The 121,896-nt window shown below is 32.5% G+C and overlaps 13 protein-coding genes and 7 non-coding genes across 23 annotated transcripts; 15 read left to right on the forward strand and 5 right to left on the reverse strand.

Moving 5' to 3' along the window:
* The first annotated feature begins 460 nt into the window (after nucleotides 1–460).
* LOC25501872 (pentatricopeptide repeat-containing protein At4g02750) lies at nucleotides 461–4,012 on the forward strand. Its single transcript, XM_013591310.3, has 2 exons — nucleotides 461–1,370; nucleotides 2,165–4,012. The coding sequence occupies exons 1-2, from the start codon at nucleotides 551–553 to the stop codon at nucleotides 3,109–3,111; spliced, it is 1,767 nt and encodes a 588-aa protein (XP_013446764.2). The 5' UTR covers nucleotides 461–550; the 3' UTR covers nucleotides 3,112–4,012.
* A 5,639-nt stretch (nucleotides 4,013–9,651) lies between these two features.
* On the forward strand, nucleotides 9,652–12,844 carry LOC25501875 (serine/threonine-protein kinase SAPK2). The gene is made up of 9 exons (XM_013591313.3): nucleotides 9,652–10,059; nucleotides 10,150–10,224; nucleotides 10,562–10,663; nucleotides 10,870–10,923; nucleotides 11,006–11,098; nucleotides 11,617–11,709; nucleotides 11,837–11,941; nucleotides 12,065–12,163; nucleotides 12,285–12,844. The coding sequence occupies exons 1-9, from the start codon at nucleotides 9,940–9,942 to the stop codon at nucleotides 12,561–12,563; spliced, it is 1,020 nt and encodes a 339-aa protein (XP_013446767.1). The 5' UTR covers nucleotides 9,652–9,939; the 3' UTR covers nucleotides 12,564–12,844.
* Nucleotides 12,845–20,499: 7,655 nt separating this feature from the next.
* On the forward strand, nucleotides 20,500–28,378 carry LOC25501876 (RNA cytosine-C(5)-methyltransferase NSUN2). Of its 2 annotated transcripts, none has more exons than XM_024772530.2 (14): nucleotides 20,500–20,860; nucleotides 20,965–21,031; nucleotides 21,125–21,240; nucleotides 22,200–22,266; nucleotides 23,120–23,168; nucleotides 23,282–23,367; nucleotides 23,523–23,773; nucleotides 23,851–23,906; nucleotides 24,701–24,786; nucleotides 25,045–25,137; nucleotides 25,779–26,118; nucleotides 26,312–26,808; nucleotides 27,491–27,725; nucleotides 27,812–28,378. In XM_024772530.2, exons 1-14 carry the CDS (start codon nucleotides 20,526–20,528, stop codon nucleotides 28,072–28,074), a joined length of 2,541 nt encoding a protein of 846 aa, XP_024628298.1. In that variant the 5' UTR covers nucleotides 20,500–20,525; the 3' UTR covers nucleotides 28,075–28,378. The 2 variants fall into 2 exon arrangements, with proteins under 2 accessions (XP_024628298.1, XP_013446769.2); XM_013591315.3 differs by having other exon boundaries at nucleotides 20,503–20,860; nucleotides 25,779–26,106.
* Nucleotides 28,379–28,785: 407 nt separating this feature from the next.
* On the reverse strand, nucleotides 28,786–31,499 carry LOC25501877 (ras-related protein Rab11A). The gene is made up of 2 exons (XM_013591316.3): nucleotides 31,092–31,499; nucleotides 28,786–29,427 (listed from the first exon to the last, which is right to left on the reverse strand). Exons 1-2 carry the CDS (start codon nucleotides 31,322–31,324, stop codon nucleotides 28,983–28,985), a joined length of 678 nt encoding a protein of 225 aa, XP_013446770.1. The 5' UTR covers nucleotides 31,325–31,499; the 3' UTR covers nucleotides 28,786–28,982.
* Nucleotides 31,500–34,625: 3,126 nt separating this feature from the next.
* On the forward strand, nucleotides 34,626–40,335 carry LOC25501878 (polyadenylate-binding protein 2). 2 transcript variants are annotated; one of them, XM_024772531.2, is made up of 6 exons: nucleotides 34,631–34,900; nucleotides 35,282–35,352; nucleotides 37,831–38,289; nucleotides 39,336–39,527; nucleotides 39,633–39,760; nucleotides 39,893–40,335. In XM_024772531.2, exons 3-6 carry the CDS (start codon nucleotides 38,224–38,226, stop codon nucleotides 39,939–39,941), a joined length of 435 nt encoding a protein of 144 aa, XP_024628299.1. In that variant the 5' UTR covers nucleotides 34,631–34,900; nucleotides 35,282–35,352; nucleotides 37,831–38,223; the 3' UTR covers nucleotides 39,942–40,335. The 2 variants fall into 2 exon arrangements, with proteins under 2 accessions (XP_013446771.1, XP_024628299.1); XM_013591317.3 differs by lacking the exon at nucleotides 37,831–38,289 and having other exon boundaries at nucleotides 34,626–34,900.
* A 4,311-nt stretch (nucleotides 40,336–44,646) lies between these two features.
* LOC25501879 (uncharacterized) lies at nucleotides 44,647–48,354 on the forward strand. The gene is made up of 3 exons (XM_013591318.3): nucleotides 44,647–45,402; nucleotides 47,180–47,290; nucleotides 47,693–48,354. Exons 1-3 carry the CDS (start codon nucleotides 44,800–44,802, stop codon nucleotides 47,849–47,851), a joined length of 873 nt encoding a protein of 290 aa, XP_013446772.1. The 5' UTR covers nucleotides 44,647–44,799; the 3' UTR covers nucleotides 47,852–48,354.
* A 605-nt stretch (nucleotides 48,355–48,959) lies between these two features.
* LOC25501880 (DNA replication licensing factor MCM6) lies at nucleotides 48,960–54,456 on the reverse strand. The gene is made up of 18 exons (XM_013591320.3): nucleotides 54,267–54,456; nucleotides 54,002–54,151; nucleotides 53,770–53,895; nucleotides 53,460–53,622; nucleotides 53,147–53,340; nucleotides 52,841–53,036; nucleotides 52,678–52,752; nucleotides 52,125–52,354; nucleotides 51,928–52,042; nucleotides 51,228–51,302; nucleotides 51,011–51,151; nucleotides 50,719–50,922; nucleotides 50,471–50,632; nucleotides 50,327–50,382; nucleotides 50,095–50,237; nucleotides 49,887–50,012; nucleotides 49,508–49,638; nucleotides 48,960–49,423 (listed from the first exon to the last, which is right to left on the reverse strand). The coding sequence occupies exons 1-18, from the start codon at nucleotides 54,341–54,343 to the stop codon at nucleotides 49,280–49,282; spliced, it is 2,508 nt and encodes an 835-aa protein (XP_013446774.1). The 5' UTR covers nucleotides 54,344–54,456; the 3' UTR covers nucleotides 48,960–49,279.
* A 15,187-nt stretch (nucleotides 54,457–69,643) lies between these two features.
* On the forward strand, nucleotides 69,644–70,814 carry LOC25501882 (EPIDERMAL PATTERNING FACTOR-like protein 1). Its single transcript, XM_013591322.3, has 2 exons — nucleotides 69,644–70,057; nucleotides 70,263–70,814. The coding sequence occupies exons 1-2, from the start codon at nucleotides 69,935–69,937 to the stop codon at nucleotides 70,509–70,511; spliced, it is 372 nt and encodes a 123-aa protein (XP_013446776.1). The 5' UTR covers nucleotides 69,644–69,934; the 3' UTR covers nucleotides 70,512–70,814.
* A 5,505-nt stretch (nucleotides 70,815–76,319) lies between these two features.
* LOC25501883 (uncharacterized) lies at nucleotides 76,320–77,542 on the forward strand. The gene has a single exon (XM_024771936.2). The coding sequence runs from the start codon at nucleotides 76,335–76,337 to the stop codon at nucleotides 77,190–77,192; it is 858 nt and encodes a 285-aa protein (XP_024627704.1). The 5' UTR covers nucleotides 76,320–76,334; the 3' UTR covers nucleotides 77,193–77,542.
* A 2,874-nt stretch (nucleotides 77,543–80,416) lies between these two features.
* On the forward strand, nucleotides 80,417–84,738 carry LOC25501884 (haloacid dehalogenase-like hydrolase domain-containing protein At4g39970). Its single transcript, XM_013591324.3, has 11 exons — nucleotides 80,417–80,907; nucleotides 81,015–81,108; nucleotides 82,434–82,478; nucleotides 82,587–82,637; nucleotides 82,781–82,855; nucleotides 82,946–82,979; nucleotides 83,100–83,155; nucleotides 83,259–83,318; nucleotides 84,134–84,193; nucleotides 84,305–84,351; nucleotides 84,441–84,738. Exons 1-11 carry the CDS (start codon nucleotides 80,522–80,524, stop codon nucleotides 84,502–84,504), a joined length of 972 nt encoding a protein of 323 aa, XP_013446778.1. The 5' UTR covers nucleotides 80,417–80,521; the 3' UTR covers nucleotides 84,505–84,738.
* LOC112417637 (U2 spliceosomal RNA) lies at nucleotides 83,764–83,958 on the forward strand. Its single transcript, XR_003008237.1, has one exon. It is a non-coding gene; the product is annotated as a U2 spliceosomal RNA (small nuclear RNA).
* A 1,327-nt stretch (nucleotides 84,739–86,065) lies between the features above and the next one.
* Nucleotides 86,066–86,261, forward strand: LOC112417638 (U2 spliceosomal RNA). The gene has a single exon (XR_003008238.1). It is a non-coding gene; the product is annotated as a U2 spliceosomal RNA (small nuclear RNA).
* An 859-nt stretch (nucleotides 86,262–87,120) lies between these two features.
* TRNAM-CAU (transfer RNA methionine (anticodon CAU)) lies at nucleotides 87,121–87,205 on the forward strand. Its single transcript is given in 2 exon segments — nucleotides 87,121–87,158; nucleotides 87,170–87,205. It is a non-coding gene; the product is annotated as a tRNA-Met (tRNA).
* Nucleotides 87,206–91,747: 4,542 nt separating this feature from the next.
* Nucleotides 91,748–98,897, reverse strand: LOC25501886 (uncharacterized). Of its 2 annotated transcripts, none has more exons than XM_024773446.2 (14): nucleotides 98,712–98,897; nucleotides 98,574–98,625; nucleotides 98,139–98,356; nucleotides 97,579–97,714; nucleotides 97,374–97,476; nucleotides 96,798–96,921; nucleotides 96,423–96,488; nucleotides 95,347–95,385; nucleotides 94,722–94,802; nucleotides 94,544–94,591; nucleotides 93,179–93,229; nucleotides 93,022–93,090; nucleotides 92,379–92,627; nucleotides 91,748–92,233 (listed from the first exon to the last, which is right to left on the reverse strand). In XM_024773446.2, the coding sequence occupies exons 3-14, from the start codon at nucleotides 98,286–98,288 to the stop codon at nucleotides 91,985–91,987; spliced, it is 1,365 nt and encodes a 454-aa protein (XP_024629214.1). In that variant the 5' UTR covers nucleotides 98,289–98,356; nucleotides 98,574–98,625; nucleotides 98,712–98,897; the 3' UTR covers nucleotides 91,748–91,984. The 2 variants fall into 2 exon arrangements, with proteins under 2 accessions (XP_024629214.1, XP_013446780.1); XM_013591326.3 differs by having other exon boundaries at nucleotides 98,139–98,411; nucleotides 98,712–98,896.
* Nucleotides 98,898–99,002: 105 nt separating this feature from the next.
* On the forward strand, nucleotides 99,003–99,087 carry TRNAM-CAU (transfer RNA methionine (anticodon CAU)). Its single transcript is given in 2 exon segments — nucleotides 99,003–99,040; nucleotides 99,052–99,087. It is a non-coding gene; the product is annotated as a tRNA-Met (tRNA).
* A 169-nt stretch (nucleotides 99,088–99,256) lies between these two features.
* TRNAY-GUA (transfer RNA tyrosine (anticodon GUA)) lies at nucleotides 99,257–99,342 on the forward strand. Its single transcript is given in 2 exon segments — nucleotides 99,257–99,293; nucleotides 99,307–99,342. It is a non-coding gene; the product is annotated as a tRNA-Tyr (tRNA).
* Nucleotides 99,343–99,395: 53 nt separating this feature from the next.
* TRNAH-GUG (transfer RNA histidin (anticodon GUG)) lies at nucleotides 99,396–99,467 on the reverse strand. The gene has a single exon. It is a non-coding gene; the product is annotated as a tRNA-His (tRNA).
* A 792-nt stretch (nucleotides 99,468–100,259) lies between these two features.
* LOC25501890 (wall-associated receptor kinase-like 20) lies at nucleotides 100,260–102,003 on the forward strand. Its single transcript, XM_013591327.3, has 2 exons — nucleotides 100,260–101,157; nucleotides 101,590–102,003. Exons 1-2 carry the CDS (start codon nucleotides 100,308–100,310, stop codon nucleotides 101,640–101,642), a joined length of 903 nt encoding a protein of 300 aa, XP_013446781.1. The 5' UTR covers nucleotides 100,260–100,307; the 3' UTR covers nucleotides 101,643–102,003.
* A 1,098-nt stretch (nucleotides 102,004–103,101) lies between these two features.
* On the reverse strand, nucleotides 103,102–106,692 carry LOC25501891 (monoacylglycerol lipase ABHD6-like). The gene is given in 5 exon segments (XM_024772468.2): nucleotides 103,102–103,308; nucleotides 103,798–103,871; nucleotides 103,982–104,074; nucleotides 106,049–106,259; nucleotides 106,261–106,692. Coding segments are annotated over 5 exon segments (930 nt in total). The 5' UTR covers nucleotides 106,650–106,692; the 3' UTR covers nucleotides 103,102–103,145.
* Nucleotides 103,526–103,610, forward strand: TRNAM-CAU (transfer RNA methionine (anticodon CAU)). The gene is given in 2 exon segments: nucleotides 103,526–103,563; nucleotides 103,575–103,610. It is a non-coding gene; the product is annotated as a tRNA-Met (tRNA).
* Nucleotides 106,693–121,896: the final 15,204 nt, after the last annotated feature.

Here is a 121,896-nt window from a genome sequence, read left to right on the forward strand (position 1 = left end):
AAAATTCAGCTACAAATACTAGCTTCTCAAATTCACATAGAAAAGCCTTTCAGATGTGCGGCAACGACGAACAAACAAGGTACGCATCTGAGTGATTTTTGAATCATATTCATAAAATATGGTGAAACAATTTAGACTAGAACAATGTTATTTAGACTTCAAAGACTGTTATCACACATCTGGAAATGATCTTCAATACCCTCAACTACAATTAACTACAATTTGCTGTTTAATTTTTCTATTTAGAGCGAACGATAGTTAACCATCGTTGAAGATATTTTGGTCATTTTTAGATGTGTGATAGCAAATCTTTTAGTGTAAAGAGCAGTTTCCTTGAGACTAAGGCCACCGCAAAAAAACTCATGGGCTATCATGTCATTTTAATGGTCTTTTTTTTTTTTTTTTTTTACAAAATTTTAATGGTTTTAACTTTAAGTTACGAAATTATTTCTAAAAAATAGAATTTAAAAGAAAAAAATGTAAAACTCTAAAACAAAAAATCCAAAATACCAGTATATAATATCACATCATTCAAACAATTAAACCTCTTATGTTTACGAGGTTTTATGCGTTGCCACACCTGTACAACTCCTCCTCCATGCACATCAGTTTGGTTTCGATTTCACAGAAACAACCTTCATTCCTTCTATTCGCAACAAGACTCTTCTCAACTCAACAAGATGTGTATTTCGCCAACCTCAACATCACAGCACTCTCACGCGCCGGTAACATCACCGCCGCACGCCAACTGTTCGACAAAACGTCCCAAAAAGATATTGTCACATATAACTCCATGCTCACCGCATACTGGCAAAACGGCTTTCTACAACACTCCAAATCACTCTTCAATTCAATCCCAATCAAAAACATTGTCTCATGGAACTCCATTATAACCGCTTGCATTCAAAACGATAACATCAACGATGCGTTTAGTTACTTTACAGCAATGCCGGAGAAAAATGTTGCTTCGTACAATGCTATGATGTCGGGTTTTGTTAAAATGGGACGTGTGGAGGAAGCAAAGAAGGTGTTTGAAGAAATCCCGCGTCCAAATGTGGTTTCGTACACTGTGATGATTGATGGGTATATGAAGATGGAAGGTGGGAGTGGGATTAAGCGGGCAAGGGCACTTTTTGATGCAATGCCGAGTAGGAATGAGGTTTCGTGGACGGTGATGATTAGTGGTTTAGTTGAGAATGGTTTGCATGAGGAAGCGTGGGAAGTATTTGTGAGAATGCCGCAGAAGAATGTTGTCGCTTTTACTGCTATGATTACTGGGTTTTGTAAACAAGGGAAGATTGATGAAGCTTGGAACTTGTTTCAACAAATTAGGTGCAAAGACCGCGCTTGTTGGAATATAATGATAACTGGTACCTGATGTTTAAATTTAAAAGCAAAAACATTATCTTTCATTCATTCAATGTTTCAAAGTTCAACCTCTAGTTTGTTTCAATAAAAAAAAAAAGTTCAACCTCTAGTTAAATGTTGATATGTGTGCCTACTAGTAAATTGATGACAAGAAAAGCTAAACTACAATAAGTTGTATTTGTTGATTCTTAAACTTTAGCTGATGCTGATCACAAGTTATTTAAATCAGAGAGGGTATACCTTTGGAGATGGAATGCAACCAACCATTGTTTGGATTGTTTCAAAATTCATAGAAGGTGGAATTGAATGAAACACCAGAATATGTGTATCAGTGTATGGATATCCCTCTTGCCAAATCTTAGCGATTGAATTAGACTAACCGTTGGGCGTTGAGGCTTGAGACCGGTAATCTTTGATTCTTTAGATTAATCCAACGATTGAGATTTGGCTGATGTGGATGGGGGGCTTGACAGGAAACAAGCACATTCTATTTCATCTAATATCCCACTTTTTCTTCTTTTTATTTATTTTTGGGGTATGAGATTAAATTAGGGTTTTTCTACATTCTATATATTAAAGATATTCAAACAATGGATCCATAATTTCATTTCTATTCCATTTCATCTGTTGGATATCACGAGCCTTATCCATTTATAACATATCTTGATTGAACTAATGAGCAGGAAGAAAAATAAGAACTTCTTGCAATCCTAGTATTTTGGAGTTGTTCTTTTTTCCTACTCTCTCTTTTAATAATATTCAATATTTTCATAATTGATTCACGTTTGGTTTGTAGGTTTTGCCCAGAATGGAAGAGGGGAAGAGGCACTAAATTTATTTTCACAAATGGTCAGGACTGGCATGCAGCCTGATGACTTGACTTTTGTGTCACTTTTTACTGCCTGTGCTAGTCTTGCGTTACTTGACGAAGGACGACAAACAAATGCTCTTGCTATTAAGCATGGCTTGAATTCAGATTTGTCTGTGAGTAATGCCTTGGTTACTATGTACAGCAAATGTGGTGAAATTGTCATCTCTGAGTTAGCCTTCGATCAAATCTCTCATCCGGACATTGTTTCATGGAATACAATCATTGCTGCATTTGCACAGCATGGTCTATATGACAGAGCCCGCTACTACTTTGACCATATGGTAACAGCCGGTGTTACACCTGATGGCATTACTTTCCTGAATTTGCTATCTGCCTGTTGTCGTGCTGGGAAGGTTGATGAGACAGTGAATCTTTTTGACCTGATGGTCCATAAATATGGTATTCTGCCAAGGTCTGAACACTATTCTTGTGTTGTTGATGTTATGAGTCGAGCAGGTCAATTGCTGAGAGCTTGCAAAGTAATCCAAGAGATGCCATTTGAGGCAGATGCCAGCATCTGGGGTGCTTTTCTTGTTGGCTGTAATATTCATTCAAACGTGAAATTGGGGGAACTGGCTGCTAGGAGCATTTTGAATCTGGATCCTTATAATTCTGGTGCTTATGTGATGATGTCTAACATATACGCTGCTGCTGGCAAGTGGAAGGATGTCAATAGGATGAGAGTTCTGATGAAAGAGCAAGGAATTAAGAAACAAACAGCTTATAGTTGGATGCAGATTGGAAACAAACTCCAATGTTTTGTTGGAGGAGATCCATCACATCCAAATATTGATGATATTCATGATGCTTCAATGATGATTACATTACATATGAAGGCGAAGGGTAACTCTGAAGAAGAGGCTATAAGTTAGTTTAAGCAAACTGTTTTGACTAGTGTCAATACAAATTTTATTGATAGTCAGGGTGAAGCAATTGTGTTAAACTTTTTGGCGCGACACTTCATGCCAAATTAGCTCTAACCCTGAAGATTAAAAGCGGGGAATATAAAAATTCAAGCCAATTGTTCTATTCAATAATAAGAGGCAAGGAAAATGTTAAGTGTTGATGCTTTATATGAGGGATGTATGCATGTTAGGAGCTGGAGGGCCAGGGCCCCTAACTTTCTGTAGTCGTGATTTGTTGGACTTAATGCAGTTGCAAAGTTGACACTGATATACAAGGGATGAAAATTTGAGAGATGCATCTGAAGGGTTTAAATTTTTCCTGAATAGCGCAGCTTCACTGTGATCAAATATTTTGAAGCACATTCGAGACATATTGGTTTGTTGGATGATACTCTTATTCTTATCATTCGTATGCTAGTGACTTTAAAGGATTAGTTATCTTCTTACTTATGGGATAACTTAGTCGTTGGTTTGACGTTAAAATGTTGGCCGAGGATATTCCAATCTAGACATGGAGGTAAAAATTGAATTTGTAGCATCCACAAATGCAGTAAATGAAGAGTAAACAATGCTTTATTAGTGGAAAAGCTTGGCTCTGTTTGTCCCTGCGTGTGGGGCAAGGTAAGGGTGATGAAGGAGTGTGTTGTGTGGGGCTTGGCATGGAGGAGGTTCCCTTAGTCCATTGAAGTATATAAAAAAGGATACGGTGCATTCACAAGTTGAAGGATTTTGGCACATTTGCTTTCTAAACTAGATTAACGATCATTTTTATTTGGTCATTTTCCTATATATCAATCCTTAAAGCATAACTATATATGCATTTTGGAATCAGCAAAAATATCGTTTAATACGAATGAAACCATTGCTATGTGCTAAAATTTTCTTTTCTACATATCAGAAAGTGTTAAATAGTTGTTTAATAATATATGAAAATGATGAAAAACTATAGATATGCAAAATAGAAATATTCTCATGTAAAAATCTCCGAAAACAAAGAATGGAAAATAGTATAAATAAAGGATTCAGGTACGATGGATCAGGGTTATGAAATTGATGCATATCGATTCTGAATAAGCATACAAAGAAATTAGTGGTCGTTAAGCAAATTTATTGTCTCGTTATAATGAGGTTCGACACACCTGTTTAAGCTTGCCTGTCACGTACGTGTGCTTATTGCTTAGCATTTTTCAAGTTCATTCCGTCCCCATCCATACGTGTTAGCTATCAAAGAAATTTGGCATTCGCTTTTCGCTATATATGACAAAATGAGGTTTTATCAATTCTAAATTGAGTACGGGTTTAACTCTTCTTTTAAAGTGTGAATATAACATTGTATAAAAGAGATGATAAAAATTAATGATGAAAAAAGTGTTTTTTTCATTTAAAAAGTTGTTGGTTTAAATGTGATTGGTCAGGTTAGTCTCACGTCGATTATGAAATGGTTAAATATTTAAAGTGATTGAATGAAGATGTAGTTTTCTGATCTTTTATATCATGTTTGTTTGTGTGGTGGTAATAGCGTAGACGCGCGTTGAATGAGAAGCCGCGCTTTATAACTCTATTTTTTAGAGAGCGAAAATACAAACTTGACCGCATTTTCAAACAAGTCATTAGTCGTCATGGTCATGGAGTGAGATTTTGGTATCAAATGTCTTTCTTTAGTGTATCCAAACAATCCCTCCTCTCCCTTACATTAAAATCTCACTTGGAGATCCAGATCTCCTTGGAGATCCATAGGTGACACTCCCTAACTTTTCTATAAATATCATATTATGCGTGTTATTTCACATAATTTTTGGTTGGCGCAGTGGATAGTCATTCTTCTAAAATTATACGTATCAATGTTCCTATCATGACTTGAACCGTCATCCCCCATGTTAATTCAAGCAAATGAACCACTAGATCGGTTTGAAACTATTTAACATATATTCCATAATTATTTGGCACCTTCAACAACAAAACAAAAAAAAAACTCAAGATCCGCTACTGCTCATTTATAATTTTATGGCCACGTGAGATGATAATTGGCTGCATTGGTGTGAATGGTGTGCATGTAAGGTCACAAGATGACTTTGGCATTTCCCAAACCGAATACTATGAATGAAGGAAAGTATCCACTTGAAATTCCTACTTTCCGAAACAAGCCACCACCGTTCATTGATGCTGCAAATCTCATGTTTTTGAAATGCCTGCACTGCAATGCTTCTCTTCCACTTTCTTTCTTCTCAACATGCACCAATAAAAAGTAGGCCCCACTCAAAGACAATGGTAGTCCCACAAACCCATCACATCTTTCTTTCCACCGTCCACCTCATACAATTCGATTCCTTTGCTTTTCACAGAAATTAGCAATACTGCAATAGCAACATAAATAAGAGAAATTATATTTCTAACATCTATTTTGTGATAATTATTGTGACAACTTTCTCTTTCATACTCACATTATTTTTTACTTTATTTCTCTATTGCTTTGATTTTCGTGTAAATCCCTACCTTTTCTTTGTAAATTATGGTTGTCTTATAAGTTGTCAACTATATGATTGTTCAAATAACACTCCTTTATAAATAAAACGTATTTCTGTGGTAGATAAAAAAAAATTGTATTTCTATGTAATAATGTTTGGAATTGAACTTAATTTATGCCTTTTTCTTTAGAGAACTTAATTTATGCCCACTGTCGTGTAAATTTTTTGCAAATTCAATGTAATCATTTTTTTTAACTCAACATGTAATCTAAATCATATTCGATTCAAGAATATTATTATTGTAATTTTATTTCCAACAAAGATATTTGGTTAATGTTTACTATTCCTGAAAAGGATAAGGAAAAAAAAAATTATAGGGTTAATAGTGTTTTTCACCCTGTAATATATGTCATTTTCAATTTTCGTCCCTATAAAATTTTCGGTTTGATTTGCACCCTCGTAAAAAATTTATTTTTCGAAAAACACCTTTAATAGGCAATTCAAAAATCAAAATTTCTTGAAATAAAATCTGAAAATGGCCTATTAGGGGTGTTTTCCGGATTTTTCTTTTACGAGGGTGCAAATCAAACCGAAAATTTTATAGGGGCGAAAACCGGAAATGACATACTCCCTCCGTCCTAAAATATAAGCAAAACATTCTCATATTCTTTGTCTCAAAATATAAGCAAAAAAGACCAACTTTTATGTTGTTATTATGTTTTTTCAAACAAATCATTTTTTCCAATGTAAAATTAAATGCAAATTGCATTCAATGTGTTCTCCTTTTTATTTTCTCCATAATTTTTAACCAATGAGAATTATTTTACATCTTTCCATGAAACTTATTTCAAGGAGAACACAAAAAATTATACCTCAAATCAGTAAGTGTTAGTTTTCTTAATAACCGTGAATTAGTGTTTTTTGCTTATAAATTAGGACGGAGGGAGTATATTACAGGAGTGAAAAACACTATTAACCCAAAATTATATTATGTTTTTTTAATAAGGTGAAAATGGATACTTAAGTCAAAATAGCTAAAAAAAATAACTTACTATTTTTTAATAGACAAAATGACAATAGTCATTAAAAACTCACACACGTCAGTAAAGAAGCAAAAGCTCTGATCACTGCGTTTGACTTATCAATTTCGATATTTTTACTAGTTGAGTTAGGACTTGTGGATGTTAAAAGCTAACTTCTATTCCCATAAAATTATAAGATTTCCACCATTTGATATGAAAATAAAAGTGGAAAGTACATATGTTTTTAATACCACAAGAATAAAAAAATACATACAAATATTTTTCTATAACTTTTACCAAATTTAGGAATGTTAATTCAAATTCTAAAAAATAAAATTATATAACTTTGTTTCAAACAGAGTCAGACTAAGTCTGAATTAGACTTATTCATCAGTTTCTTAAGAGGTCATTTGGTTGTAAATAAACCCTTAAACATTGTTATACTAAGTTTGAGGCTTGGCATCTAGAAAGAGAATTGGACTCATTTGAGGAGCCAAACACTCGGATTACGTTCATCGGCTTGCTCAACATACCACTAAGTTAACAAACACTATGATCATCATCACATGATGATCCACAAAACACAAGTCATGTCAAAGATCACGCGGAGAAGCACGTTCAGATTTGTGTCGTAATTCTCTCAATGTTTCAACAAGATCACACCAATTATCCCTAATCTTTGCTTATAAAAGGATTCACATGTACACATTTTTTTATTAAACCTCTCACTCTACTCAATCATTTGAATGATTGTTGACATATCACATCTTTTGTATAGTTTTATTGTCGCCCTCCAAACAAAACAAGGCTTGTGAAATAAAGTGAGACATTGTGCATTGAAAATAGTTAATGTAGTGTCAGATAAGATTGTCCTTAAATATTGTCCAATAATAGCTTATGGTCAGCCAGAAATGGTAACTCACAACCCTTGCTCACTCATTTTTGGCAAATCATTACTTTTAGTATAAAAACACTTGTAGAGAGAGTGTTTCAGTTTGAGTACTAGAGCTTGTGATAACTAAAATGGTCAACACAAGTTGATTGATATGTGCACGTTGGATCACGAAACAAAGGGTGGGAATGAGTCGCCATCTTTACCCAACGGTTGGTCATTCAAAAATTAATCAATTGCATCGTCATTCGTCAGATCAAATTGGTACTTTGTCTGCTTGTGCAACTACTTCTCACCAATGGGTTCATGCCACGCAAAACATTTGTTTTATTATGTTATGGAGCAAAATAATGAAATAAATAAGTATATCTCCTTTTCTTGGCAAATGAAAAAATATTCGTTAGTCTTGAAAAATCCAAGCTAATTAAAACGCATAAAAAATTAATATAGTTGAACTAATATTATTGACCCATCAAAAAAAATTATCATGGACTCTATTATAATTTTTTGGATAATTTATTATATCCAAGAGTATTGTTGAAAATTAATATCTTGTAGCTAAAATTAATTCAAAATATAAATTTATTTTAAAAAAATATGCAACAAAAATTAGAGTGGTAGAGTGGACACTTATGGTAAAAATTGCACAACTGCGACAACAAGATTTAAAAAAAAAAATATCATACAGGAGGCCAAAGTGCGAACTAAATGGAAATTTATATTTCAAGAACCAAAAGGTTTATTCAGACATAACTGCAAAATTTGTTGCAAAAAAACAACATAATTAAGGAACACAACCACAATGGAGAAGAGGCACAATTATTTTTTCTAATGGCAATCGAAGGATATCACTAGCAAAACGCTACGACACATAAACTCCACTGAAACACTCATACAAACCCTTAGTACGCCTAAATTGTTCAAAACAAGTATATGAACTACATATCACAACATTATAGAAGAGCATTTGTACCAAAAAAAAAAACAAAAAAAAAAGAAGAGCATAATAGAAAGAGAAGAAAGTCAAAGTCAAATATAAAATTAATGTATTATCAATTGTTGCATCTTGTAACTAGGGGTGAGAATAAATTTGATGGGTCTACGGTCTAGTCTACGAACTTAATTTAGATTAGACTTTTTTTTCAAAAACATATAAAACCAAGGCTTTTTTATAAGTGTATTCAACTAAAAGATATGCTTACATGCGAAAACGGAGTGAGTAATGGACAATGTAGTTTTTACAAGATGTTTCAATCAACCTCTCACCCTGATTGTTACATCCTTTGCTTCCATTTCTACATTGACAATCATAGTTAAAAAAAATTATCATATTCTATCATAAAACATACTTCACTTAAAGTTAACTCACTCAAAGAATTTATGCTAATCAAAAACCATGTTAAAAACTTAAGCTGCAACTTCAATGTTAACTTTTCAAAAAAAAAAAAAAAATAAGAGAGCACTTCTCCGATCACTATTATAAACAAAAAAGATTTTTTAAGTTCATTGAATAAATGATATATCTGGTTAATAATAAATGACTTTATTTTTGTCCCTAAATGTAAACTCTCTTTCAAATTATTAGATGCATTTATTATTTTTTTTCTAAACATACCCCTAATTAAATATTACTAACTTGTCTTGAAATATGAAAAGTCAAATTTAATACACATACAAACAAAAGATAATTTGGCAGTATTAACACATAAATCAGACACATTAATTATACTTACAACATTTCTTAAAAAATGTGAAAAAGGTGATGGGTCCCTACATTAAATGATAGATGGAGTAGACCAGATGCATTAATTATTTAATGAACATTAAAAATGAAAATTTTTGTTTATAATAATGGCCGGATAGAGTACAATATTTAGAGAAAATAGTAATTTAACTACATACAATGACTTTTCCCGAAGTAAAATAAAAAAATAAAAAATCTACTACATCCTCACTCATTATTATAAGAAAAATTCAATTTTAGATCCATTAAACAAGTGATATATCTCTAATATATGTCATATACATCAGTTTGTTCGATAAACATGAAAATTGAATTTTTATTTATGATAACGATATGAAGGTGTAGTATAAAAATTGACATAATAAGTGTGCATAGAAAGTCTCAAATCCCAAGTGGAGTGTGAGAGGCATATTATTGGAAGTCCAATTGTAGTAATTGTAGTAACTTGCAATAAAGGGCATCTAAAACCCAATCATATTTTTCAGCAAACCTTTGCGCGTTGGAATTTGGAAACCATAAAATAGATAGATGCACGCAAACAGCTAGTACAAGTACAACAAGAAACAAAGAAAAATAAGCTCATTCAATCAATTACCTACAACTTTCACATACAAGAAGGAACCCGTTCTAACTAAGTTGCTAGCTATATCAATATAGAGTTCAAGCTTAACCATGGAAAGATATGAAATAATTAAAGATATTGGATCAGGTAACTTTGGTGTTGCAAAGCTTATAAGGGAAAAATGGAGTGGCGAGTTATATGCTGTCAAGTTCATTGAAAGAGGCTTTAAGGTCTTTTTTTTTTAACTCCATATAAATGAATTTTGCATTGTGCTCCTTTTATGATGTTTAAATTTAATTTAATTCCATTTGGTTTTGTAGATTGATGAGCACGTGCAAAGGGAGATTATAAATCATAGGTCATTGAAGCATCCCAATATTGTTAGATTTAAAGAGGTACTTAGAGGTTTTAATAGTGTCATTATTATGCATCCTATTTCTTATAAGAATTTACCTGGTGTTATTTTCTTTGAGCTCATGCTTGCTTTTTTTTTTTGTTATTGAACTAGTGCTTTCTTTTGCTACTTCATACCAACTTTATAAAAGTATAAATGTAATGAGTGCTGTATATACAGCGTCTTTTGCTGCTTCATCATGAACATGATTCTGTTTTTTACTATTGCATATCATTTTATTTTTACTTTCTCCTTGAAAGGAATTCCAAAAATCTTTGGAAAACTTTTAAATTTATGCCAATTCATAGTTGTACATATGATATGTTCATTCATTGCAGGTGTTGTTGACTCCAACTCATTTAGCAATAGTGATGGAATATGCTGCTGGGGGAGAACTATTTGAAAGAATTTGTACTGCTGGTAGATTCAGTGAGGACGAGGTAGTTTATTATAATAAGCCATTATCTTAATTAACTGTTCTAGATTCTAGAAAACAGTAATTAGGATTTCATGCAAGTAATATATTAACAAGTGGGGGTACTTTTTTTCATCTTGGTTTTTTTAATGTTACACATGCACAGTATTAGCATTTCACATTCTACATAATTTCATCTTAAATTCTGAATTTTTTTCTTCTTTCATATAGGCAAGATATTTCTTCCAGCAATTGATTTCTGGAGTCAGCTATTGCCATTCAATGGTATCATTGTTGTCCAATCTGATTCATATTGTTTCAGTCTCACTGCTTTAGCTAAACTTAAAAGCTATCATTTTTCTTGCAGGAAATTTGCCATAGAGATCTTAAGCTAGAAAACACACTTCTAGATGGAAGTCCAGCACCACGACTCAAAATATGTGACTTTGGTTACTCAAAGGCAAGAACTAATTGTATCTAAAATTTCATGTAACATATGTTTCGTAAGAAAATATACGAATAATTTAATGTATATGTGCATTTGAAGAACGGTGAATGACGAATCGAGTTGTAATTGTTTTATTTGTCAAGTTGTTTTAGGGATAGGATAAACTTCCTCACTAAACCGCAACACAACTTTTTATCTCACATATAAGTTGTCTAATTAAGATATCAAAATAATATGTTGCCGCCAAAAATTGATAACATCAAAAATTATTCAGAACCATAATAAAAGTTTGTTATTGTGATGTTGTCATGTCTGTCTCAACCAATTTTAAGGCCTAAAACAAATTCTAAGAGTGATGTCTTTTTAAAATTAGTATTTTTCAAAACTTATTTTATGTAAATTTTATTTTTCTATCTTTTTTATATGCAAAATTGCTTATTAAATTATCGTAATTAATTTTATTTAATAAGTTTTTTTTCAATGGATAATAAAGTCAACTCATATTTAACAATTATTTTTATTTTTTGCAGTCTTCTGTTCTACACTCCCAGCCAAAATCAACCGTAGGAACCCCTGCTTATATTGCACCAGAGGTATTGTCAAGAAGAGAATATGATGGAAAGGTAACTAATTAAATTTAATCAATCCAATCAATCTACACGAGAAAAAAAATGTAAGCGTGTAGTCTTACTCATTTCGAGATAAAATTTGATCAACAATGTGTTCTTATCCTTGAGAATGATTGATTAGATTGCAGATGTTTGGTCTTGTGGGGTAACATTGTATGTTATGCTTGTTGGTGCTTATCCTTTTGAAGATCCAGAAGACCCGAAAAACTTCAAAAAAACACTTCAGGTTAGTTGAAGAATTAAATAATTATTACTAGTTAATGATTTAATTAATTTGCTATGGTACCCCTAGTGTAACATACATAACCAATACGTAATTTATTAGTTTCTTTTTGGACAATTTTGACAGCGAATTCTTAGTGTCCACTATTCAATTCCAGACTATGTTCGCATTACTCAAGAGTGCAGACATCTTTTATCTCGAATATTTGTTGCCAACCCTGATAAGGTACAAACAATTTTTTTAGTTTCTTGCGTAACTCAACATTTCAAACTATTACAATGTATTCAAAATTTTCTTCTTCTTTTATTGATTTTTGTGATGTTAAATTTTATTATTAATGATGCAGAGAATTACCATACCAGAGATTAAAAAACACCCTTGGTTCTTAAAGAATTTGCCACTAGAATTTATGGAGGATGGTGAAAATTGGTCACAAAATGATGAAAGTAATTCATCTCAAAACATAGAAGAAATATTGACAATAATTCAAGAGGCTATGAAAGCAGGGGATGGTCCAAAAGTGGGTGACCAGTTTCTTGGTGGAAGTATGGATTTTGATGATTTAGATACAGATGCTGACATCGATGATATTGAAACCAGCGGTGATTTTGTTTGTGCCTTGTGAATGATGATGCACTTTGTAGACAATTCTTCCTTAAAAGTGGTTTTAAGATAAGATGTGTTCTTTTTTCCATCATCCTTAACCATGTAAGGAACAAAGAGGTTTAGTTGAGTGGGTTTTGATTGATTTTCCTTTCATTGGAAGTTACTTGTCTTCATCTATGTTTGAGTGGGGAATAATGGGGTGTTGCTGATTTCTTGCTTTTATAATGCTTATGCACTTTGCTAAAAAAAATCAAGTTTGTAAGATATGTTCTTATATATATAAGGTTTCTTTAATTAGAACTATGTTCTTAACATTTTATTCTTTTTTAGTTTGGTATGTTTTGTTTTCTTCTACGAAACTATAATGTGATGACAAATAAACGATCTATCATTGTCATCCTATCAGCATCTCGGATGGAAGCACTAGTCGATACTTGATAGTTTAATAGGAATGATGCTGATGCATGCACCATACTACACGGTCGTGAAGTTACCCTTTGAAATTAAAATATTAAAACCTTTCTTTATAACTAAGACTATGACAACCTTTCTTCTCACTTCTCTCATTCCCAAACCCTAGCCGTTGTAACACTCATATTTCTATTAAAGCAATTAAACATGCGAATAATATATTTATTCAAAAAATAGAGGTCACGTCATCATTCAAAATTCAAAACCAAATATTCAAACACGCATGCATATATAATCTCAACAGTCACAACGGAATATAAACCAGAGTAATCCAAATATACATGGCATGAATCAATAATTACATCAACATAGATGCATATCAAAATCCCAACATACGGGTAATCTCCAAAATAACAAAAGTCCAAAATAAAAGGTAATCTAGACCGATACCACGAAGCCTAGATCAGAGCCGACTAAACTCTAAGCACCGATATCGGAGAAAGCTTCTGATATCCATCAAGCACAAAAGACTCACCAAGCAACTATCCCTGCACAACGTCTACCCATCCATATAGACAGGTAGGCGGTCAAAACCACTGGGGTAATTATTACATCATCATAATCTAAATAACAGTTAACATGAATATTTCAATTCAAACATCATGCACTTGATCAATAATAATATTCTCATATATATACTTACATCAAACCCCAATATTTCACATCAATAATCACCAATCACATGTGTCATGAACAAATATCAATACACAATTATTCATACACAATCACCAATCATCAATCACATTTCCAAATAAGACTCATGTCATGATATGCACTTATTGACACATAAATGCATGTGGTACCGGATCACCTCAAGGTCTGTCACCTTCGATGCAACAAAAATATCATATGTAAGATTTCACACCCGTCTTACATAATCTCCGAAATAAAAGAGTTCAACCCTTTTACAACTACAATCTCAACACGACTATGATGCATGGACATGTAACAAGACTCGATAATGCGACAACAATCACAATTTTCACCACAATATATAGGACAACACCCAATTATATTGTTCATCTCCACATCATTTGCATTATCAAGAAAATATGTCCATACACAATTAAATCATAGCATTCATCATCACCACATCAACATGATCATCAATAATCAACAATGTTATTCAACATCAACTATCACATATAGATTCACCGATTCAAGCATTTCTTACATCCTAAGTAAGATAGCATACATATCTCATGATAAACATCATATCTAACACAATTATTCATTCATACAACTTCACTTAGTCATATACGAATAGTCACCACAATTATAAGACAATTGGCTCAAGAAACATTTCCGACCAAAAACCGTGTCAAGTGGCAAACGGCCAACATTGACAATTCCCAAGACCGGACAACATAGACAAGTTGAAAGTTCTTCAAACAACCTTAATCAATCATGTACTCTTGAATTTAAGTTGCCTCTGAACCATTAAACATTAATCCAAGAACAACTTAAGTTCGTATGAAAACCCCATTTCACAACCTTCCACATTCCCACCCGAAATATCACTTTTGACATGATTAAGATGTTTGACACTCTTATAAGTTTTACCTAAGTCTATATGAATTGTAAGTTCAACTTATAAGTTCCAATGTTTACAGAGGTTTGTTTTCGACAAAAGTCTAAAGTTCCAAAACTTCCCAAGTTAAGACTCAATTGAAGAATTTCAAGTTTAGGCAAGCTAATCATTGTTCTAGTAGGTTTTAGGGGATTAACAGTAGTTAAACATGTTTAAAGAATCATTTAACAAAGCTTGGATTGACCCCCAAAGACCCGGAACAAAAGATTAATGCGGCTGAAACTGGACATGTTTGCTTAAGCGACCACCTGGTTCGCTTAAGCGAACGAGTTACAAAATCAAACCACCTTGCACGCTTTCTGGTCGCTCACCAGTTCGCTTAAGCGACCACATGTTTGCTTAAGCGAACGAGTTCCAGTAGCAACCAGAAATCTTCTCTTAGCAGCACGCTAACTGGTCGCTTAAGCGACCCTACCCAGAAAATCAGTATGAATGTTCGCTTACCAGGTCGCTTAAGCGAACCTCTAAGTGAACGTTCACAGTTTTGCAGAAAATGTTATGGGTTTGGACCCCTTTTCACCCAAAATCCTCAATTTTGATCCCTTATCGCCCAAATGTGTTTTCAGAAGGGTTAATGGTGCTTTACCCCCCTGTAATATTGTAATATAGGTCATTTTTGGTTTTTCCCCCTGTAAAATATTTTTTTTGATTTACCCCCTTATAAATTTTTTTTTTTTGGAATACCCCCCTAATAGGTCATAGAAAAACGAAAAAATTCTGCAAAAAAAAAATAAAGTCGTTTTTTTATGACCTATTAGGGGGGTATTCCAAAAAAAATATATTTTACAGGGGGGAAAACAAAAAATGACCTATATTACAGGGGGGTAAAGCACCATTAACCCTTTCCAGAACATGCTTATAGGTCAATATGACTAGAAAGACTCACAAAGACTCAATCAAACTTGAAAACACTTGACAATTGGACCAATTCACCATTTTCATCAAAACACCAACAACATTTCATTTCTCCATAACAAAATCATGAATTATGCAACCCAAGCCATGAATTATCATCAACCACATGACTTAACAACAACAACAACAATTGATCATGAAACTTTTCACAATTCATCAACAACAAAGCATAATTCACCAATTGAGCATATTTTCAACACATACCCATTTTCATACACTTTGAACATGTAATTCAACTAACACAATTCAATTATTCATAACTTCATACATCTAAACATGTCATCATAATTAGAGCACGAATTTCATCACTTATGAACAATTAATCAATTCATCTAATTAAGCACTTTTCATACAAATAATTGAAAATTATAATAAGTGATTATGATGAATTCTAACCCCCTTACCTTAGTAGGTTAATCTCTCTATCTTAGGCTTCAATTTTGCTCCTAGCTCTTCTCCCAACCCTTGATTCTTCAAGTCATCTTCTCTCTAACCCTTTTCTACTCTTGCTCCCACTTTCTCTCTCTATTCTCTAAAAAAAAATCTTATGAAGGAAAGTGTGAGAAAATTCTCGTAAGAGTAGGTTTATATAGTGTGTCTCACAATTGAGCCTAACCCTCAACTTAATGGATTTAACCAATTTCTATTCACATCTCAAATGTTTCTACACTCTAACCGGTAATTCACTAATAACGGTCAATAACGATAAAATATCACCAACGGTTACTAAACGGTAAAATCTTCATTTTACTCTAGTAACTTAGTAAAACAACTATTCTCACTAACCACTAAAAGTAACTTTCACCAAAACTTAAAATTTACCTGTTCTCACAAAATGACCAAAATACCCCTAAGTCCAAAATGAATAAAATACCCTTCTAACACGGAAACCCATGAAAATGCACCCAATGATGAATAATCACACACAAGCACATAAAACACATAATAAAAATAATTAAAATAAATCTAACTAAAAATCGGGCTGTTACTGCCGTCACCTTTTTTTCTTCTTCTTTTTAGAGGGGTGATTTAGGGTCAATTTTGACCCAAAAATCACCCCTCCGAATTTTTTTTCCTTCTATCCTAGTTGAATAAGTGATTTCACATATTTTTTATTTTCTTTCGTTTGTTTTTGTGATTTCGTCGTCTCTGAACGACTCTATTTGTTTTGTTTTTCCGTCTTTATGTGGTGTGTTTTTGATTTCCCGTCTTAGTGCGGTGTTTATTTGATTCAAGTTGAAAGATTAGCTTTGAGCAATTGCAGATCCGATCAATGACAATGACTTTGGCGTCTTCAACGTTGCAGATCCGGATACATGAATATAGTCATATTAGTCATATTTGTAGGCATAGGTACTTTGCCATTTTATGCTATTAACATGGATGATGTGAGTTTGTTCACAGATTCATCCTTTTTGTTTTTAACGAATTTGAATTTGTATTGTATCGATATACTCTATCAATTTGAATGAATGAATATCGTTTATTTTTGTAAGAAAAAAAACTAAGACTATGACTGCTTCAAATAAAATATAAAAACTGGGATACACACTCTTAAAATTAGTGTTCACCTTATTCAACAATACAAAATCGAATTAAAGGTGAGAAATAATTTATTTTAAAGCCTTATTTAATGTGATACTCTTATCAAATCATCAAATCCAATAGTGAGTGATTCAATTGATTTTAGATAACTTTGAAATCATTTTTTTTGTTAAGTAGTCTAATGGTTAAAACTCACAGAATTTAATTGTAAAGAAGTGGGTATCGGGGTTCGATGTAACGCCCTCTTTGAATTATTTGTTTTATTTATTTATTTGAGTTTTGAATCTGTTCTTCTAGAATTTAATTAACTTATTTGATAAGTGATATTTTGTTATGTGTTGATATATATTAGTAGCCTATATTTGTTTATTTAATTATTTTAATGAGATAGAGTCGAATTATATGATTTATTTGATTATGTGGTATGTTGATATTTTATTAAGTGGTTTTATTTTATTATTTATTAGAATATGATTAAATAATAGAATAAGTAGACTTGGGGGGCTGAATTAGAAATTAAAGAAGTTTGGTGGGCTTAAGTAGAATTAAGAGAAGTGGTTAGTAATATAAAAGAGAAGAAATTAGGTTAGAATAGTTTTTACGTGAATACAAGGATTTGGGAGAAAACAAAGAGAAGAGAAGAGTCAGAGAATGAGAAGTTTGTAGAACCTTGTTGTCAATCAATCTAAGGTAAGGGTGAGACTAACATTCAATAATCTTGAGTCTATGATTCTAAAAATTGTATTTAACATGTTGTAGGTTTAGTTTTTGAGAATTTGAGAATTAGGGTTAAGGGTGATGATTGTGATGATTTTGAATAAGAGTGAAGTTGAATAATATAGGTTGCTTTTTCTTATTTTTCTTTTCATCTCTGCCCGAATTTGAAATGAAATCTGGTATTTATTGGTACAGAATTGGTCTTAGGTGTAAACACAAAAGTTGTAGGTATGGATGTTAGCTTTCTAATGTCATTGGTCTGACGTCAAAAAGATTTATAGAACTTGAGTTATGGTCAAATTACTGCACGTAGGTCACAGTGAATTTTTATGAATTTCAGCACAACTTTGTCCGAATTTGAAATGAAAATTGGTATTGATTGATACAGAATTGGTATTAGGTGTAAGAATGAAAGTTGTAGGTATGAATGTTAGCTTTCTAATGCCGTTGGTTTGACTTCAAAAGGATTTATAGAACTTGAGTTATGGTCAAATTACTGCACGTAGGTCACAGTGAATAATTGAATATGATTGATGAATTAGTATATGTATGTATATGTTTGTGAATACTATATTGTTCATGATTGATGAAGTATATGTTTATGAGTATGATGTTGTTTATGATTGATGAATTAGTATATGTATGTATATGTTGCGAATACGATATTGTCCATGATTGATGAAGTGTTATATGTATATATGATGTTTAAGTTGATGTTGATTATCATTTGATATTGTTATATCTTGAGATGTTTACGTGCTGCCTATGTTGCTGTTGTTGGTTATGTGAAATATTTATATGCGTTATGTGAAAAATGTATGATGTTTAAGTTGTTGATGCTTTTCATTAATATTGTTATGTTGTGAATTGATTGTACTGTTTCTGTTGTTGTTGCATATTGATCAAGTTGCAGGTGTTGGTCTAAGTTGTAAAGTTGTAAGTTGTTTTTCCAAAGTATTGGAGTCTTAAGTTGTTAATGTTGTCTAAGTTGTTGAAGTCGTAGTTGAAGCTGTTATTGGTGACTGTTTATGTTCAGGTGTTTTGTAAGAGGTGGTGTACTCTTACGTTGTTATTTTTTAAGAGGTGGTGTACTGTTACTTGTCGTTTATAAGAGGTAGTGTACTCTTACGTTGTTATTCTTTAAGAGGTGATGTACTCTTACTTGTTGTTTATAAGAGGTGGTGTACTCTTACTTGTCGTTTATAAGAGGTGGTGTATTCTTAAGTTGTTATTCTTTAAGAGGTGGTGTACTCTTACTTGTCGTTTATAAGAGGTGGTGTACCCTTACGTTGTTATTCTTAAGAGGTGGTGTATTCTTACGTTGTCGTATTATAAGAGGTGGTGTACTTTCACGTAGTTGGTTGAGTTATTAAGAATCATTACATAAAGGATTATTATTACTAATAGATGAAGTTATTTATGTTGTTAAATATAATTAATGAATTATATGTTTGATATTATTGTTTTGTGAAATCTCACCCCTTCTGCTTGGAAATGCTGCTCTTCGTATGAGTAACTTGCAGATGATCGAGTTTAAGTTGCTGTTAGATTGCTGTCGTGAGTGGATTATCTCTCATGTGTGTCTTTAGGTGTTCTGATACGTAACGGAATGAGAACTTTGTTGCATGCTTTTCTATTCCTTACGTATTACTTATGAATTTACATGATTAAGTTGTTAATTGAATTTTTATGAGATACTTTGATGAGGCCTTCGTGCCAAAATTATTTTAGATGTTCGAATAAATTCCAGTGCGAAGTATTAAATATTATGTTATTGAATTTTGAAGGATAATTAATTAATTATTCCGTTTATGATTTTTAGAAAAGAAGTGTGACATTCCATTTATGTGAATTACTCTGATTAAATAAATGAAATTTTTACGTTGGGAAAACGGGGTGTTACATTCGAACTCCAGCTCCTACATATAATATGCAATATCCCTGAGCTAAGCTCAGGAGGATAACTTTGACATCATCTTATAATTTAAATTAATCTAACTAAACTCCATACAAAATTCTCTTTTAAGGGAATAGATATATCATAGCTATAAACTGATTTTCAGGTCATTTCTCATTCAACCTTAAGACTTTTACGATGCCAGCTCATTCAACCTTAAGACTTTTACGATGCCAGCACACACAAAATTGTTATTGAAAAAAAGGATCTACACAAAATGACCGATGTTACACCTACAAAGAACGCTATTGACATCTCTTCAGTTGAGTAGTACCTACACTTTTTAGATCTTAATTTGTGATTGAAACAAATTTTTTTACAATAATTCAAGACATGAAATAAAATCACGTTTTATCCGTATTTTATTGATAAGGTAACTATTTTAGAAGCCCAAACTTGATAACAAATAGTTACCTTATCAATTAGCCCTAGTGCTTGTCACTTGTAGGGGGAAAAAAAGTTTGGGGAAGGAAGAAAATTGCACTTCTCTCTCATTCAAAAGTGTTCATTCGCTTATTTTAGCGAAAATTAACTCACGTTCGACATTTTTCAGCGTGGGTTAACTCACGCTGACACTTTTAAGATTGGTTGATCCAACTTAAAAGATGATTGAACCAATATTAAAAATGTCGTGTTAATTAACTTACGCTGAAAAATGTTGAGCGTGAGTTAACTCCCGCTGAGATTTTAAAAGGGAGAAGAGTAATTTTGATGTAGTAGTGGGCAATAACAGTTGGGTTAGGGCGTAAGAGAGAGGGGAAAAGGCCCAATAACTTTGAAACCGCATGATTTGGGAAACTAAAACCCTAACCAAAAACCAAAACGCGCCACAACTCCATCATCAAACCAGAGCAACCATGGGTAGAGGAAGGTCACGAACTCAAAGAAAGGACTTTCGTCAAAACAGAGAAAACGTTTGGAAGCGTTCGAAACCAGATCCAGACCCTTCCCTATCCTCCGAAAATTCTCAAACTACTACTCATTGGACTCCTTTCTTGACTCAAAACCCTTCCTTTGATTCTTATTACAAGGAACAGTTAATTGTTGATCCGCAAGAATGGGATCGATTCATCGCAGTTCTCCGAACACCATTGCCTGCATCATTTAGAATCAATTCTAGGTAATTAATTAAATTGCACTATCAATATTCACATTCATTTCTAGCTTCTGTTATTTTTTATTTTTTTTATTTAAATGAATTTTGTGTTTGTTTGGTTATTGCAGTAGTCAATTTGCTGATGATATTCGTTCCCAATTGGAAAATGATTTTGCGCATTCGCTTCGCGCTGAGGTATTATAAAATGCTGCAACTGTTTTTTTTTTTTAGTGTGTTCGATTATAGTTTATACTTTATATTTAAATGTTGTGAATTGATTATTTGTAGGTTGCTGAAGGGGGTGAGACAGAGGCTATTCGGCCTTTGCCTTGGTATCCCGGGAACTTTGCTTGGCATTCAAATTTTTCACGGATGCAGCTCAGGAAGAATCAACCATTAGAGAGGTGAATACTTTATGTTGATGCATGAGTTGTATTTGATTGTTTGACATTTATAAAACCAAAGAGTGCATTAGGAATGTTGATGTTGTTGCAATTTAGTTTGGAATGCGTATATTTTGTATCTATGTATTGATGTGTTGTTTAATGACATATAAGAATAGATGATTAGTTAAAAAATTGCCAGTTTGTCACTACTCCCTGCATATTTTTCCCTCCCTTAATATTGAAAATTGCACCTTAATGTAAGCCCTCTTGCTAAAACAATATTTTTTTGGATGATTTTTGGAATACGATTGCATTAGTACTAGCTACTCAAGAGGTTTCTGACTAAGATAAGTAATACTTTCTGGGCCTTTTTGACAATGACAATCTTGGTGTTTTGCAATCCATTGGATTGAAATGGAAACAATGTTCACAAGTTGGTTTAAAAGATATAAATACTTGGTAGAATATCGTATTTATGAAATTAGAATAATAGCAGACTATTTGTTTATGCATTAAATTGTACGACGATGCAAAACTAGAAACACCATCCTCATGCACGTGCATTGTTTAATTTTCTTTTGTGATCCTATGTACATATGCTGCGATTGATCTGTCCTTATTTCTACATGGTATACTTAGCTCTGGCTTGTTTTCCCCTTTAGAGAATGATTTAGGGATAAGCCATTAATCATTTCTAAAATTGAAGAATATTGAACTAATTTAGTTCTCAGTTGTTGTCGATCTTTAATTTACATATAGCCCTTGGAGTTGGAGTAGTCATTGGGCACAATTGCTCATGCATTTATCTTTATTTCACACCCAGCGGAAGAGCTATACAAACACACATCAACATGAATGAACATGATAGTGTCAAACCATTAACTGAAATTAATATTATCGAACAATGAATAAATCGTATTACTTTATTATTATGATTGACATTTCAATTGCTGCCTCTGATTCTGCTAAATTCTCAGGTTCCACGAATTCTTAAAGCTAGAAAATGAAATTGGAAATATCACAAGACAGGAAGCTGTTAGTATGGTGAGTCCACTTTATATTCTCTTTCAGGGTGCGTTTGATTTGCTAGAAAATGAAGGACATGACAGAACAACTCCAGTTGTCCGGTGTTTGATTTGTAAAACTGTTTCAGGTACAGGACAAATTGGAGGCAAAGGACAGGACAAAAACTGATATTTTTGTCCCTCACCAAACCACAACACAACTTTTTGTCTCACGTACAAGTTGTTTTAAATACCAAAATAGCATTTCGTCCCCCAAAAATTGTATAAAACAAAAAATTATTCAATGCCATAAACATTTGTCATGTGCTGTTCTGCCTTGTGTTGTGCTGTTATGTTTTGTACTGTTATGTCCAGTACTTACCGTTTTGCAAACCAAACGCACCCTCAATCTTCATGATCATACAAAATGATTTTTTTTGTTCTAGAATTCTGAATGGTTTAGTACCCGTATGTAGGTTACTACTACTTTTGACGTTTTAAGAATGGGGTAGTGCTTGGGTGACATAGAATTGGTGACATTGGCCAATCACAATGTCACAATCCTTGTAAGAGAGAGAGAAAAGCCACTTGTAACATTGTGTTTCACCAATGTCACCAATTCTATGTCACCCAAGTGCTACCCGAAAGAATGAGTGTCGCTATATATTACGAAAAGTTTACACAGGAATGGAAAGAAAAGTGAAGAGGCGGTTTTTAAGAAGAAAAAAAATACACACACAGACAATCATACTTTGACAGAAATCAATGGCTGTTGCTTAGTGATAATCTAGGAATCTTAACATGTTCGTGCATTTCGTTGTTACGTGTTTCGTAAGAATAAGCTTTATCCTTTAAGAATTTATTTATGTCTCTAATGTTTGTTTTTGACATAGGTTCCTCCCCTATTCTTGGATGTGCATTCAGACCATTTTGTACTAGATAGTAAGCTACTTCTGGTGCTCAAAGTATCCTCTGTTTTTTACCAGTCCTGATTCGATTTGCTTAATTTGAAATGCAAGTTGTTTTTTCTGACTTTTCATTTTTCTTTGTTTTAGTGTGTGCTGCACCAGGTTCAAAAACATTCCAATTGCTCGAGATTATACACCAATCCACAAAAGCAGGATCACTACCTGATGGAATGGTTTGTGTCATTTTACTTTTGTGCCATTTTTTATTGCTTTGATTGTCAATTGGTTTTGGACTCAATAGTTTGCTAAAGTTATTGGGTAAAAAAGCATCCTGCATTTGCAAAATTTGCTAACTAGTGTTTATTTTTTTATTTTTTTTTGTAATTAGGTTGTAGCAAATGATCTTGATGTCAAAAGATGTAATCTTCTCATCCACCAAACAAAAAGAATGTGCACAGCCAACCTAATTGTTACTAATCACGAAGCACAACATTTCCCGGGATGCCGATTAAAAGGGAATTATGACAGAATGGAGTTAGATCACAATATTCACCAACTGTTATTTGATCGTGTTCTGTGCGATGTCCCGTGTAGTGGAGATGGTACACTTCGTAAGGCACCTGATATGTGGCGGAAATGGTAGTTTCAATTTCTTCTCCAACTTTACTTTCTCTACAATCTATAATATTTTTTAAGACTTATTTTACTTTCTGCAGGAATTCAGGGTTAGGACAAGGGCTTCACAGCCTACAAGTTTTAATTGCTATGCGAGGTACTTTCTGAATATTTTACATATATTTTAGGGATTGTCATTGTTAGGCTTTTGTTTTCATTTCCTTATCTAGTGTTGTCACGGTGCTCAAAATTGTTGGCCTTTTCCAATTAGAAAATTGGTAATTGGCAATGAAGGTTGGCTCACCAATTTGACCTTTTGCTCAAGACATTTCGATGGCTTTGATTTTAATCCTGGCGTCTCCTGCTCGCAGGGGATACAAAATTTTATTGTAAATCCTTCTCGAGGTTGGGGGATACTGAGTTCTCTTTCCCCTGGAATGATAGCCTCCTCTCATCCTAAAAACTTTGTAATCATTTGAAAGAAAAGGATTGATAATAAGATGACGTAAGTCTAACCTGATAATAGGTTAAATTTTGTGCTTTTGTGCATGCTCATAAGTTGAACTAAACTAGATTTGTCATAGTTATCTAGCATGGGGAATTGGACATTTAGATATAGTCACAAAAAGTTCATGGAGACTTTAACTGAGTTATCCTTCTGTTTGAAATTTGTCACCTACCATTGAGTGAAAACCTTTTGTTCTTCCAGATTAATACTGCTCCTTATATGTTTTAAAGAGCGCGCACTTGTATAATGTTGAGCCTTTCAAGGAGTAGAGTGGCAGCTTCTCTATGTCATGTTTCTTATGTCTTCTGAAGCTGAAAAACATTATTTTGCAGCAAGGATTAACTTTGTTTTATGTTGCTTAAATATCTAGGTCTTTTATTGTCTTAAATGAATTTGTGAGAGTTATATTGCAGCAACCTCAACAACTATATTGATTATCTCAGGTTTATCTTTACTCAAAATTGGGGGAAGAATGGTTTATTCAACATGCTCAATGAATCCTATTGAAAATGAAGCTGTGGTTGCAGAGGTAATCTACTTTGAGTGCTCTATACTTTTGTGAGGTCCTGCTAGTTGCAGGCTTGACTCAGAAAAGTGCTTTGGTATACTAATTTTTTAGGCTTAATTGTACCATGTTCATAAAATTTATGGGTGAGCCTTACGTACACACTTAGAAAAAATTCAACACAGGGAGAAATAGGTAGATCTCCGGCCCAGTACATGAAAATCTAATAAGGAGCTTTGCTCAATTCCATTATTCTTTATCCCCTTTTTTACTGTTTTGCAGGTTTTGCGGAGATGCGGTGAGTCTGTCAAACTTGTTGACGTGTCTAGTGAGCTGCCACAACTTATTCGTCGGCCAGGTCTCAAGAGATGGAAGGTTTGTGTTTTCTGTGTTCGATTGAACATACTCTTTCATTTCACTCACCAATCCGAGTTTTGAATTTAATACATTCAATATTAAAAAAAACAAATATGCTATTTACCTATACATTCTAAAGTTTTAGTGCATTCATGGGTTTTCTGGAGATCATGTCCTTTAATATCATGCAATGATACAATCTGAAGGATTTCGAAGGAAAATAATGGGTGGTTGCTTTCTTAGTTTCCAATGTTTTTTTTAATGTAATTGGTGTTTCATATAGTGCAGTAGTTGTGGGTAAAATACCCTGGAGCCTGGTAGTTATGCCTCTTCTGATTTGACCTTTTGACTATTTTGCTGATTTGCATTTGTTTGGAATGTGTCTTGTTGTAAATAATTATAATCAAATTCTGACATTCAATCAGTTGGATGCCCATCAATATGCCTACATTAACACATTGATGGTTTAATAAGAAAATAGTTTAAATTATGAGCATAAAATACTTGTATTGATCCAACTTTACCTTGTAACCTCGCACCTGTTGGTTTTGCACTTGATTCAGCTTATGGCTTCAAACATAGAAGGGTCAAGCTTTTCTCATAGCAGTATGCTTTTGATTTTTTATTTTTCTTAAAGTTGTTTGATTTTGGAGGTGCAGGTATATGACAAGAGCAGTTGGTTTGTCTCTTCCAAAGATGTTCCCAAGTTTCGTAGAAGTGTGATTCTTTCCAGTATGTTTCCTTCTGGAAAAGGCTACCAGGATCTTGGTGATAGTAATTGTAATGTTGACATGGAAGACGACATTACTAGTGTGGAAAATGAAAAGGCTGAAGATGTTATCGAAGCACTAGAGAATCCTGTGATGGCGGAGTCTGCTGAGGAAGTTTCAGATTTTCCTCTGGAGCATTGCATGAGGATAATGCCTCATGATCAGAACACTGGAGCCTTCTTCATTGCTGTGCTGCAAAAAGTTTCTCCTCTGCCAGGTAGTCTCATATGTAATAACATCCTCTCTCTCTCTCTCTCTCTCTCTCTCTCTCTCTCTCTCTCTCTGTCTCTCTCCCCCCTCTCTCTTTCTGTTACTAAATAGTCAGGAAATTTTGGTTAACAAGGGAAATAATTCCAAGTTCGTATATATTCATTTTACCTGGACTTTTGCTCATAATAGGTTTTTTGTTTCCGTTCTTGCAGCTGTTCTGGAAAAACCTAGCAAACAAAGTCTTGAGGATGCACAAGCACTGCACATCAATTCATCTGAAACTACACTTGAAGAAGTCTTCAAAGCAGTTCCAGAGGAAACTGTGAATGATAATGTATGCAATACGGATGATTTGGAAGATAGTCCTCTAACACGTGAAGAACGGAATTCTGAGGAAACTGAAGAGCCGCATAATGCACAAAACACAGCAGAGAAGGTTCCAGGTAAAAGAAAGCTACAATATCAGGGCAAATGGAGAGGTGTTGACCCTGTTGTCTTTTTTAAAGATGAAGCAATTGTTAATAGTATAAAGAATTTTTATGGAATCGACGAGGGTTTTCCATTCAATGGTCACCTTGTTACACGAAACCTTGATAACAGTAATGCAAAAAGAATTTACTATGTCTCCAAGTCAGTCAAGGATATTGTTGCGTTGAACTTCTCAGTTGGTCAGCAACTGAAAATGACCTCGGTTGGCATGAAGATGTTTGTAAGTATACTTTATTCTCATTTTAGGGATATTGTTGTTCTTGTTAAGACTTTTTTTAATACATGATGGATTTATTTGTCACCCATTTTCCTGATTTGAATAAATAATAATTTATGTAGACGATAATAATTTCATGAGACATTCAGTCAGACTTTGAAGAATTTAATTAAATAGCAAAAGTGAAATGTATAAACTTTTTCACTGTTTAATATTAAAGAAGTCAAAATGATAATTATATCTTGTGGCCTCTATTAGAGTTAGATACCAGTACTCCATAGATCATTTAATGAATTTCAGTACTTGTTTTGTTGGCTCAAATTTTAACTGCATGTTGAATTTTATTGGAAATAAATTATAGTCAAGCATTCATATCTTATTTTTGACATATAATTTGTAAGGATTATGTGTAATAATATAATAACAAATTAATTTATTTAGAACTGCTTCACAAACCTAATTATTCTATGTGTCATTCTAGCACAACAACACAAATAGCATGCATGTTACAAGGTATTGACACAATGTACACTACTAAATTAGTTTCGTCGAGGAGTTTGTTAGATAAATCTATTATTATTTGAATGGCATGCCAGTCCATGACTGAGTGAGATATAAGTTTCGTTTGTTTTTTATTACTGCTTGTGAATAACTGAGTGAAATGTACTTTGCCCTTATCTTACAGGAAAGACAAACAGCACGAGAAGGTGGCTCTTCACCATGTGCTTTCCGGATATCATCCGAAGGATTGCCCCTTATTCTTCCATACATAACCAAGCAAATTATACAGGCATCTCCCGAGGACTTCAGGCGTCTTCTGCAGGACAAAGATGTAAAATATTCAGATTTTGCTGATGCCGAGTTTGGTGAAAAGGCTGCAAACTTATTGCCTGGTTGTTGCGTGGTTATTATGGGTAAAGGTATGTATCGGTGATGAAGAAGAAAAGGTTAATCTATACCCATCGACATTGACATATCTGTTAAGCGGCATTTTCCTTTTCTGCAGGGAATACAGTGGCAACAGAGTCCCTCAAAGTTGATGAGTCTACAATAGCCATCGGATGCTGGAGGGGTAGGGCAAGGTTGTCCGTGATGGTCTCTGCAATGGACTGCCAAGAATTGCTTGCAAGGCTTTTAATACGTCTCGGCACAGAAAATGGCTCTTCTGGGCAGGTGGACATATCCTCTAATGATGTTGGAGGTGAAGCACAGGCTGTACAGGAGTTGAACGATAAAAGTGATAATGATTTGAAAGCTGCTGTGAGTTAGAGAGGGACTGCTGATATTTAATACTCTGTTGTTACAGATATTTATGTTATTGCATTTTATGGAAATGGTGATTTTTTCCTTCACCCGTGAAAATTGAATGCGAAATTTATGTGAACCTTGCATTAGTTACTAAGACAGTCCCTGACTCCCTGGTTCTAAAGCTTCAATAGTACTCATTTGTATTAGTACTCATACTCTAAAGCTTCAATAGTCTGCATAAGTTGTTTTCTGAGAAATTTAACACTCTGTTGTAACATACTTATGCTATTGCATTTACATAAATGTTGATTTTTTCTTTTACCCATGAATGTTAAATGATAAAACTGTGAACCTCGGTCATTAGTTTCGAAGGCATACTTTTGAAAGTTTACATACTTTTTTTATGAGAGCCCCTTTTTGAGTTGAGAGGTTCTGTGCAAGAGATTAATCCCAGCTTATTAATGACATAAAACTGGTAGATTGTTGTCAAATTCGTAGATACTTTTGGGCACAGAGGAGGATGCATATATATGATTTGCTGATTAGTGTATTGTTGAGCTAATTTTGTGTAGCGTTATCAATTTCAGATAAAGACGTTTGTGGATTTTATAAAGCTAGTCATCTAATTCCATATCTCAGGGATTGCTATATGGCCTTATCTAACATATAGCCACATTTGGCTACGGGCACACCAGACATTTTCACACAACATTCTCAGTAACATCAATTCACTTGAGAAATTTATGAATCATGAATATTATATCGGCAATCTATATTATAACCTTCATTTGTTGTCCTTCACTCAGGAACTCAAACAAATTAAATTTTAAATGTACAAAAGGAAATTCGCCAAACCTTTCAAAATTTGGTAACAGGAACGTTGAACCGTAAGATATACTAAATTGAAACAATTTTTGAAAAAAAAAAAATTAGGACTGGCAACACATATTGCTCTTAGCAGGGATTTCCTGTGCAGGACCTGGGATAATAATTTTCTGGCCCAATAAAGATGCTGAGTTCCCATTTCCCTGACTTTCATCAGCAGCTAGGTTCTTCTTGTTGACAATGTTGTAGATTTCTGTCAAAACTGTCATAAAGGATGCTTCAACATTAGTTGCTTGCAATGCTGAGGTCTCTAAGAAAAATAAGCCTTCTTTCTCAGCAAACTCTTTTGCATCCTCTGTGGGCACATCGCGCTGGTTCTCAAGATCACTCTTGTTCCCTACAAGAATGATGACTATATTCTTGTCAGCATGGTTACGAAGTTCTTCTAGCCAGCGAGGTATATGATCAAAGGTCTGACGCTTTGTGATATCATAAACCAACATTGCACCTACAGCACCCCTGTAGTATGCACTTGTAACTGCTCTGTATCTGTACCATAAACCATTGAAATATTAGGGAAAATTGCAATTTGGCTTTTTAAATGTACATAGATCTACCATATTCTAACTAGTTATGTTATGACCTGATACAAGTTAACCAGAAGAAGAAAAAAAAGATTGTACAAAAAAAATACAAAATGGCTTGGTATTAGACTAGATGATGCCTCAAGCAGAAAGCTACTTGATCTAAAATGTGAAGTTCTGAACTGATAGAGCAAAACGGCTAATATTTTGAAGCCCCCTTCAAGTGTGAACCATTTGCCTAGAAATTGATCATGGAGCCACAGTCTTTGATGCTGTCATAAATATTTCCGTTATGTGTGTTGAATATGAAAAATGAGGTTTCTATTGTAGTTCGAATTGGAAATAGAATGTAATTTTATGTCCTCTCAAGTCCTACAAGTTTCAACATATATTCATTTCTCTATGATGTTGTAAACCGTGAATATCAAACATGCGTGTTGTTCAGAAATCTTTCATGTACTAATTATTATTCATGCCATGTAGCTTGAGAATGTAGAGTAAAGTTCGGACAGAAAAACAATATGCAGGGGAACATCAGCTTAATTGAAAGTCAACAACAGTTCCATATGAATAATTTATCAAATGGCATTAATTACAATTCCAGCAAAGTTGATCTATTCACAATATTTTATCACGATGACATAGACAATAGCTTCTGTGCAAATTTAAATCTAATGGGACTATATTTTTTTAATTCCTTTGAGTTTTACAATGCTGCATCATCTATTAAAAAACAAATAAATAAAGCATTAAAGCAAAGGATGACCAGTTATTGCCTCAATTTTATTCCATTGCAGTTTTAGTTTAAAAAAAAAAAAAAAAAACACAACCTGCACTGCAGTAGCTGCAACGCTGGCAATCACAACTTTAAAAATTAAAATCAATCAACTCTAGGCACAAATAACGATACATTCCCGAGAATTTAAGCATAAAAATTTGTATTGTTAGTAGTATAAGGTAGTACACTGCTCGCTCAACGCACTATATAAGAGAAAGTTAGACCAATAAAAGTTTTATTTTTTAAGATAAACCAATAAAAGTTTTTTCTTTTTTTATATAAAACCAATAATAGTTTATGTATCTAGTTCATCAACTTTTATTGATCTAATTTTCTCTTATAGTATACAGAACCGGAGGCAATACTAATTAAAATAAAAAAGCACGCTAAGGTTGCTTCTGTTTCTACGATATATTTTCACTTTATGAATTTGACTTTTTCTAATGTGTCCAAGTATGAGAAGTGTGTTTCTCATGATTAGATCAATAAGTTCCAATATATCTCATTTGATTAAATTGTGAATTTTATTGATCCAAGACGAAAACAAACTATGCAAGAACTAGCATATGAATTCCTTTAAAAAAGAAAGAACTAGCATATGAATATTATTGAAGAGAATTTTGTTCAATTCATTTTCCTTTTAGCCAAGCTCCAATTAAAATATTATTGAATCACATAATCAACTATGATTCAATATAACCAAAGTCCAATAATTGATCCTTATCTACGGTCAGATCGCGCAGATCAAGTATGCTATAAACAGATGTAATAACAGATTCAAGCAAAAGAGTATGCAAGTACACAGAACGTGTTAGTTAATAAGTTAGTTATAGAGAGAGAAGAGATAGTACCGTTCTTGACCAGCAGTATCCCAGATCTGAGCCTTAACAGTCTTATGATCGATGACCAAAGTCCTTGTCTGAAATTCAACTCCGATGGTGGACTTTGAGTCTAAACTGAACTCATTCCTAGAAAATCTAGCTAGTATCTGTGATTTTCCCACCGCTGAATCACCAATCAGAACCACCTTGAACACATAGTCTATCCTCTGGTTTGCATCTCCATAACCTCCTCCACTTGCCATGATCACTTCTCACAACGATGATAATAACTTTTCTCTTAGTTTTTTAGTGTTTCACTTTCTGGTTTCGTGTTTCTTTTGCTTCAAGGTTAAAACTAGTAAAGGAGGTAGAGGTAGATATTTATTTAAGAATAATAAATAATAGTTGGATTGATCTTATGATAGGTGAGAGAGACACTTTTCTGTAATTGGCTTTCTGATTAAATGACCATTATTTTATTTTCTGTTGTTATACCTTTTTGATTAAATGTTTTTTCTACGTATTTATTATAGTATATTGTTTCGGTGGATGAACATGCACGGAGGGTGGGTATGGAATCAACAGACAGGTGTTTTTACGCGCCAATAAGAAATGCCAAGCTGGCATCTGGCTTCTTGTTTAGTTTTTAGGGTGAAAAATAAATAAATATGGAAAGTGGCGCAAGAGTGTTGGGTGTTTCTAACCGAAGAAAAATGATTGTGGTGGGAGAGACATCATGTTCTCATCTTAATGATAAATTAACTAATATGATACAAAATTAATGAAGGTTTGTTTTGTTGATAAATGATTTACTAATCTACGAGGTTTTGAATTCAACTATATGAATATTCCATCCGTTCTAAAATGTAAGTAAAAATAAGTTAATATAAGTTGATGTATTTGATACAAATTTTGAATCAAAATATTAACTTTTGTTAATAAATTTTTGTTTATATTTTGGAACGGAATAAATATTTATTAAGCCTTGAGGCCTATCCTAGCCTCTCGAGTCCGTAAAAAATATGATTGTGATCGTCAACTCAAAAGTGTCTCTATGTTTTAGAAAAAGAAAAATGTCAATTTTGAAGTTGTGGTTAGAGGTGGAAATACATTAGATTGATCGATGATGTCTACAAACAAGCCTACTTTAGATCTAGGTTATGCCAAAATTCTTATTTTATTTTTGAATAAATCAGACTAAGGCTTTTAGAGGAAATATTACTTTAAAAATTGTGTGTTTTACTTTTTGAAAATTAAAATGGAGTTCTTTTCGATATAAAATTCGTCAAACCAAAATTGGTCTTTATTTCAGATAGACAAGTCGGATTTCCGGCCATAAAAAAAAAGGTCATTTATACCTTACATGTCTTACATGTCGCTTACTTAAGTAAACAAAAATAATTTTTTATAAAGTTATTCTTGTTATATTATATTTTACACTTTATGTTAAACATTTATATCTTCTTTTTTTTTACGATGAATACTTTCATTGGCTCAAGCGTATTAATTAACATTAATTTTTTACATTTAAATATCATGCTATAAAATACAATATAATTAGGAAAAATTACAATCACCTTCCCTAAAATTTAGTTAAATGTCACACACCTCCCCTCTAATTTCAAATATACAATAACATCCCCTCTGATTAACTCTGTTATATAATCCCTATTTTCGTTCTTGACATTGGGGTACTTCTTTTTGTTCAATATCCTTATTTTTAACATTTTATCAAATTACAAGTTAATAGTTGAAAACATGTTTTTTGTCCTGATTAATTATTGGGTGAGTATGTTTTAATTGAGGGATCACATATGAAAGTGACAGTGTGTAGAACAAGAAGAATAGATCACTCAGTTGATGAATTAATGTAATTGATCAGTATTGAAATTTAGAAGCACTAATTTGCCTATGGTGAATTACTACTAGGTGTTGTCGATATTTGTGTCGTTTAGAGACTTCAAGGAAGGTAAGTGCAATTTCTATGTAGAAATATGTTATTATTATATAAAGTTAAACTCTCGGAATATCATGTTCAAATCTTAAAATATAACGTTAATTAATTGACATATTAGTTTATTAGTCTATTTAAAAGCGTTGAATTACTTATTTAAAGATTTTAATATGAATTACGCATGTAAGTAGGTTTTCATACCATAGTTGACTTTCAAAAAGGTCAAGCTCAAACGGTAAAATAAGACTATGACAGGTAACCACGCATATTTAAAATTTGAACTTTTTGGTTACGTCAAATTCATACCTTGCAAAGTCTAGTTCGACTCAGCCTATTTCCAATCCTAGTCGTGACATGTTTATCTCGGGTGAATATGATTTTTTTTTATTGGCGATACTAGTACCGTTGACGATGTGCTTTTTCTCAAATTCAATTAAATTAAAACTAATCATAAAAAGTTAATTAAAATTGTAACATCGTGTAAGTCTATCCAAATTTCGGGCAAGACAAGAAAGGAACTCGCCCTTTGACACCACACCAAGGGATAAGAGCTGATTGCTGGCGATGACTTGGTGAAAGAAATCTATGAGAGAAGGTTCTCAAACCGGGTTCTGACCGAATAGAGCGCGGAGCAAACAAGTCTTTGAGTAAGTGGGTGTTAGGCGTAACGATTCTAAGGGCGAGATAAAGCTCGAAAGGAATGGATGGGCGTAGGATTAATAGTGAACGCAGACCCCCTTGCTTATAGATACGAGATCAATGACTTTAAAGACAGATGCCGAGATAAACCGTTAGACTTCTATATTATGTTGCAAAGAGAGATCGAAGACGAAGATTCTCTAACGCAGTACGGGCAATAAAAAGTTCATTAAGATTGTAACATCGTGTAAGTCTAACCAAATAAGAATGAGGAAAACAATTATATTTTCAACATTTACAAGGAAATGTTAACATTTACTCATTCTTTCAAAAAAAAAAAAAACATTTAGAGCCTGTTTGAAATAGTTTTTGTTTTCAGTTTTTTAAATATATAAGCCCTCTTCTCGCAATAGTTAGCCTTTTACATGTTTTAGTTTTAGTCCTCAAAACTAAAAAATTCAAAACAGTTTCCAAAACTGTAAATTTTTAAAATAGTTTAACAAAAAAGTTTTTAATTTTCAAGTTTTTGAAAACTAAAAAAGAGTCTTTGGAAAGTGTTTCAAACAGCTTGCATATATGGTGTATGCACAAAATAAAAATGGATAAAAGTTGTATGTTTGCGTTGGAGATCTATATGTTGCATTCACCACATCTCATAATTTACTATGTTTCTCAATGATTCCAACCATGTTCGCTTGAAACATGGTTCTAGTTGATATATCTTAAGCATGACTATGTTGATAAGAATATTGCATATTATCGAAGTTTGAACCCTGAACACCCCGTTTCTCCACAATTTATATTCAAATTCAAACCCGATAACAGAATAATTTCTTTTATTTTTGGGTGAAGAGATAAATAAATTTACTTCCCTCAAAAAAAAAAAATTACTGTTTCTTGAAAGATAAATACATTTACTGTTAAAATAATAAAAAAACGGAGAGGCTGGTGTTAAAAAGAGTAGAAAAGAAGGTTCATTACATTAACCTAATTCACATCACAATAGAATTTGGTTGCGTGGAATCGAAAGGAAAGATGGATGAGGAAGAGCATGAGGTTTACGGAGGTGAAATCCCAGACGTGGCTGAGATGGAAGGAGACGTCGACATGTCCGCCGCCGACGATGAAGCCGGTGGTATGAAGGAGCTCGACGAGATGAGGCGCCGCTTGAAGGAAATGGAAGAAGAAGCCGCTGCTCTTCGTGAAATGCATGCCAAGGTCGAGAAGGAAATTGGCTCCGTTCAAGGTTTTCATTATAATTCTCTCTAATTCTAATTCTTCATTTTATTGATCTAATCACCTTTCGTTAATCACACATTAAAACCTTAATTAAATCAACTCGAATTGCATGCAATCATCTTCCTCACTATATAATCTACTGTTTCAGCATTTAACTTTTACCATGATTATCGCGGTGATTAACACATCACAATTCGAAACATTCAATTTGCACTTAAGCTTATATTTTGTGATTGTCGATGAAATTGTAATTAGAGATAGCTTGATTAACGATTGAAAACCTAGCTTCAAAATTATATTTCTGGTGAATACATCATACAAAGTAAATTAAAGTTTAATGATACTTTTGTTGTCTCTTTGTAACATTTTGATTGGGATTCTTGTGTAGATCCTGCTTCTGTAGCTGCTTCTCAGGAAAACAAGGAGGAGGCAGATGCTAGGTCTGTTTTTGTCGGCAATGTATGTATCTCTCTATCTCTTATTTTTTATTGTTTTTCAATTGGAACCATGGTTCCTCCTTTACGTGCATGTTTGCATCCTATTGTTTAGTTGGATATGAAAATCTAATTTTATTTACCTAATCAACGTAAAGGACAAGGCCTGATTTAGTTATTACGAACTAATTTAGTAGTCTTGGATACAGCAAAAGTAAATACATAATGCTCATCATAAAAAAATTAAAATCAAAAGGGCGGCAGTTGGACAAGTTAAATGATTAAAATCCTAATCACTCTACACGTATGTACTTTTGTCGGGATTAAATTTATACGAAGAATATATAAATCGATGAAATAGACAGAGTAGGCAATGGATTTTGAGCCTCGCTTCCAACTTGTTCTTTTTTGTGCTCCACCAGTTGCATTTACTGTAAAGTTTGTCGCAGCGTTACCTTGGTTCTTTATGTTCAAGTAAATGTTCGTGTTAGACCAAATGAATGCCACATAAGCCCATCTCTTAACTCCATTATGTGGACTCGGTTTCCGATGATGACATCTGACAGCTTAGCTTCTAAAGCCATTATTTAGCCATTTCCCCCTCTTAGACCGGGCCTTGGTTTCAGCCCATTTATTCGATGTTCTGTCTGTCAAACCAGGAGTCACTGAAACTGCTTTCTTTTAATAACGGTACATAGTACAGTTATCGATCCCAACTGACATCAAAGCTGCTATAGAGAGATCAATGTTGTCAATCATGGATCGCAAAAAACAGTGGTTTGTTCAAATCCGTCTATGCTATAGCTGCTATTTGATACCATTTTGTAATAAATAGCGTATCGTGGAACAGTAACGATTTGTTCCAATTCCACTACGCTGTAGTGCTGGTGGAGATGCTCGTTGACAACACCGAGCGAGATGACTGCTAAATATTTTATACTGCAGTATACGGAGGTGTAAATGCTCAGCAATTAGAAAATGACCTCACTTTAAAGGTACTCATAATCATTAATCGAAAGATAGTATTAGAAGAAACGCACAATTTAATAACAATAAAAGTCACAGATCATAAAGGGGGAAAATTCAGAATTGGCGCCACTTTATAATTAAAAATTGAAAGGCGTCTTTGAAAAGTAGGCGAACATGTTGAGACCTATCTGAAAACAAAAAACAACCCAACCATGTGTCTATAGGTGAACATGTTGGACCCATTTATTCAATGTTCTTTCTGTCAAACCAGGGGTCGCGGAAACTGCATTTTTTCTTCTTCTAATAATTGTACACAGTACAGTTATCAAACCCAGCTGATCTCAAAGCTGCTATTGCTGGATGACTGCTAAATATTTATCCTGTGGAGTGCAGAGGTATAAATGCTCAGAAATTAAAGATTACCTTAATTTAAACTTTAAAGACAATTATAATTATTAATTGTAAGTTTGGATTAATCTAAACAAATAAGCGAATAACAAGAAAGTCAAGGACCATAAAGGGGAAATAATCAGAATAGCCGCTTCAAAATTGAAAATTGAAAGACTTCTTTGAAAAATAGACGAACATGTTGAGACCTCTCTGAAAACAAAAATCAACGCAACCATTTATCTATAAGCATGACACAACTAAACAAAAATGAGAAATAGAACAGATTACAGCTAGAAAAAAATGACAGAGACCAAATGACAGTTGTGTTCTGATGCGTGAAATAAGGATTGGCTGGAAACAATGTCAGAATGTTGCGAGTTTTCTGGAAATGCTGTAAGAGAGTTGGTTTGGAGTCTACAAAGAAACGTCCTGTTGATCAATATACTCAACCAATATTGTACCCATGTGATTTTGCAATTCTTGAAAAATATAACCCTTTTCCTTGTTCCACGTAATTATTCTATTCTGGTTAATCAAGAACTTGATACTCTCAAGTGTGTCCAAGAGTCTGTATAACTTCAGTGACACATTTAAAGTTTTATATATTCTTTATTAACTGCTCTGTGTAAAATGGGAAATGCCATATCCTACGAAAGTGAATTCACGGGAAATACGAATTACACTATGATGGTGTGTTTTCCTCCAAAATGCTACCTTTTTGTTTTATTTTTATATTAAAATAATGTTTGAGATAATCACCTTAAGGGCATATCTTGGTTTTCGTTTTTTGTTGTTTCGTGGTGAATAGCACCGCTGGTGTAAAATACTTTAATACAGATTAGTTACTAGTTCAAATTAGTTCACACACCCTATTGGGATAAATGCTTTTCAAGAAGCATTTGTAACTATTCGTTTAGGGAACATTAGGAATTTGAGGCCTTTATTGGCTGTGAGTGGAGAGAATGACACCTTTTTTCTCAAATCAGACTTGTTTCATTGGATTTCAGGCTGAGCTGCATAGGTTCATTTTGTATTGCTTTCTTTTATTATAATTTATATTCAAAACTGTACACTTTTTTTGTTTGGAGTGATTACTGACAATCTTCAGAGACAGGGTTTGACATATGTCTCACTATGATCGCAGGGTCGTTGTTATTACACATGTCCTATAATTAGCGCTGGATGTTAACATTGTATTTTGTGGGTGGGCCGTTGGTGTTTTTAGGCTCATAGTAGAGGGGAAAGGAATGTATGCTGTTCTTATGAAATTTAGTAAGTTATCACACGGAGGAATAGAAAATAGAAAAGATTGAGAAGAAAAACTTTTAAGTATATGAAAAGAAATGTGAAAAAAAAAATACAAAAAAGAAAAATAGAATGAAGTTGAAAAAAGAAAAGAAAAAAAAAAGAGAGAGAAGAAAAGAAAAGAAAAGAAAGAAATGAGAAAAGAAAAAGGAAAAATAAAGAACATTTTGAGGAAACTGTGAATGGCATCTCTCATGAGCATGGCAGAAACTAGTACAGCTGAAGGTAGTATATGTTAAAGATGATTCAACTTCACAACTGGAGGAGACAGCTTGTGGTTCTTTTGGAAGAATTTTCTGTAAGTTTTGCGCATGTATCTTAGTCATAGAGAGTCCTTTTGTTGACTGCAACTAGGTCAGTGGTGCCTCTACTGTGTCATTTGCCCAACGTGCCAAAGGGTGTGCAGCTGTTGTTTCCCTTTGGTCTTTATCTCATAATTGTCTTATGAATTAGGCTTCCTGATATTTTTTTGTTGAGGCTTTTTCCCTTTTCTAAAATATCTTAAAAAATTGTTTTTACAACATCAGTTTTAATTCTAACCAACTGATTTCATTATCTATTCATTACACGCTGCCTTCATAAAGTTGGTACAATTTAGGTCGTGCAATCTTCCTCATTCTTTAGGTGACTTGTAGACCTGATAAGGTTGGTGCTGTTGTGAATTACTACTATGAGGAGGACAATAAATAGTAGTATGTGTGAGAAGGCCTGTGGAGTTTGAGAAAAGCCTGTAAAATGTACAATGAAGGCTGTTATAGGAAAACTTCTTTTTATGGAGTTGGCTTGATTTGGTTTTATTGTTGGTGGCTTGTGGAGTCAGAATTGATACAATAAATAATTGTTCTAATGTTTGAAGAGTTGGGAAATAAAGATTCTTGTTGTCATTGTAGTTAAAAGTAATAGCTTTGCATGAATTTTACAGTTCAAAAAGGGTGACTTCACAATGACTTTGCAGGGTAGACAATGTTAGTTCTGATATATTCAGTGATCTGTCTACCATTTTTTTTTCAATATATTCCGTATTAAAAAGATCATAAATGTGCAAATAGTTTTCAATTTTACACTTTTATATTGCATTTCTCAAAAGGTTGCAAATGAAGATATAGATGATAAGGTTCAATTCAGTAAGATTGTTTTTTTTTTTTTTTGTTAAAAAAATAAGATATAGTTGATAAAATAGTTTTACCGAGACACGAGTCTTGCATATATATATGTGATCTTTAATAGTGTGATTATGGAGTGTAGTTTTTGTATGATAAATGAATCGGGTTTTAGCTCATCTGGATTAACATTTTATACAACTAACTTTTGCATCAAAATCCCTTGAAATTCATGGGTCTTCAGGTTGATTATGCATGCACACCAGAGGAAGTGCAGCAACACTTTCAGTCATGTGGTACAGTGAACAGGGTCACTATCCTGACAGACAAGTTTGGTCAGCCTAAAGGTTTTGCTTATGTGGAATTTGTTGAAACTGAAGCTGTTCAGGAGGCTCTCCTGTTATCTGAATCTGAATTGCATGGCCGTCAATTGAAAGTAAGTTTTTTTTTTTTAAAATTTATGTCAACCTTGAGTTTGAATTAGCCATGAGCTCGTCCAGTGAATTTGTAGTTTTTGATGATATGAATGTTATGTTTCCAGGTTCTGCCTAAGAGGACCAATGTTCCTGGAATGAAACAATATCGTCCTAGGCGATTCAATCCTTACATGGCATATGGCTTCAGGAGGCCTTATGCTCCTCCTTACATGTACTCCCCTTATGGATACGGGTACGCAGCATGCCTCATTTAATTTTCTGTATGCTATGCACAATTGTTATTTTTTACTGTTTTTGACCAAAGCTCAATTGTTATTTATAATTGACTTATTGTGGTATCTTCTGTTTTTTTGTCAAACTGCAGGAAGGCTCCAAGGTACAGAAGGCCAAATCGTTACATGCCATACTATTAGATTTTCATATGGAATGGTGTTCAAGATTTGATGATAGTGTGACCTGGAATAGTAATATTTAAATCTGGGAAGCATTTAGCTATACTAGTCTTCATCAGCATAATATACAATGTGATCAAGAACGGTTGTTGTCCATCTGTCCTGGGATGTTATTGGTCTCGTACTTTTCTTGCTCAGTTTCTGGAAGATAGTTTATTATTGCCTTTGAATTTTATGTTAGTGACCATATACTACAGCAAGGTCAGTTTTTACTGTATACTGACCAAAGATATATGCTGCAGTAAATTCATCCGGCCTCTTTAACTGTTCGGTGATCCCAAAACTTGATTATATGGTTGATGAAATTTATATCATTGGATCAGATTTAAAATGGAGTGTTTTGACTTGTGATGCATGGCATATTAGTCTTTGCTCTTTAGATAATTTTATTCTTTATTTACACCTGCCCATATTCCCTTCATTCAAGCAGGAGAGATGAGATATGGTTGTTAATTAGAACTGGCCAGTTGATTTGATGGAGCCCCCTCCCCTGGTGTGGAAATCTCCACTCCCGGGTTATCTTCATTGAAGACACTTCAGTCGAAGGCTTTTAGTCACGGTGCAATCTCTAGGGCTGTCTTGTTATAAAGGGGAAGACCTATCGAGTTCTAGGGTTGCGGTCTAGCTAGCCAATTTTTTGTTGGATGACTAATATTAGATGTTATTTTTGTTAGTCATAGGAGTTGATCCCACACATTTCACTCAAATCTTGCCTAATACCACCTTGTCATCTTAACATTTTTTTTAACATAGCCAATTTGATCATCAGTCTAATTTTGGGGAGTGTTGTTGGAGGGCTGAGCATCATGTATTGTTACAGATGCTCGCTCAATAATTGTGTAATCCTTGTTTGGTGCCAACTATGGCACAAGTGACCTTTGACCTACTCATGTGTTTTGCCTTTGTTTGCATCCTTTATCTGGGTTGATCCATTATCCTTCCTGTTTCAAAATAACTGAATTTTTTTAGAGCACCTTTTCTTTGTGTTGCATTATTACTTAAGATATATCTCCTTAATTTAGTCTTCTTGCCTAAAACTAGTGTTGGTGATACTAAAAAATGACTAGTGGTTGATAAGTCGAGGTTTGATACATTGTTAATAGTCGATGCCTATCGCTTATCTTTGGGTATTGTTTTGTTTAAAGGAAGGCTTCAGTGGGTATTTTAACTCGAAATCTTTATTCGTGGGTGCCGATGTATCCTACTAGACCTACTTCCTAGTAGTGGATGAATGAAAATAGTCAAACGTCCTTTGATCATTGTGGGGTTTTGTTAGGAACTCAATAGATTGAATGAAAACAATGATTTTTTTAGGAGATAATAGGAGTGGAATCTCTCGTCCAATGATTTTCCCTTCATTATGATACTCAACGAATCAAACTACTTTTGTATCTCCTATTTATACACAAACTCTCTAACTAATCAATCATCTACACAACTAACTCCACGAAAGTTACAAGCACAAAGTTAAATACACAAACATAAGAACACTGCTGAACATTACTAGTTTAAAAGACAAACATAAGAACACTGCTTGAACATTACTTATAGCTACGGTAAAGTGGATGATTCCTTCCAATTTTAGGCAGTAATGTCTGGACTACTCAACTCTTGATGTACTCTACCACTACTACTTATTTGCCTACTCTCTTCCACCATCCCCATACATTCACTGTTCATAAAAAAATCTCCATAGATTCACTACAATTTGTTTTACTGATTTGTGTGCTCAAAACATTGGTGGTATTCTCCGAACTTCTTCCTTGCTGTTAGGTGCTTGGTCTCAGGTTATTAAGCGCAAAATTAAAATCGAGTTTAGATGGGAGAGATTGCTTGTTAAGGCTCTCTCGAAACTTCCATTGTTGAAATGCTTCTGAGCTGAATAATAGGTTATTCCTATCCATTCTTGATCATTTTATGCAAACCTTTCTTTTTCTTGACCTTTACATCAAACCAAGACACGGTTTGGTTGGACTGCAATGGTTTTTATCTCCATAATGAACTTTTTAAGGAGGCGATCATCATCTCCCCCTAACTCAAGTTTGGTAATTGTTGAGTTATTTCTACATTTCCATTTTCAACTTCCACCTTTATCACATCTAGTCATCTACCCTTTGATTATCTACTTTTTCTATCTCTTTTTAACATTCTTTTTTTGTCTCTTGAATTTCCAGCAATGTTTTGAATATGTTTCGTCCATTCTGATGTTAAATATTCCCTCCGGTCACTGTTATAAGTTTTGCTTATAATAGTGACCAGAGGGAGTATGTTTCTTTTCTTTCCTCAATCTTTCCTTGATCTTCAAAATATCATTTTCACCTGTCTTCTTGCTCACAATGAAAATAAATTTTTATTTCCTCTAAACAATCATACAAATATTTTTTTTTGAAGAAATCGTACAAATATTTTGAATAATAGTCTCACTAAATTATTTTTTTGAAGAAAAAAACTTTTGTAATCATTAATTACATAAGTACTAATATACTCTATTCATTTCATATTATAATATATAAGTCGTTTTAGTAAACAATATTGTTTTATTTTATATGTTAATATCAAGAAGACAGAAACTAGTGTAAGACAAACAGTAATGTGTGGTACTGTGTACGTCTTTCTGTTTTTTCATTAGATGGTATATCTATTTTATCACAATTGATTGTAATTTATTTCAAATATTATACCACAATCAAATAATTTTGGTAAATATTCTACCGAAAAATAAGCAAATAAGCTCAAAATTGGTTTTTTTTTTTTTTTTTTTGTAGTGCCTGATATTCTTCCTATTAGTTGAATTGTTCGTGTTTTAGTAAGATTTAATTGATTTTTTAATTAAAATTTTAAATAATATTTATAAAAATAATAAATTTGTAAATGCAATAGTTTAAATAAACTTTTGAGTCCTTAGACCCCTTATGCTAGTGGTAGGAAAAAATAGGGGTAAAATATGTTTTCGATCCTTATAAATATGTCAACTTTTCGTTTTAATCATTTTAAAAAAAATTCCAACTTTTAATCTCCCAAAAGTTTTCCATATATATAATGATGTGTTATCACATCAATTAGTAAATATGATAACTTATGTGTTTTTTATATTTATTAATTGATATGACAACACATTAATTATACATTGACAGAATATACTAATTAAATTATTTTGTCTAGATACAATTTTGTAGTTTTTCTTCCTAATTTTTGTGTCGTTTTAGCGCTTGTGGCTTTTGACAGTTTGTAATTATTTTGTTCTTCTCAAAGCATTTTTGGCACTTTTTATGCTGAAGTGTCTTGTTTTGGTTTTATTATATATCTTTTTTGGCCTTGGTCTTTTCAAAGGAAAAAAAAAAAATGTCTCCTGAATACATAAGTTAGCATTTACAGTAGAAAAAAAAAATAGATTGTTATATTTATGGTGAAAACTATAAATTACCTATGTAAAATTAAAATACTTCAAGTAAGTTCCAAACTTATCTCTCTATTTCTTTTTTTCCTCATTACATTGTAACACTAAAAAAAAAAAAAACTTCAATTAAATAAAGGCTTAATTGCACTTTTGGACCCCTATCTTTTCAAAAGTTGAGGTTTTGGACCCTTAACTAATTTAAATACAAAACAGCCCCCTATGTTTTGATTCTTTGGCAGTTTTGGACCCCCAAGGCAAAAAAAAATAAAAAAATTGACACGCCGTGTCAATTTTTGATGGTACCAAGTGCAATTAAGCCTTAAATAAACTCTTAAACATGGTACCGTTTAATTTGGGAAAGGAGAGTTCTTTCCCACCATGGGAAAGTTGATCATATTCATTAGATTAAATGAGGAACATATTCCTATGATACTCTCTCAACCACTAGATTATTTTTTTATACTATCTTTCACACTCTCTCTTTCATGTCCCCACACACCCATACCACCACCACTAAATCGCAAATTCAACAACCACTTTGACCACCACTGCACCACCACACACCACCATGGTTGCTGTCGGAAAACTTGTTAGCGTACGATTTTTAAAATAGGAAGACCAAAACATCATTTTTCTTTTTAAATAGAAAGACCAAAAATGCATTTAAACCTTACTTTTTTAACATTTTTTCTTTTCTTTTCTTTTTTATGCTTCCAGAAACCCATTTGTTTTTTTATTTAAAAAAAAAAACAGAAGAAAAATAATATAATTCAAAATTATATAATACAATCATTTTTTACCAGGAGAGAAACGGATTAATTGGATAAAAAAAAAAAAAACACGATCACAAACAGGTATAGTTTATGCGATGGTGGTTGGAATTCGAACAACAAGATAATTATGCATCCCTCTAAAAAAATATAATATTGCATCGTTAGGTTAATTTAGATTCTTTATAGGAAAATTTGCAGGTACCCTTGAGTTTTGATTAAAATGATGGTGCCATTTAATTTGAGAAATGAGAGTTCTTTCCGGCAGCAACCATGGTGGTGTGCGGTGGTGCAGTGGTGGTCAAGGTGGTTGTTGAATTTGTGATTTAGTGGTGGTGGTATGGGTGTGTGGGGACATGAAAGAGAGAGTGTGAAAGATAGTATAAAAAAATAATCCATTTAATCTAATAAACATGATCAACTTCCCATAGTGTAAAAAAACTCTCCTTTCCCAAATTAATTGGGATCGCAGTTAAAGTTTTGATGGTACCAACTATCATATTATGAGTGATATGAATTCACCCAAACAGAAGCCTGAATGAAACCATGGTCAAACAAAGCTGAAAATCGTATCTTAATGATATCGAAACTCCAGTAATGTTCTTTCTTCTACTTCTACCAAAATAATCACACTTTCAAATTCAAACCAACAATGTTACTCACTTGTAATCATCACCATCACTATCACCCTTTCCCACATTCTTCTTCTTTTTCTTCAGCTACCCCTTCACTCTTCACGATCATCCCCTCACGCCCCCTTCATCTCAACACTCCAATCCTCAACCTCAAACCACTTTCCACACCCCACCGTTTCACTTCCTACACCGTCCACACCAACTCCTTCCCCCGCCGATCTCAACTTTCCGTCGTCGATTCAAATTTCGATTCCTTCCTTTCCTTCCTCGAACTCTCCGCCCTTCTCTCTTCCCTCGTCGTATCCGCCGCCGTTGCCGTGACTGCAATTTGGAAGAAGGGGTTATATCTTGCAATCGGTAACAGAGTTGCTCCGTGGAGTTTGTTGTTGTTGGTGGTTGGTGTTTTAACTGGTGCGCTGATTAGGAGAAGGAAATGGAGAGAGACGGTGTTGAACGGTGTTGTTTCTGTTTCGGAGGTGGATTTTTTGCAGAGGATTGAGAAATTGGAGGAGGATTTGAAGAGTAATGCGACGGTTGTTAGGGTTTTGTCTAGGCAGCTTGAGAAATTGGGGATTAGGTTTCGTGTTACCAGGAAAGGTTTGAAGGAACCTATAACTGAGGTAATCACTACACTACTCCTTTTGTGATTTATGATTTCTTAATGTGCGTAAGATGAATTGTTGAGTAAAAAGAGATAAAAGTGATTCTAGAATCATAAAGTTTATCATGAGATGTAAAGTATTCTCAAGTAGAATTTATTTTTCCTCTTGAATAGATTCCAACTTGAATCTTGAATTTGAAGTTTTTGTCTTTATAACAGATTTTTAGCTTTCAATTTATTGTTCAACTCACTTTTAGGTAAATTTATCCAAACATAAGTCACTTTACTTTCGATTCACTTTTAATGGAAGTATCCATTTTCGTCACTGAAGAATCAAACACACATTTAGTATAGCTTTAACCAATGGAAAAGACCTAGTGAATTTTAGATAGAATAGGTTCAAGAGCAGAATAGGTTCAAGAGCAATGTAAGGACTAAGGATCATAGATGTAATGCACGATTCCGTAATGACAAGTTCAAGTAATCAAAATGTTCACAACTGTGTTTTTGAAAGTATTGTGAATATGTGCTGAGCGTTTGTTGGATTATTTGTTAGTATTTGTCAAAAGTGGTAATTTAGCACTTATAGTAATAGTCCAAACTGCTTGTTGATAAGATGTAAGTAATAATAACACAATAACTCAAATATTCTAGCAATGTCAGGTTGCTAACAAAATTAAGGTTCATAACCAATCTTGGCAATTCTACAGAATAAAATGAATAAAAAAATTACCTAAATAACCTAGATTTGAATCCAGAAGTAGTTAGGTGAATTAGAAAAGATAAATAATTCCAAGTGTGTATTCATGGGTTCATCATCAAATTCAATTCCATGGTTGTAGACTACAACTTGTAGTCAAGTACCAACTTTCCTAAAAACATAAGCTTATAGATAGAGAAGCTCACGAAAGAAGGATTTTATGCCTCTAAACTAATCTCTGATATGAGTAGATTGGAGCTTGAAACGCTAATGCACGGTTTTCAATCTTGGATAGCTGGCACAGAAAGACTAACCTCAAACTACTATAGAGAATAGAGTCTGGCACTTTATTGACGATCATAGATACACGTGAAAAGTTCTATGCAAGACATACATAAATGCTAAAAATGAAAGACAGTGTGAGAAACTCGTAGCCTTAAGCTACAAACACTAGTAAAAAATGACAGAAATCATGAAATAATAAACAGAAGACTCAGAACACAGCGGAGAAAAAAACCTGAACGTGGAATCTGAGCGAAAGATATGTGTCGTGTAAGAATGCTGAAAAGAAAACACGTGTAGATAGTGAACAGAACAAAGCACGTGAATAGAACAGAGCGACGAGCTTGCGAGAAAATGCAGGTTTTGGATGGAAATAACATTGGAAAACAGTGTATCTTTGGATAAAGATATGTGGTTTCAAGAAGAAAGGTCAGAAAACAATGAAACTGGGGACAAAGTGTTTTGCCCCCGTTTCATGAAAGCAGCCACTACAACTGTGAATCTCCCTAAAAATGGAAACAATCTGGTTGCAGGAGCATGAAGCAAAAACTCTCCAAGATGTAGAACTTTACTGTGGCGTCCTCTGAGGAATTCATATTACTGGAATTAATATTTGTTCATAAAAAAAGTAAGATTTACAGAACACCAAGTAATTATTACTTAGTTCTTCCACAAAAAAAAGTAATTATTACTTGGTGCTTGCTTATTAACATTTTGAGTGACAGGTTGAAGGTTTATATATTGTATAAATTTAATGAATAGAAAAAATATTACAAAAATGATATCTAATTATTTTTTCATTTCTTGAATGAAGACTGCATCTCTGGCACAGAAGAATTCTGAGGCCGCAAGAGCATTAGCCCTGCAATCAGACATTTTGGAGAAGGAGCTGGGTGAAGTTCAAAAGGTTTTGCTAGCAATGCAGGTAATTAGCCCTTCAATGTTACTTAAACGCTGCTCTTTAACATGCACTCTTTAGAAATCAAATGACAATAGTTTGTAGTGAACTTTAAAGGTTAAAATTATTGTGTGGCTGTAGTATTCTATTTAAACACTTTAGCTCTCATGTGCTGTAGAGATTTTATTTTGATCCGTTGACAGTATTACTCACCCACCTATGCACACCCACACACAATACAATGATGTGACATAATATTATATTCTGAAATAAAATGTTTATCATACTATGAATCTAGTATTATAGTTTAAACCCATACGTCAGACTACAGATTTTATATTCTCTTGAACATTTTATTTTCTAAAATATTGTCATGGCTTTTGCTCATCGAGTTTGAGTTGTCTTGCTGGTGTTTGATCATTCATGTAGGAACAACAGCAAAAACAACTTGATCTCATTCTTGCAATTGCAAAGGCAGGTAATCTATGGGAAAGCAAGCGTGAAACTAGTGAAGAACACGGTACAATAGAAATGTCTAACACAGCTGCGAATCTCAATGTGGTAAATCAGGAGGTCCGCCAAATTTGAAGCTTGGGTTAAACTAAGGAAAACCATCAAATTACAGAGGGATGAATCTCAGTGTTACATTCTTTGTTTTTTGATGTGTACACTGAAACTGAACCATCCATCTGCACACAAAGTCAAAGTAGCCAGAATTTTCTTGGCACATAAATAATGATTACACATTTACTAAGGGCGGCTCTAGTTTCCCGTGGATACAGATGGGAAAAATTTACTCAACGAGTCAATTCAAAGAGGGGATAATTGTTCGAACTCTCTCTGGTTCTGTGGTAAATTTTGGGAATGTATTGTTGGTTCTTTGTGTTTGTCCGTGTACTTTCATTTCAGGTTTACAAGGTAACTCATCATCAATTTGTCACAGTTCACGTCTTTCCGTTAGTTTTGCTGTAACAAAAACAGATGAATATACATTGGTGTGGAACATATTTTGGTCAGTAACTGAGCTATTTGGGTCAAGTTCGTTTTGTATCAGATAGGATTGAATTCACGGTGGTGGTTTGTTTTCACAATTACCCTTGACTGAAAGTGTATTTCGGTCGTTGGTTAGATAATATTAAATGGGATCGAACCATTTTTTCAAAAATACCGTGGACCAAAAGAGTACTTCCGGCTGTTGTTTATACACAATATTAGACTCTAAACTATTTCAGATGCACTAATCTGGACTTGGAAATACATCAGAGGTTTACATCTGGATGCTGTGTATTTCTTTTATTTTTGGGTACTTTCAAATTTACAGATTAAATAAAATTGAGGATTGTTACATCATTATAACTTTATCATTTTTGTTGCCTGGCAGCCCAGTTTAAACATTATCAAAAAACATTAAGATGTAAATCAACGACATACACCCACTTAATTTTAACAACAAAAAAAAAAATCGTTACTATCCAAATCAATTTAAAATATAAGGGTAGTTTTGTAAGTTGATTTATTTTGATTTTCACTTATTTCTTTGTGATCAAGATTGCAATGAGTTCAGGGAAAAATATAAGTGAAGATTGTTGTGAGTTGATATAAATATAAATAAATAGATGCGTTTATATCTTGAACAAAAATGCTTTTAGAATACAAGATTGATTAGTAAAATTGGCTAATCTATTCTATACTAAAATTGTTTAAAAGTGAAAATGATTCAACTGCAGGTAAAATGCATACATCGTTCAACTCTTTCTTTTTTTGACCAACATCGTTCAGCTCTTAAATTAGTACTTCCAGTAAATGAAGACAATAATATTACAAATATAATTTACTGTCTCTACTAAAATACCAACATCGTCAAACTTTTCAGTAGCAAACTGAAATGGCGATACACCAGTTTTCCAGCATTACCAAGCAAGCTTGCAGCTCAAGACAAAGAAAACCACCAAGTCGCTGGAATATTGGGACGGCGAAACAAAGTGATTTCCAAACTCTTTCATCATTACTAGGCTATCAATCAACGACATAATTAGGAGCCACAGCCAAAGTTCTATCATTTCTAGCTGCAGACTCAGATTGTTCTGCACCAGCAGCTTCTGATGCTGCTTGCCTGCCATCATCTATCACGATCAAATGCCCCTCTCTTCGAATTAAAATCTACAGTAAAATGTTTCATATAGTTAACATGCCTGCCAGTAAATATACTAATTTCTTTGAAGGGTGTATAAAACAAGTGCATACCTCTATAATTGCTTTAATTTGGGAAATTTCAACTTTCGCCTCCTCCACGGAACTGTAATTATTTTTCTCATTTTGCTGGTCTACATACCATTTAATCAAATCCCGTTGCTTCATCCCAGCTAAGCCACTTCCTGCAATAGATAAACCCACAGAAAATTCAACTTTCAATATGATCACATGGAGTTTGGACACTTTGTAATATCACCGACATTGTTTTATATAAATAAATCTCAAAGGTGCGCCAGACAAAGGGTATCCAGATGTTCAGAACCTGAATAAATTTTAGAATTTAAATTTTTCACAACAATGTATAGTGATCAAAACTTTGATGTATAACAATGTTGAGATATTCTATAACAACAAAGTTTCAAGTAAAAACCTTCTTGCATTACGGTCTCCTCGTGCTGTCTAAGACGCATGACAAGGGCCTTGGTAATCCTTTGAAAGTATTCATCAGTTACAGTAGATTTTTTTCTTTGGGAGTTAGATCCATCGGCTGGTTTTTCTGCAAGTCAATTAAACCAATGAAATAATTAAATTTTATCGCATAGATGATTGCAAGGTAAAATGGGTAGGAGACAACTCACCATTGGTTCCAGCAGCTTCCTGAGTGGTAGAGTTTCCCACTTGACCATCAGCATCATTATTATCATTCCCATCGCCACTACCTGCTTCTTCGTCCATATCTTGATCTTGAAACTCAGATAAATCAATCTCACTTGACTCCACTCTGCAAGGAAAAAAAAGTAAAAGAGCAATTATGGCCAAAAGCTAGCTCCCAAAATAGAAATTTAAAACAAATCAAGAAATATATCCTACCTTATTATAGACGTTTGCAGCAGTTTCACTGCTAAACGAACATGACGAGGTTGTACCTGTTATAAAATCAGAAAATCATCTTTAGACCAGGTAAGGAAAACATATATAAATGCATATTCACCAGCCTCTAAAATCATTGAACACCTGATTATCCAAATGACACCGTGCAATGGCCTCTGACAGCCTGATTAAAGCTTCCAACTGCCTAACTGTCATCCGATATGCAACCCTACTGCCAGGATTTGTATCAGCTCTACGGAGAGAAACATAAGAGTCTACCAGTAGTTTTCTTGCATCTGACGTTAGCTGCATTAATCAGGCTAAGTAAGAAAGAAGCAAAAAGGACAAGTTCTAACACAGTTTGAACCAAAATAAAAAACAAGTGTTCAAACCTTTGGTTTAAGAGTTTTTGCATAGGCTATATAACGCTTCAGTTCTGCTGTAGTGAACGTTGGAGCAAGAGCTTCTTCGCGCTTTTGATGAACTCGCACAATATGAGAAGCTATGTGGTAATCTGTAACATCGTCTGGGTCATCAATCATAATGTATACAAGATCAAACCTTGAAAGTATAGCCGGTGGAAGAGCCACATTGTACTGAAACAAAGAAAGGGCAAAAACTAAATTAGGCCAAGTTAAACTCAATAAGGCAATTAATAACCAGGTTAGCAGAACATGTTATTACCTTCAGTGGTTTAGACTTATCGTACCGTCCTCCAGCAGGGTTGGCAGCGGCAAGAATGGAAGTACGAGCATTCAGTGTTGCTTGTATTCCTGCTTTTGTGATACTAATAGTTTGTTGTTCCATAGCCTCATGAATTGCAACCTTCAATCCAATCAAATATGAGATACTTTCCAGTCCATGACCCTCAAATGCCAGTAAAAAAATGCATGCCTCTTACCTGATCTCTTATGTCCATCTTGTCAAATTCATCGATGCAGCAAATGCCATTGTCAGCAAGCATCAAAGCGCCGGCCTGAAAACAAGCTCTTACATAAGAAAACAAGACACTAGAGAGCATTTATGCAGCCAAAGTGCTTGAATATATTAAAACCCACTTGTTTTGAATTCATCAATACCTCTCAAATCATCTCTCAAAAAAAAAAAAAACCTCTCAAATCATGTTTGATAAATAGTTTTTATGCTATACTTTATATGGGTTTCTGAATGGAACATCATAATTACAACTCGCAAACATTTTGGAATGCTTAGTTCAGAATCCATGGTGAACAGACAAACTTATGATATACGGCCTACTCTAACTTAATTGTTAACTGTTAATAATACTTAATCGTTCGTTGATTCACTATTTTCCAGGGAGTAATTTCAACCTAAAGCAGATCTAATCCTATTATTGTGTTTTATCAAATAATTATGATGAACAGTAGAACTAGTTGAATCTGATTTAAACTAGGACAGGTTAAATGTATACCAATTTAAATTTGCCAAACCAAGGATACAAACACAAATGAAAAGAAATAATGTAAGTTTTTGAACACATAATCTTATTATCATTTTCCTACGCTAGTTCTATCGAGCTGCTTTTATGCACAACTAATATTTACACCTCCATTGGTACAAAAGAGAGGCAGATTAATGACCTCAATACAAAACTCTCCAGTTTCTGGTTCCTTGGCAACAGTTGCAGTCAACCCAGCAGCAGATGATGACTTTCCAGATGTATACACAGATCTTGGAACAATGCTTGAAGTATACCTGAAATGATAACCATACATGATCCATTCAATTCGCACAAACCAGCATGAAAGTAATCAAAGAAAAAGAGAAAGGGTAGTACTTAAGAAATTGAGACTTTGCACAGCTAGGATCACCAACAATACAAACATTTATGTCCCCTCTAAGGCTGATGCCTTCATGAGTAGATTTGTGAACCCCACTCATAAGCATAAGAAGGATTGCTCGCTTAATATCTTGATGACCAAAAATAGTTGGAGCTACACTTTCAACAAGCTTGGTGAAGAAATCTGGAGTGTTCCTCATTCGTTGAACTTCATCCAGTTCCTGAGGCTGTTAAATCAACCAGTAAAATATACAGTATTGATCATTTTCTCTCGTATATTACAGAAATTTGACCGAGAACATCATGTATGTGTGCACAGAACATGTGTTAAAGAAAAATGAACAGGTTAAGGACAGCAATAGATTGATAAATATTGGGGGGAAATATCAGTGACGGTAATCAACCTAAAATATGTAGATTAAAGCAAAAAATTATATATTATTCATAATCATATTATATGCAACACCAGTCAGTTGGTCGTGACAACTGACAATGTGAAATCAAAATCAAACGGTGACATAATAATGCATAGAAATCATCACCAACTTACAGTGAATTGCAGATCATCTTCATCGGAATCCTTCTTTCTATTCCTGATGTCTATTTCTCTTCTACCATCACAAATCTGGAACAAATCATACAGAAAACACATTTATCGCAACGAACATTGAATCATATGAACGTTCTGAATAACAAACTACAATATAACGAACCTGAACAGAGTTGGCAATAAAAGCAAGTCGGTAGGAGAGGTCTCTGACTCCCAAAGCCCTAAGGCCCCTCACACCTTCATTTCCAGATGAAGCACCCTTGCGTTGAGAAGCTTCCCTACGACATTCTGATCTCTCACCAGGGGACGCCAACGCCAATATATCAGGTATGACAATTACAGTTCCAGTAAAAATCACCCTGCAAATTGGACAGTTTGCGGTTTGATTATTGACTTCCAAATTCCATAAAGTTTACATTTCAGTACAATTTGAAAAGTTAAAGCAGATTCAGGGCAAGAGAAAACTCACGTGTCACCAGCCCTAGCATGTTCTACAATCTCATGACGAAGAATAACATCCAATGACCTAGGCAGCGAGCCAGCAGGTATCTCATTGGACGTCTCCTGCATTCTGACCCTTTGCCAATCAGTAAATTTGCTCTCTTGGCGAAGCAGTGCCCACTTTGCTCTGTTGTTACATGTAGCATTGGGACAAATTGTTGGCTGCATTAGCACAAACAGAACAGTCATATAAAAATCAAAATAAGCAACAATATAAAACACAGTATTATTCATAATTTAATACTACGAGCAACAAAAAAATACAATTTTCAATTAACTACCTCAGTATACTTGAATTGCTGTTCAACATTCTTTATAACCCCACCACATTCTAGACACTTGAAAGTTCCTTGGAGAAGCTCAGGTCGAACCTCACTTGTCCTTGTTACCACTCCTGTTACAGATACAAGCCTACCAATCTCTGATGTAGCCAATTCCCTTAACCTATAAGACATCCAACACGGACACAAACTTAATTTTAAAACCCTTACACCCGCAAACTAAATCACAACTCCAAAGCCTCAATTTTCAATTAAAAATACATAAAAGAAAAATCAACGGGAACAAAAATTGTAATGAAAATGCATATACCTCTTGACAATTGGAATGTTATAGAAGGCAACATTGATATCTTTGTTAGGGTTATCATCAGAAATGAACGTCGGCTTAAGCTCCATAACAAACCTTTTGCAGGCATTCTGCAAGTAAGGTTCAAACCTATCATCAACAACACAAAAACAATTATCAGTATCCCAAGATAATACCAAATATTAAGGTTACGGTAATTTCAATAAAAATCTAAATGAAAAAAAAAAAAAAATACCTCAAATATTCATCAGAGATAGCTTTCTGAAGAACATCGCTGAATCTAATAACATGTTCGAAATCAATGAACATGGTGTTGGATTCGTTAGCTCTCATGACTTCAATCTCCGCTTCATAATAGAGTTCATTCCGTTGTCCAGATCTGAAACTGGTGATCCAAAACAAAACATATACAATTAGCGATCTAATTAAGTTGATTATTATGAAAATGAAGAACGAGAAGATGAAGATGAAGATGAAGAAAATGAAGAAGAATATCGAACCTTTTGAGGAAATCTAAGAAAGCGTTTTCAACCCTAACGGCTTTCTCATCAACCAAGTAACCACCGAATGCTTCCATTTTCGCTGAATCAGTTGAAGCTTCTCTGAAACCTAACTTCCGTTCGGTGTTTCAAGTTTGGGAAATGGTTTCTCACTTCATCTTCTCGCTATTCCTACTGAGCGCGAAGTCTTCAGTGGCGGGAAACTATATGTGGGACCAACATTCTTCCCGCCAAAAATACTTTGTGGCCTTGTTAACGGGTATGGGCCTAACCATCGCGGCCCATTTTTATTTTTAAAATTCATTTTTAAATGGCAATAGTTTGTCAACTTTAATATTTTTTTCAGTATTGAAAATAAAATAAAATTATATTCTACGTATTTTATAATAGGATTTTTTTTATTCTACGTATTCTTCGTATTTTATATTAGGAGGATTTACAACATATTGAAATAAAAAAAATAATTATATGAAAATGATACTGTAGCATAAAATAGAAATAAAAAAAAAATTACATTAAAATTTTGATTATATTGAAAAGGGATATCCGATAAAAAAAATTGATTATATTGAAAAGGGACATGTAACGCTAGTTTATCTGCTTTTTGTGTATCAGATTTTCTGCCATTCTACTACAAAATATTATGGGAAGGAAGTGTATACAAAGTCGCCAATATGAAATCAAAATCCATTCATGTGATGATATAAACAAACAATTGATTAAATTAAAATCAAAATATATAAAATTAAGGCCACATAAACATGATGGAGTTGAGTCCGTGTAAACATAGTTCTATTGTAAAAAACATTGCAATATTTATTTTTTTTTTTTGTTCAAAAAACATTGCAATATTTAAGAGTTGGGGTTTAAACATCGTATTTTTCACTTAATCATACTTATCCAAAAAAATGACGAAATTTTAAGTATTTTACCCTAAAAGATGAATATTGAAAGAAAAAGATAATAATAATTAAGAAGAGTGATTGAAGTTCAAAGAATGAAAACATAACAAAATAACATTCTTTAGCACCCCATTTTCTTCATTGCATAAGTTTTTCTAAACTTCGTCAATATGAGAAGTCGGTTCTGATCTTTTAGAGATTTCAGCTCCACTTTTCCTCAAAGTTTCTTATTATTCTTTCACGAGAAATGGATGACTTTGGGACATATTTTGATCTAGAATCTCAAGTTTTTCTTTTGTGATTTTGTCGTTTCGGTTCGACGTTCTTTTGATTTTCTCTCTTTGCGGTGTTTATTTGATTTAAGGTTTCGATGTGGTGTTTTTTTTTCATATTGAAAAATCAAATTCGATTAGCTATTTTATTCAACCAATGACTAGGTCGTTAATACTGCATATCTGAAAATATGACTATTCTGATCACTTTGATTTTTAAGCCTCTTACGACAAAGAGAAATGCTAAGGTCACACTCTTTAACACGCCTTTTAACACACTCCAATTAAAATTAGACACATCACCTCCTTTTTTTATGAGTATTGTTGTTGACACATTTGGTTTGGCTGAGAAACACGAGTAAATTACTCAAATGCCCCTTGTAACAGTTCGATTTTCGTTAGATTTATTTTAATTGTTTTATTATGTGTTTATTTGTGCTTGTGTGTGATTATTTTATCATTGGGTGCATTTTCATGGGTTTTCATGTTAGAAGGGTGAAATAGTAATTATAGTGAGGATTATTTTTAGTATTTTAGTGAGAACCATTATTTTTACTAAGTTACTAGTATGTTAAATAGTTGTGAACCGGTAAGTGACCGTTGTTAGTATTTTACCGTTAAGTGTAGAAACATTTTAGAATTGTGATTGGGTGGAATAAGTCCACTAAGGCATTAGGGTTGAGTCCATTTGAGAATAGCCTATATAAACCTTGTTTAAGAGAAAATAGCATTCATTTTTCATTTCACAATATTTTTAGAGAAAGGTAGAGAGAGAAAGTGCAGGAGAAGAGGAAAAGGGTTAGAATAGAAGACCTAAGAGGTGGTGAAGATTCTAGGATCTAAAGTGAAGCTTGTGCTAGAATTTGTGTTAATTAAGGTAAGGGGGTTAGAATTCAATCATAATCATTAATTGCATGATTAAGTGCTTAGTTGAATAATTGATTATTGTTCATAGTTGTTTGATGAGTCAATAATTAGATGTTTTAGTTTAATATTTAGTTTCATTTTAATTAGATTTAAGTTTATTTTATTTTAATATTATTTCCTTTTTGAGCTATTTTACTTCAATTGCATTTTATTATATTTCAGAAATGAATATTTAATGGATTGAGTCTTGGAGCAAAAGAAAGGGGTTTTGGAGCTGATTCGGTGCGAAAATACAAAGATTCGGAGACAAAAATATATCTCCCTGAAGTCAGAAGCTTGGCACGGCCAGGCCACCTCCCAGACAGCCTTTTGCTGCTTTTGCTTAGATTCTAAGCTACTCTATTTGGTTTTACCACAAAGCCCTTTGCTTGTGGAACATTCTAGTGATGTAATTTCTTAGATTTTAAGTCGAATGTTACCTATAAATAGAGTAGCTAGCCATCACAAATATTCATCTTTTCTTTGGAATTCAATAAGTGACAATTGTCTTTTGAATAAAAGTTCTTTTCTTTTCCTTTACTTTCTTGTCATTTACTTTTATGCTTTCTCTCTTCTTCTCCATGTCTACGATGAACATGAGTGAGTAGACTTCTTATGTCTTGGAATTGTTGGATAAGTCTAATGACATAATCCTAATCAAGTCAAGCATTAAACCTTAATATTATGTAACCCTAATTTCTCTTTTAAATTCACCGTTTTAACATGGATTAAATATTATCAAACTGTGGAAACGAAAGTGGAGGGTTTGATAATCGTTAAACCATTATTCCAAATGTTAATTCATAAAACGAAAGTGGAGCTTTAATATTCGATCAAGTGAATTTAGACAAGGATTGCGAAACATGAAAACAGTCTAGTGAACCTTGAGACTTATAGAGTTTCGAACTTCAAGGATTCTAATAGTAATCAACCATGAAAATAGGCGTGCTTGCTAGAAGAACACACTCACTGAGACCGATAGGAGATGTGATAGGCTTAAGAGAAACTCGTCTTTAAAAACTAGGTCTAAAATAAGGTTTTAGGTTTAATGGCTTGACTTGTGAATGATTTGTCGCCTGTGACGGACCAACGATCCCAAGGCTCTCTTTTATTATTATTTTCTCTTTCCATTTGAAAACAACAATCTTGCAACTTGATTCTCTTCTAATCACCAACTAAAGTTAATTAAATTAAACAACTCCCTGTCGGAACGATACTCTTTTCATTACTACTTCGATAGAACCGTGCACTTGCGGTTTTATCCCATCATTGTTGAAATTCGTGCTTTAATTATGGTGATGTGTTTGTATGCATGAATTTGGTGATAATTGAATTGTTGTTGCTGAAATTGCATGTTCATAGTATGTGAAAATGATATATTGTGAATTGTGCTCTAAATGTTGAATTGTTTTATATTGTTGTTGAATTCTGTTGAGAATCATGTTTAATTGATGTTGTTGTTGTTAAGGAATATTGTTGTTGATGATTTATGGCTTGGGTGTTCATATCATGATTTGATGATGAAAAATAAGTTGTTGTTGTTGGTTTTGTAAAAATGGATTGATTTGGTGAATTATGTTCAATTGGCAATTGTTTTCATGTTAGATGTGTTCTTGGGAACCCTTTTTTTTTGTTTTGACCTATAAACAAACTTTGGAAACATATTTGGGCATTGGGAGATCAAATTTGGGAATTTTGGGTGAAAAGGGGTTGAAACCTGTAATATTTTTTCTGCAGAATTATGACTGTTCGCTTAAGCGAATGAGTAAGCGAACAATCACGGTAGGTTCTGTGCCTGGTTCGCTTAAGCGAACAACTAATCGAACTTTTGTTGTAGCTTCTGGAACTTGTTCGCTTAAGCAAACAAGGTGGTCGCTTAAGCGAACGTGCCCAGTTTCAGCAACCTTTGATTTTTGTTCCGGACTTTAGGAGGCCAATCCGAGCTTTGTAAAATGATTCTTTCAACTTGTTTAACCTCCGTTTGAACTCCTAAACCTACTGGAACATGTTTTACTCATTCAAATTTGGGATTTTCCATCTTGGATTGAAACTTGAATATTTTTGGAAATTTTGGATTTTTGTCGAAATGAACTTTTGTGAACTAAATGAGATTACTAAGTTTAACTACAGTTCATATAGACTTAGGTAAGACTTGTAAAGTTGGTCAAACATCGTAATCATGTTAAACTTAATATTTCGGGAGGGAATGTGGAAATGTGAACTTGAATTTTCTCATACAAACTTGAGTTATACTTTGAACTAATGTCTAATAGTTTGTAAGTGGCTTAAGCTCTTGATTACATGATTGTATAAGATTATTTTGTGAGTTTTCAAACTTGAATATGTTACCTTGTTTTGGGAATTATCAATGTTGCCCGTTTGCCACTTGATATGGATTTTATCGGGAATGTTTCTTTTAAGCCAAATATCTTATGATCTTTCGTGACTAGCCTTATATGACTAAATGATGACGTGTGAATGGATTGTTCTATGTTGAATATGATATTTATCATAAGGTGTTGTATTTTCTCTTTACTTGGAATATGAGAAATATTTGGAGTGGTGAAACTATATGATGTAGTTGATGTTGAATGATATTGATGATTATTGATGATTATGGTGATAATGTGATGATGACTCTTATTTGAATTATGACTTGAATGTTGTGTGGACGTAAATACTTGATAATGCAATTGTTGTGGAGATGATCAATATATGTGGAAGTTATCCTTTATACTGTTGTGAAAATTATGAGTGATTTTGCATTGTATAGTCTTTGCTTGTATGTCCATGCATCATAGTCATGTTGAGTCTTGTAGCTGTAAAAGAGGGGTGCTCTTTTACTTCGGTGATTATGTAAGACGGGTGTGAAATCTTACATACGATGTTTTTGTTGCATCGAAGGTGACGACCTTGAGGTGATTTGGCACCACATGCATATATGTGTCGAACTAGGTGCATATCATGTTGACATGAGTCTTATTTGTGGCATGTGAATGATGATTGTTGATGATAAGTGTCTTTGATGAATACATATTGTGAGATTTTGGAATTTTGAAATGAACGTGTATATGGAAATTTATTACTCTTGATTAATTATATGATACTTGAATTGATTTATTCATGTCTAACTGTCTATGTGGGTTATGATTGATGTAATGCTTACCCCCAATGGTTTTGACCGCCAACCTGTCTGTATGGATGGGTAGACGTTGTGCAGTATTAGTTGCTTTGGTGAGTTGCTCGGTGGTTGCTTGGATAACGGGAGCTATCTCTGCTATCGTGTCTTAGAGTATAGGATAGATTTTGATCTAGGTGTCTGTTTTGATTACTCTAGATTATCTGTTTGAATTTTATTCATGTTTGGGGATTTACCCATTTGTCTGAACTTGAAGAATTTTTTTATGATTATGTATTTTAATATCATGGCATGTATGCTTTGAAGTATATGGTTTATATCCGCTGCGACTGTTGAGAATTTTTATATATGCATGTTGTTTTGGTTTTTGTATTGATGACGTAGCGTCTATTTTTTGAATATATGAATTATTCGTGTGTTTTATCGCTTTAATAGAGATAGGGTGTTACACCCCTCGGCAGTTAACTTCCGAAATTTTAAAGAACCGGCTCCAGTTAACTGCCGAGGAATTTCAAACTTGAAATTAAATAAGGAAATACACCTAAATTTTTCTTAATTAAATTTAAATCTTTAATCTTTTTAAGGAATTAAACATAATTATTTTTATGATTTCATTCGTATGATTTTGTTGCCATAAATGAAGAAATATGAAAGATGAATAATATCTGCAATCGGTAGTTAATGGACCTAAAATGATGATTTCAATAAAAAAAATGCAACAACAAAAACGTTACAAATGATAGAATAATTATATTTGTAATTATTAGTAATTAATTTCATTGATGTCTGTAATTATTCATAGGTTTGATTAACCTATTATTACTTTATACTAATATTTCAGATATTATTACTTTAATTAACATGAAAAACGCAACAACAAAAAATAAAAATGTTTGCCATCAGTAATTAATGGACCTAAAATGGTGATTCAATAAAAAAAATGCAACAACAAAAAAAATTATAAATGATAGAATAATTATATTTTTAATTAATTTCATTGATGTCTGTCATTATTTATAGGTTTGACTAACCTATTATTACTTTATAATATTTTAGATATTATTCATATATCTTTCAAATAATTATATTTGTAATTATTCTATTAATAAAACCTCTTTTTTTTAGAAATAAAACATCTTTTCTATTTACTAGTAAGTAACGTGATCGAATATGTAATTCTAGGATCTCATATTTCTTCATTTATGGCAACAAAATTATGTGAATGAAATCAACAACGTTATAAAAAGAATCATGTAGTAAAGAATTAAATTTAATTAAGGGAAAATTTAGGTGTATTTCCTTATTTAATTTCATGTTTGAAATTCCTTGGCAGTTAACTGCCGAAGTTTTCCTGGCAGTTAACAACAGCCGGTTCTTTAAAAATTCGGCAGTTAACTGCTGAAGGATATTTGAGTAAATTACTCATGTTTTTAAGCCAAACCAAATGTGTGAACCATAATACTCTTTTTTTATTCCTTTTACTTGTTACACGTTATTCAAGTTACAAAACATTAACAAAAAGAGAAATGATATTTGAACATCCATTTAGTGACAACTTTCTCTCTCATACTCACATCATATTCTCATTTTCTCTCTCTGTTGCTTTGGTTTTTGTGCCAAGACTCACATTTCTTACTATATTTTGGTTGTCCCTGAAGTTGTCATACAAAATAGTTGTTCAAATAACACCTCTCTTAACAAAAAATGAAGCAATTCCTTAAAAAAACAAAATGGAGTAATTTTTTTTCCAGTTTGCTCCTGTGACAATTTTGCAGAGAGAGAGACTGTGGTAGTGAGCCATTATCATTGTTCCATTTTTTTTCCATTTCTCTCCTGTTCCCGTTCTCAATTTCAACACCATCCTTCTCCCATTTTAATTCACTTTCATTTTCAATTTGTAACATGAACCCCCTCTTCTCAATTTGTGTAATTGCAAAATGAAAGAAAAAGATGAATCTTGTCGAATCTGGTGATGGTGAGCGTTGGAATCAAGGGTACCAAATTGGGATGATGATGTTTTTCCATGGGTTTTCAATGAAAAAGACATCGACATGGGTCTTCTTGAAAAGGGGGTGTATGCAGGACTACAAATTGAAGCAAATCAAAAACGGGTTTCTTATTAGGTCGGTACCGTTACTCTTCAAGGAGGACGATGTTGATGTTTCCAGCATCAGCATGGGCACAAACACAAAGTCAGAGGGGAGGAAGACACTGAAAAAAAAAAAAAAAAAGAAAGGAAAAAAGAATACTTGTTGTCTCGGTGACAGGTTAAAGGAAAAAAAAGAAGGGATCAAGTGTCAATTTTTTATTGGAGTGTGACCATGGTATTTCTCTATGACAATTTTTGTATCTTGTATATACATTGATGGTGAGGTTTAGCATGGGAAAGCTACTTTTTTTCTACCATGGGAAAGTTAGTTTTTGACCATTAGATCAAACCAAGAACACATCTTTATCATACTCCCTCATCACTAGATTTTGTAATTTTATTATTTTAAAACCATTTTTTAAAAACAAAAAATATATTTCGAAATTAAAATAAATATTTAAAAATAAAAAATAAACTTAAAAATATGGAAATTAATTTTCCAAAATTTTAAAAAATATAAATAAACTTTTTGAAATAAACTTGTTTTCAAAAAATTTAATTATGATTTTCAAAGATTTAATTTTTGTAATTTTCAAAAATTAATTTCCATATTTTTTTAGAATTTTTTTAGTTCGAAAAAAATGTAAAACCTTACCTGAAGGTGAAATCGAGAATTCTTCAAAGTTTCGGAAAATCATAATTAAATTTGAAAATTACAAAAATTAAATCTTCGAAAATCATAATTAAATTTTTTGAAAACAAGTTTATTTCAAAAAGTTTATTTTTATTTTTTAAAATTTTGGAAAATTAATTTCCATATTTTTAAACTTATTTTTTATTTTTATATGTTTATTTTAATTTTGAAATATATTTTTTGTTTTTAAAAAATAGTTTTAAAATAATAAAATTACAAAATCTAGTAATGAAGGAGTATGGTAAGGACGTGTTCTTCGTTTGATCTAATGGTAAAAAACTAACTTTTGCATCTACTTGTATCTAGCTCATATTAATTAATTCGATATTTAATTAACCATCCACACATGTGTGCGGGGAAAAAAATTCTGACATGAACAATATTGCAATAAGCTTTCAAATAGCTTAATTAATTGAAACTGATCGAAGCTCATAGCGAAACCAACTTGAATAAATGTATTGACGTAAATAAACAATTGATTCAATTAAGATCAAAACAAACACAGCTGAGGCAAATAAACATGATGAAATTGGAGGAGAACTTTGGCGACAATTTTACCTTCAAAAAATACTGAAAGAAAGGAAGAAACAATCAATAGGAGTGGTATAGGTTTTCAACTTTTGACTCATGTCCCCTTCTCTCTTTTTGGAGCCATCACCAAAACCCTAATTTTTTCACTTTCATCCACCAAAGAGGGGTGATTTAGGGTCAATTTTTGACACAAAATCACCCCTCTAATTTGTTTTTATATTTCCCTTTTATTGAAATAAGTGATTTACACGTCTATTTCGTTTCTTTTTTTGTGATTTCGTTGTCTTAGTGCGACCTTGTTTTGTTCGTCGTCTTTGTACGACGTTGTTTGCCTTTCTTGTTTCGTTCAAGTATTTGTTCGGTTCAGATTGTCAGATCAGCTTCGATCCAGTGCAGATCAAATCAATGACTTTGAAGTCGTCAACGTTGCAGATTCATCATTTTTGTTTTTAGCGAATTTTCATTGTATCGATGTACTCTACCAATTTGAATGAATGAATATCATTTATTTTTGTCAAAAAAAAAATAAAAAAAATCAATAGGAGTGGTGGAAGCTAAGGCTTTGTTTGAGAATTTGGAGGGGAAGGGAGGGGAGGGCTTTGGGGTTGGAAATATATAGAAAAATAGGCAAAAAGTTCACAATTTTTGAAATAACAGTTTTTTAGAGAATGATAAACTAATACTTATGATTAATATACTTTTAATTTTAAGAATATTATAATAACATAGATTGAATTTGAAAAATTTATATAAATCTTCCATAATCCCCCAAAACCCTTCCCCAATACAATTTTTGAGTTCCCCTAAATGAGAGGGATTTTTTATTATTAGTAAAAAATTAACATCCAAAGCCCTCTCCTCCCAATGTCTTCTATTTCTTCCACTCACTCCTTCCTTTTTTCCAAAACCCTCCCCTCCCTTCCCCTTCAAACTCCCAAACAAAACCTAAAAAAAAACAAGAACACTGAGATAACATTTAAAGCCCTGGCTAATTGTTCACTTCATAAAGGGTAGGTTTCTATAAATTCGTCATTATGAAAATCCAACCCTAATTTTTTTGAGATAAGTGGGCTTTCACATGTATTAACTTTTCTTTCATGATTTCATTGATCGAGTGTGTTGTTTGATTTTATTTTTTGTGCAGCGTTTGTTTGATTTCCGGTCTAGATGTGGTGTTCTTTTTGTTTGCATTAATAGATCAACTTCAATCATTTATTGATTCAACTAATGGCCAGGTTGTCGACATTGCAGATCGGAGCCATGAGGATACCAATAATTTTGATTTGTCCCATTATATGCAGGTAGTTTGATATTTTATTTTGTTAATTTGGATCTACATCATGTTTATTTATTAAAAATACTGTAAATACCTGGATTTCTTTGTTGGTAGTCTATCAACGACAACAATCTAAAACATAAAGAGACAAACGAGGAGCATTCGCCGGCTTATGATTATTTCTCACCTGAGACTCCTTACGACGAACATCATAGCCTATATATAGAGTGTTAAAGTATCTATTATTCCAAAACGAGTCATCTAATATTCATTCATATTGAACTCATATCAATTGATTGTATATTTAATTAATTAACCAATTATATTTCTAATTAGTTTTATTACATAATTTCATCACTAATTAAAATAGACTATTAATTGAAATATAATTAATAAAAAAGTGTTTTTTACGCAATTAATAAAAAATTGTTATCACATATAATTATATTGGAATATAATAATTAAATAAAAATATTTAATAAAATATTCCAACAATTTTATGCTGAATTTCATAAGTCACGTAAGAATATTTATAGAATCAGCTTATAGCTTATGCAAAAACAATTTAAATTTGTTCTATCTTTTGCTATAAAAGTAGTTTTACATGAACACTTAGTGTAATAAGAGTTTGTGTTGTAAGCTGGAAATAAATTGTTTATTGAGAGAGGGCCATGCATACCCATTATCCTTTGTCACAATCGTCAAAATTATGAGTGCCAATAAATCCGGCATTCCATGTGACTATGAACTCATAGTACTTGTTTTTTCATTTAATTGTTCTAACGCTGAAACAGAATGCAGAGCAAGCAAGGAACTGAGGACGAATTTGGAAGGTACACAATAATAATATAGACGCAAGAGAGGTAGGGTGAGTGTCCTTGTCTTTTGCCTGAACTTTTTACTCCTCCAATTAATGGTAAATAATTGTATTGACCCTCCATTGGAAAAAACTTGGGAGAAAATGAAGTATCATCAGCACTCAATTTGTGACAACACAAAAATGAAAGCTTAGATAAATGGGCAAAAGTGTACAAATTGGAAAATATTATTAATATTTGGAATTGGAGACACATCTTTTTCATGCTCTTCTCAGTAGTAAAAAAGATGTGTACTATGGTCACTCACACAGTCACTATCCCTCTCACCCTCTCAGTGCAATGTCGATAGTCTAATTGCAGCTTTGACTAGTTGAAAGCTGCGGAATTTAACACAGCAATGAATCAAGTAACCTTGAAAAGGAAACTGAAACAATAAAAGTTCCACATGCTTTTTAAGTCTATTTGGTGTAAAATGCTTTTTTTGATATGAAATGTGTTCGATCAATTTCGGAAATTCATATCAAAGGTGGACGGGTCTCAAGGAATTTTTTTTTTCTTCTTCTAATGTGTCACAATATCGAACTTAAGTCATATGGCTGAAGAACTCATTATCAACCTAATGATTATAGGATAATCAATCATGTCACCATCGCGCTCTACATGCATGCACATTGCTTATATATCAAATTTGAGTAAAACGGACGGCTAAATGATCAATGCAACTAGGCTTATTACTATTTACCGGTTGATTCTCCTCTCAAAAAATATTATTTACCGGTTGATTCTTATCATACGACTGAAATGATAATTAATATTTCGAAATAGTAAGTATGAGTTTGTGTATCGGTGTACTTATACTAGATATTGTTGATTTATACAAAAATAAAATAAAATGAGGGGGACAATCTTTATTATCAGTCTAGGATTTTTAAGAAAAATTTAATGGCTCCAAAAAATAAAACAATGTTACGTGAATATACCCTAAAATATTGACGAGTCGATATGAATTTAATGTCTAAATTTGTGCATTTTTTTGACATGGCGGTAAAGTTTTGAGGATAAATAAAATACAATGGTACAAAAACATGTCTTCAATTGTCAATGTTTTTGACATGTCTTAATGTCTTCAATTGTCAATGTTTTTTATTATGCTATAGTTTTGTTAGATATCATACGGGGGGGCCAGTTCTGTTTATGAGAAGAATAAATACATTTTTTTTTTTTTTTGAGGGGAGAAGAATAAATACATGTCTGTCCTCACTTAATCATATTCACTTTCTTCGTCCTTCGTAAGAACTTGAAGTTGGGGTAGCTAATTCGTACTTTACACCCAAAATCCACAATCTACCGTTTAGTTTGAAACCAATAACGTTTGGTTAAAAGATTTTGTTGAGGAAATGTAATTTTGTAGGGTAATTTAAATTCTTTTATGTAAATTTAGTTCTTTGGATGATAAATTTAGAATTTTTTAAAATAATGAATTTTATGAAGTATTTTGTCAAGTTAAAATTAAGAAATTTTAAATACTAATTATAAATTAAGAATTTGAAATTCTTTCTTTACTTCATATAATATGAATATCAAATTTGTCTTTATGATTCTTTTAAATTTTATAACCGATCTCTATAAATTATCAAAAATTACGAATTGGTCATATTTTCCATATTTTGATCTAGTCCATCAACTTTTTGAAATATCTTAAATATAGTCCAACATAGTTTAAGAATGAAGATTTCTATTACTCTATTCAAGGACGGCCCAAGGATAAAACTACCACGATAATCATCTTATACCTCCAATTTGATTTTATTTTCACTTAGTGAAGACATAAAAGATGTCATATTTTACTTTATTTTTTTAACCCGAATTGGAGATGATTGCACTATGGCAACACAATGACATCCTAACTATGACACTCCAATATAACACCAAACATACACAATCTCTCTAATAGTATTATCAATATGAAAAGAAAAAAAACAAAACAAAGGATGGGGGGATAACTCAAACCCACCAAAACAAGATTAATGTAGACAATAAGAATGTAAACCAACCATGTTTTTTTAAAAAAAAAAAAAAAAAAAACCTTCTTTATAACAACTAGATAGTTGATCTCGTTAGAATAAAGCATCAAAAAAAACATCGACACTTAAATCATCCATTGAAGTTGGATTTTTAATAAGAACCAAACGAACACCGCAACAAGACGCAAAATAAAAAACGTCGCATGGGTATTCATATTAGACTGATACAACGCCGCGAAATCAAAATCAAACGAACAACACAATGCCACACTCGCACAATAAAATCACAAAAAATAAACACAACAAAAAACTTGATATATGTAAAAACCACTTATTTACATCGAAATAAAGAGATAAAAAAAGATGGAGATGAGTGATTCTATGTCAAAAAATGGCATAAAACCACTTATCCTCGATAAATGGATGAGAAAGAATTTTTTTAGAGAAGATTTGGCTTCTCTTACTCTTAGACAATATGTGTCGGATAGACCCTGATTCTATCAAAGCACAAATATTTAGAAATAAAGAAATTAATTGAAGTGTTTGAATTGTTTAGAATTATAACTTCTCAATAGTAGTTTTTAATTTCTTCTTCCAAACACACTTGTAAAATTTTGATTGACATTGAGATTGTCATAATTAATGAAACACTCTCATGTTATTAAAAAGAGGTGTGTTTTTTGAACAACCACATTTTGTATAACTTATAGAACAACCAAGAATATAGAAAGAAATGTATATCTTGACATGAAAACCAAAGCAATAAAGAGAGAAAGTAAGAGCATACTAATTGTATGAGAGAGAGGGTTGTCCTAAAAATTGTAACAAAATGGTTGTACAAAGATCATTTCTATGTTTCATACCTAAAAAATATCATGGTTGAGCCACCGTAATTTCGAGAAACTCACTGCCAATCTAAGACACGCACTTACTTCTATAAGATGTAAAAGTAACTCTAAATGCCTAAATTGATTTTGCAAGGTGTTTAAGTAGAATCATTTTTATTTCAAAACTTTATTTTAACTTCAAAACATTTTTTTTTAAGAAGTTAACCCCCTCAAATTAGCACTAGAGAGAATCGAATCCGAGACCTTAAGGAATAGCACACTCCCAGATTTTAAGCCTTTAACTTCAAAACATTGATTTAAAGATTGTCTAAAAAAATTGGGGAAGATAAATTTTTTAATTAAATGAAGGAGAAAAACATATTTGCCAAAAACACTCGAGGTGCTAGCTAAGTATTAAGTTCTAATCTTGTGACTTTAAGGGTGCGTTTGATTTGCTAAAAAAATGAAGGACAGGACAGAATAACTCTAGTTGTCCAGTGTTTGATTTGTAAAACTGTTTCAGGTACAGGACAAACTAGAGGCAAGGGACAGGACAAAAACTCATATTTTTGTCCCTCACCAAACCACATCACAACTTTTTGTCCCACGTACAAGTTGTCTAAAATACCAAAATAGCATTTTGTCGCTCAAAAATCATATAAAACAAAAAATTACTCAATGCCATAAAAAATTTGTCTTGTGCTGTTCTGCATTGTGTTGTACTGTTCTGTCCAGTGCTTGCTGTTTTGCAAACCAAACACAATATTGAGCTCGAATCCCTTCAAAAATGATGATAAATTACCTTTAAGATCATTTTAATTAATAACAAGAAGTCGTAACATACTTATTCACAGAAAAACAAACTATGTCATACTCTCTCCGTCTAAAAATATAAGTTGTTTAAAAAATTATCTTAAATTATAACTTATAAGTCAATTTGCAATATCAATGAATCATTAAATATAAATACTATTTTTTCTATGATACTGTCAACTACTCCCTCCGTTTCAAATTGTACGATGTTTTGGGCATCTCACACATATTAAAAAATGTTATTAATATTGTGTGGAAAATAGATATTATAAGTTGTTTTACAAAATTGTCCTTAATAAATGATATGAGAAAGATAAATGAAAAAATTGAAAGAAGAAAGAGTAATAAATAGTTAAGGATATAATAGGAAAAGTAACATTAATGTTTCATTAATATTGTAAAGTGATATACAATTTATGACAAATATTTTTTCTAAAATGACATACAATTTAGGACGGAAGAAGTATTTATTACTCTTTCTTTAATTCCTTAATTTATCATATATTTACCATTAATAAAAGATAATTTTTTGAATTGACTTATATGTTCTCTCCTTCTATACAACTAATTACACTTACTAATTTATGTAAAATTATCAAAACATCAAATACTCCAAATATCTTAATAGTCATTTTTTCTTATGTAGTAATTTGGAAGAGTGAGTACCATACATTGGTTAAATAAACAAAATATCTTAATAGTCATTTTTTCTTTTGTGGTGGTCTGGATTTGAACCCCAGACTTTACATATATTATGATTATGCGTTATCCCTACCAACTGAGCTAAACTCACGAGGACATCTTAATAGTCATTTGTACGCATAAGTATCATACTCTCTTCAATTGCATTTAAAAACAAATTAAAAATATTTTTCAATCACATTTATAAACAAATTAAAAATATTTTTTAAATTTATTGAATGTCTAATGTATTTTTCCTGAACAGGTCCACCGGAGTCAAAGCGATGAATGTGTAGGCGGTGAACCGAGACAAAAATTAGATAGCACAATAAATGCCCAAATTTAACTACCTCTTGCCTTTGCCTTTGCCTTTGCCTTTCATTATTTTTCTCATTGATAAATACTCTGTTTTTTTATAAAGCTAGTAAAATAAGCTGCTATATAGACTCCAAGGCTAGAACACTGGCCAAGGGGTCCTTCATACAGCTCATTTGTATTCATTCTCCTAACTTTCTTTTCTCTCTGCTTCACAAGCCTCAACACAACCACAAATCGATAAAAAAAAAAAAAAAAGTTACAGAGAGTACTGCCATTAGGATCTCACTTCACTAATCACTTACTACAATAATTATTTTCACTTTTCTTCTTTTTAGATGATGAATGACTTCAACCGGTTGACATAATATGCATTAATTCATGGCTTCTCTTAACTCATATCATTACTCAACAACCACCTTGCTTATCATAGTTCTTCTTCTCCATCATTTGCTTCCTCTAGTTTCTTGCTTCAATAAGCTGCAGCCTTCAATTCCTCCTCGGGTATGCTTTAATCTAACTAAAGCCATATTCTACTCTTTCATAGATCCTATATACTATGCATGTTTGAACTCACAATGAGTTTGACCGAGTCAATGTGATTTTGTCAAATTCACCGTGATTTCATACATGCATACAACTTTTCTGAGTTTGTGTATGGTATAGTAATTACTAACAATCTAAAATGGGTTTGTTAATATATGTGTAGGAGTTGTTATTTGAAGAGAAAAACAGGTTAGGTTCAATGCCACCAAGTTGTCACAGCAAGTGCAATGAGTGTCATCCATGCATGGCAGTTCAGGTGCCATCTTTGCCAAGACAAGATTCTGTCCCTTCCAAGGTTGCTTCCATGAAAAAATGGCTTAGCCCATCTTTACAATTAGGTAACAGCAGGTACTCAAATTACAAGCCATTAGGGTGGAAATGTCATTGTGGTGACCACTTCTTCAACCCTTAATTAGAAATTGTACACCCTTGTGGATCCAAGATTTTGCTCCTCCTAATCAAGTAAAATGAAAATGAAAATGAAAATTACCCATCTTTTTTTGTATTAAATTATCAATATTAATTAATTAATGATATTTGTGTTTTAATTACTAGTATAGTTTTAGGTGTCCTATGTGGTTAATCCGACGTTTGCGTCAGCATTGATTGTATACAAGTTTGATGATAGTACGTAGTACATTTGTACAAAGTTTGTTATAGACCTGAATTCCTATGTTATGCTAGCTGCATCTATATTTTCAGAAACCTTCATCTACTGCATTTGTGTGATTAAATTTATGATAGGAAATGTGATGACTAGATCTTTTAATTGTAATTTCTTTGCGATTTACGATGATTATTTGCTAATTTTGTTGTCAGACAGAGGACAGGAGAGGAGGTTGTCTTGTCCATTGCAATTGTCCCTTTCCCTGTTTTCGTAATGTGTGGATCTGTCTCATGAACTTTTGCTTATCTTCTAGATCTCTATGGATACTAAATGTCTCTTTGGTTGTGCGGTGGGAAAAATTGATTTTGATAGAATTGATTTTCGTTAAAATAAGTTTAATGTGAATTGATTTATATTTGGATATACTCACAACAAAAGTGTTTTGTATGAAAAATATTGTTTGGATACTCTCTCGGTGTCAAAATTGCTTTTGGATATGTAAATGACCAAAATGGATTTTAAGTTATAACATATGTGTGTGTATATATATATATATTTGTGGATCAATTTTTTTTTTCAATTTTTGTAAAATATTTAAAATTTTGTATATCATTTTTTAAATAATTTTTTTTCAACTTAAAAATAATTAATACAAATATAACCTAAAGATTAGCCCAATTTTTATTAAAAACTAAAAGCATTTTTTTAAGGACGTAAAAACACTTTTTATTATGCTTCTTTTCCCCATGTTTTCATAATTCAACATCTACAATTATTTTGGTTTAGTTTATTAAATAAATGAAAGGGGTGATCCATTCGTTAAATAAGGGATAACGATAAAAACTTCCAAATTTTTTGAACAGAAAGGGATGTACTAAAACAAAAAAACGGGGGGTCTTTCGCTTTGGAGTCATATCTTATCTAACATTGACACAAAAACTTACTGTTTTGCAATACAAAAATGACATGATAGCTGATGTGTATGAATTGAAGGAAGGAAGAGATCGTCACCATACACAACAAAGTTCCTTTTATTAAAGAGAGCAAAATTGACATATTGCTTGTGGTTACTTTAGAATTGATTTAAGGGAAACGCAAAAGCTACAAAATGTTACTTCAACTAGAATCGATTTCAAGATTCATAATCAATTCCATAACTGAGATCCAAACAACCTCAATCTCAGTCAAATCACGGTAGATGGCTGTAAACGTGCGTTTGCGGTTGGTGGCCGTGAAACCAAACTGGGACTAAATATTTTTGGGGTATCTATAAAATTGTAATTTCCTTGTTACAAGTGCTCAAATATTTTATGTCTGAAGTACCGAACAATTTTTTTCTCCTCTGTATATATACTTGCTCAATTTAATCTTCAATAAACATTAATTCAGTTTTGATCAATTCCTTATAATTACTTATTTTTTTTACAAAAGGTTAACAAAAAAAATCGAAGATATCATCTTTTGTATGTTAATTCTCGAGTTATCAAGAAAGTAGCTGAGAAATAAATAAATACTGATGAATAACTGTTTTACGTAGAAAGTAAACTCAAATTCTAAATCCAATATATAATATTGACTAGAAGGGTAATGTCTGAAACAATCCTTAAGTATTCTAAATTAAAAATTATTCATTAAAAAAATTAAATATTTAAGCTTTCAATATATTGTATACACAATTTTTCTTAAAAATTTATCATTTGAAGTTTTTAAAATGTACCTCTCAAAAAGTCGTTAGCATTCCCCTTTTCCAATTAGATGTGATGTTTTTTTTTATTGTTTTAATAATATCTTTGTTTAAACTTTTTTTTGAGAGACTCTTTATTTAAACTTATAAATAAGTTGAGATCATCTCTCTGAGCTTAGTTCAGTTGGTTGGTAGCTGTGAAACCCCGATACTTCAAAATGGATGACGTACCGTATTCCCTGCGTATCTTGCACCAATATCTGTCTGATACTTCCCGATACATATACGGATAATATCCAAATATTAAATTTTATTTTTTTAAAAAATAATTATCCGATACGTCCCGATACGCACAGATACTTGGGTTTTTTTTATATTATTTTGATTTTGTTTTTTTTTTTTGTAAAAAACAAGAGTAAAAACATTATATTACTATAATATATATACATTTCCTTTATCTTCTTTGGTGCCAGTACGACCCACACCACACAAACAATTGCATCTTTCTCTTTATAAGAATTTAGGGTTTCAACTTTTTCTTCCAAAGTGGTCGCCGTCCACTTTGGCCACCGTCGAGAAATTAGGGTTTAAAGCTTCTTGTGCAACCTTGTTCTTCCTCATGTTGTGAGAGAAATTGGAGTACTTTTTCTTTTATCCATTCTTTGAAAAGAAACAAAATGGATCCAAAAAAGGTAGAAGATTTGGTTTATGTGCATACTAATCTTCAACTCTTGTCAAGGAAAGAAGATGGATATAAGAAAGGACAATCAACAATGTGGGACATTAGTGGAGATGTGCATAAACCGCTTGATGGTGTTGGAATTGAGTTAGCAGAGTTGTCTTTGGATGAACCGGATTTGGAAGCTGATTTGTATCTTGATGATGGGAATGGAGGAGAGGAGATGTAAACGTTAGTTACTTGTTAATATTAACTCTTAGTATTGATGTGTTCTTTTTTGGATATAGTGCTTCTTTTTTGGATCAATATAATATAGCACTAACAAGTTTCTTTTGGATATACTGTAGCATTGATGTATAATACTGATAGTGCTCTTTTTGTATATATTTCGTATGTAATTGACTAATGACCACTCTCTCAATCGTCAATATTATTTATATTTATGTTAATGTAGTACGAGCCTGGTTTCTTGTGTTTGTTAATATATTTGCATATTAAAAAAATGGTTATAATTATATTGTACATTTAATTATATAATTTTTTTTATTAACGTATCCCAGCCGTATCGTATCTTGATTTTTGAAATTTTTCCGTATCGGCGTATCGGTGCAGTATCGTATCTCGTATCCGGGCTTCATAGGTTGGTAGGGATATTGCATTTTATATGCAGTGGCTGGAGTTCGAACCCCAGACACTCCACTTCTCCACAATTAAATTGTGTCAGCTCTAGTCATTAGGCTACTTAACAAAAAAAATAAAATTGAGATCCTATCAATATTTTTGTTGTGGAAAAAAAATGAATATGACCTTATCCTTTAAAAAAAAAAATGAATATGATCTTATGACCATGAGATGTATATTTTTGTTGACAAAAGATATATTTTGTTTTTTTTGTTTAATTGCACTTTTCCTCCTTATCTTTTGTTAATTGTGCAATTTTGCCCTACCTCTTTTTTTTAGCGATTTTGCACCCCATCTTTTGCCAATTGTGTTTTGTTCAAAATCATTATTAAAAGAGAGAAAATGGGGCAAAAGATTGGGTACAAAATCGCTAAAAAAAAGGAGGAGGGGGTGCAAAATCACACAATTAGCAAAAAAATATGGTACAAAAATGCAATTAAACACAAAGATGGGGTGCTAAATCAGAAAGGGGGCAAAAAATGAGGTACAAAATCGCTCAAAAAAAAAAGGAGGGGGTGCAAAATTGCACAATTAACAAAGATAGGGAGAAAAGTGCAATTAAGACTTGTTTTTTATAAAAATATTTAAAATCCCATTAAAAAAATAATAATAATATTAGCGTGTCTATCTTTTTCAACAAGACTCTATTTCTTTTGGAGATGAGAAAGAGAGAAAGATGATGCCTACTCTTCAAAATTGCAGTTTCCGCCTCCTCAACTCTTTCTTTTTTCCTGTAAAATTAATGGTGATGCTTCTTCCTTATTAAAACAAAAAATTGGAAAAGAAGAATTATGGTTTGACTTTTAACATTTGTCCAGAATTTGCCGATGAAAAAAATTTGGAATAATAAACCATTACCACAAATTTCATAATAATATAAAACAATGGTGATCAAGTAATCATCAGTCTTGCTTTTCTATAATATTTGATATTTCAAATGTTCAATCCACTGTTTTGTTAGATTTAGGTCGACTTAACTTTGGAATTGAGGAATTTAGCTATATATAGCACCGATGCTTTGGAACAATTTCTTAATTTTACTTATTATCTTCAAAAGTTCTTTTGATTTGATGCGATGACAAATGAAAAATAAAGAAAGAATAAATTTTGGAACAAGATCCATTGCAATGTGCTCATTTTAATTTGGTGATGTAATTTCAACCATACGATTGATTAAATTTAATGATTGAGATTCGATAAAAATTTATAGATAATGTCAATGGATCATAACTTAGATAATAACTAAGATTTTCCTTTCTCCCAACATATGATTTTTTTACACATCTACCGACCATCACAACATATGATTTTACACACCCACCAATCATATTTGACTTAGTAGTTTTTTTAAGAGTTGTGATCCTCTCTTTTTAATTAAAAACGATATTTGAAAAACGATGGATTAATTGAATATAATAAGATTATTAAATGGAGAGAAGTCTAGATTTCTTTAAAGGGGATATTTGACCAAATACGTTAAATAAGTAAACATTAATGCTGAATGGCACGACACTTGCCGTCGTCAAATACACACGACCCATGCATTCCACTACTTTTTCAATTTTAAAATTTATTTTAATTAAAATTTGGTTTAAACAAATTTAGGGATGCCACGTTAATAGTCGTGCACTATCGTGCTAAAATACGTCATGCACTATAAGTAAATGATCCCCTAAATATACAAACATTTGATTTCATTCCCCCTGAAATAATTTTTAGATTTTTGGTCTTTCTAAAAAATTTCATTCATGAAATTAGTCCATACTTTTAGTCAACTCATGTCTAACTTTCATATTTTTTAATGAAATTTTTTCAGAAATGGGTAGAATATCATAACAATCTCTCCCAAAGAAATTATAATTTTTTAATAAAACATTAATTAAATATGAATTTTTATGTTTTTGGTGTTAAACTCTCATGACACAAAAACCAAATCAATATAATAAAGAGAGAAAGTAAAATCATAATATAAGTAAGAGAGAAATTTGTCACAAAAATTATCAAAAAATAATTGTAAAAATGTCATTTTTCTAAAAATAATTCTTTGCATATTTGATAGCAGTCCAATCTAATGAGATAAATTATCAAATATGAGATACATTAATTTATTTTGCCTCACCCAACCAATAAGTTCAATTTTTAGTGTAAAATTAATATTAATCAAATACTTTTTCATAGATATTAATTTATTTTGGCTCACCCAACAAATAAGTTAAATTTTAGTGTAAAATTAATTTTTCACCGTTTATTCATATCTTTATCTGTCGTTTTTCATATTGGTAGATTGCTATATGAACTTTTTCTTTAGAGGATAATGTGGATGGCATTCATACACAAGTGTATATGACTAGTCAAACAATACAAGAACAAAAAATAAATGTCGTCGCACAGTCAAAGGTGGAGGATGACAAGTGACGACTATTATTTCATGCCACAAATTCAAAAGCATTGATTGTATGAAAAGTCAAATACTACATTGTACCAAAGGGTGTATTTCCTGGAAGGTAAGAATCAAGATACAAGATCTAATTATTTACTATAAATTAGAATCTACATTGAGCTTCTCATATTCAACCAATCTAGAATGGAGAGTGAAGCCAAACATGTTATTAAGCAGAAGAAGAACATTGATGTCTTAGATATCCTGGGTGAAACTCTAACCATCTATTTCAAAAACATAAACTTCATCATCTTCACTTTACTCACTTCACTTCCTTTCTTTTTTCTCATGGTTTACTTCGAAACATTGTTCCAACAAACTCTTGTTCAAACTCCAAAAATCATCTTACCTTTACCTTTCCATGAAAGAAATCAACTTCGTTTCTATTCAGTTATTGATATTTATAATGGCCCAAGTTTTAGCAAAGACTATCTACCTCTTTTGATTCAACTTGGATTTATTTACACTATCCCTCTTCATTTCCTAGAATTCTGTTCTAAAGTATTAACTATGGATTTAGCTTCAAAGCTTATAATAAATTCAGAAGAAAACCCCAAAATGAGTCTCAAACACATGTTTCAAAATTCAATTGATGTGTCAACCATGAAAGGAACATTTATCACTTCTTTGTATACACTTGCATTATCAAATTGTCTTCTTATTGCATTTCCATGGACCGTGAGCAATTGTTTCATTTTTACTAGATGGTGCTACATAATTTTTGGATCAATTTGTTTTATAGCTGTTGGAAAATTGTTGATGATATATTTGGAATGTAGTGCTATATGGAATATGAGTATTGTGGTATCAGTGTTGGAGGGTATTTATGGTACTGGAGCGTTAAAAGGATCTTATTATTTCAGCAGTGGTAATCATAAGAGAGGACTTGTTATGATGCTTGTTTTCTTTGTTTTTGGTGGTGTTTTGAGGTTAATGTGTATCTACTTTGAATGCTATAAAGGAGGGAGTGGAATTTTTATACAAATTGGGATCCTTACTTGAAAATAATTCAGAAGTTGTTTTACTACACCTAATGGAATTGATTCAAAATCTTGTAAAAACCTTCAATTTTTATTTAAAGAAATAGTGTGAAGATTAATTGGAATTGAAATTTAATGGGTGAAGTTTTCACCAAGTTTTTCTGATCAATCTTCAATCAAAAATTAAGTTGTTGTCAGAGAGAGAAGAAGGAGAGGAATCGCAGGAGTGAGAGGAAGGGGAATGGAATGGAATGGATGGAGGTGTGTAAAAATTAATCGTTGTTATAATCGTTGTTATCTCCAGTCTCCACCTCATGTATGGGGTCATTATTAAATATTTTATTAAATAAATGTTTAATAGCGATTAGATAACTGAGCAGTAAAAATTAATTTTTTTTAATTTTAATCTTCTATTTGTTTTTGATTTAATTTATTTATTATTTATGTTTATTGTTTGTTTATTTTTTATTGGTTTGTTATATTAATCTTTTTCGATGATTAAAGATTAACATTCTTAGAGCATCCACAATGGAGACATCCATTTTTGGGTTCTTAAATATGTGTCACGCGTACACATCACTCATTTATAATTTTTTAATAGTAGTACCTAATAAGTACTTAACTTAATCCCTCCAATCCAGATCTCACACAAAGTTCTTAAATTGGACCCACTAATCAACTATCAATAATTTTATATCACTACATTCTAATTTTTTAATATTAAAAGCGTATGGACCCCGCTTAAAGTTGGGGGTCTTAAATAAGATTCTGAGTCTTATAAGATCTTGAAAAAAATTCACCCCAATGGAGATACCTAATAGGTACCGAGTCTTAAATGTTTAAGACCCTCCCATTAGAGATGGTCTTGTAAGCAGAGTTATTTAAGAGTATCTACCCTTTTATTTATTAATATCTTCTTTTTTTACTAAAAAGAATAGTATTTTAAAATCTAAGCCATATATTTTTTTTTTCTTTATAATATAACACGAATAGAAGCAAAGCACCAGAACATAAATTTCTAAATTAAATGAATCTTCTTATAATCGCAATTTTTATTCTTATACATGAAAGATGTTCATACAAAATTCAATTACTTCTTTTTTTTAATACAAAATTAATTACATTTCATAATACGTATGAAATGTTCAAAATACGTTGTACAGTTTGAAGCAAAGAGAGTATAATTTTATTCACATCCATGATAATCACTATATAGTCTATAAAATTTTAATAAGCCATGAAATTTCTTAAAACTTAAAAAATGGAGGAACTTTTCAAAATAGTCACATTTAGACCACACAAAGAAAATTCCGAAATCTGTGAATTTTTTTTCCTAACATATATATAATTTATAAATGGGTTTTGCTAACTTGTTAAGAATTTCTTTAAGAAAAATGTTAAGGGTTTAAAAGTAGAAACAAATGATAATTTTCATATGGATTAATAGGCTTTTACCCCCTATCATTTGAGAGTTTTTTGGTATACCTTTGTCAAAAAAAACTTGGAGATTTCCCCTACCATTAGAGGATTCTTTGGTTCACACCCCTAAAACCATCTGACTAGATAAATTAGCTTCGGTGGCGCGCTAATGTCTTATTTTTTTTTGTTTGATTTTATTTATTTCCACGTGAACACAAAATATATTTTTTTTACAAAAAAATATTAAAGATGGAAAATACCTAAAATACCTCAAATAAATTCACTTATCCAATAATGTTCATAATTTTATTTTCATTTTCATTTTCATAGGGAGGAAGGAGAATAACAAAGGTTTTGATTATAATCTTTCTTTAAAAAAAAAATTGGTTATAAATCAAGTCTAATTTCAACAATTGAAGTAACAAATTCTCTATATTGAAAATCAAAACATTATAGTTACAAATTATGATGTTGCACTTTTTAGTTATTTTGATGTTAAAACAATTTTACGTTATCCAACTTTAGTTTGTTGCAAGTATTTTATGATAAAATTTGTTATTTAATATTATAACTTATAATTTTATAACGCTAAAATATAGTGAAATAGGTTACACAATTTTTTTTTAAGAAAATAAAAATTTGTGTAATTTTTATGAGAAAAAAATACAAGGACGCGTCATTTAATATTAACAAAAAAAAGAAATATAATTTGGGTAACCCACAACCCAACCCAAACTAAACCGGAATCTAGTGGGTTTGCCCAAACCCACCCATTAATATAACGGGTGACGTTTTATCTTATCCAAACTGGAGTATCCTATATGGTTCGGGTCTTGGGTTTGGCCAAAACCAGTCCAAACCCACCCACGAACACCCCTAGTTTAGGTAATTCAATTAGTTTGAGTTAAGATATAAAAAGTTAGAGATTATGGGTTTAAAAACATAACTTTAATTTTTTATTAGAAATATTATAATTTCATTTTCATTTATTTATTGTTTTGAAAATTAAAGATGGGAGGAATGCTTATTAATTCTTAACCTAATTAATAATAAGATAAAGAAGCCTCTTAAAAAAAATAAAAATAAAGAAGTGAATCACTGCCGGTAAACATGATTTTAGCGCCGGGTTAAAGATTCAACTTAAATCGTATAAGGACTTGAATTCAAATTTTGATGCCGTGTTAAAACTTTATCGATGGATAGTATATGCACATACATCGGTCAACACTTTTTGAGCTTTGAGACTATCTTTGACCCCTCAAACACCACTCACCTATATTTTATTTATATTTTTTTTGTAAGAAAGAAAGAAGACAATATAATATACATTCAAATTTAAAAAGTATTTTATAAAGAGAATTTCTACGGTACACTCACAAAATGAGGTGTACCGGTACTCCTACTTCTTAATTATATAAATGAACGATCATTTTTTATGTATTAAATAGCTATTTGTCAATATTTATATTTTATAGAACAACATTTCATAAGAAAAACATCATTTAATTGTTTATAAGAATCAAAGTAACTTTTTTTACATATTATCGTAAAAAATAATGAATGTTCTCAATTATGAGTGATAAAAATTTAAAAAAATAAAAAATTATTTCTTTGACACTTTTGATGAATAAGATTTAGTTACTATAATTATAAATGATAAAAAAAAAATATTTTTCTTCAAAAAACAACTCATTTAACTATGAATTTAAAGAGTGAGTGTACCGGTACACTCAAATATAGTGGGTGTACCATAGAATTTGCCTTTTATAATACAAATAAAAAACATTAGTTATATTTTTAAAGCAATCATGAAAGAGGTAATCTATTGATTTATTTAAAAAAAAAAGAGGGTAATGTAATGGGAATGCAGAGCCACACAAAGCAGAGAGAGTGATGAATAAAGTGATGATGAAGATGAATGGTTAATGGTTAATGAACATGACCATGGCTTCTACTCTCACTCACACACTCTCTCTCACTCCTTCCACTTCCCATTCATATCTCTCCCAAACCAGACACAGTTTTCGTTTTCCCACAATTAAGTTACCTTCTTTCAGCAACAATAACCGTAATAACCACCGTGTCTTCTTTAAAGTCTCAGCTTCATCTTCATCTTCGTTTCAAGCTCTTATATTTGACTGTGACGGTGTCATCTTGGAATCTGAGCACTTACATCGTCAGGCTTATAACGATGCATTTCTTCACTTCAATGTTCGTTCTCCTTCTTCTTCTTCTTCTTCTCAACCACTCAACTGGGATATAGAATTCTATGATCAACTTCAGAACCAAATTGGCGGTGGCAAACCCAAAATGCGATGGTTCCATAAATTTCTTTCTTTTATTCTTGAAACATTGCTTCTTAGTATTATGTTATGTTTGTGATTGTGATTGTGATTGTGTTTTTTTTTTTGTTGAAAATTTTCAGGTACTTTAAGGAACATGGGTGGCCTTCATCAACGATATTTGAAACTCCTCCAACTAGTGATGAAGAACGAGCCAAGTTGATTGACACTCTTCAGGTTTTTATGCTTTTCTTAATCTTACTTTCATTTCTATATATTTATCATGACTAGGCCACTATACACTCACAAAGAGGACACGGCATTGACACCATCGGACACTAACATGTGTTTGACATCAGACACGCCTTATATATGAAGTGTTAGTGCTACATAGTTTGGAAGCTACTATCAGAACGGAGATTGTGTAGTAATTTAATAATTAGGAGTTAGGAGCTTCACTATTTAGTAACCATGTTTCCTATTGTTCATAGGATGAGACGGATTAGAAATTATGCAGATCATTTAATCGACTAAACTTGCTCTGGTTACTATTTATTTAGAGGGGAAAACTTGGACATGAAATTGTTCTGCCCCTTTAGAATGAAACTGACATTCATTACGATTATAATTTCCTTGTTTGGCTATTTAATTTGCAAATTCAAGATTACAAAAGATTGTGAACTAGAGATGTTTCTTGATCCTTTTTCAACTTATTTTGATTGAGTAAATCGAGTTTTTGTGCTTATCGAAGTATCAAGACTTGTATGCTTATGATGACCCTGTCAATTGTTGCCTCACTTAGAGTATGGTGTCACATTGAAGAATGAATTTGAGACTTAAGTCAAATGGCAGCTGCACTGGAATTTAGAAAGAAAGAAATAGATTATACTTCATGAGTTCTATGTCCCACATTGGTTGGATGAAACAACAAGTACTGGGGCTGGGATGAGATTATTTGGACTGCATGAAAAATTTGAACTTGGGACTCTTGTATTATAGTGTTACTTCTAAAAAGCTGGACTTGGCTCTTTGCTTTTGAATAACTGTAGACCTGGTTAGAAATTGTAAACCTACTTTCACACTCAAATGAACCATCTATTTTAATGGATGTCTTCAAGAATTTATCCTAGACCAACAATTTGAATCCCATCATTTTAATACGTTTCTTAAATATATTAAATATTTATTTCACTCTCCAAGAAATATATCAAGTGAATCTACATGAGAAAGAAGTCTCGATTTGTTGTTTGATATAGTAGTCTGCTTAAGCATAAGAAATTTCAGATTACAAATATTCATTTTGTTCTTTATCTCTCTAAATTGCATTTAATCATGTTACAATATGGACCTAGTTGATTCCATATGACATGAAGGATACATCTAAGTGATTCTAGAGTCAAAGTTATTTTGAGTGAGAAAATCAAGTTTATGCACCTATGAAAGTTCAAATACTTGTATGCTTTTGTTGCATGCATAAATCACTTATTTTGGTTTCTTAAACAATGAAGACCCTGTCAATTATTGCCTCACTTAGAGTATGGTGAATTTCATTGGTCATGTAGGATTGGAAGACAGAGAGATACAAAGATATAATCAAGTCTGGCTCTGTACGTATATTTCCTCTCCTAATATTCCACATTCCTGAATTGTGAAGGTGGTATTTTTGTTGATAAGCTAACACATAATAATTAAATTACCTTCGCATTCTGGCACAGGTAAAACCTAGACCAGGAGTTTTGAAATTGATGGATGAAGCCAGAGACGCTGTACGATTATTTACCGGTTATATACTTTTGTAATGTTTTGATCTATATTTTTTGTTTTGTTGCACGAAGTATAACCTTGTTTACCGTTATACTTGATTGGTTTGGTTCGGAACTTATCATTTTTTGCTCAATTGCTGATGCAGGGGAAAAAGCTAGCTGTTTGCTCTGCTGCAACTAAAAGTTCAGTTATTCTTTGTCTTGAAAACCTTATTGGAATTGTAAGCATACTCTAATACTTGTTGTCTCTATTGGGAGTAGGAGTTTTCTTCATGAATTTGCATTCAAGCATCTTATTTTTTCTACTGTAGGAGCGCTTTCAAAGCCTTGATTGCTTTCTTGCTGGTATATGCACATCACTTTAATATCTAGTATTGTTCGTATAACATTGAAACATATATGTTTCCTGATCATGAGTTTAGGACCATGTTTAACCTTATCTATCAATTTTATTTAAACTTTAAGGTGATGATGTGAAGGAAAAGAAGCCCGACCCGTCAATATATGTGACTGCTTCCCAGGTTTTAATATGACAATACCATCAAGAACTTTGAAAAGTGAAATTTTGAGGGTTTTTTTTTGTGTGCCAAATTACAAGTATAATTTATATATTGTGCATTGCAGAAGTTGGGTGTATCAGAGAAAAATTGCTTGGTGGTAGAGGATAGTGTTATTGGTTTACAGGTAAATCTTCTCATATTATGAATGCTCTATATATGTGCTCAGTTAATCTCCTTGTATGTTGTGAAAAAAATAAATAAGAAAAAGCTAACTATCTTAGCTTGTGTTCGAAAGTTAGAGGACAAGGAAAACTCTTATTTGTTGTTTGATATAGTTGGCTTAAATAAATGAAATTTCTATTCACAAATCTCTATTTGGTTCCTTATCTACTTAAATTGCATTTAATCATGTTCAGAATACTGTAATCCCGACTTTGTTAACTGTGGTTAAGCGAATTCATCATCCAAGGCTTGAAGCGTGAATCGTTAGACTTGGATGGTTTCTGCATTGGACTTTAAAAAGAAAGTAATCTTATACTACTCATGAGTTTTATGTCCCACATTGGTTAGAAGAAATAACAAGTACTGAAGCTTTGCTATAAAATAAGAGTTCAATTACATAACAATTTATACCTTTCTCGGCCTTTTGGCTAAGATCAAGTGTAGTATCTGTTCTTATCAGTTTAATATCTGATATGTGGGCCAATGGTCCACTTGATATTAAATTTATTTATTGAGGGGGAGAGGCCACCACGGTAGCTTGCTATTGGGCCTCTCTGTGTCGCCTTTGTGTTGCACTATAGCAATGGTCTGGCGCACCCCACCATTGAAGTCTTAAGTTTTGTTTTTTAATTCAATAAATTAGTTTTTTTCTCTCCTTATTATCTTGTTAAACTGTATTTAATAAACTAACAACTAATCTAATCATCTTATGTCGCTAACAATTATCTTGCTAAAATACATTCTCAAACTAACAATTAAACTAATAAATTTCTACAGGCAGCAACACAAGCAGGGATGTCTTGTGTGGTTACCTACACATCTTCCACCGCTGAGCAGGTGAGGCCCTCAAATGAATTTAACAGAAAATACTACGATTTGATATTGAAATTCGGGTGGAAAAACTGGCTGCATGATGACATAACTGGTTTTGTCTTTGATCGTATGTAGGATTTCAAAGAAGCCATAGCAATCTACCCTGACTTGAGTAACGTAAGGTATAATCATAATGCATTGCTCAAAACTGTTTCTATTAGGTGTTCTCAATTCAAACACAGCTACTAAGATTTTTTGAACAATTATGCAGCTTGAAAGATTTGGAGTTGCTACTTCAAGATATTGTAGCTGCTAAACAGGACAATTGTTTATGACATGAAAATGTTGGAATTATTAGTTACCTTGAATTTGTTTATGTGAGTAAAGCGGCTCGAAAGTTTGAGGTTTATCACAAGGCTAAGATCCTTTGTTTTTCTTTTTATTTTATTTTATTTTTTTACATGTTTTTATGTGGATTCAGTTCATTGCAAAATGTAATAAAGGTCATAATTCATTGTTTGTATTTTGAATGTCTCTCATAGATTTACTTTCATGGTTCATCAAGTTCAGTGCATGAAAGTTGAGATGTTTTTATTTTTAAAGTTTTCAAATAATTAGTTTCTTTCCTCCTTAAATTCTTAAGAATGAACATAATCAGCAATGAACTCTGTATTTCTTCAGTCAAATCATCTATTGAAATATCTTGAGGCCTATTTAAGCCGTAAAATACAGAGTTTTAGGCTATTAACTGATTTAATATATAATTAAAGAACCTCAAATTACATTTTCATCAATGAAAAACTAACAAGACTAATTGTATATCATTCAAAGAGCTAATTTAATTCTTACTCATCGATTCGTTTTGAATGGCTGACGTCCTCAATGCTGTAAATTTGCCAGAATAGTTTCAACTACATGTTATCAGGATATAATTTCCAGTGTGAAACAATATAAATGAAAACATTTTTATATCATCATGATTTAACATGTAGTAAGTAGAGGTGAAAACATTACGATAAATATTAGTTTTGTAAGAAAAGCTGCTAATAAAAGTTCCAACTCTTGCTGTGGTGCTGGTTGAGGCAGAGGAGACGGTGGTGTCAGGTCCTCCGGAGGTTGTTGATAGACTTTTAGCAAGTGTACTAATAATATCGAAGTAATAAAATTTATAAGTTTGTATCCACAGGGGACTGTGTTAATCTCAATTTAACAATAAGGTTACTATCTAGGATGTGTAAATTATTTTAGTGTTCGAGGCGGTAGTTTTGATTGCATAAAATAGGCTCAGAAATTCGCCCAAAATCGTGTCACGTTTTTGCAACCGTGACACGTCGAAAGCATGTTTTTCTGGTCTGGTAAAATCGTGACACATTTTTGGCGTTTTTTCAGCATCTTCAATTTTTTCTGTTTTTCGCACTTTATCATGCTCAAAATAATTGTGAACTTCAATATTCTTCAGAAAGTTACTTTCTTCAAAATCTTCAACTTTTCATATTTTCCTTGCTCTTTAAGCTTACTGTGAACTCAAAAGATCATGAATTTACAATAAAAATAACGAAATAACTACTTTCATCGGTCGTGGCCGCGGTAATAAACATTGTACTCACTACAATAAACTGGTTCACGCCACCAATGATGTTTGTTTCACAAAGCATGGCTGCCCACCTCATTGCCAAAAGACCAATAATGGTTCTGCCGACAATTGTACAACTAGTACCACTGAAAATGAAGATGGTAAATCTAGTGCGGCTGAGGGATCTATTGGTAGCTGCATTGGACTTTAGAAAGAAAAAAATAGCATAGTACTCATGAGTTCTATGTGCCACATTGCTTAGTTGAAACAACAAGTACCGATGCTTTGTGATATAAAACAAGAGTTTATTCTCTTCACAAATCATACATTTCTCGGCCTTTTGGCTAAGATCAAGTGTAGTATCTGTTCTTATCAGTTTAATATCTGATATGTGGGCCAATGGTCCACACGATATTAAATTTGTTTTTTTAGGATGAGAGTCCACCAAAATAGCTTGCTATTAGGTCTCTCAAGTGTCATCTTTACGTTGCACTATTGCATTGGTCTGGCGCGCCCCACCAATAAGTTTTTGGTTTCTTTTCATGGATTAGTACTTTTTTTATTTTAACTTATGATGTGGTTTTTTTAACTAAGTGCTTATTTTGAGTAGTTACTTATGTTAGGTCTCCAGCTACAGAGATTATTTCTGGCTATGATGGCTAAGTTCATTTGTATTTTTCCATGGATAAGTACTTATTTTATTTTGCCAAAAACAGTACTTATTTGATTTTGCCAAAAAAAAAGTACTTATTGGATAAGTACTTGTGTTGGTTTTTAAACTGGTCTCTTAAGCTGTGCTTATTGAAAATTTCACAAGATGGGATAACAATGATTATTTGGATTGGGTGGTAATTTTTGACTTGGGACTCTTGTAGACTGCAGTGTTACATCTAATAAGATGAACCTGACATTTTGTTTTTGAGTATTGTAATCCTGGTTAGGAATTGTTAATTATTTTCGAATGAAGCATTTCTTTTTGTAAACATGGTTTCAAGAATTGGTCCAAGAACAACAACTTGAGTCCGTCTTTTGATTAGTTAAAAAAAAACAATTTGATCCTATCTTTTGAATATTTTTTTTAAAATATAAAATATTTATATTTATTTCACTCTCTAAAAAATATATCCGATGAATTCATATAACAAGTCTTGATTTGTTGTTTGATATAGTATTTTGCTTTGCATTTAATCATGTTATGATATGGATCTATTTGATTCCATTTGACATGATGGATCTAAGGGATTGCTTGATGGACAAACCTTTTTTATTTGACTCCAACCAATATAAAATAAAACCCATTTACCTGGGATTGAAAAGTTGTCTCAATAGACTGTATCAAATGTTTGTTTACTGTTTAAACAAGAATTTAGCATCGAATGGGGTGGTGGTGCAGTTGGCTAGCGCGTAGGTCTCATAGCTACTGAGTGATCCTGAGGTCGAGAGTTCAAGCCTCTCTCACCCCATTAATTTCTTTTTGTTTTATTTCTTCTTCTGTTTTATCACATCGATCAAGGAAGCTTGCTTCAAATTCCATGTCTATGCGGTGCTAATTCAAGAGCTGCTATCTCAATGAGAATGTGTCTCTTCATCACACTCTCCGTGAAGGTAATCAATGCGCCGATTTTCTTGCCAAGTTAGGAGCTTATTCTAATGACAAGCTGTTGACGCACACGCAACCTCCTGATGAGCTCGGTCCGCTTATTAGAATAGATACTTTAGGAACCATGTTCCTGAGAGCTTAGTTTCCCTTCTCCTCTCTTTGCTGTTTTCTGTTTTCTTTTGTTAGCTATGTAACAAAAAAAAAAAAAAACACGTATAACATACAACTAAATAACCTAGCACGAATGAAAAGATAGGTTTGCAATAAGGTTCCCTGGTTCATCTTGTAAAGATGATACAAATAAGAAATACAGTGGATTTTTTTTTTTTTTTTTAAATTAATGATAAAGATAGGGAAGTTCCTTATTTGTAAAGTGGTACTCAATGAATGAGTAGTGATGATTATGGATTCTGTAATTCTTGAGGCAAAAACTTCATTTTCAAAGAAAAATAATTTTTTTTAACTATTAATTAAAAAATAATGTAAAAAATTGAAATGTTTTTTAGATATGTGTTTTTTGTTAAAATATTTTTAAGTTAAATAATATTAGAGTTAGTTGCCAAAAATGATAAAATATTGCGTAAGAGAAGGGTAAAAGAAAATTTCAATGAAAACACCTTAATGGAAAACTCAAAGCTTGGTGAATCATGATCATTAATATTTTATAGGGCTAATTTGGTTCGTCAAATTTTTAGATCAAATTTGGTTCATCAAATCAAATACAAAGCAAAATTTTGGAAGGAAAATTGTCGAGTTTATGGAGAAAAAATAATGGAGCTTGGGTATGCAACAAAAGGGAAGGAGAATTGATGAAGGGTAGTGAAAGTGAATAATGGGTTGTAATAACCAAAATACAAAATTTAATCCAGCATTGATTCTAGTCAACTCAAAAGTTAGGAATTGTATCTTCAACTAGAATAGATTTTGAAAAGCTGAACTAAAAATGTTGGAATTGCTAGTTTTCAAGTTTAGTTCCACTTCTAAAGGGATCATAGTTTATTTTGGAGGTGTAAAATTGATTCCGAAATGTTTGGTTGTTGTGGAGTAGAATTGATTTTGTCTCCAGAATTGATTCTACTTGAAGTTAGGATTTGTGGCTTTTGATTCTAAAATTGATTTTAATGCAAAAATTTATAATTCAACTCACTTTTACATAAATGTATCCAAACACAAATCACTTTTAGTCAAAATTACTTAAACCACAATCAATTATCCATAATCAATTCTATCAAAAAAAAATTGAATGGCAAATATATATTTTATAAATAAAAAGGTGAAATCTCCTGCAAGAGTACAACCAAATAGAAATTAGAGTACAAGAAGTACTCAAGTCAAGCAATAATAAAAACACATAAAATCTCTCCCACAGAAAACAAGAGCGAAAACTAAAACACCAACTGAAAACCAACTAAACTCCTATCAGAAACACACAACCATAGCCGAACAAGAGCAAGACTAGGAACATAACCCCTCAGTCAACCAATCCAAGACAAATCCACCACAAGTAACTAAAGGTGCCAGCACATAATGGGTTCATGATCCCATTCATAAAAGGAACAAGTGTGACCAAAATATTTTCCTAAAAATCACTTCCAAGAGGTGAATTTAACAATATTCATCAAATGAAACACATGCGTCTCCTTTCCCAAAACGATGTGAGTGTTTCGGGAATTCTCCACGCACAACCAAACACATGATTGCTTTTTGGAACTAAGGCCAAGTTTATATTTTTCCGTTTTGAGGTAATTTTTGCAATGAAAAATAGAAGTTATAAAACGTGGCTTCTCATTCAAGGCGTGTCTACACTCTACACTAAATGAGACTTCGTTTCTTTTGTTTTAGGAAAATAATTAGGTATTGCTTAGTTTTCATCCGGTTTTGAAAGTGAATTTCTGTGAACTGCCAAAATCTTACAAGTCAATTGTTGCAAAAAAAATGATAAAACTACATTCTTTAGAAAAAAATTGCGTGCATAACACGATGAAAAGTGCCTAAGGCACATTATGTAAGTATTACCCTTTGTTTTATACCTCTCGTCAATCTTACCATATAAACTGTTGTGCTGACTTCTATTTTTACCTATGAGTTTGATGGGCATGCAGAAATGTAAAATATTTTTACACTAATATTCAATGAAATATCAAAATACATCCATATCTCATTACAAACTTCTACCTACCCATACAAAATTGGGGAGCCCCTAATATGGACCTCTACTTTTAAGGTCCACCCAGGGTCCTTGCTAATTGACCTACTATAGTAGGTAGATTCTGTACCTTTTCAATTTAAACCGTACAAATTGAGAAAAACAAAGTAACGTTGATGAAAAGTTAATTCCATAATTCATGTCAACTACCATGGAATCAAAAAACGAATTAATCATCCAATTTGCAATCCGCTTTTTGTTACCATAACTTCAATTCCATCATTCATAGGTTGATGAAACACAACAGCAACAATAAACAATGAATCACAATTTGAGAACACAATGATGACAAAAGTGTTCGTTGAAGATCTTGCCTCCGAAAGACACTGATAAACTATCTGCTTTCAGTTTCATTAAAGACGCAAACTTCTATATTTGCGTCAAGTCATTGCAATTTGTATTCCCCCAAATCATTCCTTCTACCTAACCAAGGCACACTCCATGCTTGGAGTTGGAAACAAGAACACCAACATCAAAGACAAAATCAAGATCGTGTCCCACCACTGCTCCTCATAAAGATTTACATGAAAGGAATGAAGTGAAGAAGTAGGTACAGTATGAAATAAAGTTATGGAATGAAGAAATAGAGGCGAGAAAATGTAAAAGTGATATATACTATTTAAATTGGAAAGGAACAAAATAAATCTGCTATAGCCGATCAATTACTATGGACAATGGGTGGACTCTAAAAAAAGAGGTCTATAATAGGGGCTCCCATAAAATTGAGATGATATGGCAATCTAGTGAATTTTGATTGAATATCAGTGTAAAATTGTTGTACACTGACAATGCATATCTCTTAAATGTTTACAATTTTATCTATAGTAGTATTTTAATAGTGTGCATAAAACATTTAATAAATGACTTCATTTCATATATCCTAGTTGTGGAGGTATCTTTCGGGTGATGAATTCTCTATATTGTTGGGGTGTTGTGGTGTACATGTGGCTGAATTGAACTCAAAGAAAGAGGTGTACCAAGGTTGAGTTGGAGGTGTGGTTAGTGCTCTTGTAGACGACAATAGAGTCTATCATGAAGCTTACAGTGCAAAAGCTCTAGATAGTATGGGGTAAGAATTCTCCTCTTTACCCAAATCGTTTCGTTCATTCCCAAAGTAAAAGTCTAAAATGGCCTTGCGCAACTTAACATGCACTAGTGTATTTTGTACTTATGTTAAGTCACGTTGCATGACTTGACATGCGCTAGTGTATTATGAGCGTGACTTAAGTCACACCGCATGAGTTAACTCACGCTGAGAAGAAAAAACATTTCTCCTTCAAACCCAGTTTCTTTCTGCCTTTCTTCCTTCCTCACATTCTATTGAATCGGTTGTTGTGTAACAACCCATGCTTTTGATAATCTAATCACCCTGCTCTTGTTTCTCACATGCTATTGAATTCAAATTTAACAGAAACCTTTGCCTTTGATTCAATTAATTTCAATTCAAAAGCAACCGTCATTCTAGAGGTTCTAATTCCAATTCTAATTAAACATAAACCTTTGAATTCCAATTTCAATTCAAAAGGCTTCTTTCTCACTTTCAATTGGAAGGGTATGCTATTCAATTATACAGCAAGGAAGTGAGAAGAGAAACCAGGTTAATGTTAGAAACTCCGATTCTTTCAATTGAACAAGGTTTACAATTGAAAGTTATGCTATTCAATTCTACAGCAACCGTGTTTCTTTCTTCCATGCTCTAGAAACCTTTATTTCCAATGTTAAAAAAAATTGGTTGTTGTGTTGAGTGCGACGTTAGTCTATTTCTTTTGCGTGAGTTAACTCACGTAAGGATATTTTGGACATTTACTTTGGAAATGAGCGGAACCATTTGGGTAATAAGCAGAATTCATGGGGTAAACCATTCGGTGTCCACTCGGTTTTACCATGACTTTATGCTAGGGATAAAGTTGGAGGAATACATAGTTTAACAAGTTTTTTTTTAAAAATAAAATAAAATAAATAATCATAACTTATCAATTGAACTTCAAAAATGTCTAGAGTGAACGTGAAAGATTAAGTTGTTAAATCATGAATCATGTAAACAGAATGTTTAAAAAATAAAAAACTGACATCTTTCCTTGAAAATGATTTCCTGAAGAATTATACCAGCCAAAAATACAAAAATGGTGTTATAATGGGAATCAATTTTGAAAGTGACCTTGACTTTTTTTGGGATTTTAAAAAAAAAAACAAAACAGATGGAGCGTGAAAGCTCATTGCATGAACAAATGCAAATATATACTCGAACATTCATCAATACAAAACCCCATTAAAATTAAAACACTTGAAGGCCTTATATAAAAGACAAAAAACTCGCAGGCCTAAATCATGTTTACAAGTTCCCCTTTCAACCTTGTACCTTCCTAATGATTATCAACTAATATCCTAACCAACAGGGGAGGGGGTACCAATTTAGCACCAGATTATATGAACAAATTAGTTATATGTTGAAGGTCTTGGTTTTGGTGGTATATAATACGAATTACCACAATCAATTGGAGTTTGCATAAGCGGATTCAATCTGTCAAATATTATGCGGCCGCCTCTACCCATTCTTCCACGAAATGTACATGGTTGTGCTGACACCCCACTTTTTGTGATAGGATCTGGTGGCAGAATACCTGCCATTGCCAACTTATCAGGAAGTAATGGCTTTGCAAACAATAAAACTGGTTCAAGTGGATCCTGCATAGTCCCATAACACAAAACTCATCAACCATCACAATAAATATGAAGGTAAAATGAAAAATCTACATGAATCATCTTATAACACAAGAATATGTAAGGGGATGAGGACCTTACTCAAAATGAGCAATGTATATATCATTACCAGTTTTTGAGGCCATCCATGTGGAACCAATCTCCTCTTTAAGTCTTGTTTTGTATTGACAGTAGGAACCATGGGCATGTTGGAGTCATAGGGATGGAAATTCTGAACAGCATTAGACCGTGTACGAGGAAGACGGCTTGTCATGACATCATCTGAATCGAAAAATTCCTCTTCACTTGAAACAAGCTTGGAAGAGAAGGGAGTAAATCCAGACAGTGCCAAGTTGTCTTCCAAAAATTCTGTTTCATGCTGAAATATAAAATTCTACATCAGTTCACATGTTCAAAGACAATAAGTTATAATGCACTTTACGCCTCACTTAGAAAAACACAACTATGCGTATACTAATTACTAAATCATAAAAAACTGGAGAATAGAGATTTTTGTCTATAAAAAAGAAGAGATTTCTCATTAAATGACTGTTTAGCAGAATCCAAAGTAAGAGAAAAGTCAACAACGAACAGTCTACAATTGTCTTTACTGTGTTCAAGAGGTCCGAAATATCTTTGAATAGGTTTCGTAAATAAAACCATCATAATCGCAGAAGCACTGGTAAACATTCCTCAGGAATTAACAATAACAATCAGCTCTAAGTACCACAAACAGGTTCAAACACAATAAACATATGGACTGATACTCATACCTTGTACTTCATTTGCATCCTCTGTAGTGTAACTTCACTCTCTATTACTTCTCTTTTTTTCTCTTCCCTCTGGTTATGTTCATATATCAACACAATAAGTAAGCATACAAACAGGTAAAAATTGTGCAAAACACTCCAGACAGCTTGAAAACCACACCTTGATCAAAGCTTCCAACAAGCTCTTGGCTTGGTCAAGGTTGCGCCGAACCTGTTTATGCAAAAAGCTTTAAATAAATTCTCAGGTAATATATAGTATATACTTCATCAGAAATATTCCAATTTCAATGATTTTTTTCCAACATTTCTTTAAACAGAAGATACGGACAAAGAAAACACTAATTAATACAAAAAAGCAACCGATTAAATTTAACTCTCGGATTTGATTCTGGTTTAAATTTATTTTGACTTTGATTTAGTTTAAAATAGAACCACTGCCTGGGTGAATTTGTAACAATTTGTGCTTGACATTCTTCATAGGATATGGCTACTCTCTATGAACAATTCCAACTACAAAACCTCAAAAGGCATATAGTTTAATTGGTAGTTTCACATTATAAAAGGCTACGATCACACAGACGAAACTGGAAATCGATACAGATCAAATCTTTTTAATGTAAAACGACAACTACATGCAGAACAGCAGCACCATCTATTGCATAGCAGCATTGAACTCAGAAACCATGAGCTGAACACCAAGAGATGTATTTGTGTTACTTTCAATGCTGAGTGATTTGATTTTATGTATTTAGTTGCAAGCAGTCTTATCAGCCAAATGGAGAGATAAAGCATGTCAGCAAAAGACAATTTATAGTACACTCCATTAAGATGAGTGTTTTCCTTTACCATTCCCTATCGTCTTTCAAACAATATCCAGCACACAAGCCATGCGTGGTTCATTATTCTCTTTGGCCAAATCAGCTCCGAAACTTGTTAATATGGTTGTGCTAGGATGACATAATCGTATGTATAACACCATAACTGCTATTTTTTTCAAGCTAATGGTTTTTACATTACTTTTTAATCAAAAAGTGGTGCCGTTGTTAACTTTTTAATCAAAAAGTGGTGCCGTTGTTAACAGTGAACGACAGAAGGTACCACAAACCAAAGATCATAATAAAGTAAGAAGTGATGCTTTTTTACTAAATTTTTGGGTAAGGAACTATTATTTGCACTAAATACATATATGCAACACAAATATAGCATATAGAAACACTGGTTTCTCCATGTAAGAAATTCGATTAGAAAAATACAAAGTATGGATCAAAATGCATTTCAAGAAACTTGTTATTCCCTGTGTTATTGAACAAAATAATAAATCTTTATCAATCCATTAAAAACTTGTACATACACTTTCAGATAAATAACAATCCATAGTGCAAGGATAAACCACAAGGGCAAAAACCTATTACCCCAAATCCACATCGAAAACCAGGCCCTCAAACGACAAGAGAAGAAGCTTCAAGCCCAATTTTAACAAGTACAACAAAAGTCTTAGAATCGGGATCAATTAACAAAAGCTAACCTGGCGAAGCTTTTCAAATGACTGCACATTGTTTTCTCTCCTTTGCATCTAAACAGAAAAAAGAATGGGCTTACTCAGCCAAAAATACTGCATAAATTTTCATAAATTGAAAACTCGGAGGAAAATACATTTTCCCAAAACCAAAGTACAATCAAAACAAGAGAATTTCTCCACTTACCCTTCTGGTATGAAGCCGGTGGGCTTTCTCCCTTGGACGAAAGACATTATACGGGTTGGTGTCATTAACAGCTGGAGCTGGCTGCATACATAATGCAGTACATTTTGTCAAATCTCTTCATAATGTGCTTGCAAAGCATACTACTTAAGGACAAGTATAGCTAACGCAACAAAAGACAAAATTGAGTAACCCTAACCACTGAGGCTGGCGGTAAACTGCTTAAGAAAAAATTCAAATAGAAGACTCTGAAAAAAATAGTTGATTTGGGAATGTTGAAAATTAGGTTATGAATGAGAAGGTAAATTATGCCAATAAAATAACTATATAATAACTTTATGAGTAAGATAATGTCTACGCAAAATCAGTAAACAAAAAGGGATAACATATTCAACTATAGTCCTGTATCAAAATTTGAAATCATGTCATAGGAAGTTATGCAAAGCTATAAGTAAAGTCTAAAGAAGAAAATTATAAATCTCTAAATAAAACATTTGACGGCAGTGTGGCTCAGTTGAGTTATAGAACAGATGAATCTTCTATCAAATATATATGAAGTAAACTCAGAAATACACATACATTATATATCAGTGACAGAATAAATTAAATATAAGCTTTGAAAACCAACCTGCAAACGTCGCAAAATGGGCTTTAGCCACCGTATTCGCTGCCAAAACATGCAACTAAGTGGGTAAGGCATCAATAAATTTGGTAAATACTGACTAATAGAACGCATACAAAGAGGGAAGATCTAGATTCATAGCACGGCTTGCATGCCTTAGATAGATCTATCATATAAAGTAAGAAAAAAATTGACGTAAATATCACAAGATTCAAGCTAGGTGGATGATTGAAGAAATAGATACTTCAAGTGTTTTTTGAGGTCAAAAGGTTCCCTTTAAACTCAAACAAATTTTATAACAAAACCATAGCACTTGATGCTTTATGGCACTAAATCATGGGTGGTGACAATATAAGCATAAGCTGAGTGTTGCAAAATCAAAATGTAGTCATTGATGAGTGGAAACATAAGACAATATCAGGAATAAATGCATAAGAAAAGTAGGGTAACATAAACACGTATTGGGAAAAGAAAGAAGAACCTCGCCTATGATGGTTTGGCTGTGTGTGAAGAAGGCTAAATGAAACCATAGTAAGAAGAGCTGATCAAATGGATAAGAGTCCAATGATTAAGGTAGAAGGTAAGTGAAATGATTGAAAAAGACTTCAAATAATACATCTAAATAGCCTTTTTGGAAACCTCTTTCATTAAATAATACAACGGCATCTTTCAATCCATGCAACCAACTGCGCCTAGTAGGTGGTGGGGAACCTTGTGTTGCTGTGGTTTAATTCATTGTGGGATATGCAGAAAATTATAAAATGAAAGACCAGCATAGATAAGTGAAAGATGATTTAAATAAATTACAGTATCCTTCAACTCATTAATGACACTTTATTATATAATCATCCCCTTTGATTAAGCTAGTGAAGTCTGAGCCCTGAGGCATATTCTAAAAGTCTTAATACATCCTTCTCCACCCATTAGCATTCACATTTTGTCATGTGAATATTATTAATAAATATCAAGCCCTAGTACAATTTCCAGATCTCAAATGAATACAATTAATGAATTAAATTCAGAAAGTTAAATCAATAAACAAAGGAGTCTTATCCCTCAAAAGAGATAGTCAAATTGCATACCTTTTCTTTCCAATACTCATACACAGACTGGAGAATTGTGTATTTGACAGTCTGAGCTTGTAATGACTGCAATTTAAAGAAAACAATTTTTGATAAGCTAAATAGGATTCATATGTTTGTACTGCAAGACAGTGATATGAAATGCACAGTGAAACTTCAAAGATGCTCCTACAGTATCAAGAACAATAAATAAATAAATAAATAAATAAACAATAACCTAAATAATGAAATTTATGGAGAAAACCAATAGTGATTAGCATCTAAAAGCATTGATATTTCTTTTTAGAAAAATCTAAAAGCTAAACTTATCAACACATGGAACAAAATTGTTTCAAGATAGATTCTTAACACATAAATACCCTAAAAGAATTTGACCTCGATAGCAGTTTCAAATCGTAGTAGCACAGGAATCGGGGAACCAAGAGTGGCTGTTAAAAGGCCAGCTCTTTCACGAGCTTTATGATCCAACACCTCCAACTTGAAAAGAAGACTCTCAAACCTATCAATAAAAAAACATATATTACAACTGGAAGAGAGAGAAAACAGTTATACAATGCATATCTTATAAATTGAATTTAAGAAAAGTAGTATCAAACAAACAAAAACTCAATGGAATAGAAGGCTGACTCAAACAATATTAAAAATCCTTGTTGAGTGACATTGTAATATAACACCGACACAACCATTTTGTTGAACTCTAAACAAAAACAGCCATTATATATGAGTAAGACTTATAATAAGTTGCTTTTCTTGAAAACAATGCTATTTATTCAATAATCAAAATCCATTTATTAAAAATTTATATCCAATAACAGCCAATGCACCACAACAGAAATGATAGTTAACTAATTAAAACAAACCACAATCAATAGTACCCTCATAATTTCAAATAGTCACACACGCATAACTGAAAGCCATTGAACAAAGCCATAATTCAGTCTAAAAAGTTACATTTCAGGTGTCAGAATCTCCCTTTCTTCATTAAACTCTGAAAGCCAATCCTCATCTTCATTGTCTAAGTCATACTCAACAAACTCTCCGATCTCGGCCCTAACTGCAACAAATAAAAGAACTCAGCACACAAAGTGGAATTTATAAAAAGAACCTTCCAAAATCATTTCGAATATAATTAAATGATCTTATCTAGTGGCAATACCTCCTCTTGCCCGTAAATAGGAAGTTGGTTGAACGAAAGTGCAAGAATAGTCCCTTTCATATGTATCCACATAAACAAACATAGGAGTGGGTATTTCGGAGGCCAATTTCTTGCTGGGAACATGTTGAACATGGGCCTGAGAAAAATAAATAGATATACTGATGAACTTAACAATACCTTTTCAATGGTATCTTTCCTACTTAATATTTGATAGAGGAGAAAATTCATGAACAATTTCTTAATATTTGACAAGGCTTTAGTTCTGCATAGTTTAACATGAGTATGTATATTATTAAATAACAAATTATACAGATTAAGATGATTTTGTACAAGGAAAAACGGTTGAGATGGTACACCAGCCGCCACCTTGAATCCTTGATGCTAGCTAAGTACAATCTAGTAAATCGCTGACGACTACTAGAATACTGATATAGATATCCAAAAACATCCATATTTAAACAAGCCGACATAATGGCAGGCACCAAAAGGTTACCCAAAAAAAAAAAACATAATAAGTGGAAAACATGATGCAGTAACATATTATTACGAAGGATTCGTACCTCGTGTTCAACTTCAGGAACAATGCGTAGCAATTGTGAATTACGGGTAGAAGTGGGTTGCTCATCATCTTCAAAATCCTTGAAGGACTTGAGTATGGGGAGCTTCTTGTGAATGTCAAGTGGTCGAGGCCTGAAAGACAACCTACTCATTTCTACTCATCTATTCATTCCCCTTAAATTCCACGGTTGTCACTTTCTGATGCCAGCAATTTCTTCTACTGCTTTTGTTAAAGACGGATTAAATGACTGAGAGAAATACTACAGGAGAGGACTCTGAAAAAAGATACAAGAACTCTGAAAATTTTAGTAGCCTTAAGAGTGTTGAAAATTAAGTTTTTTGACCTCACCCTAAAAACTAAAAATTTCTCCAATAAAAGCTATGTTATCATGGATAATAATACTGAATAGTAATTATCTATGAAGGGAAGGATATACCTGATTGAAATGAGTATCAAAAGTGCTATTGCGGAATCATAAAATCAAAACCCTAAAAGAGAAGAAAAGAGAATCAGTAATCGATATATGAAATTGAAACACATTTTAAAGGTAAATAACATTGAAGCGTTTGTATACAGTGGAATTTGGGATCTGGAAGCAATTTGATGAAAGAATTATTAATGGCGGCAATTTGATGAAGGAAACCAAGCAAGAAATTAGGGTTTGTGTTGTTCGAATTTGATTTCACGGGAATAATAATACGGTGCGATGCGATCTATTAGGGTTTTCAAGTTCTCACACACTAATTACTAATTTCTCTACTCTTTTATTCATAAAATAAAATAAAAAACACTAATTTCATAACTCTCTCAGTAACAACTAACAAGCCTGGTTATTAATAATTTAAGTGATAATCGAATATCAAATGGGGTGATGGCGCAGTTGGCTAGCGCGTAGGTCTCATAGCTTCTGAGTGATCCTGAGGTCGAGAGTTCGAGCCTCTCTCACCCCATAAATTATTTTTGTTTTTGTTTTCTGGATTTTGAAAGATGTCTGTTTTCTTTTTCTGCCACTTAAAGACGAACACGTTGCCTCAAAGGAAACAAAAAAAATAATGACATTGAAGTATATGATTAAGCTTAAATATATATATATTGAAGACTATGGTTATGTATCATCAACCGACCTTAGCTCAGATGGTAGAGCGGAGGACTGTAGTTGGTTAACAGACATCCTTAGGTCACTGGTTCGAATCCGGTAGGTCGGAATTATTTTTTTCTTTTTATTTTTTAAATTTCGGAAAAAGGAAATAAAAATGTATGTGGCTGCTGGGATTCGAGCCCAGGTCTCCACGGCCACAACGTGGAATTCTAACCACTAAACTACAGCCACATTTATTGTTATTTGATTTGTATTTTACTAACTTAAAAATGTAAAGAACTCATGAAAAATAACTCACTGTTCACCGCTTCAACAAAGAACGATATTTTTACTACCACCAAAAATATATACTAATTTTCCTTTCAAAGAAATATACTAATTTTTTTATTTTTAAATATTTTGGAGACTAGATTGTCCCAAAAATTCTTTGTAAAGACCAAATATCTCTTTGTTTTTTATTTAATATACATGTGAGCCATTATTTATATGACATGTAAATTGTCACATAATCCCATTAGAAAAAGTTTTGAATTGAAGCACTGTATTGTCCTGGTTTTTTATTTTTTGGAACTAGAGATAGTCATTTTTTATTAGGGATCAATATGTCATTTGTATTTTTTGTGAGGGGTCAATATTTGTGGGGCATATTTGATTTTTATTAAAGGTATGAATCAGAAGTCGAACCATTAACCACATGCTTAAGGGATTCACGTCTTTTACCATCTGAATCAATCCATTGTTGGTTGGAGATGTCAAGTTTTAAAAAGATAAAAATGAAAGAAAAAGTTTTATGTGTTGTAAAGTCAAATTTTGTTCTTGTCAAAAAAATCAAATTTTGTTTGTTTTACAAGTGAAAAAAAAAAACACTTTTTAATAATAAAAAGTTGAAAAGAACAGGAATTTTAAAGTGATAAAAACAAAAATTTAATCATTAAAAATACATTTAACCTAAAAAAATATTACATTAAAGAGAATATATTCTTAACATCAATCAAGCATCAATTTTTCATCCACCAGCTCTAAGCCTCAAAGAGTGGAAGGTGAAACCAAAAAGAGGAAACAAGCAAAGCAATGGCACTACCACCACCTCTTTCCACCCTCCTCAACTTTTTCATGATCCTCCTCTTAGCATCGCCACCAACAGCCTCGACACCAGTGTGCCATGACACATGTGGCTCAATACAAGTCAAGTATCCCTTTGGCACAGGTCCTGGTTGCGGGTCCCCACTATTCAACCCATACATAACATGCACATCAAATGGAACATTAGACCAACTCATCCTCAAAACTCACACATCCTCATACCCTATAACCTCCATTTCATACACCACTTCCACTCTAATACTCACACCACCCTACATGTCTACTTGCACTACCATGCAAACCTCACCAAACTTTGGCATAGATTTAACTGCACCATTCCAAATATCTTCCTCCACTTTCATCCTCCTCCATTGCCAAGTAAAAAGTTCAACCATTTGTGACACTTCTTTTGATTACCTTTGTGCTTCTCTTTACTCTTGCCCTGAAGTAGTCTCACTTGGTATGCCTCTTTTTTCTCCTACTAACACATGTTGTGTATACTCACCGGGGAACCTCGATGGCAAAGGGGAGTTGAATCTTAGAGAGAATGACTGTAGTGGTTATACTTCGGTCGTGTCACTTGGTGATAACCCTACTGATCCTACTCATTGGGTTTATGGAGTGGCATTGAAATATACACATGGTGTTTTTGATGACATTGTGACCACTAAGTGTACTAGTTGTGAGAGTAGTGGTGGTGTGTGTGGATATGCTCCTCCAGGAAGTGGATTTGTTTGTGTTTGTAAAAGTGGATATAATACTAGCCTTGATTGCTCTAATTACGATCAAAACCAGGATTTCCTTTGGGACTCCATCTCTCCTCCTCCCATGTACAACGGTACATTTTTCCTTCTCTTTTTGTTATTTCATTTATTATTTTGAATAAATTAATTAACAATTTTTAAATTCCACATAGTTTTCGGGTCTTTTTTAATTTTCATATAGGAGTATATTATTATATATAAGTAAGTAATTAGAGGAAATGAGTCAAATGACTATTGGATCTTGTAATTATATCTTATATCTTATACATTACATTTTCTGAGTACAAGAAAAAGGAAAAATAGATGGTTGGACAATGGAGATGTGTTTTTCTTATATAGCTTTAGAATATGTAAAAACAATATGCCAAAGTAATGGTAACTATTATTCTGTACACTTGAAAGGAATCAGATGCAAGAATACAATGCTTTATATTGATTCCCTCTCTTGCAAAAATTGTTACTTTTTACTCATATGTATCATTAATAACCTGTTTTGTTATGAACAGTTGGGAATGTCTGGAGTTCCATCTTGGCTGGTATTATTTTCAGCCTAGTGTAATCGGAGGATAATGCTGCTGGGTTTGATTATTGCTAATACTAACAGTTAAGTCATTCAGAGGAGGTCATCATCAGCCTTCTTTAATGCACAAAAGTTACCTTAGAAAAGTACATTCAAAGAAAAATGTAATAAAGTTATTGAGCATTCATTCCTATGAAGTCTAGTGTATTGTTTTTTTTTTTGGGTGCAAGTCTGGTGTATTGGAAAAGAAAAATGTAAAAAAAAAGAAAAGAAAAGGCGCATCAGTGTGCAAAGCTCGGGCATATGTAGTCCTTACCTTGTTTTTAGGCAGAAGGTTGTTTTCAAGACTTAAGCTCGACAACGGATTTACCTTTGCGTCAAGGCTCCCCCTTTCGATGTATAAGAGGTGTCAAAAATGGGCCGGCCCATTGGCCCATATTTTTGGGCCGGGCCTAAAAAATTAACCAAAAAATGCATCCGGGCTTTTCCGACCCAATCCCATTTGGGTCATACCAAAGTTGGGTCGGGCTGGCCCACCGGACTTTGGGCCGGCCCATTAGCCCATATTTCATTTTATTTTTGTTAAAAAACAACATATTTTTTAAAAAAATTATCAACTAATTTAAAATTTATTAACAAAAAAATATTTAAATAAATAAACTTAATAAATATTGATGAATTTAGCTTACAATTTTAAAATTTGAAAGTTTATAAATTATTAATTTGATTTAATTGAAAGAATAATCTCAAGTTTAATTATTATACAATGTTAATGTAAAAATTATTTATATTTTTATGCTCATCCAATCATATTTTAACAAAAAAATAATTGTGAGTAACTAATACATAAGAAAATACATAAAAAAAAGTGAATAAATTTTAAAAATAAAACATAAACGGGCTTGCCCATGGCCCACCTGGGCCGGGCCCTAGAATTCACAGCCCAATCATAAACGGGTCGGGCTGGGCTGGCCCATTTCTATAGTCGGGCCTCGGGGCCGGGCCGGCCCATTTGACACCTCTAAATTTGTTATCTCTGTAAAAAAAAAAAAATGCATGGTGATAAATTTACACCATTACATATTGATGTTGAATAACAATAAAAACTATCTTTAGTCAAACGAGTCCAAATGTTAAATTTATGTTATGCTATCCTATGCTAGAAACAATGTCTGCAATACATATACAGACAATAATAACAAGTGTTGAAATATGTGCACCAGCTCATAATATATTACAATACTTGTGTAATCCCTGTTCGAGGGTTCCCTTAGCAATATTTGCGTTTGCATCAAATTCTAGTTTCCTGAATTATGAGTTTATAGTGGTTGATCCGTAAAACCTCTGTACGGATGCTGATCTACATCCTTTGAATTGGCAGAAAATGTGGTTATTTTTCCTGCAGAGAACCATCTTTCAAAACTTCACATTCTACATCACATGCAAGAAAAAATACCACATGGTTGTTTACTATGCAACAAACATATAGATACACATACATCGTAATGCTGAAAATCTCTATAATTTTTATGGACGACCCTGCTAATCAAGTTTGCGACCATTACTGAGGTTTTCTTGCATTGGTAAAGTAGTGGAATCTATGAGGAAGGATTTAAAAATCTTAGACAGTTCCTTTGGCTTCTCCATGTTGATTGCATCCCCTGCATTCTTAACAACAACTAGTTGTGCATTCTCTCCCAGATGCCTACAAACCAGAAGAAAGAATGAAATGTAAAGATAAAACAATCAAGTGTAAAACAAAACAAAATATATCATTTATATTTTTCATGTTGCACTAGTTATCTTGTCGAAGATTACTCCACTTTGTTTCTTTTTCAAAACCTTGAGATATACAAGTCAATAAAGCTGGAGAATGGATAGTTTTTACATATTAATAATAATAATGGGGAAGAACATCAAATGGGGTGGTGGCGCAGTTGGCTAGCGCGTAGGTCTCATAGCTACTGAGTGATCCTGAGGTCGAGAGTTTGAGCCTCTCTCACCCCATAAATTCTTTTTTCGGTTTTCTGAATTATCTTCTTTTGTTTTTTTCCAGCTACCATTCGAATTTCGAAAGATGTTTGTTTTCTGCCACTTAATAACGAACACGTTGCCTCAAAAGAAACAAGAAAAACAATGACACTGAATTGTAGAGAAATGTTTGGAAGATAAAAATATAAGTTTGTTAAATTACCTTTTCAATCTGTGAGCTAATTCCAATTCCAGTGGGAATACCTGGTCCTGTTCTCCCCAGATTATTAGTGTAGGCTACATCATTGAACAGTTATACATCTTAAGTTATTAATGCAAGAGAGTGCAAGACATAGTGAAACTAACTCACAAAGTAAACACAAGAGAGAATAAAAGACAAGAGAAACCTGGGTTATCTTGGGAAGATTAGACAGTTTTCTATCCTTATATAATGTTTCAATTAGTTCTTTCTTCTCCTGTCGGAATTCGGTGCACATCACCTGCAAGTAAAATCAGTTTCAGAAACCAATTTTTGTGAAATAAAAAGGCCATGCTAGCTTATGTATTCATGTCAAGGGATAGGCAATGAGATTATTTCAGCTAAAAATTAGTAATGATAACAACAACAAAACCGTTTTTAGATCCATATAGGCAGTAGCTCTACATGAATATATCCATAGCCTCTTCTATTTCAAAAATAGTTTAACCTCTTCGGCGCTGAAGTGGTGAAACGTAAGATAGGTAACAGATAAGACAGTCATGCATCAAGTATCAAATAATCAGCAAGAAAAACACACCTTCCACTTTTTATGCAAACATAATCCAGATTGCATCAACACTGTCAAGGCAAGAACAGTTTGATTATCCTTTTACGATTGAGACAAAACAAATGATATAAAATAAAAACACATCAATCAATTACTCAGTCAAACCAATCCTTCATGAACTCTAAAACAATAATGAAATTTGAAGTTGAAGCCTTGAAGAAGCTCTTTGGTTTCACCTTCTAGATTCGAACAAATCAACTTAATCTGCTTTCAAACTGAAATCCGTCTCGTTGCTGCAATCTTGTTCTTGGAGCTTAACATATTCAGAAGAGAAGATAAGAAATTGGATATCAGTGGAGAAGATGGTGAAACAACACTCGAGAGAGTCTATAAATCCCTGTTTGAAAGTCACATTGACCCTGATAAAGAAGAGCAGTTCCATGGAGCTAAAATGGAAATTGAAGACAAAGTGAAAAGAATATTGAAACTTATTAAAGATGACAACCTTGAAGACGATGGTACCCCAGCAGAAATTTTGAAGAGGGAACCACTTGCTTTATTATTGAGGATTTCCACAATCAATACTTAGGAGTGAGCAAAAAGAACCGAGAACCGAACTGAACCGCCAAACCAGACCAAAATTAAGAAGTATTTTCCCTTTTCTTGCTTGCCCTTGACCCCTTTCTTTAACTCGCCTGTCATATGATCATATTTTGAAGAGGGAACCACTTGCTTTATTCATTGAGGATTTCCACTTGCTCTGCTTATTGAGGATATTGATTCAATACCAATTGCTTTATACACGATATGATCATATGACAGGCGAGTTAAAGAAAGGGATCAAGGGCAAGCAAGAAAAGGGAAGTTCTTCATCTAGCTCTGACTCGGGTTCGGATTATTCTTCAAAGGACAGAGAAAGCAAAAATGGACAAATGCAAAATGAATTTCAAAAGATAACTGACGGATTAAAGCAAGAACTTGAAGTGACGCATAAGGAAGTCGCTGAATTAAATTAGAAGTTGACGATTACACATGAAGAGAAGGAGGACATAAAATCAAAACACCTTGCAGCCCTGAGCAAGATACAATCAGCATACAAGATTGACATGGATATGAAAACTGATGCTGAGAATACTGAACTTAATAAGCAACTGAACATTGCCGGTAAAGTAGAAGCTGAACTGAGTCAAAATTTGGAGGATATGAAGACAAAAAACAAAAGCTTGGCCATGAAGAAAGAGACAGCTCGTCAACAGATTGATGAGGAAAAAAAGATTACAGATGAACTAAGAAACCTCGTTGATCAACTCAAAAAGTTAGTGATTGTGAAAAAATTACAAGCAGTAAGAGATGAACTTTCTATTCTGAAGCAGCAACTGAGACATATAGAACAACAATAAACCAATTCAAACAGACCCTTAGTCTAACTTAAGTAACCATGTAACTAATTATTGTAACTAACTATTACAACTAATAATACTATTTCTCAACAAAATCCAAATTCATTCATTATCTAGTGTAATAAACTTCAACTTAAACCAGTAATAAATCATCAAAATTCTGACCAATCATGTGGAATTTCTTAAGTAAACAACATTACTCCATATACTATATCCCCTAATAATAACAAGAGTTTATGATCCCAATTAGAGCAATTAAAATTAAACTGAAATCAATCAAGCTTTATAATGAGAAAAAAACACTCACATCAATGAAATCAGTGAGAAAACAAGCCGGCATAACTTTGAAAGGCTTAACAAAAGTAAGCTTAACAAGCTGCTTCATCTTCTCTGGAGTCTGAGGAATCAAAATCATAGCAGCTTCATCAATATTCTTAACCACAAACAATCCATTCTCCATATCCTTATCTTCCAAACAAACCCCAGCACAACAAAACGCAACTTTCTCCACTCTCTCCGCCAACAAAACCACCATAACTAACACCAACAACATTCATTCTCCTCGCACAATGCGCTTCCATGAGAGCAGCAACACACTGAGCTTGAAAAGATTCGGTTCGATTAGGTTTAGAGGTGTGAGCCTCACCGAAGAAGAGAAGATCGGGAACGTAGATGTTGAAACGACGAGTGAGTTGGGAGATGAATTCGTTCCATTGCCACATTGCGTTAGCGCCCATGCCATGGAGAAGTAGAAGAGAGGGTTTGTTGGGTTTGTGGGATTTGGGAACCCAGCAGTGCATGATGGTGGTGTTGCCGAGACCGGTGGTAGTTGATTTGAGACCGGTGTTGGAGAAGGAGAAACGGTAGCAACGGTCGTGGGAAGCTGTGAAGCTGAAACAACCCGCCATTTTAGAGAGTGAGAGACGACAGATGAGTGTGCGAAGAATACTCTTTGACTCAAAGCTTAGAATACGATTCGTTTACTGTACACATTCTTTTTAACAAATTAATTAAAAAATTATTATTTTCAAATTTCAATAATATTTGTATTAACAATGTTTGTATTTTATTAGATTTTCAATCTTTCAGATTATATAAAATAACAAATTTCATATTAATTACACACACTAAAAAAATATATATTAGTCGCGCTACATCGCACAATAAGTGATCCATTTGTAAAAAAATTGCAAAATAAATGACGCATAACACTTTTTAATATAATATTAAGTATGTATCTTTTTCCAATTATACATTTTACTGATTAATATTAATTTCAACAAATTTAATTCAATCTATCACTTTGTATTTATGATAATAATGAATGCACTCATGGTTGACAAGAGTACTTAAAATCATTTTTCTCTCTTTTTCGCTTATACATTTTTCTTAATATGTGTGAAATGATCAAATAACTTGATTATTTTTTGACGGGTCGAGTATATTATTTTGATTTTTTATATTTTGAATTATATTTTATAAAAAAAAATACTGTATATGAGTTGGGTTAATCAAGCCTAAAAAACTGAACCTGATTATGTATAGTTGTTTGTTTTTTTACAAAAAACAAACCTAATCCACATCATAGTTAAGGGTGTCCAAAATCGAACTAACCCAATAGAAAATTGCATAATTGAACCAACTGAAATTGCAAAAAAAAAAAAAAAAATGTGTTTTGTTTGGATAAATTTGGGCGATTTTAATACTCAATTATGTCGTTCAGATCGGTTTATGATTTTTATTTTGATAATCGAACCAATTTACAATATAGAAGATCCAACCCAGCATGATATTTTTTTATGAGGATCGTGATATGTTTCTTATTTTGATATAATGCATCATGCTAATGGTAAAATCACAATTTATACAAGATTTGTACTCTTACTTAATGTAATGCCACATGTTCATGGTAACCGAAACATAATATGTTTCTTATGCATAATTTGTTTCTTACTTTATGTTTGTTTTCTTTCAATTTATAGAATAAAAAAATTAGAATATAATTTGTTTTTTAGTAAATTCATTAAATATTAAACATGGGAGAAAATCAATGACATCTTACAATTTTTTTTTTTGTTACATGACATCTTACAATATGGAAAAACAAATTGTATTGATGTAAAACTATTGTTACTGGTATAAAATCACTGCAGATCTCACATAGGAAATTGTATGTAATTTTCCATGTTCTCTCTATGGAACATGAAACATAAACACCAGCAATACTTTACAATAGCGTATTTTCTCACAAAAAACTGAAACAACAAAACCAACCCAAAATGTAATGGTTTGGTTTGGTTTGGTTTGGCTCAGGTGAAAGTTGTGGAGAAAACATGGAAGGAAAAGGGAGGTTTTAAGCAAGCTATCAGGTTCAAGTGTTAGGGATAAGCATAGCAAATTTCCAATGGCGTCGCTGAGTAACCTTTTAGCGTGAGGGTATCCTGACGAATTTTTCAACGAGGAATATGGAATTTTGGCTAGTAGAAAAATTATGGGAGGTTGAGGATATAGAAGCGGTGTGTACGGTGGAGGTGCGTAGTAGAGACAGAGAAATGGTTCCGATCTCGTGTGATAAGGAACAGGTGTCTTGACCTCAATGGGGGAGAAATGTGCAAGAGTTGATGTATGAGTGATGAGATAATTGTTGTGCATTTTATGAAGTGTCAAAGGAAATTTAAGAGATTGTAATTACTCTTCATTGTGAAGATTGTTATTAACGTGGGTGATTGAAAATACCCTACTTCATAATTTAGATGGAAGTTTGATGGGTTGGGTGTGTATTTTGAAATATCATTATTTACATTGAAATCAAGTAGTGTGTGAATCAAATGGTGTTTGAATTAAATGTATTTTGATTTATCTAATTTGGAACTATGTTTATAGGAACTTGGGTCAACTTGAGGTGTTATTGAAGAAGCTTAATCAAAGATTGTAAGAGCTGAGGCGTCTTCACGATCCATTACTGCAACTAGGTAATATTTGGTGGTGGTTGTTAATCTAATCAGTAAGTAAAATCCATCTTATTTTTTAGTTTTACTTTATTTCGAATTTGTTAATGGCATATATGCTTGAATGCCCTCCTTTACTAGGCATTTTCATATATGCTTGAATGCCCTCCATTACATACTTTAGAAATCTATGATTGAATTTTTTGATGTATAATGAGGGAAAAGCTCTTCCATTCTCCGTTTGCACTTTTTATCTATTAGATTGCTATAATTCATTCTATTTTCTGAGATTTTGACTCTATATTCAATTTGTTATCGATAGATTTTGGCAAAAGGTCCGATTTTTAAATTAGTCTTAGACCTTTATATATTTTTCTGTTTTTCCTATCTATTTCTTTTAGTATAACTTTGATTATATATGTTTCTTTTTTGGGTTCAGGGGTTATAGAGAAAAAAAGCATGTGTTATGTCAATTGATCTCAAATAATGAAGAGTAGTTGTCATCTTATCTTCTAAAGATTGTGTATAATGGTACATTATTTCTCATTTGAAATTCAAAGATATGTTGTTTTTGCATTCATTGTTAAAGTGGGTACATTTGATATCAAATACATGGATGACGACATGAGTTTTGATATTAAAAAAATATATCTTTAATTTTTTCTCGTTTTTTCTTCTTTTTCAGAATTGAAGAAATGGAGAAGAACTGATGGTGATTCCTACATCTAATTTATTTTCCATAATTGAAGTAGAAAAGTTTCATTTTTTTCCTTCTAGGTAAATTTGAAGTTTTTTATGAATATGATTGAAGAAGAAGAAGAGGAGGAAGATGAAGAAGAGAGGTGGAAAAAAATTAGACGTTGATGGTGCACTATTAGATTTGGTAGACATACATATCTAATGGTTGTCATTTTGGAAAAAATATCAACGAATAATATTAAATAAGGGTTAACAGTTTTGACGGAGATGATTCATTTGGTTGGCAAAGTATAGGTTGAGGGGCCGAAAAGATTTTTTTTTCAAAGTCATGGGACCAAAATGAATTCAACAAATAAGTTAAGGGACCAAATGTTAAATTAAACCAAAGAAATATTACTTCAGAAATTGCACATTTTACTTTTTGAAACTTAAAAAGGTTATTTTTAATAAGGGTTAATTATGTTTTAGGTCCCTATAAATAGGCGCGTTTTCAACATTAGTCCCTACTTAAATTTTATTAAATTTTTGGTCCCCAACGTTTTTTTTTCGTTAGCAAAATAGGTCCTCGCTGTTAATTGTTGTTGATTGAGCAAACAGTGAAGCACACATGGATGCCACATCTGACTTTTTTTTTTGGTTAAATATGTTTTTAGTCCTTGTAAAATTGAGGCATTTTAAGTTTAGTCCTTACTTAATTTTAATAGTTGTTTTAGTCCTTACAGAAATACTATGCACTCAGTATTAGTTTCTACTCAATTCAAATTTGTTCAATTTATGCTTAAACTCTTGTATACTGCCACCGGTTTTGCATGAAATGGGAACATATGGGTTGGTTCGAATTAATATGGAATTATTTTCCCACGCTCGTTCAATATTTTTCCCCTGATTAATGATATTAGGTTCTATTCAAATATCTATGCCGATTCAACATCTTTTGGTTAACATAATTTAAATAAAAAAATAGTTTATTCTTCGGTATCTCATATGGGTTTCATAATTCTAGGAATTGGTTCTGTAAGTGATATTGGGCTCAACGAGGCCGTTTTACAAATAATATATCATGGATTTATTGGCGCTACCCTTTTTTCTTGGCAGGAACTAGTTACGATAAACTACGTCTTCTTTATCTTGACGACATGGGCGGAATGGCTATCCCAATGTCAAAAATATTCACGATTTTCACTATCTTATCGATGACTTCTCTTGCATTGTCGGGTATGAGTGGTTTTGTTGCCTAATTGATAGTTTTTTTTGAATAATTACTAGTCAAAAATATCTTTTCATGATGAAAATACTATCATAACTAGTTTTAGTAGGTTTTTTAGTCCCTGCTAAAACAAAGTTTGTTTAATTATCCTTAAACTCTTAAATTTTTGAACGATTTTTTTAGACAAGATTAGAACACTATGAAAGGTTCAATTATTAAAATTTAGAATTTTCTAACATGAAACGAATTAAATATGAATTTTTAAAAACGATAAAAGTTAAAGATAAAAGTGATAAAATCTGAACATATAAATCAAATTTTGCGATAATTTTTTGCGGAGGAACTTTTAGTAATGTTCTCAATACGTCTACAAAAAATTGTTAAAAAACATAAGAGTTTAAGCATAAATTACACAAATTTTAATCGAGCAGAGACCAATACTGAGTGCATAGTATTTTTGTAAGGACTAAAATAACTATTAAAATTTAGCAAGGACTAAACTTAAAATGCCTCAAATTTATAGGGATTAAAAATATATTTAACCCAACAAAAAAATGTCAGATGTGACATCCACGTGTGCTTCACCGTTTGCTCAATCAGCAACAATTAACAGCGAGGACCTATTTTTCTAACGGAAAAAAACGTTGGGGATCAAAAATTTAATAAAATTTAAGTAGGGACTAATGTTGGAAACGCGCCTGTTTATAGGGACCTAAAACATAATTAACCCTTTTAATAATATGGCTTAAATGCAATTTTACCCCCCTATTTTGATTGAATCTGAATTTTACCCTCCCTATTTTAAAACTCGGAATTTTACCCCCTTTATTTTGATTGAATCGGGATTTTGCCTCCCTTATTTTAAAACTCGGAATTTTACGTTTTTCAGAATTTTACACATATTTTAAAATAAAGAACCAAAAAATACTAGAAAAATAAAGAAACGATTAGAAAATATTAATTTGGTAAAAAAATATAAGGAAAACAAGAAAACACAAAAAAAACTAAAAAATAGAAAAACAATGAAATTACAAGAAAAAATTCAATTAAAAATACATGAAAAAACTAGTTTGCACCTCTAAATATTTGCTATTTTCATACTAGTTTTTTATTTTTATTTTTAGAGACAATACTAGTTTTATGCATTTTTTTCTAGTATTTTTTATTCATTTTTTTTAGTATTTTTTTGGTTTTATTTTTATTTTTTCATTAAAAAATATTTAATACAAATAATTAATTATGTGGATAAAATAGGGAGAGGGGGCAAAATCCTGAAAAACATAAAACAGGGGGGTAAAATTCCGAGTTTTAAAATAGGAGTAAAATTCAGATTCACTCAAAATAGGAGGGTAAAATTATATTTAAGCTTAATAATATTAACTTTGTCTTTCCTTACTACTTTTAATTATTTAACTAATGTCATAAATACTAGTTAGCGCGCAGGACCCATGTGTTTAATTTACTCTCTCCTCATGTTTCTCAATTTTCCAATTATCTCATCTCACTATCCCCCTTTATTATCTCTTTTTTGCTGACCTCCACCTTTATTCTTTTTCGTCACATGGAAATAGATGGTCATTTTCATAACTACAAATGTTGCATTGACTATAAAACAATAAATTTAAATGAGAAACAATTGATCAAATCCATTGATTTTTAGGATGCACAAATGATCAGACCGTTGATTTTTTATAATTTTAGATTCAATGGCTTAGATTTATGAAAGACAGCCTAGCTACTAGTGTATCTCCAAAAAATGAAAATTGCATTTATATATTTATTCATGCATAAAAAATGAACGGAAATTATTTAAATTTAAGTATACTTGGTTTTCTTTTTTTTTTTTTTTTTTTTTTGGTAGATAGACGAAATGACAAAGCCATTATAAACTTACACACACAAGTGGAGGTACCGGGGTTCGAACCCCGGTCATAGCATCCGTCCTAACAATTTCGGCATTTTGCCAGTTGAGCTAGGACTTATGGATACTTGGTTTTCTTTCTTAGTTAAAGTATACTTTGCTGAATTGCCGTGAAAGTTATAAATGACGTTTATTAATGATTATTTATTTTCCACCTATTAAAAAAATGATTATTTGTCCCCGTGAGCTTAGCTCAATTGGTAGGGATAAGTGCATTTTATATGCAGGGGCCGGGGTTCGAACCCCGGACATCCCACTTCTCCACATTTAAAATGTGTGAGCTCCAGCCACTAGGCTACCTGACCAAAAAAAAAAAAAAAAATGATTATTTATTTTCCAATGACACTGCTTTAAGCTGTTTAAGTAAAAAAATTCAAGAAAAAATTATATTTATTGTTTTTAACATTTTTAGCATAATCGTTATTCCTGGGATGAATTTTTAGCATTTTACATTCTGGTGGTACGTAATAATCTAAATTTTTAGCATTTTCAGGCAATTTTTGTAAAAAAATTATAACATTAACTATGAAGAAAAAATAATAACAATTTTTAAATAAATGAATAGATATCATAAAAAGCACTGTACCTGTTCTGGTCATAAGACCAATCCAACGATGACACATAGACTAAACGTCCCCAAGACTAAGGCGTGTTCTGAAGTAACACGCCAGTATCAGTGCACCTTACTCCACTGGAGCATGCCCCCGTGCATCAGACACCATACATGTGTCCTCTAACCGCCTCCTAATCATGCGCCACATCTCACGAAAGCGGTTATTCTCACATACATCCATATAAAGGTGACTTAACTTCACTTCAGGATGATTCACTTTTCCCACACTTTTTACACACTCCTTATCATTTTCTATAGTGACTTGAGCGTTAGAGTGTTTACGTAGGGTGCCTGCATACACATTTCATCAAACCGCGAAGATTCGTCACCATTATAACGGAGCACTTTCCGCCGTTGTTGCCTCCATCGGTTCTTCATCGAACAGATCATAACCATTATGAAAAAACAAAAATTGAGATTGTGGGTAATGGACACACTACCACACTCATAAATGCCACCATGTTTATAACTGGTGGATTTGCCCTTTTTCAAACTCCAGGGCTACTCACCCCACTTGGCACTTACTTGCCACTTACGTTAAAGTGTTAAAACTTCAACGATACATTAAAAGATGTGGGGACGCACATGAAACACGTGCTACAATAGTTGGCAGCTGCACTAAACACTAAAGAGAAAACCAATCACATTCATAGTGCATATAGGAGTAGATTACTTTTGGTATCTACAACTTTGTCCGAATTTTGCCGAACATCATAGTGTTACTTATTTTTGTCTATGATAATTTATTTAGGGATTATTTTTGTCTATGAGATATACTCCCTCCGTCCCTAAATAAATGACCTAGTTGACTCTAACACACATACCAATGTATATGTTTTATCTTTGATATCTTCAATTCTCTATTAAAAAAACTTATAAAAATTTAATATTTTAAAAATACTCATCGAAACGAATCCAACAACATCTTACATGATATTATTTATCTTTGTGAATTAGTATAAAAGTGTGGTCAAAGTATGTCAAGTCAATAATGTATATTGTCAACTGAGTCATTTATTAAGGGACGGATGGAGTACTTGATAAGAGAGAAATTCTAACAACACGTTCTTCTCAACACATATTATTGGTTAAAATTTAAATGGATTTTGTAAAATCTTGTTGACAAACATAAATTTAAAATTCAATAAATTGGAGGGAAAGTGTTTGAAAGAATATTGTTAGCATAATTCAGTAAAAGGATGTCATGTCAGTTTCAACTTTCAACTTTGGGAACTCAACGGGTCCTTCCTTTCACCAAAGTATGAGAGAACTCAAAAGCAAAAATTGGATGAATGTTGTTGTAGTCTGTAATCTGGACAAGTGGTACTCAAATGTATCCGTGCTTGTAAAATCCTGCTTTTTCTTTTGCCTAGAATCTTTCCACGTATTTTTCTTCTTAAAACACATCTTATGGTTCAAAAATCGACTAATTTATAACAATTTCCATCATCCACTATATTATAAATCAAGTTTTTTTTTTTATTTTTTTATCAAAAGCTTCAATTTAAGTGTGAGCAAAACTCTTTACAAACAATTTAGTATTGCCCATGAATATCAAGACTAAAATTATATGTAATCTTAAAACATTTTTGAATTGGGTAATTATAAATTTTAGATGGTGAATGTTTCAATAGTTTGTTTTTCTTATCTAATTTTTATTTTATTTAGATAGAGTATAAAATTCAGCAGTTTAAACTTTGTTGGCAATTTTTATAAACTTTAAAATTTTAAGGATAAAAGTGTAAATGTATAATGAAAAATTATCTAAAATGTATAATGAAAAATTATCTAAATGAGAACTTTTAATGATTTAGGTAGAATTTAAAATTCCAATATTGAGGAACCAATTGAAATATATAAAAAAAGGACAATTCTCAATTATATTTTTTTAAAATTTATAGAGATCAATTTGCAGAATTTAAAAATATAGGGACTAATTTGCGTAACTTAAATTAAATACAGTCTAATGTCTAAATTTTTGGAACATATATGAATCAATTTTCAAAAATTATAAGGATCAATTTGAGATTCATATTGTATAAAGTAAAGAAGGGAATTTTAAGTTCCTTTTGTAGAAAAAAAAAAAACCTAATTTTTTTATGACATTTAAATTTTTTTAAATTAAGTTTTGGAAAAATACTTTAAAAAATCCATTTATTTTTAATGTTCTTCAAATTTGTCATTTAAATCTAATTCCAAATATAGCCGGTTATGCATTATTGGAGTTTTTTTAGGGGAAAATAATATTAGTTGAATCTATAAATAAATAAAAAATTAGTTGAATTTAGATTCATAAAATTCATTTTTTCTATTATTGGAAATTGGAAATGACTCCTTTTCGTAATGCCCCAACATTACTAATGGACGCCGGGACTCAACTTTGATGGCATTCTCTCCGTGTATAGCCTCTCATCAACTCTCGAACAACTCGGCACCATAGCGCTATTCAATACCAACTTAAGTTACACACTATCTATCATTTCAATACCATTCATTTTCTTAAAAAAAAATAAAAAAATACCATTCATTCTTTATTCTGACTTGAACGTCAGAGTACTTACACCATCAATTCACATCTTGATGAATTGATGCTCGACACTTGTCACCATTTCCAATGACTCCAAGTTACTCTCCAATTAGCTTCAATTATTCCCAATTTTAAACTTAAAATTCACAATTAGCCTTGCACTAGCAGTTGGAAGAACCATATTTCCCCCCTTTAAAGTTTAAACCATTATCTTGCAAACCAACATCACTTCCCACCATCTTAATTACAAGAGAAAAAGCCTCCAACACAAAACACGGTATCCGTGAGCAAGAAACAACTTTAGACGACAACATACATGTAGACAAACATCTGCAACATGGATGTTGCGTACCATGACTGTAATTATCTTACATTTTTTGCGTGTTGTGTTAGAAACTCGTGTGGGCAATTTATTTGAGCTAAAACGAAATGACAGCGGGAAAATATGACAGTTTTGAAGGGGAGGTAGTAGCTTTAATGCCATTCACTTTGTTGATGTGAACAGATGAGATCAGGTTATCTTCTAGTTTGACCCTGCTACTCTAGTGTAAGCTCTATTGTCTTCGGACATGGTGATTCAGAATACTATGCTATTGTTTCTAGTATTATTTATGAGTTATCTTTACATTCTAACTTCGATGTGAAGTCTGTTAAGAGACATGCAAACATGGTTGCTCATACTAGGGCGGCATGCTCTTGAATTAGTCACTATATTTTTTATTATTATCCTTTTTATATTGAACATTGCTATATTAACTTTGCTTTGCTAAAAATAAAATGAATGAAACTTTCATATACTATTTTTTTTTCTTCTTGAATGAACCTCCGCCAACTTTACATCACGTTCATTTTTTATTCTATTTTTTAATACATCACGTTCACTTTTGTGTGTACCAAATATCGTCCTTTTTTGTAACAATTCTCACCTGTTTATTCAAAATCAATATCAAATTAATAACAGGTTCATTTTGTAAGAAATATATATATATATATCCATTCAAAAACAACTAAAATAGAGTTCATCCATAAATTGACACACACACACACACTAATTAACACTAATTACAGAGGAGTGAGTAATTGCATTTTCAAACATGCATTCAAGTATATTAATCTTCATGCAATGAGTTGAGTTGTACTTACAAGATCCTCTAATTTATATGAAACAGTTTATACACCTTCTTGAATGACAAATATTAAGTGAGACTGTGAGAGAGAACTCGAGTGAGTGTCATATCTATCTAATAGGGTGAGCGAAATGGTGTAGGGTTTGAGTTTTTATTTTTATGTAAAAGGATTAATAATGTAATTTTCTACATATATCATTGTTATTCATTCTATACCAAATTGAGAAAATTCAAATTCATATCCAAACTAAATCAAAACAGATGAAACCCGTTAAATTAGGGTGGGTTCGAGCGAGTAACCGCATATAAGGATTTTCCTTTCAGATGTCTTTTTTCATCCAAACATAGAATAAGAGAGAAACTATTTTGTATCCTCTAAACCAATATTTTAAGGGAAATATTAACAAGTTTCCCCGGGGCACTCTTTCAGCACCTTTAATAGCAAGTTTTTACATATTTTTTATATTTGGGATCCTCAAAAAGTATTTCAGAAGCACTCGTTAACAAGACCTATAACTTAAAGATCAAATTTTAGATCCAACAAATGATACCTTCGAATCATGGTTCAACTAATGAAAACCGGTGGAAGTGCGGTTAAACATCTGCTTAACATGGTCCATCGATTTTGCAATTGAATGATTATCATGCCAAACAACAAATTAACTCACTCTGAATTCAACCATTCAATCCAATTTATAAAACATCTAAACTCAAATATAACTACGTACCCCACCTCCTCTCAATAATAAATAAAAAAACTACGTGCTCTACCCCTTCATAACTGTGGTGGGCTTTTAATTTTTTTTGTATGCCAATGCTATTACTACCGCATAAGCTACAATCAAGTGCATGCTTGATGTTTCATTAAGAAAAAGTACATGCTTGATTTTAGTGTAAAATAAGGTAAATTTAATAAAGGTTTAAATAGGTCTTTCGTCCCTATAAATATAAGTCATTTGAATTTTCGTCCATGAAGTTATTAATTCTTTCAATCTACCATTGCAAATATTAATCATTTGAAAAATGGTCCTAATTACATCCGATTAGTAACTTCAGGGACGAAAATTCATATGACCTATATTTGCATGGACGAAAGATATATTTAAGCCTTTAATAAAATAAATAAGGTCATGCTAACCGGAGCCTCAGGACATCGGTTAAGGATATCAAAAAAGGAAGTTATTAGTGAAAAATAAAACTTTTTTGATTTTTTATAGATTAATTACATAATTTTCAATGCAATAACTATTATGTAATTTTCTTTTTTAGTATCCTTAACTAGTGCTCGGGGGCGCTGGTTAACATATTTCCCAAATAAATTTTATAGGTGTATGATTGATTTTAATATATTGTGTTAATAGTGCTTTTCACCCATGTACTTACTGCTGGTTAGATAACTGGGTTGGGGGACCACCTTTAAAAGTGCAATTTCCCCGCCTTTTTGATTTGACTCTAGACAAAGGGACGTCTGTGAGGGAAATGGCGGAGAGAGGGTGGACAGTTGATGGTGGTGCCTGGGTGCGGAGGAGGTGCCTTTTGGCTTGGGAGGAGAAGACTGTCGTAGAGTGTGCGGCTTTGCTGTCTGATATTGTTTTGTAGGACACTATTTTTGACATGTGGAGATGGGTTCTCAATCCTATCAATGGTTATTCTGTCAAAGGGACCTACCAGTATCTTACATCTTCGGATTCTCTTGTGGAGCGGGGCATTTCACATGGTGTGGCTGAAGCACGTTCCGCTAAAGGTTTCAGTGTTTGTTTGGCGACTTCTTCGAAACAGATTGCCAACAAAAGACAATTTGATTCGCAAGATGATACTTCATCAGGAGGACGACGACTGTGTTGGAGGCTGTGGCAACCCGGAGACAGCGGTTCCCTTCATTTTGCGCTGAGACATCTTTGGTGGCTTGTGGCATCTCATATATAAGTGGGTTGGTATTTCTTTCATCTCACCAGACTTGGTTACTGATCACTTTCACCACTTTGGCCATTTTGCGGGTCTACCGCGGTATACTCATATTTATCTTCAAGTGATTTGGCACTCTACTGTTTGGATCATTTGGAAGGAGCGTAATAACAGGATTTTTAAAAACAAAGTTCAGGATTTGATTAAGTTATTAGATTATGTCAAGTTTATGTCTTTTTCTTGGTTAAAAGCAAAGTTGCTTTCTTCTGCCTTCTGTTACAATAACTGGTGGCGGAACCCTTTATTATATATGGGTATTAGGGAGTAGTTTTATCGTGGTTTGTTTTTGTTTGCTGCTGAGATTTATGGCAGCAGGTCATTAACTTTGGATTCACTTGGATGGTTTTTCTTGGCACATCTTGTGCTAGGCGAACCATTTTGATTTATAATATTTCATTTTGACTTCTTCAAAAAAAAAAAAATGTTATTTTTGGTTTTCGCCTCTATAAAATTTTCGGTTTGATTCGCACCCTCGTAAAATTTATTGAAAAAAAGTTCTGAAATGGCCTATTATGGGTGTTTTCCGGAAAAGAAAATTTACGAGGGTGCGAATCAAATCAAAAAATTTATAGGAGCGAAAACCGAAAATGACATATATTACAGGGGTGAAAAGCACTATTAACCCTAATATAATTGAATAATCTTAAATAGAATGATTTTGTCTCTAAAAGGGATTTCAATATGAAACCTGTATTTTTTATTTATTTTTTGTATCATTTGACTCCAAATGTTTAATTTTTAAATTATTAAATAGTTATCCAAATATAAAAATTAAACCTTAAAAGTTATTTTTTTAAGTAAAACAAGTTTATTAAAAAACAATTTTTGTTGTTGCATATCTAATTTCAAGATAGAAAAATGATAGTATTTATACAACCATTTTTTAATAACTATTGTGACAATTTTCTATCTTATATTTACATTATATTTTTTTCTTTCTTTATTATTTTGGTTTTTTGCGCTAATACCTTCATTTCTTTAATAATGGAGTGTGTAAGGATGTGGGGGAAGTTGAATCAAACACTAGGTGCATTAATCAGTGGAGAGAAAAACCAATCACAATGCTTGCACATTATCCATTTTTAGGTGCCTACAACTTTTTGCCGAATCTAGGATGTTTATCTCTGTCCATGGATAATTGTACAATATCTTTTTCCAACCAACGTCAGTTTCACCTTTCAATTAACAACTGTGGGAACTCAAAATAGAAGAGAACTTCAAAGCAAGAATTGGATGGATATGTCTTGTGGTCTGTAATGTGGTACTCAGTCTCAATTGTAAGATATACATCATCACGGTCACTACTCAGTCTTAAATGTATGATATACATCATCCGATCATTAATATAAGTAAAATTTCACTTTTTAGATATATTTAATTAATGATATATGTAGTCTTTATTATATATCACATACATCATTAATTGAATGTATCTAAAAAATAAATTTTTATTTATATCAGTGACCGGATGGTGTATACTTTAATTTTATATGGTTAAAATGGTATGCGACATCATCTCTATCTCAATTATTTTTATTTTTATTTTATTTTATAACTTATAAGGAACACATCTCTAAGCCTTATCTTTTTACTTTAATTTGGATGCACTTACATAACACGTTAAAAAGCTAACATCAAAATGTATTCTTTTTGCATATGACGTTGATTTGTTTAGATTTTGTTTGCGAGTTTAAAGGAGGATGGATGAGAAGGTTTTGGATGACCTTAAAAATTGTGTATTGGAGGAGATTTTTAGAGTTCTAAAAAGCTTATATGAATTCTTAGAATTTAATCCATGTTACTATAATATTCTTAAAATGAAAAATATAGCAATCATAAATATTAGTTTATCATTTTAAAAATACACTCTTTTAAAAACTGTGAAATATTTCTCCATTTTTCCCTTAAATTTTCTTCCCCTTAAAACCCATCCCTTCAAACCCACAAATAAAACCTAAGAGAATTGAATCAAAAATGAATGAGAGGTTAAAAACTTGAAGACAAGCCTAGAAATAAATGACTTAAGCCCGAGTAAAAATAAGACAAAATATATCAAATACAATTTTAGTAAAAGGATGAGTGTTTTTAACTAGAGGTAAAATATTAAAAAAGATCATAAAATTAATAAGTTTGATGGAATTATGTTTATGGTATAATATCATGACATAATTTGATTCGTATAATCGACTCAATTTAATAGAATAGGATTTGATTGTTGTTATATACAAATTACAGAATTGTCACAAAAATTATAGTCAAATGATTTTATAGATATTAATAGTCTTGTTTCTTTGTCAACTTTGTGTGTTCTCTTAGCATGTTGTTCTTTCCCCCACCATAGTTAGTTACTAGGATGGACATGGGACAAAAGTTACTAACGTGTAAAGACATCTTTCCATGTGATTCAACCAATAATGGAGAAGAAAGAAAATATAATGTAATGTAATTTTTCAACAAACAAGGTGGGGTTGCTCTTGAAAGTACAACAGCCACATGTGAGATATATATCAATTAGGGAAGGATGAGTTGGACATAAATTTTCATGTTCACTCGTCACTGTCATGTTTATCACATCTGTTAGTTAGGCATAATGGATAATAGTAAAATGAGAAATGAATCCCCGTGAGCTTAACTCAGTTGGTAGGGATATTGCATATTATATGCAGGAGCCGGGGTTCGAACCCCGGACACTCCACTTCTCCACAATTAAATTGTGTGAGCTCTAGCCACTAGGCTACTTGACCAAAAAAAAAAAAAAAGAGAAATGATATTTGGACCATCATTTTTAGTCTTTATAAAAAAAAAATTATCATCATTTTTAATCTTCGTCAAAAAATTCCGTCAACATTTTTTATCTCTATAATGCTTAAAGAAAATATCACAATTAAAAAGTGTGATTTTATTTTTTAGGAATTAAAAATAAAATTTTAAATATTTATAGAGATTATTTACTTAATTAACCTTAAAATTTAATTTAAAGTCGAAATCAAAGATTGCAATGGAATGACGTTTGCAATATATTTATGCTTTTAGGATCCATTTGATGGTTCAAATAAGATAGATAAGCAAATATTTTATCATTTGTTAGACGTGCATGATAATTTTTTTCTTGAACAAAAAAATAAAAATAAAATGCCAAAATAGGGTA

The sequence above is a fragment of the Medicago truncatula genome, chromosome 8, assembly GCF_003473485.1.
Source record: "Medicago truncatula cultivar Jemalong A17 chromosome 8, MtrunA17r5.0-ANR, whole genome shotgun sequence".
NCBI classification, from domain to species: Eukaryota; Viridiplantae; Streptophyta; class Magnoliopsida; order Fabales; family Fabaceae; genus Medicago; species Medicago truncatula.

Bases quoted from the DNA above. Each gene is read 5' to 3' on its own strand.
- LOC25501872 (XM_013591310.3), top strand. From the start codon at position 551: ATGTTTACGAGGTTTTATGCGTTGCCACACCTGTACAACTCCTCCTCC. The intron at 1,371-2,164 runs GTACCTGATGTT...TTTGGTTTGTAG, and splicing joins TTGGAATATAATGATAACTG to GTTTTGCCCAGAATGGAAGA.
- LOC25501875 (XM_013591313.3), top strand. From the start codon at position 9,940: ATGGAAAGATATGAAATAATTAAAGATATTGGATCAGGTAACTTTGGT. The intron at 10,664-10,869 runs GTAGTTTATTAT...TCTTTCATATAG, and splicing joins GTAGATTCAGTGAGGACGAG to GCAAGATATTTCTTCCAGCA. The intron at 12,164-12,284 runs GTACAAACAATT...TTAATGATGCAG, and splicing joins TTGTTGCCAACCCTGATAAG to AGAATTACCATACCAGAGAT.
- LOC25501876 (XM_024772530.2), top strand. From the start codon at position 20,526: ATGATTTGGGAAACTAAAACCCTAACCAAAAACCAAAACGCGCCACAA. The intron at 21,032-21,124 runs GTATTATAAAAT...GATTATTTGTAG, and splicing joins CGCATTCGCTTCGCGCTGAG to GTTGCTGAAGGGGGTGAGAC. The intron at 22,267-23,119 runs GTGAGTCCACTT...TTTTTGACATAG, and splicing joins GACAGGAAGCTGTTAGTATG to GTTCCTCCCCTATTCTTGGA.
- LOC25501877 (XM_013591316.3), bottom strand. From the start codon at position 31,324: ATGGCAAGTGGAGGAGGTTATGGAGATGCAAACCAGAGGATAGACTAT. The intron at 29,428-31,091 runs GTACTATCTCTT...TTTATGGTACAG, and splicing joins GATACTGCTGGTCAAGAACG to ATACAGAGCAGTTACAAGTG.
- LOC25501878 (XM_013591317.3), top strand. From the start codon at position 34,690: ATGGATGAGGAAGAGCATGAGGTTTACGGAGGTGAAATCCCAGACGTG. The intron at 35,353-39,335 runs GTATGTATCTCT...ATGGGTCTTCAG, and splicing joins GGTCTGTTTTTGTCGGCAAT to GTTGATTATGCATGCACACC. The intron at 39,761-39,892 runs GTACGCAGCATG...GTCAAACTGCAG, and splicing joins TACTCCCCTTATGGATACGG to GAAGGCTCCAAGGTACAGAA.
- LOC25501879 (XM_013591318.3), top strand. From the start codon at position 44,800: ATGTTACTCACTTGTAATCATCACCATCACTATCACCCTTTCCCACAT. The intron at 45,403-47,179 runs GTAATCACTACA...TCTTGAATGAAG, and splicing joins TGAAGGAACCTATAACTGAG to ACTGCATCTCTGGCACAGAA. The intron at 47,291-47,692 runs GTAATTAGCCCT...TCATTCATGTAG, and splicing joins AGGTTTTGCTAGCAATGCAG to GAACAACAGCAAAAACAACT.
- LOC25501880 (XM_013591320.3), bottom strand. From the start codon at position 54,343: ATGGAAGCATTCGGTGGTTACTTGGTTGATGAGAAAGCCGTTAGGGTT. The intron at 51,152-51,227 runs GTAAGAGGCATG...ATTGGATTGAAG, and splicing joins AGATGGACATAAGAGATCAG to GTTGCAATTCATGAGGCTAT. The intron at 50,633-50,718 runs GTTTGAACACTT...TGATTAATGCAG, and splicing joins CAAAAACTCTTAAACCAAAG to CTAACGTCAGATGCAAGAAA.
- LOC25501882 (XM_013591322.3), top strand. From the start codon at position 69,935: ATGGCTTCTCTTAACTCATATCATTACTCAACAACCACCTTGCTTATC. The intron at 70,058-70,262 runs GTATGCTTTAAT...ATATATGTGTAG, and splicing joins AGCCTTCAATTCCTCCTCGG to GAGTTGTTATTTGAAGAGAA.
- LOC25501883 (XM_024771936.2), top strand. From the start codon at position 76,335: ATGGAGAGTGAAGCCAAACATGTTATTAAGCAGAAGAAGAACATTGAT.
- LOC25501884 (XM_013591324.3), top strand. From the start codon at position 80,522: ATGAACATGACCATGGCTTCTACTCTCACTCACACACTCTCTCTCACT. The intron at 82,980-83,099 runs GTATATGCACAT...TTAAACTTTAAG, and splicing joins CCTTGATTGCTTTCTTGCTG to GTGATGATGTGAAGGAAAAG. The intron at 84,194-84,304 runs GTGAGGCCCTCA...GATCGTATGTAG, and splicing joins CATCTTCCACCGCTGAGCAG to GATTTCAAAGAAGCCATAGC.
- LOC25501886 (XM_024773446.2), bottom strand. From the start codon at position 98,288: ATGAGTAGGTTGTCTTTCAGGCCTCGACCACTTGACATTCACAAGAAG. The intron at 96,922-97,373 runs GTAACTTTTTAG...TTTTATTGATAG, and splicing joins GAGATTCTGACACCTGAAAT to GTTTGAGAGTCTTCTTTTCA. The intron at 94,592-94,721 runs GTAAGTGGAGAA...TTTTCTGTTTAG, and splicing joins ACCGGCTTCATACCAGAAGG to ATGCAAAGGAGAGAAAACAA.
- LOC25501890 (XM_013591327.3), top strand. From the start codon at position 100,308: ATGGCACTACCACCACCTCTTTCCACCCTCCTCAACTTTTTCATGATC. The intron at 101,158-101,589 runs GTACATTTTTCC...TGTTATGAACAG, and splicing joins TCCTCCTCCCATGTACAACG to TTGGGAATGTCTGGAGTTCC.